At 46.1% G+C, this 142,516-nt stretch overlaps 6 protein-coding genes, 1 long non-coding RNA gene and 2 pseudogenes across 18 annotated transcripts; 4 read left to right on the top strand and 5 right to left on the bottom strand.

Moving 5' to 3' along the window:
• Positions 1-14,341: 14,341 nt before the first annotated feature.
• LOC114709895 lies at positions 14,342-17,573 on the bottom strand (annotated as a pseudogene).
• Positions 17,574-27,439: 9,866 nt separating this feature from the next.
• Positions 27,440-67,100, bottom strand: LOC114709890 (zinc finger protein 227). 11 transcript variants are annotated; one of them, XM_028893886.2, is made up of 7 exons: positions 37,034-37,456; positions 36,489-36,593; positions 34,704-34,857; positions 33,271-33,332; positions 32,335-32,461; positions 30,491-30,574; positions 27,440-29,840 (listed from the first exon to the last, which is right to left on the bottom strand). In XM_028893886.2, the coding sequence occupies exons 4-7, from the start codon at positions 33,328-33,330 to the stop codon at positions 27,505-27,507; spliced, it is 2,607 nt and encodes an 868-aa protein (XP_028749719.1). In that variant the 5' UTR covers positions 33,331-33,332; positions 34,704-34,857; positions 36,489-36,593; positions 37,034-37,456; the 3' UTR covers positions 27,440-27,504. The 11 variants fall into 11 exon arrangements, with proteins under 11 accessions (XP_028749719.1, XP_028749721.1, XP_028749720.1 ...); XM_037201603.1 differs by lacking the exons at positions 27,440-29,840; positions 30,491-30,574; positions 32,335-32,461; ... (2 more) ...; positions 36,489-36,593; positions 37,034-37,456 and adding exons at positions 38,924-39,544; positions 49,992-51,361; positions 60,785-60,911; ... (2 more) ...; positions 64,984-65,097; positions 67,017-67,100; XM_028893888.2 differs by lacking the exon at positions 34,704-34,857.
• On the top strand, positions 66,909-74,396 carry LOC119087056. 2 transcript variants are annotated; one of them, XM_037201635.1, is made up of 3 exons: positions 66,909-67,326; positions 73,570-73,643; positions 74,250-74,396. In XM_037201635.1, exons 1-3 carry the CDS (start codon positions 66,919-66,921, stop codon positions 74,383-74,385), a joined length of 618 nt encoding a protein of 205 aa, XP_037057530.1. In that variant the 5' UTR covers positions 66,909-66,918; the 3' UTR covers positions 74,386-74,396. The 2 variants fall into 2 exon arrangements, with proteins under 2 accessions (XP_037057530.1, XP_037057533.1); XM_037201638.1 differs by lacking the exons at positions 73,570-73,643; positions 74,250-74,396 and adding an exon at positions 69,085-69,386.
• Positions 74,397-80,580: 6,184 nt separating this feature from the next.
• Positions 80,581-83,379, bottom strand: LOC114709894 (zinc finger protein 45-like). The gene is made up of 3 exons (XM_037201642.1): positions 82,533-83,379; positions 81,475-81,570; positions 80,581-80,952 (listed from the first exon to the last, which is right to left on the bottom strand). The coding sequence occupies exons 1-3, from the start codon at positions 82,654-82,656 to the stop codon at positions 80,612-80,614; spliced, it is 561 nt and encodes a 186-aa protein (XP_037057537.1). The 5' UTR covers positions 82,657-83,379; the 3' UTR covers positions 80,581-80,611.
• Positions 83,380-88,319: 4,940 nt separating this feature from the next.
• LOC114709897 lies at positions 88,320-89,120 on the bottom strand (annotated as a pseudogene).
• A 6,888-nt stretch (positions 89,121-96,008) lies between these two features.
• Positions 96,009-97,238, top strand: LOC114709896 (calcineurin B homologous protein 3-like). The gene has a single exon (XM_037201633.1). It carries the CDS (start codon positions 96,377-96,379, stop codon positions 97,076-97,078), a length of 702 nt encoding a protein of 233 aa, XP_037057528.1. The 5' UTR covers positions 96,009-96,376; the 3' UTR covers positions 97,079-97,238.
• A 6,827-nt stretch (positions 97,239-104,065) lies between these two features.
• LOC119087057 lies at positions 104,066-109,401 on the bottom strand. Its single transcript, XR_005090509.1, has 3 exons — positions 109,029-109,401; positions 106,008-106,167; positions 104,066-104,386 (listed from the first exon to the last, which is right to left on the bottom strand). It is a non-coding gene; the product is annotated as an uncharacterized LOC119087057 (long non-coding RNA).
• A 5,061-nt stretch (positions 109,402-114,462) lies between these two features.
• LOC114709911 (zinc finger protein 45-like) lies at positions 114,463-122,075 on the top strand. The gene is given in 6 exon segments (XM_037201643.1): positions 114,463-114,850; positions 116,082-116,177; positions 119,357-119,769; positions 119,772-119,811; positions 119,814-120,051; positions 120,053-122,075. Coding segments are annotated over 6 exon segments (1,818 nt in total). The 5' UTR covers positions 114,463-114,726; the 3' UTR covers positions 120,960-122,075.
• An 11,981-nt stretch (positions 122,076-134,056) lies between these two features.
• On the top strand, positions 134,057-140,575 carry Lypd5 (LY6/PLAUR domain containing 5). The gene is made up of 5 exons (XM_028893804.2): positions 134,057-134,273; positions 137,578-137,706; positions 138,707-138,883; positions 139,372-139,518; positions 139,892-140,575. Exons 1-5 carry the CDS (start codon positions 134,216-134,218, stop codon positions 140,149-140,151), a joined length of 771 nt encoding a protein of 256 aa, XP_028749637.1. The 5' UTR covers positions 134,057-134,215; the 3' UTR covers positions 140,152-140,575.
• The last annotated feature ends 1,941 nt before the right edge of the window (positions 140,576-142,516 follow it).

Here is a 142,516-nt window from a genome sequence, read left to right as displayed (position 1 = left end):
AAAGGATTTTTCCATAACCTGGCAACAAGCCAAAGAAATAGTAAAGAAATGTCCTACTTGTTCCTTCTACAATCAAACGCCATTACCAGCAGGATGTAACCCAAAGGGTACTCAGAGAAATGAAATCTGGCAGATGGACGTGTTTCACTTTGCAGAATTTGGAAAATTGAAATATGTACACCACACTATCGATACTTATTCAGGATTTCAATGGGCAACTGCTTTGAGTTCTGAAAAAGCTGATTCTGTAATCCCTCATTTACTAGAAGTTATGGCCATCATGGGTATACCTGCACAAATCAAAACTGACAATGCTCCATCATATGTCTCTGTTAAAATGAAACAGTTTTTTGCTTATTACAATATAAAGCATATTACAGGCATACCACATAATCCTACAGGTCAAGCAGTTATAGAAAGATCAAACAGAACTCTAAAGGATATGCTAAATAAACAGAAATGGGTAACAAAAACCCCAGAAATAGACTGCATAATGCTCTTCTAACTTTGAATTTTCTGAATGCCAATGAGAAAGGAACAACAGCTGCAGAGAGACATTGGATAATAGAAAAAACTACAGAATTAAATCAGCCTATATACTTTAAGGATGTGCTGACCTCAGAATGGAAACCAGGGTATGTATTACATTGGGGACGAGGTTTTGCTTTTGTTTCTACAGGAGAAGATAAGCTGTGGGTACCATCAAAATTGATAAAGGTTCAATTTGAACAAGAGAGACCTCTTAATTGAGGAGGTGATAGTTCATCAACCAGCATGAACATCCAATTTAAACTAACTTGTATCAATAACACATGCCTTTTCATTTAATCAGATAATAACTTGTCAAAAGGAAACATCCCCAAAATTAGTCTTGGGGAAAGGTTTTTGTTTTTGTCTTTTAGGAGAATGAAGGTTAAGGAATCTGAAGAACACTGGACAAATGAGACAACTGAAGAAAAGGGACAAATCATCTATCCCAAGAAACAGAGTGAAACGGTGTATGGGTATATATTATCTAAAAAAATTTTATGTCTTCCTAAATGTTTGTTTCTGCTTTTCTCTAAAGATTTAACACTATTGGTTTTCTAATAGTCCCAGTTCAATTAAAATTTAAAGCTGACTTTGGAGTTGGAGAATGGCTCTCTCCTTCTATAAACTCAAGTATGTTGTTAAAAGGAAAATGCAAACTCCCTGTATCATGCCAGAATAAGAGCCATCTTCTACTATGGTACAGGACAAAAGCAAAATTAATTAAGGGACTATTCTATTACTAATCTCAACTCTTTGATTTTATTCTGATTCTTTAAACTTTTCTTAAAGTATAAATTTTATATCAAAATTTACAAGATTAATATATATATATACATTTTAAACTTTGTTAAGATATGAATGGTCACATAGAGTACTAACTAATTCTAGAAAAAAGGCTAGCTGCATATATATGTTTTTGTGTTCGAGTCTCTTATCAGTTTTCTGCAGGAAATCATGGCCAGGCCTAACATCAACTGAAGTCTCCAGAAAGAAGATGGGGCCCCACAACAACAACAATTCCACATGGACAATAATAATATCATTAAGCTGACAAACATCATCCATAGATCAGCTTTGAACTATAAGGTGCTCAGAGAGCAATTTTGAGATGACTAGCTGAGATGATCCAGTCTCAAAGACTACTTGAATAAGGACTTGAGATAAACCCTGAACTTTGGCATTATACACAGACTGGATAATGAAGGATATAGTTACCTCTCCTAGAATTTGACAATTAACCTAAAATTTTTCTTTCAGGATAAAGAAAACTTCGACCATACCCAGCAGGAAGCAATTTTAAGAATATGACGCCCACATTCCCAAAGAGGTGGTGTGGGGTGGGTGGTTTTTTGGTCTTTTTAATGGGTTTTGGGTCTGGGATAATTTTCAGTATTTAGGGGGTTGGTTACAAGTTATTGTCAAGGTTAGGAAAAAGGCTAAGCAAAGGAGATTAGATTTAAGGTTCTTGTTTAAAAAAAAAAGAAAGAAAGAAAGAAAAGAAAAAGACAATTACTAGTTTTAAATACTTTACATTGGATTGAATTGTTTTATATTGTATACAAATTTGAAACCGATATTGTTAGAAAATGCTATATGTATATTTCTAATTGCATTTATACCATTCATTTAACAATGTAATGCAAATTTCTGATCCTTGAATGTTATTATTACCAACTATTAGGATATAAAGAAATGAAAGTTAGTAGTTAGACATTACAATAGAACTTTTAGTCATATTAGATATGTTTTAAAAATTGAGCAGAGATGTTTTAGACAGGTCATCTTCAAACCCTTCAGAGATCTATAGAATATGGCATTTAAAATGTTTTAATAACTTAGAAAAATTTTCTTTTTTGAGACATGTCGGCTCCTGGCAGTACCAATCTACTTTAGAGAAAATATGGGCATTGAAGAAACTGCATATGGAGTCAACTTTCATTCTGGCAAAAGTTAGCCACTGGACAACAAAGTATCCTCGAATCAACAGGACAAAATGGACAGACAGATCACAAAACAAGGGACTACTGATTCTTGCCAAAACAAGTGTGGTTATGGCTTTATCAAAAGGCATCTTCTGAGGCCAGGACAATATGGCCCCATCCCTGAAGTGGCCTTCGCATCCGGAAAAGGTACAGTGCCCTTTTCTTCGAAGGCAGCTTAACAGGCAGAGGGCTGATGGATTCTGTTGTACAATGGAACAGCAGCTGAAAGCTCATGCCTCTCGAAAGTAGACTGGCATTTAATAGAGGGATGTGGAGAAGAAGGGATGCTGAGATGAAGCCATATATACACAGCCAAAAAGAATGGACAGCTGAATTAAAAAACTGTCAACAATTTCCAGAATTTAAAATCCTGAATCATGACAGGACACTAGTGGAATTCAGGTGTTTCTGGTACGTGGACTGCTCTCACCCAATGTGAGGTTGAACTGTTGACCTTGTGTACATCCTACTTCACAAATGAGTCTGTCAGATACACTAAGCCTATAGGCTGAAGATGATGCCCCAACACTGCGGAGAAACCTCAGGTGACTGCCCAGGCAGCTGGCTGTTTCTGTCAACTCACAAAATTTTTTGGAAGTTGCTTGCATGCACTTCCTGTTTTTATTTTTGTTAGCTAATATTATTCCCTTCTTGGGTCTCTTAGGGAGTTGAAGATTAGTTAGTTATGGTTAAAGATTAGTTAGTTATAGTTGAAAATTAATTAGGATAGAAAGTGCATTAGATACATCTTGGATTTACCAAAATAGGATAGATAATGGAATTATTTTCTCTGATTTGTCAAATACCTGTTTAGGTATTTATTACTTGTATATATTGTATATAGTTATTGTACTTTTGTATATAGTTTTTCTTTTGTTAGTTATAACCTTTTGCTTTTTTTTCTTTTTATTAAAATAGAAAAGGGGAAATGTGGTGGTAATCTAATTGTACTGAAATATTATTTTGATTGTATGTTAATAAATAAAGTTGTCCGGGGGTCAGAGCTGTTAGAGCCATAGCAAGAGTGTGGCGGTGGTGGCACATGCCTTTAATCCCATAAGATCTCTGTGTGTTCAGGGATATAGCCAGCATTGGAGAAATATGCCTTTAAGACCTATGGGGCGCTGGGCGGTGGTGGCGCACGCCTTTAATCCCAGCACTCGGGAGGCAGAGGCAGGCGGATCTCTGTGAGTTCGAGGCCAGCCTGGTCTCCAAAGCGAGTTCCAGGAAAGGCGCAAAGCTACACAGAGAAACCCTGTCTCGAAAAACCAAAAAAAAAAAAAAAAGACCTAGGGGGCTGTACATTCAGACAGTGACAAGGCAGTCATGTGTTTGGATTTACAACCAATAAGAAGGCAGAACAACATACTATTAAAAAAAAGAACCGACAGGAAGTAGGTCTCTTTCGAGAAGCTGGGACAGCAGGAGGAAGGGTGAGATTTTAGCTCTGAGCTCTGACCTCTCGGCTTTCTCTTTTACATTGTTTCTGTGTTTCTTATTTAATAAGACGGTTGGTTACATCAACAAAAATGTACCAAGCCACCTAGCTAAACATAGATAAGAATTATGGGTTAATTTAAATGTAAGAGCTAGTCAATGGTTAGCCTGAGCTAATGACCGAGCAGTTTTAATTATATAAGTCTCCGTGTGTTTACTTGGGTTCAAGTGGCTGCAGGACTGGTGGGTGAGAGAGATTTGTCCTGACCATGGGCCAGGTGGGACACAGGAAAACTTCAGCTACAGTGAGGCCCTGTCTCAAAAAGAGAAGGAAAGGTCATGAGAGGAAACAGAGAAGGCAACAGCCTGAAAGGACAGAGACCCCAGAGGAAGCCAAACCTGCCCCCACCTTGACCTTAACCTTGGACCTTGCCTCTAGAACTATGAGAAGAAATGTTTCTAGTTTCTGAGCCACTGTGAGTGGTATTTGGTTATGGTGGCACAAGTGGATACTATACCATGACATATATCTCATGCCGGTAGTGGAAGTACCAATGTCTCCCACTGACCACGAGCAAGGTCCAATTTCTTTTTCTCTTTTGGTTTGGTTGGGTTTCTATATTTTGGGACAAGATATGTCAAACTTGCTATGTAGCCAAGGATAACCCTGAATCCCTGACCTTTCTGCCTCCACCTCCATAGCACTGGGATTCAGATGTACACCACCATCCCAATTTGAGGTCTAATTTCTCACCAAACCACTTAGTACAAGATGACTATCTCTAACCCCAAAATCCAAAGTACCCCCAAAACTGAAGCTTCTTGAGTTCTGACAGAAGGCCTCAAGTGAGTAATTCCACATGTAACTGCATATTATTGTTTAGATTTTTAAAAAATGGGTTTAAGTGAAATGTTGCTTAAGATTATCTTCAGCTAGGTGGTGGTGCATGCCTTTAATCCCAGCACTCGGGAGGCAGAGGCAGGCAGATCTCTGTGAGTTCAAGGCTATCCTGGTCTACAGAGTGAGTTCCAGGACAGCCAGAGCTCTTACACAGAGAAAGCTTGTCTCAAAAGGTGGGTGGGTGGGGCTGGAGAGATGACTCAGTGGTGAAGAGCACCGGCTGCTCTTCCAAAAGACCCTGGTTCAATTCCCAGCCCCCACATGGCAGCTCACAACTGTCTGTAACTCAAATTCCAGGGGATCAGAATCCTCACACAGACATACATGCAAGCAAAACACCGATGCATGTAAAATAAAAATATTTTTTAAAAAGAGACTATCTATAGATACATGTGGAATATAAGTTTGGGGTTTAGTGATGCATGAATCTAATTAGTCTTTATAATAAAAGCCCAGATTCAGATATCAATGGTGAAAGCTGAAAGATCAAAAAAACAGAGCAGCCAGCCACCAGAAACTTCTTACCTCTACAAAATCTCAGACCGAATAGGACATCCTGTCTCTACAAATCCTCAGACTGAATGGGCCAGAGATCCTGTCTCCACCTCGCTGGTGCTGGGATCAAAGGCTTGCAGCACCACTGCCTGGTTCTGTTTCTCTTTTAGACTGGTTCAATCTCATGTAGCCCAGGGTGGTCTTGAACTCCTGATCTTCCTCTTTACTCTCCCAAGTGCTAGGATTAAAGTTGTATGTCACCCCTGCCTGGCCTCTATGGTTAACTAGTGGCTAGCTCCACCCTCTGATCTCCAGCAAGCTTTGTCAGAACACAAACAAAATACCATACAACATTCCCTCCTCCACCCCCCCACACTTTTTTTTGAGACAGGGTTTCTCTGTGTAGCTCTGACTGTCCTGGAACTCACTCTGTAGACCAGGCTGGCCTTAAATTCACAGAGATCTGCCTGCCTCTGCCTCTTAAGTGCTGGGATTAAAGGCGTGTGCCACCACCACCTGGTCATTTCCCCTTTTTTGTCTAAACAAAAAGTAAAGGTTTTAACTAACACAGTAAAATTATATATGCTAAGTACAATAACTATATACAAAATATACAGGCAATAATTACATTAACAATGTCTAGTCCATTAGCATTTGACAAATTCAGAGAAAATACTCCATTATCTATCCTATCTTGGTGAGTTCAAAGCATTGTACCTAATTCTCTTTCTATCTTAACGCATTACCAACCCATAACTATCTTTTTATGTCTCTCTTATACACTTTACACCTCTTTAGTGAGGTTCATTTCTCAGTCTAGTAACAAGGAAAACTGTAACTATCTAGTCTTCAACTCTATCAGAGACCTGAGAAGGATATCATATTACCTGAGTAAAAAGGAAGTGTAAACAACTTCTAAAATTAAGAAATGACAGAAACAGCTGACTTCCTGGACAGTCACCCAAGGTTCCTCTACAATGTTGGGGCTTCCATCTGCCTACAGGCCTAGCATATCCAACACACTGTTTTGTGAAACAGGGTTTTTGAAAGACAGTCCTGCCTTGTCTTGGCAAGGTTCAGCAGTCACTTTCTTTACTGTCCTGCTTGTCCCATTTGGACAGCATACTGTCAGCAGTAGAGGCAGTAGAGGCAAGGGCAGTTTCTTGCCCAGTGGCTAACTTTTGCCACAAAGAAACTAAACTCCATAAGGAGTTTCTTGATGCCATTATCTTCTTTGAAGTATATTGATGCTGCCAGGAACATGTCGTCTCATTGTCATAAGAAAAGAAAAAAGAACCTTATGTTATCAAGACATCTTAAATGCCATATTCTGTAGGTCTCTGAAGTGTTTGAAGATCACTTGCCTATCTGAAATATATCTCTGTCTGATCTTGAAAAAATACCGAACATGACTACAATAGTAATAGGTAAGTAACTACTAACCTGCATTTCTTTATTATCCTAAATAGTTTGTAATAATAACTTTCAAGGACTAGAAATTTACATAACTTGCTAAATGATCTGTATAGATACAATACCTTGAACAAGAGTAGAAACATATGTACAGTATATTCTAAGAAAAGTAATCTTAATTTGTACCAATATACAAAAATCCATAACAATGTAAAATATTTTAAACTAGTAGTTGCTTTTGTGGTTTAAAAGTAGATTCAATAATCTACCTTTTTATCCTATCATTTCTATAACATGTATACAGTATAACAAAACTAACCTCAAATTTGTATCAATAAACAAAAATCCAAGCCAATGTAAATATTTAAAAACAGTAGTTGCTTTTTAAAAGTAGATTAATCTACCTCTTTATCCTATATCTATACCCCCTTTTTCTTTTTAAAATGAGATCCCTAAATCTAATATCCTTTGTTTAGTTTAAAAAAAAAAACCCTGAAAAAATTGTAATAATTGTCAGGTCCTGGGAGAGTTAATTGTATCATTTGTTGTCCAGTCTCTGTAATGGGAAAGTGCAGGGTTTATCTCAAGTCCTGGCTAGAGTAGTCTGTGAGACTGGAGCATCTCAGCTAGTCACTGTGAAACTGTCCTGAGCAGTTTGTAGTCCAAGGCTGATCTTTAGGTGGTTTGTCAGCTTAATGATGTTACTATAGTCAAGGTGGAATCATTGTTGTGTATTGGCAGAAATATTAAGGCAACTCCACGTACTTAAAAGGGTAATTTATTTTGGGGGGTAACTTACAACTAAAGCAATAGGTTACAGGGTTGGGGAGAGGTGAAATGCAGTCCAGTGGTGTTCTCTGGAGAACTCTGCTCAGTCTACCATCCAGCATCCAGGATTACCAGGAACCAAGAGAGCTAGAAATCTGGATCTCAGTTCTTAAGGACTCCCATCATGGCCCCACCTTAGGGGCAGGCCATGGGTAGGTGTGACAGTTACTGGAAGCCTCACTGGGGGCAGTACTTCCAGGTCAAAGCTGGAACAGCTACCCACTACATCTCCCCCTTTGTCTAAATAAGAAAGTTCTAACCTAATACAAAACTATACATAATAGGAATGATTATCAACTATTGTCCAGGAGGAATTAGGGATAATGGCCTAGACAAGATGGAACTACAACCAACACACACAACATCAAATGAGAGACACATACTAAGATCCAGAGACGTCTGGAGCATGGGTGAATGGCACGTTACAGAGATCATTCCAAAAGGTGTCCTATCCTAAATAAAGAACCTGAATCTAATACTTAATATGTTCTAGCTAAGATACAAGAAGATTGTAACTATAACTGGTAGTCTTCAATCCCATCAAAGATCTGAGAAGTAATATAATAATACCTGAAAAATGAGAGAAGGATGAAAGCAACTTTTGGGCATCTTTTGAGAGTAGACAGAGACAGCTGGCAGCCTGGATAGTCACCTAAAGTTTCTCAGCATGGCTGGTGCATTCAATTTGGCCACAGGCCTAGAGTATCTGTCAGACCATTTTACCATCAGCAGTTGAGGCAAGGGCATTCTTCACCCAGTAGGCCATTTTGTGTCAAGGTGAAGACAAACTTCCAAATGGAAATGTCTCAGAAGCCCAACATTTTCTCGGGATCAGATTGGTACTGCCAGGAGCAATCATGTGTCACATCAACAGAATTCCAAGTCATCAAGACATTTAAATGCCATATTCTCCAGGTCTATGAAGTGTTTGAAGACTACCTATCCATCTGACATATGTTTCTGTAACTCTGGAGAAACTAACATAACTATAGAGATGACAAGCATAGGTGACTATAAATCTGTAAGTCTTATCTAACTAGATAACCTAAGGACTAAGGCTTCATGTAGACAAGGTAAACAGTCTGTAAGCAATTGTGCAGTAAAAGGACAAAGATCTCAAAATTGTGACAATACACAAAATAGCTAAAGCAGGGTAGGAATGTATAGTACAATATGCAATATGACAATAATCCTAAATATGTATCAATATACCAAATATCCTAACCAGAGGTAGAACATATATACAGAATGACAATTATAAGTTTATATTTGTATCAATACATAAAACATTTCAAATAAAAGTAGAAATAAGTGTACATTACAACAAATATGGTTTTGTATTTGTATCAATATACAAATTATCTGGAATAAGAATATGAAAATAGTTTACATTTGTATCAATATACAAGAATCCATAACAGTACAATTTATCTAAGGCTAATATTTTACTAGGTTAGTTTACTAGTATATATAATAATATACCTTAATATCCTATACCTATCCATTCCCCTTTTTTTCTTTTCTTAAGGGGAATACTGAGGCCAATGTTTTCTTCCACCCCAACCCTATAACCATTATCCATAACCCTCAGAAACATGAAACCTTTGGGGAAAAAGTAGCATCATTTTCTTAGAATTGCTTCCTGCTGTTCAGGGGGTGATGGTATCTCTGTTGAGTTCTGTAAGAAAGCTCAGAAAGTTAAGTCTTTATGCAGACAGTCTCAGAGTAATGGGTAAGGTTGTCTGAGATCCTGGCTAGAGGTGTAGTATGATGATGAGTACCATGGCATCATTCTGGACTGGGTAGAGTTGTTATTGTGGGGTCCCCGTCTTCCTTCTGGAGACTTCAGAGATTGCTATTGGAAAAACTTATTTTTTACTGTGGAAAAACTTGAACATTATTAATATCAAAATGGAAAGTTTGGATTTGAAGATGACATGATACATAAGAAAGGATTCTGAGAAATCAAGAGTCAACATGGAAAGAATTAGAATCTTGAAGACAATGGTCCCTTTTTATTGTTTTTCTTCTGTCCCACACAAGACAGCTCTTGTGATATGAGACAGAATCTCTCAACCTTTTTCTTTTAGCAATATGCTTGGGTTTGGAGAAGGAGTGAGCCAATTCTAACTCTAAAGTCAGCTTGGTATATAACTGAATCAGAACCACAACTTTTCTATATTTAAAGAGATATAGATGTTAAGCAGCAAGATTTTATCCTGTGTAGATTGGCACCAATAGATTCTTTTTTTTCTGCTGTAGACATCTGGATATCTAAGGCCTTATGATTTCTGAAAGATGGGTATTTCCATTATCCTAGAAGGACAAGCACAGAACCCTACCCCAACCTTTGTTAAATTTTTCTTACAACTTGTAGAGATGTCACATTGGTGAATGAGCTTTTACTTCTCCTCAGCAAGGGGTTTCTCCTGTTTGAATTGAAATTTTATTAATTTTGTTGGTATTCATAGCTTCTTCTCCTGCAGAAACAAAAGCAAAACCCATTCTCCAAGGTAGGACATATCCTGGTTTCCATTCTGAGGTCAACACATCTTTGAAATAAACTGGTTGATTTAGCTAGGATGTTTGGTCTGTCGTCCAATGTCTCTCCGCAGCTGTTGTTCCTTTCTCATCAGTATTGAGAAAATTCAAAATTAATAAAGCACTATGCAATCTATTTCTAGGAGTCATTGTTACCTGTTGCTGTTTATTTAGCATATTCTTTGAAGTTCAATTGGATCTTTCTATGACTGCTTGGCCTTGGGATTGTGTGGTATACCTGTAACATGCTTTATATAGTAATAAGCAAAAAACTGTTTCATTTTATTGGAGACATATGCTAGGGCATTGTTGGTCTTAATTTGTACAGGTATTCCCATGATGGCCATAACTTATAATAGGTGTATAATCACAGATTCAGCCTTTTCAGAACTCATAGGAGTTGCCCACTGAAATTCTGAATAGGTGTCAATGATATGGTGTACATACTTTAATCTTCCAAATTCTGTGAAATGAAACACATCCATCTGCCAAATTTCATTTATTTGTATACTTTTTGGATTGCCCCCTGCAGGTAATGGAGTTTGGTTATAGAAAGAACAAGTAGGACATTTTTTTTTACAATATACTTGGCTTGTTGCCAAGTGATGGAGACATCCTTCTTCAAACCTTTGTTATTTACATGGTGTTTCTTATGAAATTCTGAGGCTTCTAACATGTTACCTATTAGTAACTGATCAATCTCATCATATATATACATATATATATATACATATATATATATATATATATATATATATGATATTCCCTATTTCTGAGGATTTCCTGCAACTGTATGAATAATGAAGTTAATTCTGTATTATCAGGAATAAATTCAGCAGTTTCAATATGTAAAACAACTCTCTGCATATTGAGAGTCAGTGACTATATTGAGGGGTTCTGTGAAGTCCATCAGTACCATAAGAATGGCATACAGTTCTGCCTTTTATACAGAGTTGTATGGACTTTGAACTACTTTACTTAAGTCTTCTGATTTGTATACTGCTTTCCCAGATTTATTTGCATCAGCATAAAATGTGAGGACTCCAGAGATTGGCTTTTGTCATACAATGTGAAGAAGGACACATTCAGTCATCTTTATGAATTCTATTCTCTTGCTTTTGGGATAATGGTGGTTAATCTCTCCCAAAGAGTTACTGCAGGCTCTCTGCCAGAATTCATAATCTTTCCATAGTGAGGAAATTTCCTCATTAGTTAAAGGTACTACAGTTTCTGCTAGGTCCATTCCTGTCAATTGGCAAAGTCTTAATTTTCCATTTTGAATCAAAGCAGAGATCTTTTCTATATAAATCATTAACTTCTTATTTGGTTTATGTGGTAGAAATATCCATTTCAATATAATATCATCCCTCTGCATCAAAATACCTGTGGGGGAATGTCTGGAGGGGAGTATGACCAGAATGTATTGAAGGTCTGGATTCACACGATCCACATGTGCTTCTCAAGTTGTCTTTTCTACTAGAGCAAATTCCTTCTCAGCTTCAGCTGATAATTCTCTTGGACTATTTAATTCTTTGTCTCTTTTAGAGTATTATCCAATTTTGTAGTCTATCTTTGAGTATTCCCATGATACCCAGTAAGTTGGAAATGATTCCTAACAATTTTTGAAAATCATTAAGAGTCTGCAATCAATCTCCCCTTAGTTGGACCTTTTGGGTTCTAATTTTTTTGTAGCTCTGTCTTATATCCTAAGTAATTAATAGAGTCTCCTCTTTGTATTTTTTTTTCAGGAGCAATTTGCAGTCCCCAGCAAGGCAAAACTTTTTTTTACTTCTTCAAACATGCTTTCTAATGTGCCTAGCTTTGGATCAGCTAATAGGGTATCATCCATATAATGATAAATTATGAATTGTGGAAACTTCACACAAATTATCTCCAATGGTTTTTGCACAAAGTATTGGCACAAGGTAGGGCTGTTTAACATTCCCTGTAGGAGTACTGTCCATTGCTATCTCTTCATTGGCTTGGAATTGTTATAATTAGGTTCTGTGAAGGCAAATTTTTCTCTATCATTTTCTTGTAAAGGTATGATAAGGAAACATTCTTTTAAGTCAATAAATATTATAGGCCATTCTTTGGGTAGAAAAGAGGGCAAGGGCATTCCAGTCTGTGGGGAGCCCATGGGCTAAATTACTTTATTAATAGCTCTCAGATCTGTCATCATTCTCCAATTACCAGAATTTTTTTAAAATAACAAATAAAGGGAATTTCCAAGGGCTGGTAGATTCTTCAATGTGTTGAGCATTTAACTGCTCTTGAACCAGCTGTTCTAAAGCTTGTAGCTTTTCTTTTGTTAAAGGCCATTGTCCAACCCAGACAGGTTTATTTAGTTAGCCATTTTAAAGGTAAGGCTGTTGGTACTTCTGAGAGTTCAACAGCAGTTGTTCTCTGTTTATGTACAGCCTGAACAGTTGGTGACTGCTTTTTATAGCATGTTATGATATTATTCCTAGAAACATGCATTGGTCTGTATTCCTTTTCTGAAAGTGTAGGAATTTTAATCTGGGTATTGCACTGTTGTAACAGATCTCTCCCCCAAAGATTCACAGCTACATTTGCTACATATGGCTTCAGCCTTCCTCTCTGTCCTCTGGCCCTATGCATTCAACCCATCTCGAACTCTGTTTTATCTGAGATAGGGTTTCAATCCCTAGAAATTGGACATATACCTCTTGAAAAGGCCAATTCCGATGCCATGATTTTGGTGTAATTATAGTCACATCCACACCCATGTCTACCACGCCCTCCAGAACAAGGCCATTAATTTGAATTTTAAGCTTTGGTCTTTGTTCATTTATGAAAGTCTGCCAAAATATTCATTTTATTGTGTCATTTGGAATTTTTGATTCATCTATCATAGCTGTTCTATTATCCAGTGCAGTATCATTCTTTACATTAGGCATTGGTTTATTTAATTGTGCTGGAGAGAAATTCCTCCACAGTGGCTGGAAATGTTTGGACCATGTTCAATTTTGTGGCCTGCAAGAGGCCCCCTGTGGCACTTCCTGCTGGTAAAGGGTTGCCTCATATATCTATTATTGATCTGCACTCATTGGTCCAGTGACAGCCTTTGCCACATCTTCTACATAATCCAGAAGGCTGGGGTCTCCCGTTTAGGTTATTTCTAGGAGTATTACTTCTAGGAGCTCCCCATGTGCAGTTTTTACTTTTAAGGCCTGGTGTACCACATTTAAAACATTTGGTACCACAGGGCCTTCTTTCACCTCTGGGATTTGCCTCTCCTATGCAAGCCTCATCACTATCATTAAGAGACTCAACACCATTAGTACACTGAATCTATTCTTCCAAAGGCAGATCTCACCTTTAATGGTGTAAGTATTCTTTTTCATTCTGTATTAACATTGTCGAATGCCAAGGAGTCAGTTAATACTTTTCTTAATTCTTTATCTGGCACAGCTTTTGTTATCGCTGTGGTCAGTCTTTGTAAAAAAAAAAAAAAAAAAAAAAAATCAGTGAAAGGTTCTTGTGGTCCCTGGAATATCTTCATGTATATCTCAGTTGGTTTTCCTGGTTCTGGATTTTTTTTCCCAATCATTTAGAGCTGCTATATGGCACAGGGATATTGTATGTTCATCATAGTGGCTTGTACATTCCTGTCAGCAAAATGTCCTTCACCAAGAATTTGATCTTGGGAGATGACAAAACCTCTGAGTTTACCTTTTTGCTCTAAATTTCTTGCCTCTTCTCTCAGCCAGCTTTTCCACTGTAACTGCTGGCTATATTCTAGAACAGCTGAAATTAACTGATGCCAGTCATCTGGAATGATTCTATGTGAGGTAGACCATGAATTTAACATCTGCCTTACAAATGTTGAGTGTATGCCATACATGACTATCACTTCCTTCATATGTTTAAAAAGCTCTCATCAGAATAGGTTGTAATGTATATGTCATATATGGCTCAGGATGTGTTCATCTGCTGGCCTCTCATGGATGATGACAGGATAAGCCATTATATGAGAGCCATCTGGAGATGTTACAACCTGTATGATCTTGTCCTTCTACTTATTAGGTCCCTTGTCATGTTGAATGAGAGTTTCTTCCAGGGCTTGCAAACAAGCACCTAGGGTCTGTTCTAGGGAGTGAACCTCCTCTCTTGCAAGGGATTCCAGATTTTTTATGGATTCATGCAACTTTTTTTTTTTAAACTGAAAAGAAAGATGATACATTCTGGCTTTTATTTACAAAGTTATTTTAATTCAATAATTTGATTGTTACCACTTGAGAAGTACATTTGCTTCCCAGTACTGGGTGGCAATGAGGTTTAAGCAGCCTTCCTGGCCCTCACTTCCCTCTAACAGAAAGCAATATGTAAACTCAGCTCCAAGAGGAAAAAAATATGAGAACATTTCTAAGTTCTGTTCGGGGCATTCCCACCTCCAGTACTCTACTCTAATAACAGGGTACACCAGCTGTTTTGTCACGGACCAATCAACTCAAAGATGAAGATAACAGTGTTCTCACTGATGCCATTCATAACAAGTTTTTACATAAGTTTTATATCCAAATGTGTGCATATAAAACATTTGCACAGATATTAGTGTTAAGAATTGAGAATGCACAGCAACATCCACAAATGGCCTGTTTGTATCCTGAAGCCCTACAAATACTTTTGAGACTGGAAGATAAAGCCTGGCTACCTATTTAAAAACATGTCATAATCATTGTGTTAAGGAGAGCTCTAGAACTGACCATCTCATGAGAGTCAACCCAACTCCTGTGGCTTCACTACTTCTTACTCCTAATAAGGCTAAGGAGACCAATGAATACTACAGCCAGGAATTTACTAAATACTGGTGATTTCTACTAGTCAAACTCAGCTCTGCAAGCCAACAGGTGAAACAGGAGTCTTTCTGAACTCATTGTCCATTAGGAGTCAAGTAAAGCCTTCATTTTCCCTGTAGACTTCAATATATGTGGGCCAAACAGGGCTGGCTCTGAGGTGGCCTCTGACTCTGGCTTTGGAATTTCTCTTTCAACTTCACCTTGACTACTGTGTTGATAGCGATAAGCAAACTTCTTTTTCAGAGCCTCTGCTATGAGGGCAGCAGGGTCAGTAGTATCTACTGGCCTAGGCTTGACATCTTTCTCTGACCTCTTGACTGACTGTAGCTTCACACTGTTCATATCTTTAAGGATCTCAAGCATATTTGGCATGTCAGATGGCTTTGGGTGGCTCTTCACCAAAGTCTTTCCAGCATTGAGTCTTTGCTCTCTTCGCTCTTTAATCAGATCAACAGCAGACATACTTTGGTGGAGCGGTGGGGGAGGGGTGGGGGAGGAGGAGGAGGGGGTGGTGGTGCTACCGTGGAGGAATCTGAGTGACCTGCACTGAGACTCTGTTGCTCCTGTAGGGTCACAATCTTGGCAATCTGAGCTCGAAGGGCAGCGAGCTCATTCTCAAGAGCAGAGATTTTCTGCAAGGCCTCCTCACTGGCCAGTGTTGTCTTTGGAGGATGCTCATCCTGAGACAAGTTTGGTAAGGAAACGTGCCTGCTTGGGGGCTTCTCAAAGCAAGGAAGGTCATCCTCGGGGGGAGACTTGGACCTGACCTCTGCCCTGAGTCTTGTTGAGCACTCTCCTTCTTCTGTGGCTACCCATCCAACATCAGCAAACGATGCCACCACATCCTCTCCTGGGTGGGCAGGACTCCCTTCTGTGGCATGGCTGGTAAGCTGAAATTGAACTCTTGGACACTGAATCAGAGATAAGTTGGTACCAATTTTCCTTACGATACTTCGAGATGAACCATATGGTTTTCCAGACCAAAGTACCGACTGCATGCTGACCCCAACTTGCTGAATCACCATCCTCATCAGGCACTTAATCCAGCCCAGCATTTAGGTGTCCACATCTTTCCCAACCTGCAGTTCAAGTGCTTCAGGCATCCAGAGCAGCACATGGTCCATAGAGCAAACTCCGCGGCGCCGCAGCCAGCACCTTCCCAGCCAACTCACTCATGCAACTTTTTATGTACTCCTGAAACACACGATTCCATAGACCTTATCAGTTAATGATAATCTTTCTTCCTTATATAGTGTCTGAGTAGCTACAACTTCACCCTGGAGAGTTATTATTCTGTCCATTAAATATTGATATTTATTATCAATAAAATCAATTTTGGCCATGCATTTATTATTAATGGACTAAGGTTCTTGTATTAAGTTAGTAGATTCCAAATTAAGAAGCCTGTTTTGTAAATCTTCATTACTATCCTGTAAATCCTGGTTAGCAGATTCCAGAGAAAGAATCTTTTTATGTAAGCCTTCATTGTTATCTTTTAAAGCCTGTATCAGTCCCAATAATGACTCATCTTTGTTATTATTATTATTATTATTGTTGTTGTTGTTGTTATTATTATTAAACCAGTATTTGGATGCTGTGTGAATTATTACAGTAAGTGCCAAAATGGTACAGGCCTGCCTTAGAAAGGTCGTGTATTTCCAGGAAAATGTCATTCATCATACAGGCAAAACAGTTTTTAAATTCTTGTGAAGTAATGTTTTCGGCCATATTATAAGAGTTACTCAAAATTTGTTAGTCAGTTTCAAGGCATAAAATTACCAAGTACTCTTACCTGAAATAAAACACTGGCTTGCTTATCTTACTGTCCTTTCAGTGTTTTTTGGGGTGTAGTAGAACTTTTTGGCCAGCAGGTGCCACTGGTGTAGCTCTTAGATAGGTCCTGGTGAAGGCTCTGGCTGGCGGGGACTGCAGGTGGGAGCGCAGTATGCATGAGGCAGCCTAGGGTGTGTGGGGTTGAGTGGCCTGAGCTCAGGGTGCGGAAAGCTCCTGGCCACAAGGAGCTCCGAGCCCCTCTCCAGCGCCTTTGCAGCCACAGAAGCAGCACCCTCAGGGAGCCCGCCAGGGGATGGTGCAGTGTCTATTTTAACCAGGTGAGACTGTGGAAGCCTGTAGAGAGCAGCGTGCAGGGAAGCAGGGACGCCTCACTCACAGCGGCTTTTCATCAGTCTGGGGGCTGGGCTTGCCGGGGGAACTGAGACAGGACTTAGCTGCTCCCTTTCTTTGGGAATGGAACTGTGGAGGTGCTTCTCTGGTTATATGGAACTCAGCAGGCAGTGCTGGTGCCTGCAAGCTGGGAAGTAGGAAGGAAGGAGAAGGAAGGGGAAGGGAGGAATAGTACCAGGAGGTTATGGGCTGAATGGGCACGTGCTTGGTCCCCAGGAGGGGCAGGAATTTTAAAAAAAAAAAAAAAGACAGGGAAGTAAGTGTAGAAAGCAAGTCACAACAGCCACAGAGGAGGCTGAGGTTGGAAGCCACCCAGGCCTTTGGAGTTTGCCTCACGTGAGTGCCAGATATTAATAGAAACATTAAGGCAACTCCACGTAGTTAAAAGAGAGGATTATTTTGGGGGGTAACTTACAAGTAAAGCAATAGGTTACAGGGTCCAGGAGAGGTGAACGCAGTCCAGTGGTATTCTCTGGAGAACTCTGCTCAGTCTACATCCAGCATCCAGGATCTAGGAACCAAGAGAGCCGGTACATCCATTTATCCGGTCTTAAGGGCTCCTATCTCGGCCCCAGCTCTGGGGCAGGCCATGGGTAGGCGTGACAGTTACTGGAAGCCTCATTGGGGGTAGTATTTCCAGGTCAAAGCTGGAACGGCTGCCCCCTATAGTTGTGGGCTCCCATCATCTTTTTGGAGACATCAGAGTCATTAGGTCAAATCATTCCTTTACTTGGTAATTTTTTCTAGGTAGTTCTTCCTTCTTCTTTGGATGCTTATTTGTCCAAAAGTCTTTACATTCCTCAAAATGGTTCTTTTTATTTTTCTGGAAAGACAAAAACAAAACCCTGCTCCAACTCTAACCTTGGGGAGGTTCCCTTTTGGCAAATTATATCTGATCAAATGAAAAGCATTTGTTATTTTTATAAGTTAATTTAGATTGAGTGGTCAGACTGTTGATGAACTATCACCTCCTCTAATCAAGACGTCCCTCTTGTTCAAATCTGATCTTTATCAATTTTAATTTATGTTTTCTCCTGAAATTTCTGTTTCATCTTCTAAAGCTATTCTATCATCCAGAACAGTATGGTTTTTTACAATTGACATTAGGTCCTTTCATTTCTCTGGGAAGGAGTTTCCCCCATGACAGGAAGTGACAAAGGAGCCTGTTAGAACCCCCCCCCAGGCATTCTCCGACTGCAAAGGGTTACCTGTCTGTCTTGTTAATCTGCATTCATTGGTCCAACGTCTTCCTTGCCACACTCTCTACATATTCAAGAAGGGAGGGGCCTTTTGTTTCTAGGAATGCCCTGTGGGATCAGTTCCTCTATGGGTGCTGATCTTGCCTTTAAAGGCCTAAATACCCTTTTGCATTGTGAATTAGCATTTTCAAAAGCTAAAGATTCAATTAGTATTTGTCTAACTTCTGAATTTGGTATCATTCTATTTACAGCTAAAGTCAATCTTTGTAAAAACAAAACAAAACAATGGTTTCTTTTGGGTCCTGAATATCTTTAGTAAATGACTGTTTTCTTTCCTACTTCTTCAATTCTGTCTCAAGGATTCAAAGCTGCTGCATGGCATAGAGTCATGGTGTTGTCGTCATATAGAGATGGCTTATGTACATCAGCATAATCACCCTCTCCAAGAAGTTGTTCTTGGGAGATTTCCATACCTCTAGCCCTACTTCATTGTTCAATGATCTTAGCTTCATCTTTCCACCAGGTCCTCCATTGTAACTGAGGACCAGGCTCCAATACTGCTGTAATCAAGTCTCTCCAGGCTTGTGGGACAATTCTGTTACTAGTTGACTATGAACTTAATATCTGCTTCACAAAAGGTGAATGCATATCATATGAAACTGTTTCCTTAAATCTCCTTAAATCTAACATTTCCACAGGAATCCAGTCAACTCTTACACAGACTTGGGATATCTGTTATTTGGCAGTTCCTGTAAGGTGACTGGGTAAATTAAGGTTAGTTGTTTGATAACCTTGGGCTGTTCCTCTCTAACTTTATAATGTAATGGTGAGATTGGTTCTTCTTTAAATTCCTCTGTTTGGGTCTGAATATAACTATGATCCATTTTAATAAATTTTTCAAAGACCTGTATTTTGGCATTCATATCAACCAACTTTTTTAGAGATAAACCAAGAAATATCAGACCAACAATAAAGATTATCAAAATGATAATTAACCTTATGTCAATCCCAGTTAAGTTGAATATTCCTTCATTTAATTGTTCCATTTTTAAACCATGCATTGCATAATCATACAGAGACCTTACTCTGTATGATTGCAAAAGTATTTGCCACTTTTTTGGTTTTGGGGTTTTTTGTTTTGTTTTGTTTTGTTTTGTTTTTGAGATCTCTGTGTAGTTTTGGTGCCTGTCCTGGATCTTGCTCTGTAGACCAGGCTGGCCTCGAACTTACAGAGATCTGCCTGGCTCTACCTCCCGAGTGCTGGGATTAAAGGCGTGCACCACCACCACCCGGCTATTTTCTGTTTTTAATGTGGGGGAAAAACTCTCTTTTAACTAATTTCCCACTTTAAGAATTACCAATTGTCTCACCAAATCTGCTGATAATGATGGTGAAGTGTAAGCCTGACTGCTGCTGTGTAGAACAGTAGAAGCCAGAGTGGGAGTCAAGGCAGCTTCCCTAGTGTGGCAGCAGCCCAAGGAGGGGGTCCAGGGAAAGCCCACAACCCACTGGGAGAGAGAAAGCCAAAGAGCCAGCCATCTGCAGGGGGACGGGGAAGGGGCAATTCAAAGGAGCCCTAGTGTCTGTGGAGTTTGCTGTAGAGAGGCTGCAACAGAAAATTCCCAACCTCACTCAGAGGGCTTGAGGAAAAAAAGAAAGGAAAACCTAGCCGGCGAGGCGGTGACTCCAGCAGGAGCCCCTGTGCAGCCCCAGTGAGTGCCAGTGGCTGCAAAGCCACAGCAAGTGCCTTTTTTGAGAATTTGTGCCCTGAAAGCTGGACACTAGATGAAGCACAATTCTAATTAGTCTTATTAAATAAAAACCCAGAGTCAGATATTAAGGTGAAAGCTGAAACATCAGAGAAACCAAGCAGCCAGCCACCAGAGACTTCTTAACCTCTACAAAATCTCAGACCGAATAGGACATGTTGTCTCTATGAATACTCAGACTGAATGGGCCAGAGATACTGTCTCCACCTCCCTGGTGCTGGGATCAAAGGTGTGCAGCACCACCACCAGCTCTGTTTCTCTCTCTCTCTCTCTCTCTCTCTCTCTCTCTCTCTCTCTCTCTCTCTCTCCTGTCTCTCCTTAAAGATTTATTTATTATGTACACAGTGTTCTGCCTGCAGGCCAGAAGAGGGCACTGGATCTCATTATAGATGGTTGTGAGCCACCATGTAGTTGCTGGGAATTGAACTCAGGTCCTCTGGAAGAGCAGCCAGTGCTCTTAACCACTGAGCCCTCTCTCCAGCCCCTCTGTTTCTCTTTTAGACTGGATCAATCTTGTGTAGCCCAGGGTGGCCTTGAACTCCTGATGTTCCTGTTTCCTCTTCCCAAGTGCTAGAATTAAAGGTGTGAGCCACCACTACCTAGCCTCTATGATTAACTAGTGGCAACCTCTACCCTCTGATCTTCAGGCAAGCTTTATTTGTCAGAACACACACAAAAATATCATACAACAGTTTAGAATTGAACCTCATCTCCCAAACATCTCATCATGCATGAGCAAATTTTCTAAAATTCAGATAAAAAGTTCAATGTATGTTGTTACTTCAGGTGGATCTAAGTGCTATGTGAAAAACAGACAAACCAGAGGGCAGAGAGGAGGCATGTGAGCTTCAGCCAGGCATGAAGCTGATGTGTCAGCAACAGCCCAGACGCACCAAGGTCAAACAACGAAATACATGGGGACTGGATACCATAGGTGTCCCAACAGTGTGGCCTGCCCAACACTAAAACTCTTATCCAAAAATCCAAGGGTGGAGACATGATCAGACCTGCTTTTTTGTTTTATGACAGGGCTTTGGGGACCAGAGAGATGGCTCAGTAGTTGAGAGCTGGCACTGCTCTTACAGAGGACCCCAGTTCAATTCCCAGCCAACACCTGGGGCAGGTTTCAGCTGCCTACAACTCCAGTTCCTGGGGGACCTGATGCTTCTGGCTTCTGTGGGCACCTGCATTCACATGAGCATGCACACATTCACAATAATAATAATAGTAGTAGTAACAACAATTTTAAAAGTGGATTATATAACAATAACTAAAGAGGTCATGAATTTGATATGGAGGAGGGACAGGAGAGGAGTTGGAAAGGGAGAAAGGAGCATAGTGATGTAGATGCAGTGCTCATGTACGCTAAAACTTTGGAGGCATAGACAGAGTCATGCCTTTATGATCTATATGAGTTCAAGGCCCAACATCTATATAGCAAGTTCCACGCGAGCCAAGGCTACAAAGAAAGACCTTGTCTCAAAAAACAATGATGAAGGAGCTGTTAGGATCCTGTCCTCACTCCTGCACATGCGCAGCTTGGGGTCTTGTGTCTTACATCATCAGCGGGCGCTGGCGATTACGTACCTGCCTTAAAAGTCGGATGCAGACCCCCTCCCTCTCTGCTCCCTCCTCCCAGGCCTGGCTCTCCTCTCTTTCTGCTCCCCCTTCCCTCCTAATAAAGCTCTGGAAACTAGGACTGGGTTCTGTCGTGACCATGACCTTTCCACGTGGTAACCAGCACCACCACCAGCACCATTTCTCATCCTTTCATTGGTGCTGTGACTCAAATGGGAAATTCGCTCACTCGGTGTCCGGGACTGAGTGTTGTCAGAAACTGATACCAAGGACTGCAACTGCCTGATCTGCTTTTTCGTTTGCCCAGCCACTGGATCCACACACCACACCCGCCATCCAGATTGGTGAGTTTTTCCCCTTTCTGACCCCCGCCATTTCCCATGACTGCAGCCGGATACCCAGGGGGTCCTTGGCTGCATACTATGACACATTCAATCTTGACAAAGTATTGGATGCTGTCTGGGCCCCGGGAGTACTCCGGTATGTATGCTCAGCCCTTACCCTTGTCGTGACAACGGTTGGGGTAACCTGTGCTGTTAATGCCAGTCCACGGACTGCCTATTCTCAAGGACGCTTGAAATAGGAGCCTGGGATTCCGTTTGTTATTTTAATTTTTTATTTTTTTCTCTCGGCACTGCAGCCACGGGACAGGGGCTTCCTTCTCATGGTTCCATTCCTCCTCTGGCAAATGCCTTAAACATCCCCAGATACCAGTAAATTTGGCTGTTTCAACCCCAATATTTCACGGGAATTATCTAACTTCGGCCAGTGAACAAGCAAATGAAAAGTTACCTGATCCCCAAGCTTATTACCGAAACCCTGAACCCTTCTCCTCCTCCATTCCAGATTCTTTCCCTGCCATGTACAACCACTTGTCTGACTTGCTTTCCGCTCTCCGGTATTGGACAGGCTTTAACTCACCTTAACTCCTCCCACTCGTTCTCAAGCTGTCCTGAGAAGCACAGACGGGTCTGAAAGCAGGCTAGGATCCATGCAAATAAGTTTACAGTAATCAGGATGGCTCTTTAGCCAGAGACCAGTTTACATCCTACCTCCTGGCGGGTCTTCCAAAAGCTGTCCTCAAGCTAGCAGACATCAAAAAAAAATTCAAGACACAGAGTAAAATCCGTCTCTTGTCCCCCAGACCTTCCCAGCATAACTTAAAACTTAAGCATCTGGAGAGCAAGGGTCCTGATCCCACAGGCAGAAGTTTCAGCTGTGGCATTTAAGGTATACAAGGGGAGAGAGAAAAAAAGCCCAAGAACAAAATTGCCAAGTGCTGGCACACGCTGTCTCCCGAAAGCCATTGGGTCCCTGTTTAAAGTGGGGGTGGGGGTGGGGGGAGGGAGGCCACGCAGGTTAGTAAATGCCCTGCCAGGCCATCAATTGAGCCTTGTTCAAAGTGCCACCTAGAAAGACAGCCGGTCAGCTGACTGCCCCCAGGTACCAAGGGGCATGGGAGCATCAGGCTAAGACCTCCAACAGACCTAGGCTTGGCCACAGGCTCACTTGCAGGGAACCCAGAATGCAGCATGGCAGTGATCTGTTTCTTTCCTGCTGGACACCAGAGCCACTCACCCAGTCCTGGGAGTTTTGGGGTCTCACCTCTCCTCATTTCCCTATTGTCAGGGTAGGGAGGACAGCCTTACCCATCTCACCAGACTTAATTGCACTTTCAGGGTTACTTAATGGGAAAAGATTTTGCAGCTAAGGTAGGAGCTCTCATTTCATTGCTCCTCCATGTGCCTCACTCCAGACCTGTCACAGTGCTTCTCCTCCTCGTGCACACAGACAGGGCCATGATCTCTGCCCTGTCCCTAATTCCACAGAAATAAGTTCTCATGCACCACAAGATTTTTCTTCCCAGTTCCCTCTTCTAATTAACTGCTCAGCTAATGGTACAGGATCACCACAGAACTGGAGTCCAGAGATCATCAAATAAGAAACTGCAACAGCTAAAAGGTATTTACACCCCAAGACCTAAAAGTGTCTGGGCTCTACAAAAACAGACTCTAATGTAACAGTCTATCACTGTTAAATGCTTTCAACAATTGATCACCTGTGTCTCCTGGATGCCAAACTAGTAAAGGAAACAGGTGCCTTAGAATAATCTGTCTCTGATAAAGCTTATCTCAGGTTATGAGAATTAAAAACATGTTCCAATCTCTCTGTCTCTCTCATTAACACTAACCAATACAAGCAGAGTACTAAACACTACCATGGTCACTAATTTTCTCATGGCTGCTTCTTAACATGTTCAAAATTTTTCCCAAGCCCCAGAAACCAGCTTAAACCCATCTGGACAGGTCGGATCTACTTCAGGCTTTTCCTGTCTCACCAGCATCCATCCTGTCAGACACAAAAGCAGCCAGAGTGCCATGCCAAGAGGGACAGACAGCTCCAGGGCAGCAGGACAGCCCATCATCCCAGGATGTCTGTCCACCTCAGAAGGTCCCCCTTCCCTAGCCCCCCCCCACCAGAGCAAACCGACACCCACCAAGTCAGCTGTAAGCAGTTTTCCCGGGAGAAACGATGCCCCTATTCCTATTCACTTGCTTTTTTATAATAAACAAAAAATCAGGAACGTTAGGATCCTGCCCTCACTCCTGCACACATGCAGCTCGGGGTCTTGCGTCTTACATCATCAGCGGGCGCTGGCGATCACGTACCTGCCTTAAAAGGCTGATGCAGACCCCCTCCCTCTCTCTGTTCCCTCTCAGCTCTGCTCCCTCCTCCCAGGCCTGGCTCTCCTCTTTCTCCTCCCCCCCCCTTTCCCTCTTAATAAAGCTCTGGAAACTAGCACTGGGTTCTGTCGTGACCATGACCTTTCCATGCTGTAACAAGACCACCACCAGCACCGTTCATCCTATCAGGAACAGCATCAAAAAATTAACCAGTAGGGCCTGGACAGATGGCTCAGTGGTTAACTGCACTTATGATTCACACAGGTACCAGGTTTGGTCCATAATACCAACATCAGTTCACTCAACCACCTGCCACTCTTGTTCCAGGGCATTTGATGCCCTCTTCTGGCCTCCATGGGCACTGCATGCATGTGGCACACACACATAAGTATAAATTAAAAATAAGTAATTTATGACAGCCTTCACTATGTAGCTTAGGCTGGCTCTGAACTTGACTGTCCTATCTTAGCATCCTGAACACTGAAATTAAAACTGTGTCACCACACCCTGCCCTGTGGTGTTTGTGGCTGTCAGCCAGGCTTCAGAAGCCAAGGATCAGACTGAGTACCTTCAACAACAGAAATCACTGTTAGGGGAGTTCCTGCAGCTCCTGCAGCTGGTTTGATTCTGGAGCGTTAGCACTTAACTTTGATCTGCTTTCTGTGACCTTCTGTTTGAATGTGTAAATTTTATCTGAGAGTTTCCTAAAGGTTCAAAGTGTATGCAAACTTGGTTGTGGGAGGACTGGGAAAGCCAGCAGTCTCTGAACTGAAAATTTGCATCGGCATTGTCTCTTTGGGGAGCTTAGATAAGAGGTTTTGGTATCTGGAATTGACTTGCTAGAGCTGTGAATTGTATAAAAATAAAAAGGTCCTTTGCAAATCGATAGTGGGTAGCTGCCATAGGCTACAGGCTGATCCCCCTGCAGTTGGAAAGCCTAAAAAATCATCCTTACAGTGCCTGGTGTCTTCTTTCCACAGACCTGAGTAAACCCCTACCTGATACAACAGGAGGTTCAGAATAAAGGTGACCAAAGCCCTTCCCACACTCCTCACACTTAACAGAATTGGGACGCACTATACTGCGCCAGTTGGGACAATTGGTGACATTTAAATGGCTGTTTAGGTTGTATAGTGCTGTGCATCGACATCAGACTTGGTTGAATATTACACTACAACTGCTTAAGGAAAACACATTTAGTTTCTGACGTAAGAGATGAGACATCTGAAAAGGTGTATGCCTAGGTGTCAGCATTTGAGTGGGCACAAATTCACATATTTAGAGAGAATAGTGACTCGATAATTTAACAACTGGTGAGTCTAGGTTAAGGGTATAAAACTATATAATTTTTATAGTTTTTCTAAAATTTAATGTACATATATGATTAAAATCTCACTAGATAACTAAGCCTATACATCTGTATCTTTAAAAATTTTCTATAGATCGAGCATGCACATGTGTGTGCATGCGTGTCTGTGTGTGCACGTGTGCCTGAGGCCAGAAGCATTGGAACCTCTAGAGCTGGAGTTACAACTGGTTGTGAGCCACCAGATGTGGGTACAGGTAACAAAACTTGGGTTCTCTGAAACAGGAGCACATACTCTTTAAGTGCTGGGCTGTCTCTCCAGCCCCACATCTGCAGTGTGTGTGTGTGTGTGTGTGTGTGTGTGTGTGTGTGTGTGTGTGTGTGTGTTGTATATAATATGTTTTGCATACATGAGCAGGTTATGTATGCCCATGTGCATGTGTTTGGAGGCTGGAGGATGACTTAGGTGTCTTACTCTGTTATACTCCCTGTTGCCTAGAGACATGGTCTCTCCTAGGCTGTCAGCAAGTCCCAACAATCTTCCTGCCTCCACTTCCCACAGCACTGGGATCACAGACCTCCACATGGCCATACCCAGCTTTTTACATGGATACTGGGGATTCAAACTCAGATTCCCATGTTTGTCTGGCAAGCTCTATTACCCACTGAGCCATCTTATCCAGCCCCATTTATTTCTCTAAAAACATACATCTAACTTTCACATTTTATGGTTTTCCAGGTTAATACATTCTGAGCAACTTTCAGTGGTCGTAGCTAATTCTACCTCTTCTCACTTGAAGCTTGCAGAGTACCACTGGACTGCAAAGTAGGAAGTTCCTTGGCCAGGCAACCAATTATAAAACGATGATGCAATGTGAACAACTTCTTACATGCAGTTATAGCTGACACCAATCTACCTTTGATGACCACAGATGCATTGTGGGTACAGCCTCTTTCACTGCAGCCCTCCATACTGCATGAACAAAGCCACAGGATAAGCCCTTGGCTACAGGAAATTTTTAGTCAGCAATTTCATTTTCCACACCTTCATGCTTTAGTAAAAATAGTGCCCACTGTTAAGTATAGAGGGCTAAGTCAGCATTTGGCAAGTATCGGGTCACCCGGTACCTTTTGGCACACGGTCCACTGAAAAATGATTGCTGACATTCATAGTCTTGCCAAGAGGGCCACTGCCTGTATTTCTTCCTTACAATGAGTTCTAGGTGTTACTCTGGCATATTATGGTTTTAAAGGTGTTGCTGCAGGATGTCTTCCTGTACGCTGTGAATGTATGCTGCTATGATTGGTTAATAAAGAAGCTGCTCTGGCCTGTGGCAAGTCAGGTTATAGCCAGGCAGGAAAGCCAAGAGAGAGAGACAGGAAGAAGAAAGGCAGAGGCGGAAGAGATGCCTAGCCGCTGCCCAAGGAGAAGCAAGATGCCAGCAGGCTGGTAACGCCATGGTCATGTGGCAAAACAGATCAATAGAAATGGGTTATGATGAAAAAGCTAGCCAGCAAGAAGCCTGCTACAGGCCAGTTTGTAAATAATATTAAGCCTCTAAATGATTATTTTATAAGTGGCTGAGGGACCATGGGGCTGGGGAGGACTGGAGAAACCTTCCAGCTACAAGGTGTGTTAGATCTTGAATCCGGAGAAGCCTGTTCCCACATGTAATGGTTTTATAGGGTTTAGCACTGGGATAGACTTGGAAAACTTGAAGATGGACATTTCATGTATCATGCTTTGGAGCCATGGCTGGCCACAAACCTATCATCTTCCAGTCTCGGCCTCCTGAACGCTGGGTTCACGAGCATGTGCCACCACACCCACTGCTACTTTCTTTGGGTATGGATTTTCTCATGGTATCGAAGGCGGGAAGCGTAATCAAAGCCTTTCCCACAGATATCACATTTGTACGGTTTTTCTCCAGTGTGAACACTCCGGTGAACTTGAAGACGGGAGCTCTGACTGAAGCCCTTCCCACACTCCTCACACTTAAAGAGCTTCTCCCTGGTATGAATAGTCAGATGGACTCGAAGCTTGGAGGGGAAACCGAAGGCCTTCCCACACTCCTCACATTTGTGAGGTCTGTCTCCCGTGTGGACCCTCTGATGGTGGTAGAGGTCCAGGCTCCTGACAAAGCATTTCCCACACTCCTGACATCTGTAAGGTTTCTCTCCACTGTGGCATCTCTGATGGAGAATAAACTGGGAACTGTATATAAAGCCTTTCCCACACACATCACACTTGTACGGCTTCTTCCCCGTGTGGACTCTGTGATGGTAATGGAGGCCAGAGGAGCGACTGAATCCTTTCCCACAGATATCACACTTGTACGGTTTTTCTCCAGTGTGGACTCTCTGGTGAGCTTGAAGACGTGAGCGCTGACTGAAGCCCTTCCCACACTCCTCACATTTGAAGAGCTTCTCCTTTACATGACTACGCAGATGGACTCGAAGGTTGGAGGGCAGACTGAAGGCCTTTCCGCACTCCTCACATTTGTGAGGCTTCTCTCCTGTGTGGACCCTCTGATGGTGGCGAAGGTCCATGCTCCTGCCAAAGCACTTCCCACACTCCTTGCATCTGTAAGGTTTCTCTCCGGTGTGGCCTCTCTGATGGTAGATAAACTGGGAACTGTACCTAAAACTCTTTCCGCACACATCACACTTGTATGGCTTCTCCCCAGTGTGGACTCTCTGATGGGAATGGAGGCCAAAAGCCTGCTTGAATCCTTTCCCACAGATATCACATCTGTAGGGTTTTTCTCCAGTGTGGACCTGCTGACGTACCTGACAATCAACGGACTGACTCAAGCTCTTGTCACACTCTCCACACTTGTAGGGTTTCTCCTCTGAGGGGACTCTCTGGTCAGCATGAAGGTCTGACCTCCCGCTGAAGCTCTTCCCGCACGCCTGACATTTATACGGTTTCTCTCTGGTGTGTGCTGCTTGGTGTCGTGCAAAATTTGACCTATAACAGAAGCTCTTCCCACACACTTTACAGCTGTATGGTTTCTCTCCAGCATGGACTCTCTGGTGAATGCGAAGCCTCGAGGACTGAGTGTAGCCCTTCCCACATGTTTCACACTTGAACTGCTTCTCTTTGGCATGGGTGTCCTGAGGGGCTCGAAGGTTGGAAGCCTGCCTGCAGCCTTCCCCGCATTCCTTACACGTACAGGGCTTCTCTCCTGTGTGAACTCGTAAATGGATGTGGAGGTCTGTATTTCGGGAAAACCCTTTCCCGCATGCCTTACACTTATACGGTTTCTCTCTAGTGTGGACTCTCGGATGGCATGTTAACGGAGAGTTGTGGCTGAAACCCTTGCCGCACACATCACGCCTGTGTGGCTCCTCACCAGTGCGCACCCTCTGCTGGCACTGGAAATCTGAGCTCTGACTGGAACACTTGCCACACTCCTCACATTCGTGAGGTTTCTCTCCCGTGTGAGTGCTGTTGTGAATGATGGGACCCTGGCTGCCGCTGACCCTCTTCCCACAACTGTCACATCTGTGGGACTTTCCGTCTGTGTGACTGGTCTGAGGAGAACGAGAGGGGCTCTTGTTGAAGTGATCACTAGATGGGTGGTGTTTCTCTAACTGCTCTCCTGGGTGTGAGCACTGACTGCTGCAGCGCTCTGCTGGGGAGACAGTCTGGTGAACTGGAAGCCCCGAGGCACACTCACTCTGCAGACATGGTCTCCCTCCTAAGGACAGTCCCTGATGAACACTGTCATTAGTCCGTCTGTCACGGTCATCACATCTGTGGGGTTTCTGTTCTTTGTTGGTTTTAAGCGGCTCACAAAGCGAAGACTTGCTCATCAAATCTGTACGCACACGCAAGTCACGTTTCACACAGACCCGCTTATTCCCACTCTGGTTCTGTGCTCCCTGCAGGCACCACTTTTGGCAATAATTCTGAGTTCCTGAGACTGAAAAGTCTTCTTGTTCAAGGCACCTGCAGCCATCTCCCTTGTGATTCTTTGTGTTGCCCCCACTGTCAGAAACCTGAATGGAAGAGTGTCGCAGTAGTTGAGAACGCTTCCTCTGAAGATACCGGGTCGATTTCTGGGCAGCCTGTTTCCAGATGTGCCAGCAAGACACCTCTTCCTGGGGAAGATGCTTCGGGGCGAGTCTCCCAAGAGTCGCCGACTCCTGTGGACTGCTGCCGTCTGTAAGAGAGCAGGTGGGGGAGATGAGGACGGGTGAGGGGAGGAAGGACTCGGTACCCAGGGCATGGGAGAGATGGCGCCAGCCAGGGCCGTCTCGTCCTTACAATGTAACTGTCATTTCCTCATGTTTTCATGGCGGGGGAAGCAAGGATGGGATCGAAGGCTCCCGCGTGTACGCTGCGCCCATTTACAGAACATGTCTGACGTGTGACATGAGCGCTGTAAGGGCTGAAGGGATGGTCCGGTGGCGGAGAGCACCTGCTCATCTCCAGAGGAACCGAGTCTGCATGCCAGCACCCACACTGAGGGACTCACAACTCCCTGCCACTCCAGCTTCAGGGACGCTAGCTCCACGGGCGGCCACATCCGCACGGCATACAAACACAAACACTTTTTAAAATTTGAAAATGAAAACGAAAACAGGAGCGCTGTGGGCACAACGACTACCCTTGCATCCACACTCGACCGCACAATGACAGGAATTAAGAGCATATTCACCCTTTTTCCTCAGTACTTAGGCAAATGGGACCCTATCCAAATTTCAGAAAAGCTTCAAACTTTGTTAGGCCAGTGGGCAGGAGTAAGAACGAGGATGCACTGCAGACCAGACCCGAGAGACCAGTAGCATGGGTTCTCACCAGGATACCTACTTCTTTGGACTTCTGTTTCCTTTAGCCAAAGCCTCTCTTCTGCTTCCAGGAGGGATACCATATCTGCTTTGAGGGGAAAGCACCCTGAGAAAAGACAAGACACGTATATTAAAGGCGAACACAAAATTAGAGCAATTTCTGTCTAAATTACACAATCCTCAGGACCTGTGAGGTGAATTTTAGAAATGTTTTATCACAAAGTGTGCTGATAAATAAAGGGCTGGGCAGGCAGCTCAGTGGCCAATTGCACTGGCCACCCACACGCCAGGACCATGGGAACAAGTCAGGCATGGTCTCCTGACTGCACACAGTAACTCTGGTGCTTTGGGGGTGGACAGCAGGACCACTGGGCGTGCTGGCTGCCAGCCACAGGTATGGGAGGGGCTGTGCCTCAGAGAAACAAGGCACAGAGTGGTAACAAAGGACGCCTGGTGACCTCCACGTGCACAGAGCACACGCAGGCACGCATACACACAGTGATTTGAAAGAAGTTTCAAAAGTAACTTAAAAGAAATCAAGGCCATGGCTATGTACGTATAACAGATTCTGTTTCATCAATTGTAACTGTCTCTCACATCCCTCACCAGGAACCATCAGGCTTTGCTGCACCAGGTCCTCCAAAACAGATTTTGACATCCTATCGTCATCTATTCTATGGCAAAGAAAACACTATGCCAGGCAGTGGCGGCACACGCCTTTAATCCCAGTACTCGGGAGGCAGAGGCAGGGGGATCTCTGGGCTCAAGGCCATCCTGGTCTACAGAGCAAGTTTCAGGACATCCAGAGCTACACAGAGAAACCCTGACTCTGAGGAGAAAAAGAAAATACTACAATACTGTACCATGTTTGTTTCTTTACCTATTAATAGGTCACAGGCATAATTAGAAAAACAAAGTACAGGGCTGGGGGTGTGGCTCAGTGGTAGAGCCCCTGCCTAGAATCCCCCAGGGGCTGGGGTGTGGCTCAGTGGTAGAGCCCCTGCCTAGAATCCCCCAGTGAGGGGCTGGGGATGTCAATCAGTGGGAGAGCCCCTGCCTAGAATCCCCCAGTGAGGGGCTGGGGTGTGGCTCAGTGGTAGAGCCCCTGCCTAGAATCCCCCAGTGAGGGGCTGGGGATGTCAATCAGTGGGAGAGCCCCTGCCTAGAATCCCCCAGTGAGGGGCTGGGGTGTGGCTCAGTGGTAGAGCCCCTGCCTAGAATCCCCCAGTGAGGGGCTGGGGGTGTGGCTCAGTGGTAGAGCCCCTGCCTAGAATCCCCCAGTGAGGGGCTGGGGTGTGGCTCAGTGGTGGAGCCCCTGTCTAGAATCCCCCAGTGAGGGGCTGGGGTGTGGCTCAGTGGTGGAGCCCCTGTCTAGAATCCCCCAGGGGCTGGGGATGTCAATCAGTGGGACTGCTCTTGCCTAGAATCCTCCAGAAAGCTGGGAGTGTGGCTTGGCAGCAGCCTCCTGCCTAACATACACAAGGCCCTGGATTCTAGTCTCAGCAAAATCGAAAGCACTGAAGTTAAGCTGTCCATTTGTGGTTCATAAGAAACAGGGTTTCTCCCCGGCAGCATATGGACACTCTGGATGGTAGATCATCCTGCTGTGGGACCTAGCTGTCCCTGGCTACTAACTACTGAATGTCCATAGCACCCATGCCTGGATTGTGAGAAATACATCCAGACATGGCCAAATGTTCTCAATAGAAAAATCACCCCTAGCTAAGAATCAATGGTTTAAAGAGATTTTGGCTGAGCAAAAAAGTCAGCAAATCCCTGTTGTCCCAGAGAATCCTTTCAAATAGTCCAGAGCCTTGAGCATCTGAGGACAGGGAGTCTCCGGTGTCCCAGGAGACTCATCCTCACCCACAGCAACCAGGTTCTTGAAGTTCTCCAGCATCATGTCTTGGTACAGCTGCCTCTGTGTGAGGTCCAGCAGCCCCAGCTCTTCGGTAGTAAACACCAATGCCACATCCTTGAATGTCACTGCCTCCTGTGACATCAAACACAAGTAACCTCAAGTCAGCTCCCAGGGAAGAGGAGCAGCAGTGCGGACACGGTCACGCGGGTGCCTCGGTCACGCGGGTGCCTCGGTCACGCGGGTGCCTCGGTCACGCGGGTGCTGCACACTCAGAGGGGTCCAAGCAGACTGACCACCAATAGTTGTTCTGCATTCACACAACGCCCCAACAACATCCCAAACTCTGACTCCCTCCTCCCTCTCCCTCCCCTCTCCCTCTCCCTCTCTCTGTGCATTTTCTTTCTTGAGGGGGAGGTGAGAGAGGGTCTCAGACAGCCCAGGCTGTACTCGAACTCAGTATCACAGAAGATAACCCTGAACCTCTGCTCCTCCTGGCTTCACTCCCACCGTGCTGGAACCTGGAGCACGTACACCAGGCCTTGTTTTTATTTTGGCCGTGCACACCAGGCCTGGGTTACACAGCGCTAGAGAACAAAGCCAGGGCTTTAGGGATACTAAGCGAGCGCTCTATCCAGCTCCAGCCCCACAAACAGCTACTTCATAACCAAAATAACAGGTTATTTTTGACAGCAATTTTGTAAATTAGTAACAAATGATAACACACACACACACACACACACAGCATACACAGACACACAGCATACACAGACATACACACACACACACACACACAGAGCATACATAGACACACACACATCATACATACACACACACACAGAGCACCTAACTCATACTCAAAGATCTGCTGTTTTCTACCAATACCACACACCACCCCCCCAAAAAGACACAATGACATATAAAATTACTGAGAAATGCCTGACCTGGAATATGGCCATTTTCTCTTGTTCCTTTGGAGGAAAGTCACTGTCCTGAGAAGGCATAACTAAGGAAAGATAAAGAAGCCATGAAACAAATGTCAGAACTGCCATTAGCCCAGGTGAAACACTGTCCCCTACTTCCAGACACATGCCACCACATACAGCTTGGAAATCAGAAGCACACACCCGGACTTCAGCTACTAAACCTATACAACCAACTTCAGTATTCCTACCATAGAGTTTCAGACTCTGGAAATGGTGGGATATGAGAGCCAGGAAAACAATATACAGGCAATGAATGAATGAATGAAAGTTAGGAAGGAAGAGAAAAAAGGTGGGCTCTGAATGCCTGGTTCAATTTCTAGAAGTAATACTTACTATCCCAGCACAGGGAATGTTAGAAAACCTTTGTGCCTCACTTTTACCATATGCGTAATGTCTGCCTACCTCATAGGGTACCTCAGAGGACTAAATGAGTAGATGGAAAGTTATAAGAAAAGGGGATTGAAGTGTCAGTCTATTTAGTCTTATTAAATAAAAACCCATAGTCAGATATCGAAGGTGAAAGCTGAAAGATCAGAGAAACAGAACAGCCACAGTCACTTAGAGACTTCTTACCTCTACAAAACCTCAGACTGAATGGGGCCAAGATCCTGTCTCCAACCTCCTTAGTGCTGGGATCAAAGGCGTGCACCACCACCACCACCACCACCACCACCACCACCACCACCACCACCCAGCTCTGTTTCTCTTTTAGACTGGTTCAATCTCATGTAGCCCAGGGTGGCTGGGATTGAAGGTGTGTGCCACCATGGCCTGGCCTCTCTAGTTAACTAGTGGCTAGCTCCACCCTCTGATCTCCAGGCAAGCTTTATTTGTCAGAACACAAACAAAATATCATACTAGGGGATAGAGACTTGACTTAGTGATTGCAAAGGACCTAGGTTTGATTCCCAGCACCTACAAAGTAGTTCACCACTGTCTGCAATTCTAGTCCAAGGGGATCCAACACTTTCTGTTGGCCTCTGTGGGTACCAGGCACTCATGCACTATACACATATAGATTCAGACAAAGCACTTATACACATAAAACAAAACAATAAGATAGATAAATCTAAAGTGTTTTTAAAGACTAGGAAAACCCTTTTCTAGGAGAAAAAAAAGGAGATATTTTACAACATAAATTATATGTGGTAACACTGTGCTCCTGTGAAAGTCACCTTTAATTTCTAAAGAGCCTAATTCTGACTGGAAATATCTTAACTAAATATTTTTGCCCCCAAAGTAATATTTTGTTGACACTGGTATCTAAAAGACATCATTGGGTTATCTGAACAAAAATGAAGAAAATAGGTATAAACCTAAAAAAAAAAAAAAAAAAAAAAAAAAAAAAGGTTGCAAGAGGTTATGGGAAAACAACATGCATCTATTATTACCTTTGGTGTTTTGTTTTGTTGGAGACAGGGTCTCACTATCCTGGCTGGCCTGGGACTAGCTATGCAGACCAAGCAGTCCATGAAGTCACAAAGATCCACCTGCTTCTGCCTCCCCGGTGCTGTGACTAAAGGCGTGTTCCATGACATTGGGCCACTAAAAAAAAAAAAAAAAAAAAAAAAAAGCTCAGGAAATGCAATGACAGAGTATGACTATGGTTCTGATAAAAGTCAGGCCTGCCACCCAAGCCCCTACGACACAACTTAAAATGGGAAGTTGGGGACTTTGCTCAGTGGTAGACCGATTTGCCTCCCAAGCCCAAGGCCTTAGATTCAGGTCGCACCACCAGTTTAAAACGACATTGTCAAATTTTAGGTATTTTTGTATTCTCTGTGTTTCTCAGAATGAGAATACATGCTGATTCTGCTTTATATTTTTGCTATAAATAATAACCCCCCTTTTTCAGGTGTGTGTGATGTGCATGTGTACGCATATTTTTGCATTTGTGTATAGTAGGAATCTAACAGAGTCACTGTATTTAGGGTAAACATTAGAATGTAATAAGCCATGCAGTGGTGGCGCACGCCTTTAATCCCAGCACTTGGGAGGCAGAGGCAGGAGGATCTCAGTGAGTTCCAGGCCAGCCTGGTCTACAGAGTGAGTTCCAGGACAGCTAAGACTGTTACACAGAGAAACCCTGTCTCGGAAAAACAAACAAACAAAAAAGTAATAGTTGTTTCTTACTGTATCTAGGGTAACAGTAGAATGTATAGAGGTACTAAGACCTTGAGGAAATTATTGTAGAGCACAGTGATTGTTTTCTGTGATTTATAGAGTTGATTTTCTGAGGGAGGTTTCCATCTGTTGCACGGCCTTGGTCATAAGACTATCTAGGCACAGTTGGAGGTCTTGGGTTATTGGGTACTGCAAACAGCTGCAGGGTGTGATGATCTCCTTCAGAGAACACAGCACAGATCAAGAGGGCTTTGGTAAGAGGAACTTCTTGCATTCCACACATAACCTTTGTGTGCAATCAATAAATACGCTTCTGAACGGAGGTTTGAGGTTCAGTTCACAGAAACTGTTCCTCCCTGCTGCCAGAGAGTCTAAAATTACATTCTGGCGTGACCCTCCTTCTCGGAACATCCCACACAACACAGAATGCCAGAAATGTCTGTGGGTACCCATGCATGTGGAAGCCTGAGGCTGGAGTCAGGAATCACCCTTTCTTTCCCATGTCATTCATTCATTGACAGGTAGGGTCTCTCAGCCAAACTCAGAGCTCACTGATTAGGGCAGTCTTGCTAGGCAGTTTGCTCTAGGAATTCCATCTTGGCTGCCTAAGGCTAAGCTCTCACCTAACGTTTACATGGGTTTCTGGGGATCCAAACTCCAGTCCTGGATCGCTTTAGCCCTGGAGCCACCTCCCTAGCCCAAGATATCGATTTCTATAAGAATGACACAGACAACATAAATTCCAAACCAACTGAGGGCAACTAAAAGGTACAACGCTAAGGCATGAAAGGCGAACAAGAGGAGGCAATGCAGGACCTGGTGAGTTAAAAACATATATACATGTATACAGAAAGAGATGTGTGTAATATACAAAGGGGAGGTTACTTTCCTAATCATTCAATTTAAGAAGTGGCTTTGTACTTGAACTCAAGCAATACTAATATAAATACATATCAACAAGTAGACTGACCACAAAACAAAAACAAAAAAAAACACCCTGTATTCCTTCTAACTACACAAGGCACTACTAAACGCTGAGTGGAGACTCTCACCTGTAATCCCAACACTTGGGAGTTGGAGGCAGAAAGATCAGGAGTAAGTAGAGGTCATCCTTGGGGGCACAGTGAGTTTGAGGCCACCCTGAGCTGCTTAAGACCCTGTCTCAAAAAAAAAAAAGAGGGGCTGGAGAGATGCCTCAACCGTTAAGAGCACTCGCAGATCTTCTAGAAGGGCAGAGTTCAGCTCCCAGCACCCAGGTCAGGCCACCCACAATCGCCTGAACCCGTGCTCCAGGGGAACTGAGGGCCGCTCCCAGCCTCCCCAGGCACACGTGCTCATTCATTCTTCTCATTCTCTCTCTCTCTCTCTCTCTCTCTCTCTCTCTCTCTCTCTCTCTCTCTCTCTCTCTCTCTCTCACACACACACACACACACACACACACACACACACACACACACACACAAACACGCGCGCGCGCACGCAATTTTTTTTTAAACAGATAAAAGGCGATCATGTTTCTGGTGGCCAATTTTCGGGGTCAAGGGAGCCCAGTGAACTCAAGGCACACCCCAACAAGAGCGAGCCTTTGGCGCGGTACCTGGGGCTGACAGCTGTCCAGGTCCCGCCTTCCCGCCGTCCCCTGGGAACGCCTTAGGAAAAAGCGCGGGGAAGTGAGGGAAGGGGCCGGGCAGTCTCCCAAAGCCAGGGCTGGCTCTCGTCACGGGCTCTCGGGAAGAAGGACGCCCAGGGACAGGGCCGGCCCGCCCTCAGCAGCAGATCCTAAGCGCGCCACGACCCAGGGGCCGCCACCTTCCGACTCCATCAACGGAGCCCACAGGAGCGGCGGAGAGGCGGGGATGGGAACGGCACTTCCGGCCCCCCCACTTCCGGCCTCCGGGAGTGGCCGTCTGGAAGGCTCCAAAGACTGGAACAAGGGCTGAGGCGGATGCCCGGATAGACTGATCGGAAAGAGGGTCTTGGAATACACTTCCCAGAACTCGCCCACTGCAGGAAGGACCGAGTCGTGACCTCTGGGAGCTTCCGGACTACAACTTCCAGAAGCCCCTTCATCTTCCGGTCACTTTATGCGCCTCACAAGGGAAGATTGTAGACCCTTGGGATGAGTGTTGATCATTCCCTCAAATACTAGGTAGTTTGCATTGTTTTTGGAGGTGGGGGGAGGGCTGTGACAAAATACCCGACAGAAATAACTTTAGGAAAGCTTTTTGGGGGGTATCACGGCTTGACAGGCGTGCTGGGAACACCTGTTTGTCCAAGAAGCAGAGGAAAGCCAGAACAGAAGCAAAGGTCTGCCCTCGAGGCCCCGCTTCCAACGTTTCAGGAACTTGGGGTCAGATGTTTAATACATGATTCTGGGGTCATTTCCCGTCTAGTCCATACTGTGCCAAACAAGAACCCATGGTACAGTATGGAGCATCTTGTTACTGCCAGGCGAACAAAATTCGCCGTCAGCCTGTACTGTCAGAAAGGATAATTGACTCTAGAAAGCATAGTGCAAACAAGACGTAAGACAAAGTCCCAGAAGACAGGACCCATCTGGGGAGGACAGATACTAACCCTAAGACAATATCAAGTCGATCCTGCAGGTGGCAGTACTGAGTGGCTTTCGCTTTTGTCTGCTTTTGTCTGCACCAGGGATTGGACCCTGGACCTGTGCAGGATAGTGAAGTATTCTAACACAGAGCTAACCACAAAGCGGGTTTTTATATTCTGGCTGTTCCCTAGTTTTAAAGGAATGTTAGGGTTCCTGTCCCAAACAGAAACTTCCATCTCAACAGTTTCAAAAGTACATTCCCCCGTTTACTAAAATATATCCAGTATCTTTTAAGTACTCGGCACTAGGTTTATGCCAATTCAGCAGCAATTTTCCTTTATAATGAACACTTCCAAAAGGCCCTGGTACTTCACCCTTCCCAAAGTTCTTGTGACACTTCAAAAAGGTCATGGTTGCAACCAAAGCCTTCTTAGGATAATTAACCGAGTGTCCAGAAACACCGGGATGTAAGGAGCAGGATCACTAACCTGAATGAAACAGTTATACTTTCTTGTGAAAAAAAAAATGATTAAAAGAATTCACACAATAGTTATACTTTCTTTTGAAAAATGGTTGAAAGAACTCACACAACAGGCCAGTGAGATGGTCCAGTGGGCAAAGATGCTTGCCACCACGTCTGACATCCTGAGTGATCCCTGGTTCCCCAGACTGTGGAAAGAGGGAGCTGGCTCCTGAAAGACGTGCTCTACTCTCCACACATAATGCTATGGCATGCTCCACTGGTATGTGTGTGTCCCCAAACACACTACACTGTTTTTGAGATTAAGTTTTACTTTGTGTGCATGAACTCTTTGCCTCCATACATGTTGGATCCTTTGCAAGAGCAACAAGTGCTCTTCACTACTGAGCCACCCCCAAACCCACACTGAACTATTTTAAAATGGAATGCAAAGCCACAAAGAATGCACAGGATGCAAGTCCTTTAAAACATTATTTTATAGACCGTTTTCCTTGAACGGATTCCCTGATGTTTTTGCCATCTCTGGTGCTCTTGGAAGACCTATCACTGCTGTGGATTCTGTGATGAATTAGAAGATTTGACCGCCAACCAAAGCTCTTACCACAAACCTCACACTTGTAAGGTTTCTCCCCTGTGTGAACTCTCTGATGAGACTGTAGTTGGGAAGAGCGGCTGAAGACTTTCCCACACACATCACATTTGTACGGCTTCTCTCCAGTGTGGACTCGAAGATGGACTTGAAGATTGGAATTCAGGGTATAGCCTTTACCACACACAGTACATACGTATGATTTCTCTCCGGTGTGTATGCCCTGATGGGCCTGAAGACTTGAAGGTCGACTAAATTCTTTCCCACAGTCCACACACTTATAGGGTTTTTCTCCCGTGTGGACTCTCTGATGAATGTAAAGATTGGAGCTACAGATGAAGTTCTTCCCACACTCCTCACATTTGTATGGTTTCTCTCCTGTGTGTACTCTCTGATGGGACCGAAGATGTGAATTCCGACTGAAACTCTTGCCGCATTCGTCACATTTGAATGGCTTCTCCCCGGTGTGGAGTCTCTGATGGTCCTGAAGATGAGAGGCCTGACTGAAGGCGCTCCCACACGCCTCACAAGCATACGGTCTCTCCCTGGTGTGGACTTTGAAATGAACATTAAGTGCTGATCTACAACGGAAAAATTTTCCGCATCGCTCACATTCGTATGGTTTCACTGTTGTATGGACCTTCTGATGGCTGTGTGGATGTGGATTATGACTGGCCCCCTGATGTCTTTCGCCCATGCAATCTCCTTGACAAACACAACCATCTGTGCTATTATGGATGCCTTTCTCACATTCAACCCATGTGCAAGACCTCTCTCCTGGGTGTGATGGCTGGTGAGGGTCACAGCTGGAGACATCAGTCACAGCCTCTTTAGACCGGTCATTTTTCTGTCCATTGTGAATCACTCTATTCTGGTCAGATGGTGCCATCTTTATGCACTCTCTCCCATAACCACTGGGGCTGTAAGAATCTTTACTTTTGTGGACTCTGTGATCATCGTGGGAATGTGAAATCCTACCTGCAGAGTCAACACCCAGTTTACTCCGACCCCGTTCACTTCTGGTGGAAATCTGTTGATATCCATTCTTAGGACTCTGTGGCTCACTCAGGAAAATTTTCTGCCAAGAACCCTGCGTTCTCAACATTGGAAGTGGGAGTCTTCCGGTACCAATGGGCACCTTTAATTTATGACTCTGTACATAGTTCTCATCTTCAGAAACGTGAGCAGATAACCCTGGCCCGACCTGGCAGGGAGAATCACCCTGTAACTGAGTAGTATTTACCAAGGAGTCTTGACACCTGGTTAAGTTGTCTATGACCCGCTGCCAGATTTGCCAGCAGGAAAGGGCTTCATGTGACCCTCCATCTTGGACAGCCCTTAACTCACTCTGATTGTTAATTCCTATAAAGACAGGGAATAAGACAAGTGAAAACTGTTCACACTTCAGGATTTCACACTTAGGTCACAACACTAGACTTCAATGCAACTCAAGATGATTCTTCAGCATATCTTTTTTTTTTAATCATTAATGAAGTTTTCTGGTTTAAATACTGACAGAAACCAAGATATCATCTACTGAGTTCCCAGCTATTAAAAGCCAAGGCTGGAGAGATGGCTCACCAGTTAAGAGCACTGGCCGCTCTTCTAAAGGACCCAGGTTCATTCACAGCAGCTCACAACTGTCTGTAACTCCAGTTGCAGGGGATCTGACACCCTCTTCTAGCCTCCATGGGCACCAGGCATACATGTGGTATACATATATATATATATATATGTATATATATATATATATATATATATATATGCAGACAAAACACCCACACAGAAAAAATAATTTAAATTTAAAAAAAAGAGAGAACTAATAAAAGCCATTTAAAATCAATTACTGACATACTCTCTGACTTTTTTTTCTTTTTAAAATTATGTATCTTTCCTACCACTTGACAGTGTCAACAGGAAGGAACATTTTATGGTGCTTGGTTTTCTAGCCACTACCCAGAACCCTGCCTGGCATGTGTTCCAGCAAAGTACATAGAGGTCGCTTCTCAGTTTACGCTGACTCCAAATCCAAGTCACAGAAGCAAGAGCGTTTTAAAGTACATGCACGAAAGAGATCTGGACCGAAGTGCTGCTGAGAAATGCAAAGCCATGTCTGAGGCAGGATGGGAGTAGGTCAGTGCTGAGGACAGAATCAAAGGCTGAAGCAAACGCCCAAAGCAAAAGGAGGCGCGAAGATATGCCCCGGCGCTCTGAGGCACCTGCTTTCACCTGAGTTAAGAGTCAGAATTCAGAGGCAATGAAGGCTGTTGTCATTGTGAAAACAAGGAAGCCAGGATTTTGGAGTCAGCCAAGTGTGGTGGTACACTTTTGATCCCCGGCACACGGGAGGCAAAGGCAGGCAGACCCCTGCAAGTCTGAGGTCAGCCTGGTCTACAGAGTGAGTTCCAGCCAACCAGGGCCATAAAGTGAGTCCCTGTTCTCAAACCAAAGTCTTCCAACTTGATAAATGTAGTATATCAGTGAATTAGAAACTAAAATAGCGGCCGGGCGGTGGTGGCGCATGCTTTTAATCCCAGCACTCGGGAGGCAGAGGCAGGCAGATCTTTGTGAGTTCAAGGCCAGCCTGGTCTACAAAGCGAGATCCAGGAAAGGCGCAAAACTACACATAGAAACCCTGTCTCGAAAAACCAAAAAAAAAAAAAAAAACCAGCTTGTGATAAACATTTAGAGGAAATAGGTGACAGACTACCAGAGAACCACCACAAGCAGTAACAGCATCACTACATGTCTACTGAATATATTATATACATTACATATATATGAAATACATAATATAATATATATGTAATATATTACATATATTATTATATACATAATAATGTATATAATATCCCCCATATGTTTGTTGGGCTAACAATGGAATATTAATTTCTTACTGTTGATGTGAACTTTGGAAGAAACTAATGGAATGCAGATGGGCAAATCTTTTAAAGGTGAGGGTCACTCTGGCTACTTTCTTACACCTACTCATGCACATAGCCAGCTTTCCCTACAACGTGTATTATTTTCACTAAGGCTGGTGTTTTCTACTACTTCATTAATTTCCAGTACAGGTGCTGGACAGATGGCCCAGTGGTTAAGACCACTTGCTGCTCTTCCAAAGGACCAGAATTCAGTTTCCAGCACCCACAACTGCCTAACTCCAGCCCCAGGGGATCCAATGCCCCCTTTTCTGACCTCTGAGGACTCCCACACCAAAGCCTCTCTCTCTCTCTCTCTCTCTCTCTCTCTCTCTCACACACACACACACATACACACACACACACACACACACATAAAAATATAAATATCTTTAAAAAAATCATCAGTATAGGGGCTGGAGAGATGGGCCAGCAGTTAAGAAGTGCTTGCTGCCTTCTAGAGGACCCCAAGTTCAGTTCCCAGCACCCATATCCTGTGGCTCACAACTACCCATAATCCTGTGGCTCACAACTACCCATAACTACTGATACCCTCTTCTAGCCTCAGAGGGTACCCACACTCATGTACACACACACACACACACACACACGGAACAAATAAGATGTAATAATTTTTAAGAATAATAAAATGGCCAGGCGGTAGTGGCACACGGCTTTAATCCTAGCACTCGGGAGGCAGAGACAGGTGGATCTCTGTGAGTTTGAGGCCAGCCTGGGCTACAAAGTGAGTTCCAGGAAAGGCACAAAGCTACACAGAGAAACCCTGACTCAAAAATATATAAATAAATAAATAAATAAATAAATAAATAAATAATAAAATGTGGGGCTAGAGAGGCCACTTGGTTGTTAAGAGCACTGGCTGGTCTTCCAGAGGACCCAGGTTGAGTTCTCAGCACCCACATGGGAGCTCACAACCATCTGTGACTCCACATCCAAAGGATGTTTTTAAGACAGGAAACATCTCCTCTCTGCTCACAGGAATGAACAAAATCAGGAAACCATTTGAGAGCCTGAAAGCTTCCCAACTCCATAGTCACAAAGATATGTGCCAGAGAGCATCCATCCTCACCCACTGAGAGCAGGTTCTGAAAATTCTCCACCATCACCTCTTGGTACAGTTTCCTCTGGGCGGGGTCCAGGAGCTTCAACTCCTCCTCACTGAAGGCCACAGCCACATCTTTGAATGTCACCATCTCCTACAACAAGCAAAAGCGACCTCAATTTTACAACTAACTGCTGTTAGCAACGTTGAAACAGTCTATCCTGAGGGAAGTTCAGAAAGACTCAGGAAGTTCTAAAATGAGGCTCCTTGAGATTCCAGAAGTAAACAACTCATAAGTCTCAGGAAGTCCTTGAAACTGACCAGATGCACAAAGTCCCTCTGGGCACAGGGTTATATGAGCAGTAAGGACTGCTGAGGGGACTCAGATCAGCAGTTTCCTGGAAGGGACTCTTCTACCTATTGAAGTGTCTGCAAGTCATACATAAAGTTTCAGGGTGATCTTTCTCTGAAACATCATGCTCCTGGAGTAACCCCAATAAATTCACTGATTCACCAACTTGGACTTGGGCAGTATTGTTACTAGAGTCTGTTGTGGATTCCCTACTAGGAGTGAGTAGACGTTTGTTTGTGTCTCCCTAGGAAAAGGGTCAACACCAATGTCACTAGACATATGACAGCCCTGAAAAGGCAAAGAGGAGTTAAACTTACAGGGAGGGACAAAGAGGCGTCTGACATATCCTAAGGACCTCAAGCACTTTTGTACATCCTGTCTTTAAAATCTCATTTATTCAGTGTGTGTGTGTGTGTGTGTGTGTGTGTGTGTGTGTGTGTGTGTGTGTGTCACACAGGAGTACATGTGACACAGAGAGTGACTTGTGGAAGTTGGTTCTCTGCTTCCACCATGTGGGTCCTGGGGATCAAACGTAGGTCACTGGGCTTGGAGGCAGCACCTTGACCCCTGCACCATCTTGTCTACCTTCAAGTGCTTTGAGTCTCTTTACAGAAAACCCCTCCAGCATGAGGGTAACCTAGGCATTCTGATGGCGGAAAATGGCAAATTCCATTTACCTTGTGTGTGCTCATCTTTTTCTCGATCCTTCCAGGAGGTGCAGAGCCTAAGAAGGCAGAAATAGGAAAAGAGAAGAGGTCAGAGGACATTGAGCCAGCGTGCACTGACCACACGGCTGACCCGTGTCAGGTGGTCAGGTCATGTTCCTTGCAGCTCGTGGCCAGAGGAAGGCAAAGGGACAAACGCCTTTCAGGAGCTCATCACAGAACAGTTCGCCCAATCACAACAGTAGATTTTCTTATACTAGTTTTTGCAATTTCTGTAAGCAAAATTTTAATAATCAGAAATTGTCATAGTGACCACTGGTAATAATGGTGATGACAGTGCCCAGGGAATGCTAATCCACAGTAACCAGTAGTCAGTCTTCTCATTCCTGGAGGAAGTACTCCAGTACAAGAGAAGGCAAGGAATCTACTCCCTAGAGCATATAGGGAATGCATCCAGAATTCTAATTTCACCCTACACATCTACCTACCCCTGGGATTCTGTAGTAAGGTATGACTGTTGATAGTATTTATTGTTTAATCCCAGCACTGGGAGGGGGTGGGGGGAGAAGCAGGCAGATCTCTGTGAGTTCGAGGCCAGCCTGGTCCACAGAGAGAGTTCCAGAACAGTCAGGGCTACACAGAGAAACCCTGTCTGAAAAAAAAAAAGTTATTGATTGAGGGGAAAAAAAAGGTCTCAGGACTGGCTGGGATTACAGTGTTTCTGGCTCCATTTTATCTGTGCTATGAGGCACGGTGAACTTTCTAAGCCTGAATTTTCAGATGAGACCCTTCCCTGGACTGTTTACATTTGACCTGTGAGGGAACCACACAGGTAATGTAAAAGGTAAAAGGTAGAATTCCTGTATCTGCAGGAATTCAGTTGGGTGGGCGGGGCTTGAGTATGGGCGGGGCTCCCCAGGCGAGGCCAGGGCTGCCTGTTGGTGGTGAGTTTCTGAATTGCTGCTGGGGACAACCAGTCCCCAGGAACAGAGCAACCACTAAACACTAAACGGAAACCTACCCAAGAAAACCTGACAGAACCAGAGTCATTGTTCCATTTACATGCTAAGGTAATTTTTCCGCTTCACATAATTCTGTATTTTCCGACATTTCCATGTCTATAAGGTAAACATTATTTGGGAAAACTGGAATAGGCAAAAAACACTTTTTGAAAAACCTAACACAAGGGACTGGGGGATGGCTTCATTGGTAGATCTGGGCAAGCATGGGGACCGAGTTCCATCTCAAGAATGCATTTTATTTTAAAAGGGAGTGCGTGTACAGGGCGCTGAACGCCAGTGGCGCAGCCTTGTGCCAGGGCTGGGAAGGACAGACAGCTAATGGCATTATCTCTTGCTTGTTGGCCAGCTAGCCAGCCTCACCTAACTGGGCAAGCTCAAGGCCCACAAGGTGATTCGGTGGTAAAGGCGCTTGCCACCAAACCAGGCTGAATTTGAGCTCCAGGACCCACGTGGGGCAGGTGTGCAGCATCTACCCCAAGTGGTTCCCTAATCCCCTCCTGCACACCGAAACTCTCGTGCCCCACCCCCCAAGTAAATGTTAATTAAATGGGAAAAGGGGGTCGGCTCGGGGAAAGCCAGCCTACACACACACACACACACACACACACACACACACACACACACACACACACACAAATATACAAACCCTGCTCTCAAGATCCCTATTTTCACACCATAGTTCTAACCTATTTTTACATGATACTGTCCAGTTTCCTTGGCAAGCTTGGACCAAAAAGACTACGCAATCAGTGTGGGTTTGCACAGGCTAGCTTCTGAAGCCAGCCTCCGACTCGGTGGCTTCCTTGTATAAACTATTACAGTCACTCCCAAGTGTACGACCCTACACATCCTCCAGCGTCATCTTACTCACGTGAGGCTGCGCAGGGTGCTTTTTGGGAAGTCAGGGCTGCGGAGAAACAGAAAATAGCAAAATTACAAAATTCCATCTCCAACTCGTGGTTCGTGCCCCAGTACCTGCAGCCAGCTCCTTCCTGTAAGGGTCTTGGGTGGGGACAGCCCGGATCTTGCTAGCTCACCGCGGCTGTGAATTGGAATATTACAGTGGTCTCCACGAGACCCACGTGCCAGGCAGTTTTAAGCATTTCACGATCCCTTTTTTTCCACCTCTAAGCATTCTGTTAGGAAGTCTAACTTCTCTTTTGTAGAACAGCCAGTAAACGCAGAGGGACCCGCTAAAGCCGCAGAAGCAGAGCAGGCTGTGGGGCAGGAGAGGGAGATGCAGGAGGGAGGAGGAGCTCGGGAGGGGAGCTGCAGTGGAGGGGGGCTGCAGGCGGGAAGGAGCTGGGGGGGGGGGACTGCAGTGGAGAGGGGGCTGCCGGCGGGGAGGGGGACTGCAGGAAGGGAGACAGGGTTGCATTCGGAGAGGGGAGACTGCAGGCTGGGGAGGGGCTGCAGGCGGGGAGGGGAGACTGCAGGCGGGGAGCGGGGGGGGGGGGGGAGACTGCAGGCGGGGAGGGGGACTGTAGAAGCGGCTAGCTCCAGGGGCCCGCAGACTGGGGGACGCCCCCTCCCGTGGGATGGCTCGGGCTCACCTTTCAAGTCTCGCTCCTTTCTTTTCTCCCCAAATGCAGGAACTGACGATCTCAAGCCCACCTCGGGGACGCTCTAGGGGTTCCTGGCTAAAATAACTCAAACCCAGGGGGGCAGACAGCTAACAAGCCAACCCCAAGTGGGTGAGTTCCCAGAATTCCGCGTGGAGAAACTGGTTCTGGCTGGGTGGTAACGGAAGTGAGGATGCAGGGGCACAGATGGCGTCCCAGAATGCTAGAGGACGAGGACCGCCCTCCTCTATCGAATTTCCTTCTCGGTTTTCATTTCTCATGCTCCCTTAAAAAGTCCGGGGAAGAGGTCTTTACGTGGTAGTATGTGTACCTTGAAAGCATATAGGGTCTGGGGCTGGAGAGATGACTCAGTGGGGGTGGGGGGCACTGTTATGACAGAGTCCGCAGGTCCCAGCACTCACAAGGGAGCTCAAAGCTGCTAACTCCAGTTCCAGAGGACCAGTCGCCTTCTTCTGGCCTCTGCCTGTAGGTGATGCCCAGACACAATGCAAAACGGCAAAACATCGCTGCAAATAAAACCTTTTTGTTGTTGTTTTGTTCTTGTTTTTGGACACAGGATTTCTCTATGTAGTTTTGGTGCCTGTCCTGGATCTCGCTCTGTAGACCAGGCTGGCCTCGAACTCACAAGAGATCCGCCTGGCTCTGCCTTCCAAGTGCTGGGATTAAAGGCGTGCGCCACCGCTGCCCGGCTCAGATAATTTTTTTTTTTTAACACTAAAAATATACAAAACAAAACAGACCCTACTTATTTATTGGTGTGTTCATGCATGTGTGTGAGCATTCTACTGCACGAGCGAGGAAGCCAGGGGACAACTTCCAGGAGGAAATTCTCTCCTTGCTCCCTTGTCAGGCTAGGTAGCAGGGGCCTTTCCCTGCTGAGCCATCTTGACAACAAAGGCCAGGCACATGAAAATAACCAACTTTCAAAAATGGGCCAAGACTCAAACATGGTTCAGCAATTTAAACAGGAATATGACCAGCAAACAAGGGCGTGTTATGGTGATATTGTGTTCCCCAAAATATTGTGTACCCTAATAAACTTACCTGGGGGTCAGAGAACAGAACAGCCACTAGATATAGAGGCCAGAAAATGGTGGCACACACGCCTTTAATCCTATGCTTGGGAGGCAGAGATCGGGCTGGATCTCTGTGAGTTTAAAGCCACACTGGAAACAGTCAGGCATGGTGACTCACACCTTTAATCCCAGGAAGTGATGGCAGGGAGCAAAACGGTATATAAGGCGTGAGGACCAGGAACTAGCCTGGATAAGCCTGGTTAAGCTTTCAGGCTTTCAAGCAGCAGTTCAGCTGAGATCTTTTTGGATGAGGACCCAGAAGCTTCCAGTCTGAGGAAACAGGATCAGCTGAGGAACTGGTGAGGTGAGGTGGCTGTGGCTTATTCTGCTTCTCTGATTTTCCAGCATTCACCCCAATACCTGGCTCCAGGTTTATTTTCATTAATAAGACCTTTTAGGATTCCTGCTACAACATGTAGAGATAATTTTTAAAGAAAAGAAATGGATATAATCAAAATGAGCCAGCACCATAAACTTGTGAGAGGCAAAAAAAAAAGGGGGGGGGGGACAAAACCAAAAGAAAATGCTAATATCCCAAGTGTTGGTGAGGAGAACTGAACTATCACACAGTGATGGAGAGAATGTAAAATGGACAGCCGTGTTGAAAAGCTCTGGTTTTAGTAACAATTAAATATTCTTTTTACCATTAATCAACATAGTCTACTGTGTACAATTCCGTTAAAGTCGTTTCATTGAGATTCCATAGTGACCTCTTACCTCACTGAATATTTTGTTTCCTGAATAAACTGAGAGGTCAGACTCCACGTACAAAAGCATCCTGCACCTCTGCGAGCCCTGAGAATGGACGTAGCGTATCTGCAGTTCAGAAACCATATGCTTGTTGGGACTGAGGGTGGGGCTGACCGGAAATGGCCACAGGCACATTTCTGTTTATTAGAAACATCACTTACAGCTATGTTGATGACCACGGAATCGTAAACATTTGTCAAAATTCAGGAAGCAGTAAAATTGAGATCTGTGCATGTGTGACTACATATAAATATAGTTCAATGAAGGATGAGCATGCCAAAAAGCTGGCCACAACCCACTGATTTCTCAAGCCACGAATGCATGAAGACCTTCAATTTGATAGACATTTGTCCACAGGCTCCACAGGGTTGGGAAAATTGGCCTGTGTGTATAACTTAAATGTCCTTCAAGCCTCCTAGGAACAAATTTACAGAAACTTTAGTCAGAGATAGATTGAATAAAAAATTTCAAATGACTGCTTTTCTCAAAGCTGACTTAAGAGTTACTGAAGGCATATGATGTCTCAGGCACTGCTCGGGAATATAGGTACACAATGTAGGCATTCACCTCAAATGTCTACTGTTAATCAGGAAGAAATGTATTTCAGAACAATTTCAATAAGTAATACTTTATTAACGACGAAAGCAAATTTGCATAGTAATGCTGTGGAACACTCTTCTATGAGAGGAGCTATTTGGATGTTTAAAATCACACTGGCAGGACACAACACAATCTGCAGCTAACTGCTTTGATACTGAAGTATGAAGGATGAGAACAGGAAGATACTGTAAGTAAACTATTTTGCTTCTGTAAGAGCAGAAACTGTGCGTCCAGTAGAAAGCACTGCAATTCCTAACAGACAATGTCGGCCCTGAGCAGAGGGACTTCGAGCAGCACCTGTGGGCAGTGTGTGGTGACAGAGATGTCAGGGCTCATGCTGTGTGTTCGGAGAAAGGCAGCAGTCCAGTCACACAGTCGCAGCTTGGGTTAGAGCTGCCAGAAACCCTCAGATTTACTGCCTGTGGAATTTGGAGTTTTGGGTCACTGGGTATGTAGGAAGCTGTAGTGTTTGTAAATACCTTGTGACCACATTCGGTTATGAAGCCCCACGTGAGGTTGTGACTAGCAGCTTAAGAAACTCTGCTCCTGTCAAAAAGATCTGGTCCTTTCGGTCCTAAGATGTTTAGATACCTCCAGATCACACTCGACTTTCCTGCGGTTACTGTCTCAGCTTGTTAAAGGTCAAAGTTCTGAATGAAGTCTGCATGGCTCCAACATACAGGCTTCTTTGTTCTGTGGTCTCCCTATCGTTGTTAAAATATTGACCCTCTTATGATCCAACTCCTTTGTCTCCCATGACGCTTTGAAGAACTGGAACATTTCGGCTTCCTTCTGAAATATCAGAGCATAAAACCTTATAGAGTTTGTTCCCTGGGTGAGTCCTCTGGTGCAGGGAAATCCCTGTGACCCTCATCCTCAGCATGGGCTCGCTGGTGAACCAGGAGCCCGGAGCTCCAGCTGAACCCTTTCCCACAAGCCTCACACTTGTACGGTTTCTCTCCAGTGTGGACCCTCTGGTGTGCTTTGAGGTATGAGCTCCAGCTGAAGACTTTCCCACACTCCTCACACTTGTACGGTTTCTCTCCAGTGTGGACCCTGTGGTGGTCTTGGAGGTAGGACCTCTGCCGGAAGCGTTTTCCACACACGTCACATGGGAATGGTTTTTCTCCTGTGTGGACTCCACGGTGAGCTAGAAAATTGGATGCCCGACAGAAACCTTTTCCACACTCCTCACATTGATAGGGTCTTTCTCCAGTGTGGGACCTCTGGTGGGCTTGCAGGTGTGACTCTACACTGAAGCCCTTCCCACACTCTGCACACTGATACGGTTTCTCCTCACTGTGGACTCTCTGATGCACCTGGAGAATCGAGACCCGACTGAAGGATTTCCCACACTTCTCACATTTGTAGGGTTTCTCTCCTGTGTGGATTCTACAGTGAACGTTCAGATCTGAACTCCGACTGAATCCCTTCCCGCACGTGTTACATTTGTAGGGTTTCTCCCCAGTGTGGGTCCTCTGATGGGCCAGAAGGAGAGAGGCCTGGCTGAAGCCCTTCCCACACACCTCACAGACGTAGGGTTTCTCTCCCGTGTGGACTCTCTGGTGATTGTTAAATTCTGAGCTGTGACAGAAACTCTTCCAGCAAGCATCGCACTGGTAGGGCTTGTTTCCCGTGTGGCCTCGCTGGTGGTCCAGAAGCGTGGAGACCCGGGTGAAGCCCTGCCCACACTCCTCACACTGGTACGGCTTCTCCCCGGTGTGCCTTACCTGGTGGGCCTGAAGGCTCGAGAGCCGGCAGAAGGAGCTCTCACACTGTTCACATCTGTACTTCCTCTCTCCCGCGGGGCCTTTCCCGGTCACCGCAGGACGAGAGTCCCGGCTAGAGCCTCTCTCCTCTCTGTGAGGTTCTCCACCGCCGCTCATTCCACAGCGGAGCTGCAGCTGGGAACTCCTCCTGGAAAGTTTCCTGAGCTCCGCTCCTTCGCGGCATTCTCCATGGTGAACTTGAAGAAATGAATTCCTCCTGGAAAGTTTCCTGAGCTCCGCTTCTTCGCGGCCTTCTCCATGGCGAACTTGAAGAAATGAATTCTGACTGGAAAGTTTCCTGAGCTCTGCTCCTTCGCTCTGTACAGCATCCGGTTTCCCCAACGCAGAGCCGGTTCCTCCATCCTTCCCCCTGCAGTCTCGACCCTGGGTTAACTCCCTGGTAACTTGTTGCCAGATGCGTGAGCAGAAAAGCTCCTCCCGGGGCAGGAGCCTCCATCCTGCCTCCTGAAGGGATTCCTTCTCATTCAGATTCCTGGATCCTAAAAGATAAAGAGAATTCAGAGAGAGGGAGGGCGTGTGGGTGCTCTGTTGGCTGCTGTCGGGGTTATGTAGTTAAGCCCACAGCCTAAGGCTTCACTGAACCCGAGAATGGTTCCCCTTCCCTTGAACATCCTGTGTCCTGTCTTCTCACCTACACACCCTAGAACCCAGGGGCAGTGCAACAGGCTCCCAGTCACCACACAATAACGAGAACCATCAAGAACCCCGTAAAGCATCACAGGTGAATGGTAAGTTCAAATTTTTCTTATCTCTAGAGCAAGACAGTATTTCAATCAGGAAAAAAAAAAAAAAAAACAGCTTTTTTTTTCTTTTTTTTTGGCCAGGTGTGGTGGCACACACCTTTAATCCCAACATTTGGGAGGCAGAGGCAGGTGGATCCCTATGGGTTCAAGGCCATCGTCGTCTGAGAAACCCTGTCTCAGGAAAAAAATAATAAAAATAAATAAATAAATAAAGGAGAAAAGAAAAGGAGAAAGGAAGTCAGAAAAAAACAGAAGGTAAATAGCCCATCACTGACGATCCCCATACCCCTGGATCATGCATCATGCCCATCTTACTACAGAGATGGTCTTGCCTTGCAAAGGGAAGACCACAAAATCCTGTTGTTTTTTTGTTTGTTTGTTTTTTGAGACAGGTTTTTATGCATCCCAGGCTGGTCTTGAACTCCCAATCTTCCTGCCTCCACCTCATGAGTGCTCTTTTGTTGTTGTTTTGGTTTTTTTTTTTTTTTTTTTTTTTCGAGACAGGGTTTCTCTGTGTAGCTTTGGAGCCTGTCCTGGATCTCGCTCTGTAGCCCAGGCTGGCCTCGAACTCACAGAGATCCACCTGGCTCTAACTCCCGAGTGCTGGGATTAGAGGTGTGCGCCACCACCGCCCAGTGAGTGCTGGTTTATACCAGGACTCCACACATTTTGTTTGTTCAGGACTGGGGAGTGAACCCCACTGCTAGGCAACCCTTCTACCACTGAGCTGCATCCTTGGCCCTTTTTCACGGTTTCAGACAGGCTATCAAATTTCCTCTGCTTTGCTTTGAAAATGCCTTCTGAGTAGCTGAGATTACAGGGTTGGGAATTACCAACAGGTCTGGCTACATCTCTAGCATCTTTTTTTTTTTTTTTTAAATTCAAAACACAGTTTTAAGATGGGAATTGACCAGCATCTGGTGAAAGACCCTAACCCTTCAGGCTTACACCCCCCAAGCCCCAGGAAAATGAGGAACTAAAGAGCTAGTTCCAAGGGCAAACTGACTCAGCCATTACCCAACCACCCCTGCCACAATGTAACAATGTAAAGAGATTTCTGTTAAGAGATGCGCTCAACTGTGATTGGGATAATTGCAAGTGTTCCAGGAAAGACCACTGTGACCTTTGTGTAACCTTCATTCCCACCCTGATACCCCCCTTGAGGTTTCAGGAAGAATGTGCATGCGGATGTGACTGTACCCACCCTGTGATCAGAACATGATCGTGTGAAATTAGCCTCTAGACATAAATCAATCGAAACGAAATTGTATGGGAATTGTAATCTTGTGGCTTTTGTGGGGTTTTCTTTTAAAAGTACCCATGTGGCTGCAGTAGGATGCGACTCTTGCTCTCAGGACAAGAGGAGCCCAACTGTACAGCCGCATCAATAAACCTCTTGCTGTTTGCATCAACTGGACCTGAGTCTGGGTTCTTGGGGCTCCCAACCGAGAAGGTAGAACCCTGGGTCTGGGGTCTATCACTGGGATGCAAAGGCAAGAGGCTAATGCAAATTGGAAGCCAGTCTGGACCAGTGAAGGGCTACACAGTGAAGACAATAACCAACAAGCTGAGCATGATGGCCAGGGCCTGTAATTCCAGCACTTAGGAGGCGGGAGAATCACAAGTTCAAGGCCAGCCTCCACTGCATAGTGCGTCTGAGGCCAGTCTGGACTACTAAGACCATGTCTCAAAAGACAAAAGCAAACAACAGAAAAGGGGAAATTATGTTATTGGGAAAAAGAAAAATTTAGCTGCTACCGAAGATTGACATGGATGGCTCAATGGTTAAGAGCACTGGCTGCTCTTCTGGAGGACTAGAGTTCAATCCCAGCACCCGCATGGCAGCTCACAACCATCTAACTCCAGTCCCAGGGGACCTGATATCCTCTTGTGACTTCTGCTGATACTCGACATGCATGTGGTACACAGACATACACACAGGCAGGCAAAAATGAAGGTTTACATGACTAGTATCTCTTTTCAACTATTTCATCCCTTTTCTGGATGCAGAAACATGAGAACAAACATTGTATATGTAGAGTGGTGGAGTATGGCATAATTTCCTCTTTGATTTAATCACCATATTTATCTAATAAGCATTTCCTCTTAAATTTGTCCCTAAAGTTTTGTCTTTTTTTTTTTTTAATGACCTTCAGGGGCTTGGAGAGATGGTTCAGAGGTTAAGAGCACTGGCTGCTTTTTCAGAAGACCTGGGTTTAATTCCCTCTACCTACATGGCTGCTCACAGCCATCTGTAACTCCAGTTCCAGGGGAAGCTGATGCCCCCTTCTGGCCTCAGAGGGCACTGCATGCACCTGGCGCACAGACATACATGCAAGCCAAACAACCAAGCACATTAAATAATAAAACATTTTTTAAAAGGACCTTCAAGGAGCTGGAGAGATGACTGACAGCTAAGAGTGTGTTTTGCCTTGGCAGAGGACGTAAGATCAACACCCAGCACCATTGGCAGCTTACGGCCAACTGTAACTCCAGCAACGAGGGCACTGACCTCAGGTGCACATACCCTCACACATAAACATACTTTCAAATAAAAAATAAACTTTATTACTATAGCTCTATAGTAGAGTTTGAGGTCAGGGATGGTGATGCCTCCAAAGGTTGCTTTATCATATAGGATTCTTTTAGCTATCCTGGGTCTTTTGTTTTTCCAACTCTACTATAGAGCTATAGTAATAAAAACAGCTTGGTACTGGTATAAAAATCGACATACACACCAATGGAATCAAATTGAAGACCCTGACATTAATCCATGCACATATGAACACCTGGTTTTTGACAAAGGAGCCAAAACTATACAATGGAAAAAAAGTATCTTCAACAAATGGTGCTGGCACAACTGGATGTCAATATGTAAAAGATTATAAATAGATCCATATCTGTCACCATGCACAAAACTCAAGTCCAAGTGGATCAAAGACCTGAACATAAATCCAGTTACACTAAACTTAATAGAAAAGAAAGTAGGAAGCACTCTTGAACACATTGGCACCAGAGACCTTTTCCTAAATAAAACACCAACAGCACAGACCCTGAGCACAACAATTAATAAATGGGACCTCTCGAAATTGAGAAGCTTTTGCAGGGCAAAAGACACAGTCAATAAGACAAAAAGACAGCCAACAGAATGGAAAAGATCTTCACCAACCCCACATCTGACAGAGGATTGATCTCCACAGTATATAAAGAACTCAAGAAACTAGACATCAAAATACTGAACAGTCCAATTAAAAAATGGGCTAAAGAGCTAAACAGAGAATTCACAAAACAAGAACTACAAATGGCTAAAAGACATCTAAAGAAATGCTCAACATCCTTAATCATCAGAGAAATGCAAATCAAAATGACTCTGAGATACCACCTTACACCTGTCAGAATGGCTACGATCAAAAACACCAATGACAGCCAATGTTGGAGAGGATGTGGAGCAAAGGGAACACTCCTCCACTGTTGGTGGGAATGTAAACTTGAACAACCACTGTGGAAATCAGTATGGCGGTGCTGTGGGATGGTCTGTATGTCAAATTGCTCTGATTAGTCAATAAATAAAACACTGATTGGCCAGTGGCTAGGCAGGAAGTAGGTGGGACAAGGAGAGAGGAGAATTCTGGGAAGCGGAAGGCTGAGGCGGAGAGACACCGCCAGCCGCCGCCATGACCAGCAGCATGTGAAGACGCCGGTAAGCCACCAGTCATGTGGCAAGGTATAGATTTATGGAAATGGATTAATTTAAGTTATAAGAACAGTTAGCAAGAAGCCTGCCACGGCCATACAGTTTGTATGCAGTATAAGTCTCTGTGTTTACTTGGTTGGGTCTGAGTGGCTGTGGGACTGGTGGGTGACAAAGATTTGTCCTGACTATGGGCAAGGCAGGAAAACTCTAGCTACATGGCGGTTTCTCAGAAAATTAGGAATCGAACTACCTCAACACCCAGCCATCCCACTCTTGGGCATATACCCAAGGAATGCTGATTTATACCATAAAGATACATGCTCAGCTATGTTCATAGCAGCACTATTTGTAATAGCCAGAACCTGGAAACAACCTAGATGCCCATCAACAGAAGAATGGATGGAAAAAATGTGGTACATATACACAATGGAGTACTACTCAGCAGAGAAAAACAATTGAAAGCATGAAATTTGCAGGCAAATGGATGGAACTAGAAAAAATCATCTTGAGTGAGGTAACCCAAACACAGAAAGACAGTCATGGTATGTACTCACTCATAAGTGGATTCTAGATATAAAATAAAGAACAATCAGACCACAGCCCATAGAACCATAGAGGCTATATATATAGCATGGAGGTCCCTAGGACGACTGTGGCTTATAATAAATTTCGGTTCTACTCAATTATTGAAAAAAAAATAGCCAAATGAATGGAAACATATGAACTATGAACCAAAGGCTGAGGGGCCCCCAGCTGGATCAGGCCCTCTGAATAGGTGAAACAGTTGATTGGCTTGATCAGTTTGGGAGGCAACTAGGCAGTGGTACCAGGTCCTGTGCTCATTGCATGAGTTGGCTGTTTGAAACCTGGAGCTTATGTAGGGACACTTGGCTCAGTCTGGGAGGAAGGGACTGGACCTGCCTGGACTGAGTCTACCAGGTTGATCTCAGTCCTCGGGGGAGGATTTGCCCTAGAGGAGGTGGGAATGGGGGGTAAGCTGGGGGTAAGGGGAGGGAGTGGGAGGGGGGAGAATAGGGGAACCCATGGCTGATATGTAGAACTGAATGGTATTGTAAAATAAAAATAAATAAATAAATAAATAAATAAATAAATAAATAAATAAATAAACAAACAAACTTTAAAACTGACCTTCAAAAGAAACTTTTAAAAAAAAGACTATGCTCCTGAGAATTTTTTCCCTCCACACAATTCTACCATGGCCAACTGTGCTCTTATATGGACAGGGATTCGGCACATGGCCTCTGTCAGTACAAAACACAGGGTCTCAGTACGGATTCCTTGTTGGCCTGGAACCTGGTAGTAGATCAGGCTAGCCTCCGACACCACACCCAGGCAAGACTACCTGGGAGGTGTCACGGGAGGGTCACTCCAGTGTTGGAAGCTGCTAATGGGACCACCAGGATGACCACCAAGGCACCTCCGGAGGAGCTCAGAAAGGAAAGACGACACATGGCGCTGCAGAAATGGTCCTTGGGACTTCTGTCCTCTCTCCCTGTGTTTAAAAAGCCAGCAGACTCAGGAAAAACGTCATGTTGGGAAACAGGGTGGAGGCCGGGGAAACGTCCTGCCTGGGCTGCACCACTGCTTCCCACCGCGGCCTGGGGACCAGGACTTTAAAGTACATCCAGTGGCCGGCGCCTGAGCACGGACAGAACCAAACAGGGGAGGTACCGTTGTCTACAGTCTTCAGGCTACTTCATTCACAAATACCTACACACACACACACACACACACACACACACACACACACACACACACACAGCGTGTTCATTGTGTGCATGTGCAATAAACACAGGCAAGGCCTTGTATGTGCTAAGCACAGCTGTCCCGCTAACAACCCAGCCCTTAAGATGTACTCTTCACTCAGGAGACAGCGACGCGTGGATCTCTGTGAGTTTGAGCCCAGCCTAGTATATAACAAGTTCTAGGTCAGCCAGGGCTACATAGTGAGATCCTATCTCAAGGAGAAAAAAAAGGACTTATTACTATACACATCAAAAATAAAAATAAAAGCACGTATGGGATGTAATGATTCTTCAGTCAAATAGCTGAATTGTTTAAGTGAAAAATTCTTAGTACTGGCACACCTTGGAAAAGATAAGGGTGTGTCAACTGAGTTTTTCAAGTATATAGTTTGTCATTTCTGCACAAATACTGAAAAGTACCATTTCTGAATGTGGTATTCTTGTGTCTTCTAGGACGTGTATCAGATTTGGGGAGAACAATTAATTCCTTCCGATCAGGCTGTTTCTCACTATATAAGGCACCAACTGGCCCCTTATTTAAACTGAACTCTACCTTCCCTAACGCATCGGTTTAGTGAAACTATTTCCTTTCTCCCTCCGCCCCACAAGGTCTCGCTATGGCTAGTAGATTTCTTCTACAGCATCCCTTGTTTCTGTAGACCACCAAGGCATGACTGTCATTCGGTACTTTTAAATAAGACTAAACAACAGTTTAGTTCTTCTTCCCTGGGTCTTTCTAGAAGGGGCGGGTGGCTGTGAAGCAAAGACAGCCTTGAACGCCGCTTGTTTTCTGAGGACTTCCGTCCTCACTGTAAGGGGCAGGTCACTTCTAGGATCCTGGCTAAGTGGCCGTTGAAAAGCCTGGGATGTGGCTCAGAGGTAGCAGCCTTGTCCAACACGTGCCAGGCCCTGGCTCCATCCTCAGTACTGCCACAGTGAAATAGAGAGCACCTCCTCACCCGGCGGCAGCAGTGGCGCACGCCCGGGAGGCAGAGGCAGGAGGATCTCTGTGAGTTCAAGGCCAGCCTGGTTTACAGAGTGAGATCCAGGACAGCCAGAGCTACAGAGAGAAACCCTGTCTCGAAAAACAAAAAGAGAGAGAGAGAGAGAGAGAGAGAGAGAGAGAGAGAGAGAGAGAGAGAGAGAGGGAAAGGGAGAGGGAGAAAAAGCAGGCAGGCAGGCTGGCAGGCAGGCAGGCAAGCAAGCAAGCACCTCCCCACACGGGAAAGACATTTGCTTTTTAAGGTGGCTGAAACCCTGGCCCCAGGGAAATGGCATCAGGGAGGTCATTACGTTATGCAGTTGCTGGAGTGACAGATGTGAACCACCTGATACGGGTAGGAACAGACACACGGGACACTGTAAGCCATCTTAAGTATCCAGACTTGATGTCCCCAAGTAATACGGCATGTAGGTACAGGAAGCCACGATGTGGCTCAAGTCCAAAGGAGCCTGTGGGAGTGGAGGAGTGAGACGAGAGGGCAGGATGGCAGCACTGGAGGACAAACCCCGACAAGGTCCCCGTGGCCTGGGCACAGGCCAACAGTGGCGCCAACACTGTGCCCAAGATGACAGGCAGGACAGACTCGGGTCCCCACCTCAGAGTCCCCACCACAGGTGGCCGCCTTCACAAGTCAAAGCTCACGTTCTCTCCAGAATGGGTGGAGGTGATTAACTCTTGGGGGCTGGAGAGACGGCTCAGCAGTGAAGAGCACTGACTGTTCTTGCGGAGGACCCAGGCACCCACACTGGGTGGCTCGCTACAGCCACTAACTCCAGCTCCGGGGGTACCATACCCTCTCCGGCCCCCGTGGGTACCCACAGACACACACACAAATAATATATATACCTTACTAAGAGAAAGTGAATTCATGGGCAGGTCGGCAAGACGGTTTAGAAGGTAAAATCTCTCGCAGTCAAGGCTGATGGCCTGCGTTCCACTCCTGGGACCCACATGGTGGCAGAAGAAAAGTGGCCCCCACGGGTTGTCCCCTGACTTCCACCAGTATACTGTGGCACCCACACACACTGCATACATACACATATTCAGACAGCACACACAAACACCACATACAACACACACACATACACACACCACACACACAAAAAACACACATGCACACACCACACACATATATATACACATACATACACATACACCACACACACACACAAACACCACATACACACACACACCACACACAAACACCACATACAACACACACACAATACACACACAACACACACATATACACACACCACACACACACCACACACATGCACACACATATATACACATACATACACACACACCACACACACACACACACACACACGTTTTCCTCTTACAATCGCTCACACTATTTTTGACAACGGGCTATTGTTTTTGCTGCAGAGAAGTTACCACCAAGGGCTCTGATTATTGCCCACCCTTTTTGGGACAGGGTCTCAATGTGTAATCCTGGCTATCTTGGAACTCATTCTGTAGACCAGGCTAGCCTCAAACTCACAGAGATCTGTCTTCTTGCTGTGGGATGTCTTTCTGTGTGCTGTGAATGTGTGTTGCTCTGACTGGTTGATAAATACAGCTGCACTGGCCCGTGGCAGGGCAGGGTAAGGTTAGGCGGTACATTCCAACTGGAGATGAGATGAAGGGTGGAGTCGGGGGAGACGCCAGACCACTGCCGAAGGAACATGCCAGCAGGCCAGTAATGCCACGGCCATGTGGCAACAAATAGATGAACAGAAATGGGTTGGATCAAGATGTAAGAACTAGCTACCAAGAAGCCTGACCCACAGGCCATACAGTTTGTAAGTAATATAAGTCTCTGTGTGTTTACTTGGGACTAAGCAGCTGCAGGATGCCAGAGGGAGAAATTTGTCCCCGCTGCAGGGCTGGGCAGGACCAGAGAAACCTTCCGTTTATATCTTCTCTGCCTCTAGAGTGCTGGGATCAAAGGTGTGTGACACAACATTTGCCTTTTCTACCCTATTATTTATCTTACTAAAAATTGTTCATAAAGGGCCAGCAGGACGGCTTTGAGGGGAAAGGCACCTGCTGCCAACCTGAAGACCTCAGCCCCCAGGACTAACATGGTGTAAAAAGAGAATCAACGCCCACAAGTGGTCGTCTGGCTTTCCTATGCATGCTACGGCACATGTGCACCCACATACATAAACACACACACGCACAGTACATCTTTTTTAATTTAAGGTGTATTATTTTACGTGTATGAGTGTTTTGCCTGCATGTATATCTGTGCACCATGTGCATGCCTAGTGCCAGTGTGGGTGAGATGAAGTCAGGTCTCCATGGGACTGGAATTACAGGTGACTGTGAGCTGCCATGTGGGTGCTGGGAACCAAACCCAGGTTCTCTGCAGGAGCGGCCAGTGCTCTTAACCCTGAGCCGTCTCTCTAGCCCCACAAAGTAATTTTTTAATGTAAAAAAAATGTTCATATATTCATTACATGTGTGGAGGCGATTACCATCAGAGAAGGCCCAGAAACACAGCATCACACTGCCCACCTGTGGTCCATGTACAAAACACACACATTAGCCAGGGGAGAAACACTAGACAAACCCAGCTCCGCATCCCACAATGATTTAAAATCTTGAGACCCCTTCAAGAGCGGCATGCAGAGCCAGGGCCACAGAGACGTCGTGGGAGCTACCCTCTGCTACACAACCATCCTCACCCACTGAGAGCAGCATCCGGAAGTTCTCCAGCATCACGTCATGGTACAGCTTCCTCTGGGCGGCATCCAGCAGCCCCAGCTCCTCCTCGCTGAAGACCACGGCCACGTCCTTGAATGTTACTGCCTCCTACAATACCAAATACAGGCCCCCTAAATCTTGCAACAAAGGGCAGCTGAGGCTGGAATGGGGCAGTGTGGTGGTATTGTGTTCCCCAAAATACTGTGCACCCTAATAAACTTATTTGGGTTCAGAGACAGGACAGCCACTAGACACAAAGGCTAGAAAATGGTGGCACTCACACCTTTAATCCTAGCATTCCAGGGGCAGAAATCCCTCTGGATCTCTGTGAGTTCAAGGCCACATTGGAAACAGCCAGGCATGGTGACACACACCTTTAATCCCAAGAAGTGAGCCTTTAATCCCAGGGAGTGATGGCAAAAACAGAAAGATATATAAGGCATGGAGACCAGAAACTAGAAGCTTTTAGCTGGTTAAGCTTTTAGGCTTTGGAGCAGCACAGTTCAGCTGAGACCCATTTGGATGAGGACTCAGAGGCATCCAGTCTGAGGAAACAGGATCAGCTGAGGAACTGGCAAGGTGAGGTGGCTGTGGCTTGTTCTGTCTCTCTGATCTTCCAGCATTCACCCCAATAACTGGCCTCAAGTTTGATCTTATTATTAAGACCTTCTAAGATTCCTGCTACATCGCAGGGTCATGGAGTACCTGCCTGGCATCCACAAAGTCCTCCCTCTGTACCACCCGCAGCACCACAGACATTGGGGGTGGGTACAATGCCCCATGCCAGTACATGGGAGGCTGAGACAGGAGGGTGACTTGTCAGTTGGAAGCCATACTGAGTTCCAGGACAGGATGGAACCCTGTCTCAGAAACATAAAACTAACAAAAAGACCACTTTTTACATAGAGTTCAATTGTCCATTCTCTTATACGTTAAAACTGCAACATCAACAAATACGCAATTTTAAAAGTATAATGTATGAGGCAGACTTTCTTCTCATTTTTTCTCCCCTGCTGTGGAACAGTCCTTCTGTACACTGTGAATATGTATTACTCTCATTGGTTAATAAAAAGGTGACAGGCCAGTAGCCAGGTAGGAAGTATAGGCAGGACACCCAGACGCAGAGGACTCTGGAAGGAGGAGGAGTGCAGTCAGGAGAGACACCAGTCGGCCACTGAGCAAGCAGGACACATAGAAAATGAGGTAACAATCCATGAGCCACGTGGTGAGGCACAGATAAGAAATAGGGGTCAAGTGTAAGAGTTAGTTAGTGGCCGGGCGGTGGTGGCGCACACCTTTAATCCCAGCACTCGGGAGGCAGAGGCAGGCGGATCTCTGTGAGTTCGAGGCCAGCCTGGTCTCCAAAGAGGGTTCCAGGAAAGGTGCAAAGCAACACAAAGAAACCTTGTTTCGAAAAACAAACAAACAAACAAAAAAAGAGTTAGCTAGCAACAAGCCTGAGCTATCGGCCGAGCATTTGTAAGTAATACTAAGCCTCTGTGTCAGTTATTTGGGAACAGGTGATTGTGACAGAAAAACTCCACCTACATTTTTCTATTGTATTCTTTCCCTCAAATCCATATAAAGACCCGTGGTTCTTTATGCCATAGGCAACAGTGAACCCATAACAAAAACCTGGGCTAGCAAGAGGCAGCTCAGTGGGTGAAGGCATTTGCCATCAAGCCAGACATCCTAAGTTCAATTCCTGGGAGCCACATCGTAGAAGGAGAGAACTGACTCCTACAGGTGTTCTCTGACCTCCACATGTGTGCTGTGGCATGCATGTGAGTACACTCATATACTCAAAACAGATGTTAAAAAATCCTAATACAAATCAGTGAAAAACAACTTGATATTTGTATTTACTTTGTGATTACGGTTTTTTTTTGTTGTTGTTTTTTTGGTTTTTTTTTTTGAGACAGGGTTTCTCTGTGTTGCTTTAGAGCCTGTCCTAGATCTCGCTCTACAGACCAGGAGGCTGGCCTCAAACTCACAGAGATCTGCCTGCCTCTGCCTCCCAAGTACAAGGATTAAAGGCATGTGCCACCATGCCTGGCTATAAAATAATATATCTTCATATATTTACTAACTATGTTTATTTCCTCTCTGTGTTTTTTGTTGTTGTTGTTGATGATGATTTTTCGAGACAGAGTTTCTCTGTGTAACGGCCCTGGCTGTCCTGGAACTCACTCTGTAGACCATACTGGCCTTGAACCACAGAGATCCGTCTGGCTCTGCCTCCTGAGTGCTGGGGACTCAAGGTGTGTGCCACCAGGCTCTGCTCCTCTCTGTATTTTCTAATTTTCTTTTGAGACAGGATCTTGTAGCTTAGACTGGCCTCAAATTTGATGTAGCCAAGGATGACCCTGCACCGCTCTAAGCCTCCTGCCTCTACTTCCCGAGTGTTGGGATCACAAGTGTGGGACACCATGACTGGTGTCTGTGGTGCTGGGGATTGAACCTGGGGCCTCACGCATGCAAGGCAAGCACTCTCCCCCTCGGGCTAGCTCCCTAGTCCCATGGTCAGCTCTCTTCGGCACTTTGCCTGTCCTCCTAGTTAACCAGTGTGTTAGCTTAAGGCTACGCAAAATTCTATCGACAGCGTTAAGCTGAGTGGGTGTCGGTTCTGCACTGCTGGGGATCAAAGCCAGGGCACTGAACATTCGAGGCAAGTGCTCTGCCCGAGCTCATTTCCAGCCCGTGCTGCCATTCCCGAGCATCCATGTGGTGGACATTCTCCCTCTTATTCTTGTCTAGCTCTGTGGATAGCGGTGTCCCAACCTGAACGATGCTGTCACGGGCTTTTCTAGTCTGTGACTATTCATCCAATCATATTGTATTTTTATGATTTTTTTTAAAAACACCTTTATTATTTCTGATTATGTGTATGTGGGCCGGGCATGTGCATGTGAGTGCAAGTGTCCTCAGAGGCCAAAAGAGGGCATTGGAGTCCAGGGAGCTAGAGTTCCAGGCTGTTGTGAGTCACTCGATGCAGGTGCTGGGATCCAAACTTGCGTGCCCTGGAAGAGCAGCCAGTGCTTTTGACCACTGAGCCCTTCTTTATTATTTTATCCATGCCATTATAAAGTGAAAAAAGTTAAGTGACACTAAACACATGGTGACTAACATCTGGCACCTGAGGGCTTCCCAAATGTCCTCTGACCTCCACATGCACACCACACTGTGGCACAGTGCACCTGTCTACAGCCACGCCCACACAAGAAATAAACCAATAAATGCAAGGGAGAGAATTTAAAAAACAAAAACATAGAACAGTCAGCACAACTCACCTTGAGCTTGGTCATCCTGTCCTCCCGGGGAAGGGCTGCATCTTAGGAAGGGGTAACGAAGGGAGAGAAAAAAGCCATGAGCATCTGGCCAGGGTCTGACCAAGGTCTGACCAGCCCCCACGGCAGCGTGCTATGCATGGCAATTGTGCGGCTTTCTGGAGAGGCTGATTCAGACAGCGCTCACCCTGCAGCCGAGAGCCCCTGGCCAGGAGCGACCCGCCCAGTACAGAGCTGACAGTCTCCTCTGGGCCTTTCATACTGGGACAGTGGAGAAGGGTTGTCCAGCCGGTGCTCTAGGAATCAGGCTGTGCCATGGGCCAGCTCCTCAAAGACACGAGGTTTTGCAAACTCACCAAACAGAGGAGAGCCATGGAAGGCTTTGCCATGGAAACAGAGACAACTGAATAAACTCCCCGCCTCTGGGAAATGTATGCCGCCACATTTTGATAATCAACATAATTAAACTTAAACTACAGGAAAATCATCTTTGCCAGGCAGAAACAACAACTTGGTTTGATGTTACACATCTGCAGTACCGGCACTCAGGAGAGACTGAGGCAGGAGGACTGCTATCAGTTCAAGTTGGCCTGGATTACACAGGGAGACGCTATCTCAAAAGTCACCATAAAAAGCTAGAACCGTGCTATTGTTTGGCACACCCGGGGCCCTGAGCAGCGCATGCATGCTAGCACCCTGCTCCACGAAGGTTCCTCACACATACCTGCAGAGAAGCTGCTGTGTGGCCTCGGTCCCAACCCCAAAACCGCTGTGCACATCCTCAGCTACAGAAGGGACAGAAACGGAGTCGGCCCTACGATTATGACGGGGAGAAGATGAACACACACAGGCAGCACCGTGACCAGGCACCTGGTATTTTAGGGCGTCCTTACCAACAAAGATGTCAGCTGCTGCACCCATGAACACGTGAGGTCAGAGGCAGGTGGGGTCCCTGAACCCAGCTTCATCTCGCATCCAGCATCCTGAGTCTCATCTCACTGTTGTTTCTGATGACGACAATAGATGGACAGGGGGGAGAGGGAGAGGGAGAGAGAGAGAGAGAGAGAGCGCTGACTGACAGGAGCTGCTCTGAGGCAACCTAAGCTGGTGTCAATGCTTTCATCTGAAGGCACCAGGATGAGTCAGGGTCCCAAGCAGCCATCACCTTGACTATGGATGGACAGACCACCCACAAGACAGGAACAGTTAGCTATGACAGAGAAGGGACATCCCGGTAACAAATCAGGGGTCCCCTGGGGCAATAACTATGTATCAAGCCACTTTTAGTGATCTGAGTCAAAACCAGGATAGGGAGACCCAGCACGGCTGCTTAATTATGTACACATTTGCCCTGACTCTTCCTTATTTATCTAATTACTGTAATTTAGAGGAACTGTTCTCAACCTGTGGGTCATGACCCTGTGTGCTGTGGGATGTTTTTCTGTATGCTGTGAATATGGTTTATGACCATTGGTTAATAAACAGACTGCTTTGGCCTATAGCAAGGCAGGATAGAGTAAGGTGGGAAATCCAAGCAGAGAGACAGGGAGAAAGGGGGCGGGGTCGAGCAGATGCCAGCCATCCAGCCACCCAAGGAGCAGAAACACCATGGCCACGTGGCAATACACAGCTTAATAGAAATGGGCTAATTTAAGATGTCAGAGCTAGCTAGTAATAAGCCTGAGCCACAGGTCAGTCAGTCTGTAATTAGTATTAAGCCTCTGAGTCAATTATTTGGGAAGCAGCTGCGGGACCAGGGTGGGACAGAAAAGCCTCCATCAAGAATCCTGTGTATCAGATATTTACATTATAATTCATAATAGTAGCAAGATTACAGTTACAAAGTAGAGACGAAATAATTTTATGGTTGGGGGTCACCACAACACGAGGGGCCGTATTCAAGGGTCGCGGCATTAGGAAGCTGAGAACAGGGCACAGGTATGGCCACCGGATCATCTGCTGCACGAGTTGGCCCTCTGCTTCCACCACATACCTTCTGGGGGTTGAACACGGGTCGTCAGGCTTGGCAGCAAGCACTTTTACCTGCTGCGCCATCTTGCAGGCCCCTCTTCCCCTATTTCACCTAAAGTTCAGGTCAGTACCATGAAGTCGGACCAGGGCCTCACTGGACCCCAATGCAGCCACTATGGTTCAGTCTCTTCTCTACTCATCACCACTACTTCTGTCTTTGGTTGGGTTGGGCAGGCGACTGAGCCTAGACTATTGGGGTTTCTTAAGGACTTTGGCCCGAAATCTCTGGTTATTATTCCAGGCAATCCTATGTCTTGATGAGAATATATCCAGAAAGCTATGAACCTAAGCCATGGACCTGGGCTGTTGTAAGTCCTGGGCCAACCTTGAAGCCCTAATTTATCCACCCTATCTCAAGCCCTTCATCATTAAAATAAGAAAAATAAGCATGGCGTGGTGACGTGCATCTTCAATCCCATCACTCAGGAAGGAGAGTTGGGTAACTCTCTGAGTTCGAGGCCACCCTGGCCTACACAGGGGGTCCCAGGGCAGCCCGGGCTACACAGAGAAACCCTGTTTCAAAAAAAGATATTGCCTAAAAGCTAACGAACCAAATCACACTGGCAACACATGTAACTTCCTCACCAGGGGGCCCAAATGCAGCAGACACTGCTCAGTGTCTGGAGCCTTGTCCAGTGAAGTCCAGTTCGGATGCTCTCTTCCCTCCGCGATGTCTCTCTGTCTCTCTCTCTCTCCTAATAATGCTCTAGAAAGGTAACCATGGCTCGTCATTCTTCCTCAACATCCTGCGCTCTCTTTCGTGGGCGTGGACGTGGGCATGGCCTCCTCTCTGCGGGATGGAGGGAGGCTCACTGGCCGCCGCCTGCCGCCGCCCCTGCAAACCTCCAGATCCAGGGGGTCAGTCGAGGAAAGGTGCGGGAGAGAGGAGACTCACCGGAGAACACGGGGAGCAGATGCTAACTGAAACCACCACTTCCCAGACCGCTTCGCGTCAGCCCACTCTGCCAAAACACGTGCAACAACCGGAGAACTTGAACTACACTTTCCAGAATGCTCCACGTCCGCCGGCCTCCGCAGAGGAGCGCCCAGGGCCAGAGACTCCGGACTACACTTCCCAGAAGCCTCCGCGTCCGCGCGCGCACGTACAAGCGGGCGGGACACTTCCGGTAATGGGTGAGGACAGCCGATCGCGGACAAGCTCTGTCCAGTGTGACAACTTTGTGGAGTGTGTGCGTGCCACGCAGGTATTTCTATAGCCTTCTGCGGACATTCTTATTTCATCTGCGAGACACTGGTCCGCACTATTTAACCCAGACTGAACTCACGGTGGTCCTCCTGTCTCAGCCTTCCCCGTTCTCAAGTGCTGGGCGAACTGGCGTGTGCCAGGCTGCCCTTGAAGTTGACACGACCCACAGGATCCTGGAGGAAAAGTTATAGTCTTCGCCTCCTGGGCGGTAATTTGGCCCTAACGCTGCCCTTGTATACCTGAGTCCTAAAGGAAAATAGTCCCAGACAGCACGTCGGGCAGTTTGGTGCGGGAAAGCTAACCAGTGTGGAGATAGAGTCTCCAGGAATTACCGGGGAATAGGATAATGGTTTGTGCAATGTGATACTATGATACTAAAACGGATAAAGAATAAGCAAGGCAGAATGTATGTAAATATAGGCCTAATGTACACTTCTACAGGTACAAAAGGGTATATTTTATTTTGAAGGACTTTTAAATTTTTCTAATTGTCCAGATCTTTTACCTACATTTACTGGAATCTCCGTCTTTTCCCCCAACATTTGTGTATTATCTATCCCTAAAATTATTTTCTGTTTCCTTTTTAATTTTTTACAATTGAAAAAAAATGTTGAAAGTTATTTAAAAAAAAAAAACTTTCTTAGAACACACACACACACACACACACACACACACACACACACACACACACCAGGCCAACCATGGTAGCACAGGCCTTTAATTCTCCTAGTTAGAAATTCCAGGCTGGTCAGTGGAATTAGAAGCTAGAAGCTAGTCTTTTCTGTAGAGTGAGGCCCTGTCTCTAAAGGGGGAGTGGAGTACATGTTCTATGACCAGTCAGGCAGTAAAAGTCCAACACTTACTTGTCCCATGTGGCTTTTGGTGGCAAAAATTCTTTTAGATTGGGAAAAAAAAAAAAAAGATGCCAGGCATATCTCTTGAATTTGAAGCCAGCCTAGGCTATATATTGAGTTCCAGGCCAGCCCAGGCTATATAGTGAGACCCTGTCTCTAAAAGAAAAGACAATCTTATTTTAAAGTCACTTGTTCAATCCGGCCAATTTTGTAAGCATGGTCTTCCTCAAATATCAGAAATATTTATAGGAAACCTGAAATTGTGTCAAGCCAGAACCAGAGGTGACATGAAAATATTTAAACCTGCACTGTACCTCCTTCACATCCAGACAGATCTGCCCTCAACATCACAGCAGCACATGCCCCAGCCTCCTCTTAACCCTCCTGCTGGACTGCCTTTTCCAAAACACAAGCACACTGACGATTCCTATTCTCAGTCTCCCTCCCCCTCCCCTTTCTCTCCCCCCTGTCTCCTGAATCTTCTAGTTTCAATTCACAGGATGAAACTTTTTTTTTTCTTGTAATTATCCCAGAGGACCACCGTCAAAATTTTTTCATCCAAACCAAATCTCGGAGTATATATGTGGCACAGTGGAGATGCTGTAACAGGCATACAAAGCAGCCAGAAAAAGAATTGTTTTCACACAATAGGATTGTCCACAGGGAAAATCCCAAGAAACCCATAAAGAGCTGCTTCAACCATTAAGGTGGCCAAGACTGCAGCATACAAGCCTAATATAAAACAGGCCACTGGAGTTTGGCATATGAGCAGTGAACAACTGGAATCTGATGTTAAAAAAATAATACTTAATTTAGCACAAAAAAATCTGGGGTACTTGTGCAAAAACTGAATAAAATATGTGCCAAATCTCTATGCTGAGAACCACACATCTCTGTTGCAGAAAACCCAGAGTCCTGGGCAGCCATATCGATTGCTGCAACAGTCAATGTTGCTAAGATGGCAACATTCCGGTCCCAAACAAAACCAGAGCTGATTCTAAAAGTTCCTGAAAATCAAACTAATGAAAAAACCAGTGAGCAGAGCCAGAGACAAAAGCAGAGGCCAAACCCCAGATCTGAGAAGATGGCTGGGCTGCCCTCCGTGCATCATGAAGGAAACCCAGTCTGTGCTGGCAGAACCAGTGCCAGGCACTAAAGCAGAACCAGATGAAAGCAAGTCCATTCTTTTCATGTGGTCATTGCTGGGCCCAGGATTCCCCTCTGGGGGAGGGATGTTTAAACTCGAACTGTCAGCACCTAAAGAATATTTCGTGACCAATATTTGTCATCCTAAGGTAGCCGAGTTAGGAAGAATATGTTTAGATATTGTAGCATGAATCTTAGAAGGTCTTATTAATAAAATCAAACCTGAGTCAGGTATTGGGGTGAATGCTGGAAGATCAGAGAAGCAGAACAAGCCACAGCTACCTCACCTCACAAGTTCCTCAGCTGATCCTGTTTCCTCAGACTGGATGCCTCTGAGTCCTCATCCAGGTTGAATATCAGCTGAACTGCTGCTCGAAAGCCTGAAAGCTTAACCAGCCAAATGCTTCCAGTTTCTGGTCTTCACGCCTTATATACCTTTCTGCTTTCTGCCATCACTCCCTGGGATTAAAGGCATGAGTCACCATGCCTGGCTGTTTCCAATGTGGCCTTGAACTCACAGAGATCCAGAGGGGATTTCTGCCTCTGGAATGCTAGGATTAAAGGCATATGCTACCACTGCCTATCCTCTATGTTTAAAATTGTGGCTATTCTGTTCTCTGACCCCAGATAAGTTTATTAGTGTGCACAATATTTTGGGGAACACAAAACCACCACAAGATAGTTTGAAAAGTAAGTGGTCCCCCACACTGCAGATCCGTACAGTTCTGCTATTGATCCAAGCTTTGTTTAATGCTCTGAATCCAGATGACCCATTAGCAAATGATGTATGTTGTGGAATAGAATATTTGTCTAAATAGGTAAAGATGTGTTACATGTGTTTTGTTGAAGAACAACTGTTTAACTATGTAAAGATGTGTTGCTGTTTCACCTTGCCTGCCTAAGGCACCTGATTGGTCTAATAAAAAGCTGAATGGACAATAGCTAGGCGGTAGAGGGATAGGCAGGGCTGGCAGGCAGAGAGAATAAGTAGGAGGAATCTAGGCTCACAAGAGAATGGGGGAGAAAGAGAGGGGAGACACCCAAGGCCAGCCGGCCAGGGCAGCCACCAACCAGCCACACATGGAGGATGCAGGAAAGTAGGACATACAGAATGAAAGAAAGGGAAAAAGTCCCAGGCAAAACATAATTAAAGAGAAACAGGTTGATACAAGTTATCAGAGCTAGTGGGACAAGCCTAAACTAAAGCCAAGCATTCATAAATAATAATAAGTCTCTATGTCATGATTTGGGGGCTGGCAGGCCAAGAAAGCCTGCTACATTTGGGGCCCAATTTGGGGCACATATTTCTACATAGGGCCTGAAAAAGCTGGGGAAAAAACAAACAAACAAACAAACAACCCAGCATGGCTTCCTAGGAGCCTGGTGCTCGTAGCATACGGAGGGGCAGCCCTGCCGCACAGCGAGCACTTGGGCAGCTGCCACATGACACGGAAACCACAAGCTGAGTTAAAACGCCTGCCACATTGCAGGCACCAACTTCTAGAACTGGGGCAACTAAAGGCGGCTCCTGGCTAAAAGCAGCTCTCAGCCAAGCCCAGCAGGTGTAAAATGTGGCTCTCACAGACCCAAGAGGGGCAGGGCCAGCTGCCAGCACTAAGCCACTCATGTGACTGCGTTCCTGCTGAGCTACTCCTGGCCTGGCTCCAGAGAGCAGCACCAACCCTAGTCCATCCTTTGTTTAACCACACCTTTCGTTTCTCTTATTGCCCCGAGTGAATCTTGTCTGAGAGTCTCCCAAGGATACAAAGGCCTGTGCAAAACTTGGTTCAGGGAACTTGGAATGTAACTGAAGTTTTTGTGTCCCACCTGGTCCGCAGCCACTCAGAAGTAAATACACAGAAGATCATATTAATTAAAACTGCTTGGCCATTAGCTCAGGCCTACCGCTGACTAGCTCTTACACTTATACTCAGCCCATTTCTGTTCATCTATATGTTGCCACATGTTCCGTGGCTTTACCTGTGTACCATTACAGCCCTGGACAGTGGGCTGGTGTCTCCTGACTCAGCCTTCCACTTCCCAGAATTCTCCTTGTCTGTTTCTCCTGCCTATACTTCCTGCCTGGCTATTGTCCAATCAACTTTTTATTTATCAACCAATCAGAGCAACACATATTCACAGCATACAGAAGGTACCTGAGAAATGGAGGAATCTGCACTTGACATTGTATTTTGGGGAGCTCCTTTCAGGTTGTTTTGAGCATATGGAAATCCACTTGCTACAGTGTAAATATGGAGAAAATGAAAATGCCCTGACTGAAGGGAAAGTGCTTCAGTCTGGAGAGACCGGAACATCCTGCAGCAATGAAAGGTTAAATTCATTCTTTTTTTTTTTAATATTTTATGTCTTGAGTGCTCTATGTGTGTACTTGCACTCCAGAAGAGGGCATCAGAACCTGTTATAGATGGTTGTGAGCCACCATGTGGGTGCTAGGAATCGAACTCAGGACCTCTGGAAGAGCAGACAGTGCTCTTAACCACTGAGCCATCTCTCCAGCCCCTAAATTCATTCTTAAGGTGCCTCTGAGTCTTCCTTCCATGGATCCCCGTGAACCCACACACCCATGCTGCGACACTTCTCGACACACTTAGCAGTTTAAGGTTTCCCTCACACAGTCAGAAAAGGCTACAGATACAGTAAAGCAGGTCCAAACCGAAAAAAACCTAAACAGGTTAATGTGTGTTTAAAAATGTGTGTAGGCACTTAAGAAAGAAAAGAAAATGGATATAAACAGTCATAGGGAAAAAAAGAAATAGTTTAAAAATAATTAAGTCTGTAATCTGGATCCTCTATAGTGTTGTGTTGACTTTGAATTTTTTAAAATGCTGATGAGCAACCGACAGCTGCTGAGAGACACTGGACTGTAAGAGGGACTGCTGAATTAAACCAGCCTAGATACTTTACAGATATCTTAACTTTAAAACGGAATTCAGAAAATATATTCCATTGGGAGAGAAGTTATGCTTTTGCTTCCACAGGAAATGAAAGGCTGTGAATTCATTCAAGGTTAATAGAGATCAGGTTTGACCAGGGGAGACTGCCTGAAAATCTTGGCTACAGACATAAAGAAATAAACCAAGAAAAGCTACAAGAAAACATGCTGCGAGCCACAGGAATATATCATAAGAACTCAGCTGGTTATGGCAAAGTCACTACCTGGAGGAATCAGGGAATTCCTCCAGAGGAAGCCAAATCCCAAGGAGTTTTTGGTGTTACTTGGCTTGTTATATATCAGCTGTCTTCTGTTATGAAAATCACGTGTGCCTTCATAGTTTTTCCAATTGACTTTCCCCTAAGAAGGACTAACAGTGTAGAGTGATCACTCTCTGGACATACACATTCCAGGTATTTGGAGAACAGCCTCAGGAAAGGCTTTCTCTGTAATCAGATTATCTATCTCCCTTGGCCACTTTCAAGGACTACAGGAAACACCACCCAGGTGGGCGCCCATTGTTAGTCCCAGGTGGACTAACAATGGTAACAGCCCATGTGCAAGTCTCCTGACTTACGGTAAATTCCACAAGGGGACACCGCCTGGGAGAGGTGGACGTTAATAGCTTTACAAAATTTAGCTCGGACCCTCTCTTTTATATACCGTGCCTCCCTGGGCACAAGAGGAGAAGAGAAAAGAGAATGGAAGAACTAGATGGGTAAGAACTTGAGAGGAATGAACTGAGATGGGGAAGAACTAGATTGAAGAGCTAAAAGAGAGGACTAGAGGAACGAGATGGAAGATGAGGAAGAGCCAGATGGGGAAGAACAAGATGAGGAAGAGCCAGATGAGAGAGAAGGAGACGGGAGAGGAGCTGATAGGGGAAAGAACTAGATAGATGAGAACCTAAAAGGGACAGAACTAGATGAAGGAATTAAGAAAGAACATAGAGGGGATCGCAGACAAGTGTAGAGAGAATTCAGGCTAAAGATGACCTAAATATGAGAGCAGAATATAAGCTTGTAACTGTCATAGAATAATAAAGTATATGGACTAAGGAGTTTCATGTACATAGATTCATTTCTTCCCATTAAAGATTAATTATCAGCTGGTTGTAGATTCTTCCCAGACCCTGGGAGGGGACTATCGAGGGGCTGGACCCTCATAGTCTTCGATAAAAACAGGTGACATATATGCTGATCCCTCTGCATGGGAACAGTTCTGAGACTGCACAACAAATGTTACGACTAGTTTTCCCAAGACTTGACCATTGTCTCAATTTTCTCAGGGTCCCCTGGAGATGCTGTCACCCTCAGACAACAGGAAGCAGTCTGGAGAACAGAATGCCCACGTTCCTAAGAGGTGAGGTGGGTGGTTTTTGGTCATTCAGTGGGTTATGGATGTCTGTCATTGTTTAGGGGGGATATAGGAATATAGGATAAAAAGACAAGTATTAGCCAGGCGGTGGTGGCGCACGCCTTTAATCCCAGCACTCGGGAGGCAGAGGCAGGTGGATCTCTGTGAGTTTGAGGCCAGCCTGGGCTACCAAGTGAGTTCCAGGAAAGGCGCAAAGCTACACAGAGAAACCCTGTCTCGAAAAAACCAAAAAAAAAAAAAAAAAAAAAAAGAAAGAAAGAAAGAAAGAAAAAAAGACAAGTATTAATTAGCCTCAAATATTTTACATTGGTATGGATTTTGTTATATTGATACAAATTTAAAGTTATTTTTGTTATACTGTGTTGTTTCAACTCATTTAGGGTATTGTGCTTATATATAGCTCATTTAAAATGTACTGTATAATTAAGAAATACAGGTTAGTAGTTAGTCATCTGTAATAATCAAACTTGTAGTCATATTAGGTATGTTTTTAAACAGATAATTTTTAGGTAGATAGGTGTTCAAACACTTCAGAGACCTACAGAATAAGGCATTTAAGATGGTTTGATAACCTAAGGTTTTTCATGACAGTGAGACACGTCTGCTCCTGGCAGCACTGATCTACTTCATAAAAGGATGGATGACAGGCATTGAGGAATCTCTGTATAGAGTTTGCTTTCAATGTGGCAAAGCTAGCCATCTGGGCAAGAAACTGCCTTTGCCTTGACTGCTGACAGTTTACTATCCCAACTGTACATGCAGGACACAAAAGAAAGTGACCGCTGAACTTTTCCAAGACAAGGCAGGACAGTCCTTCAAAAATCCTGCTTCACAGAAAAGTCTGCCAGATATTCTTCAGGACACACAGGGAAGTGACTGCTGAACTTTACCAAGACAAAGTGGGACAGTCCTTTAATATTCCTGCTTCACAGAAAAGTCTGTCAGGTACTCTAGGCTTGTAGGCTGAAGATGGATGCCCCAACATTGCAAAGGAACTTTGGGTGACTGTCCAGGCAGCCAGCCAAATGTCACTGTCATTTTTATAGTTTTGGAAGTGGCTTGCATTGCACTTCCTGTTTGCTCAAGTAATATTATATCCTTCTGGGGTCTTTGATGAAGTTGAACAGATAATTATATTACAATTTTCCTTCATTATGATGGAAAATAAATTTGGTACAAAACTTTGGACTCACCAAGATAGGATAAATAATGGGGTATTTTCTCCAAATTTGCCAAATACAAATGGACTAGATATTGTAAATGTAATTCTTACTTGATAATTGTTCTTATTGTTTATAGTTTTACTATGTTAAAGTAAAAGCCTTTTCTTTTTTATTTAGACAAAAAGTGGGAAACGTTGTGGAATAGATTATGTTTAACTATGTAAAGATTTGTCACATTTCTTTGTGTTTCAGAATAATTGTTTAACTATGTAAAGATGTGTTGCATTTGTTAATGCTGCATTTGTTTTAACTATGTAAAGAAGTGTTGCTGTTTCATCTTACCTGCCTAAGGCACCTGACTGGTCTAATAAAAACCTGACTGGCCAATAGCTAGGCAGAGGAGGGATAGGCAGGGCTGGTGGGCAGAGACAAAAGGGGGATAAACAGACAGACAGACATAGAAGAAACAGGAAAGCAGAATGGACAGTACATAGCTGAGGTAAACAAGCCTCAGGGAAACACATAGATTAATAGAAATTGGTTAATTAAAGAAAAAAAAGCTACCTAGAAATAAGCCTATGTTGTTAGAGTTTTCCTGCCTGGCCCACAGTCAGGACAAATCTCTGTCACTCACCAGTCCCACAGCCGCTCAGACCCAACCAAGTAAACACAGAAACTTATATTGTTTAAACTGTTTGGCCTAATGGCTCAGGCTTCTAGCTGTCTAGTTCTTACATCTTAAATTAATCCATTTCTATAAGTCTATACCTTGCCATGTGGCTCATGGCTTACCGGCGTCTTCACATGCTGCTAGTCTTGGTGGCGGCTGGCAGTGTCTCCTCCCACCTTCCTGTTCTCTCAATTCTCCTCTCTGTTAGTCCCGCCTATACTTCCTGCCTGGCCACTGGCCAATCAGTGTTTTATTTATTGACCAATCAGAGCATTTGACATACAGATCATCCCACAGCAAGCCTAAGCTAAGGCTGAGTATTCATAATTAATAATAAGTCTCCATGTCATGATTTGGGGTCTGGAAGTCCAAGGAAGCCTGCTATAGATGTGGCCGAGCAGTGGAAGACCGACAAATTCCAAGCCATAGAAACAGTGAGAGAATGGACTAGGCTATGTACCAGGAATAATATTGAAGTCAATCAGACCACAGGTGTCCATCACTTCTCCTGTTCTGCCAAGACTTCCTCCCTTTTTTGTTTGCATGCAATGGACACAGTCTTAGAAACGTTGCAGAATAAAAGCTCAGGCACCTTCATCTTAGGTGATTACATGCACATTAGCAAATCTGTGTCTTATCCTGATTCACTGCCATAAAGCATGGGCAGAGGCTGTTAGTATCATCCTAGTTGTTGTGAAAAGTTTAAAAGCCATGGCTCTCTGCTTGGATTTTCCCATCAGGGTTTAAGTACAAAGCACTGGGGATGAAGGTAGTTCTCAGGGTTAGTTGCCATGGGTATGGGTGTTTTTATTTTACACTTTAGTGGGGAGAGTAGTTTTAATTTTATGATCTCCTTCTCCTCCCCTATCTTATGGGATCTAATTGTAGTGGTTAAATGCAACTAACCCGTTTTTTAGGATATACTCTCTAGCCAAGTCTAACTTTAGATGCTGTAGATGGACAAGCTTGATCGTCTGAACCGAAATGGGAACGTTAAATAAACATCACAGCCCTCACTAATGACGCTGTCACTGTGCTGTCAAGTGTAGACTCCCCTCCCCACCAGAGAAGAAAGCTTGTGACCACTTTGTTTGGCTTGTCTGGAAACTCCTGTCAAACTTACGTTCTAGTAAAATATTTTTTTGTTATCCAAAAAAGAAGAGGAGGATGAGTCAAATTAATTTTGAAAAAGATTGGAGTTGAAAGACTCACACCGACTGCAGTGAATCAAAAGAAGCTACTCTTTTTTTTTTTTTTTTTTTTTTTTTTTTTTTTTTTTTTTTGGGAAAACATCATACAGGCATCGGAGGACCAAGAGACCAGGGAAAGACAGGCACATGGATTAGGCACAAGTATGACAAACTCTAGATGTCCACATGACCTCACACTTACACAAAGTTAGCTGAAATGCACTGGGTGTTGATGACAAACCTAAGGAGGGAAAAACCAAGGTCAGTGCCAACACCCATGTCAACAACTTACTATAACCACAGCTCCACGGGATCTAAGGGATCTAAGGACTCTGGCCTCTGAGCTCCCGCACACACAGTGTGCACACACACACTGAGGCAGACACATAGATACATAACTTAATTTTTTTAAAGAGTTTGGGAAAGTTAAACATAGTCCTACTCTGTAATCCATCAAATAATCTTAGATACTTATGAATCCAAAAGAAATGTTAGATTATATATGAAATGGTATGAAATGCTTATAGCTGCTTTCCTCATAACCACGAAATCTGGAAATCCAAACATGGTTCAAGTGGCAAAAGAATAGACAAACATGGTATATCCACACAAAAGAATACTATTCAGCCATGAAAAAGGAATGATAAGCCTAAGGATGAAGCTCAGTGGTAGAACATTTGCTTAATATGTGACACCTGGGTCCAATCACTAGCTACCACAAAGATACATAAACAAGATGGGTGAATTAAAGAATTACACCAAGTGGAAACCTTAGATTCAACAGGCTACAAACTATAGGATAGCACTTATGACATTCTGGAAGAAGTAAACTATTAGAAAACAGATCACTGGTTGCTACAGGTAACAATGGGGACCACAGAGAAGAGAAGTTCAGGGCAGGGGATGCTGGAGCCATTAGATATCTTGACTGTGGTGGTTTTGTGACATTTTTCAAAGCTCAGAATGCAATACAAAGGTCGATTTTACTGTAAAAATATCCACCTAAAGTTATTTTAAATGCTAGTTCTCTTGGTTTGTGACTGGGTATAGTGGTGCACTCCTTTAATCTCAGTATTTGGGAGGCAGACAAATTTCTCTTGAGTTCCAAGCCAGCCAGAAATACAGTGTGAGCTAGGTTTCCTCCCAGTTTTTAATTACCTTTTTATTTTAGGGGTGAGGTGTATGTGTGCCAGGCTGCACATGTAGAGGTCAGAGGACAACTTAGGGGGTCAGTTCTCTCCACCATGTGAATTCTGGGGTTGAACTCAGGTCATCGCATTTAGCAGCAAGTACCTTTACCCACCAAGCCAACCTCACTGGTCCTGTTTGGTTTTTGTTTGGTTGGTTTTCAAGACAGGGACAGTTTCTTGGTCTATCAGCTCTAGCTGTCCTGGAACTCACTCTGTAGACCAGGCTGGCCTTGAACTCACAGAGATCCACCTGCCTCTGCCTCCCGAGTGCTGGGATTAAGCCACCATGCCCTGTTTCCTGTTTAATTTTTTTTTTTAAGACAAAGCCCTGGCTAGCCTCAAATTCACTATGTAGTTAAAATTGGTCTTGAACTCCTGATCCTACCTCCCAAGTACTGAGATTACAGGTGTATGCCACCATATTTAGCTACGACTTCATACATAGTTTATCTCACCGAGAACTTATATTATCACAAATGGATATAAACTTTAGTTCAATTCTTTTCTGCATCTACTGAGATAAGAATCAATAGTCCATATTTAATCCACATGAGCTCAAGAACAGACCTAAGCAATGTGCAGTGTGAGAACCATGCTTATTGGCCCCGAGGATGGGACTGACTGGAAATGGGCATAAAGCACCTGTTTAGCAGGAATGTTACAGACATTGGTGTCGGAGAGAAGTACACGTGTACACACTTCTCAGAACTCAGGGAAGCATAAATGAGATTTGTGCAAGTTGGCACTGAAGCACTGTTAGCATACACAAGTGCTGTCCACAGCACAGCATCTGCACACAGGAGCTTCAGCTTGATAGCTATTCCATGGATAAAGGAGCATAGGCATCTAGAAGGCCCTGCAAGCCTTCTAGAACACTTCCGAGGATGCTTTCACGAGAGGGGCTGGAGAGATGGCTCAGGCTGCTCTTCCAGAGGACCAGAGTTCAAGTCCCAGCAACCACATGGTAGGTTACAACTATCTACAGTGAAGAGATGATGCCCTCTTCTGGCATGCAGGCATACGTGCGGGCAGGAAAATGTATATATAATAAATAAGTAAATCTCAAAAAAAAAAAAAAAAAAAAGACTTAAAGGTGCCAGGTAGTGGCGGTGGTGGCATATGCCTATAATCCCAGCACTCAGGAGGCTGAGGGTCTCTGTGAGTTTGAGGCCAGCCTGGTCTACAGAGCAAGTTCCAGGACAGCCAAGGCTGTTGTTATATGGAGAAACACTGTCGAAAAACAAAACAACAACAACAACAAAAAAAAAACCCTTTGACAGATAACAACAATAACAACAACAACCAAAAAGCCTATCACACAATGGCTCCTCTTGCTGATTATTAATATTTTGGTGTGTTGAAATGGAGTTTCAAACTATAGCTCAGGATGATCCTGTAGAAAAACTCTCCCCTTGGCCTCCTGAGAGCTGGAATTACAACTGTGAGCCATTATGTATGGCTTTATTATTTTTTTGTGTTTTATTTTTTTCTGGAGCTGAGGACCGAACCCAGGGCCTTGCACTTGCTAGGCAAGCTCTCCACCACTGAGGTAAATCCCCAACCCGGCTTTCTTGATGCTTAACAATTGCTGAAAGCACACAATGTGTTAGGCACTGGAAAGGTGGGTCAGAGTTGGCTGTGTATGACGGCTCTCCTGTTTGGAGTTTAAATCCTATTGAACAGGCTTGTGCTTCTAGTTAATTCCAGGTCAGGTTCATCTTTGTTCATCCGGGCATCTTGTCTGCATGGATGGATCTGATAAGGGTCAAGATTCTGGATGAAATGACCAAAGGTCCATTCTGACTAGTTCCTCTCATGTCTGGTCTCCCAAAAACCATGGCAGTCTACTATAGCTCTGGGTAACTTACATTCCCAATTAAGAGATAACTTTTCTGTGTCCTTTGGCAGCTCATATTAGTTAGTACAGCATCCTCTTGAGATATTAAAATGTAAACTTGTAGAACTTATTTCCTGTATGAATCCTCAGATGAAGAAAGGCTCTTACCACATTCCTCCTCAGCATGGGCTCGCTGGTGAACCAGGAGCCCGGAGCTCCAGCTGAACCCTTTCCCACAAGCCTCACACTTGTACGGTTTCTCTCCAGTGTGGACCCTCTGGTGTGCTTTGAGGTATGAGCTCCAGCTGAAGACTTTCCCACACTCCTCACACTTGTACGGTTTCTCTCCAGTGTGGACCCTGTGGTGGTCTTGGAGGTAGGACCTCTGCCGGAAGCGTTTTCCACACACGTCACACGGGAATGGTTTTTCTCCTGTGTGGACTCCACGGTGAGCTAGAAAATTGGATGCCCGACAGAAACCTTCTCCACACTCCTCACACTGATAGGGTCTTTCTCCAGTGTGGGATCTCTGGTGGGCTTGCAGGTGTGACTCTACACTGAAGCCCTTCCCACACTCTTCACACTTATAAGGCTTCTTTGCAGCGTGGACTCTCTGATGGACTTGAAGACACGAGCTTTGATTGAAGCCTGCCCCACACTCCTCACAGTTATAGGCCTCATCTCCTGTGTGGACTAACAGGGGTGTCTGACCATGTGAGTCTTTCCCAAGCTTCCCACACTCCTCATATTCGTTTGAGTTTTCTTCAGTGGGGATGCTCTGATGACACTGAAATAGTGGCCTTTGACTGAGATTTTTAAACAGTGCGTCAGACTGGGTCGATCTGTGTCTCTGCAGACTCTCTGATGGGACTGAAGACTGGAGACCCGACGGAAGGTGTTGTCTCAGTTTCCACACTTGGAGGGCTTCTCTCCTGGAACGGCAGGAAGATGACGGCTGCAACCAGCATCTTCCTCACATGCCTCTTCTTCGCGGCATTCTCCATGGCGAACTTGAAGAAATGAATTCCTCCTGGAAAGTTTCCTGAGCTCCGCTCCTTCGCTCTGTACAGCATCCGGTTTCCCCAACGCAGAGCGGGTTCCTCCATCCTTCCCGCTGCAGTCTCCACCCTGGGTTAACTCCCTGGAAACTTGTTGCCAGATGCGTGAGCAGAAAAGCTCCTCCCGGGGCAGGAGCCTCCATCCTGCCTCCTGAAGGGACTCCTTCTCATTCAGATTCCTGGATCCTAAAAGCATAAAGAGAATTCAGAGAGAGGTAGTGCTTGTGAATGCTTTGGTGGCTGCTGTTGAGGTTATATAATTAAAACCAAAACCTTAAGGCTTCATGGAACCAGAGAATGGTTCCCCTCCCTTGAACATCCTGTGTCTTCTCTTCTCACCTACACGCCCTAGAAGCCAAGACTCCAATACTTATGAATGAGACCCATACAAAGCATCACATTGAGTGACATTGCAGTATGTGTGCTCACCACACACATAAATAAACAAAATTTTTAAAGATGGAAAGGTGGAAAGTGACCAAGGAAGACAATGTTGATCTGTGGCCTCCTAGCACATGTGTGTGTATAAATATGCACATGATACACATGTGCGCACATCCACAAGGAGCCATCCAGATGGAGAGGAAAAGCATCATGTGACTAAGTCTGGGGAGTCAGTACAAGTGGAAACTGATCCTGAGAGCGGGATGGACAGCCCCAAAGTTGTGCGCAGACTGAGAAGCAGGATAGATGAGTCACTGTTCTCACGTGCAGACTCACAGTTCCGACTGACCATCGTCAACATCCAAAGCACATCTTCTCTCTTGAGCTGGAGTGAAACATCTGGAGTCATGATCTGATGCCCTGTGAGGAATATATTTGAAATCAACACAGCAGAGTCCCAAGTCCTAAAAACAAGCATTCCACTGCATCTGCTTCAGGACATCAAACCTATTCTTCCCCAACCTATAATACAAGTCAGTGGAAGATACACATTGTTTGAAAAGCCCCTAAACATACAGACACAGGCTTTAGTATACATTAGTTAACAAATGTCTATTTTCATTATCTCCTCTCCCTAGTCTCTCAAACTGTTCTTGGCCATGTCCTAGATAGACTGCCGGGGTATTTTATGTTTCATTACATTTTTATTTAATATGTGTGTTTGTGTAAACCACTGGTGGTCTGAGACAAGTGGAATTTGGTTCTCTCCCTCCATCATGTAGGCCCCAGGGATTGAAATGGGGTCATTACCCTTGGGACCAGGTGCCATTAACTGATGACCAACTCTATTTTATTTAATTTTTAAAATATTTCTCTTGATTTATATTGATGTGTATATGTTTCTCTCTCTCTCTCTCTCTCTCTCTCTCTCTCTCTCTCTCTCTCTGTGTGTGTGTGTGTGTGTGTGTGTGTGTGTGTGTGTGTGCAGGTGACAATAGAAACCAGTAGAGGGCAGCAGATCCTCTGGAGCTGGAGTTACAGGTATTTGTGAGCCACCTGATGTGGGTGCTAGGAACCAAACTCTGGTCCTCTACAAGAGCAGGCAGATGAGCTCTCTCTCCAGCTGCCTCAACTTACTTCAGTGAAAATATTGTTTGTAGGCATGATTCAGAATGTGCCACAACCTACTAATTGAGATTATAATTTGAGAAAGATGAAAACATACTCCCATGCTTTCAATTTTCACTTCATTTGTAAAACTAGGGAGATTCCAACTCTGTATCACATGATGACTAGAAAACTAGAAACTACTTCAAGAGTTCAGATCACATCTAGGGCCAAACTGTGTGGACCTCTTGTTCAGCACCAGTGTCTGCCCTCACCCAGGGACACCACAATCCTGAAGTTCTCCAGCATCACATCACAGTACAGCTTCTTCTGGGCAGTGTCCAGAAGCTCCAGCTCCTCCTCGCTTAAGACCACAGCCACATCCTTGAATGTCACCATCTCCTCTGACACCAAACCCTCAACTTCAACCTTGGTCTTCTGCAAGAAGGATAGCTCTGAGAAGTGTGGAAAGATGAGTGGAGAGCAAGTCCTGAGCTAAGAACCCAGAGGCCATGTTTCCACACCACTCACCCACTTTTTGTTACTGCTCCTTTTGGTTTTGGAGACAAGGTCTTGTTTTGTAGCCTTGGTTGATCAGAAACTTGCTGTGTAGACCAAGATGGCTCTGACCTTGTACTGATCTTCCCACCTCTGCCCCTGCCTCCCAAATGCTGGAATTTCAGGTGTGAACCACCATGCCAGGCATTCATCTGTTTAATCACATAAATGTTAAAAGTTTTGATACTGGAAGATGAAAGGTTGAATCCAGGGCCTCATGCTTGTTAGGCAAGAGCTCTACCACTGAGCCACACTCCCAACCCTGTTCTCATTGCCTAGCTGTGCACAGTAGTGTCCCAACCGGAACACTCCTGGCATTATGTGCCAGATACTTCTCGGCTGAGGGGGCTGTCTGGTGCACTGTGCTCACCATCATCTTGAGCCTCTATCCACTTGTTGCCTGGGGTGAAATCAGCTTTAGAACCATCATGGCCAATGAGGCTGCTTTAACTTTCCATCTGGAAACTGGCCCTGAACATTCAGGATCCCCAGATGAACCACAGTCATCCCAGATGAGGATCCACTCCAGAGTTAGCCAGGAAAGGGAATCCTTGTCTGCTGCATCTTGCACTCACCAGGAGAAGGTCCTGCATCCTCAGTCACAGGATCCCTTGGAGTCTGAGGGATGTTGGTCCCTGTGCAGACTTCAGTGGTCTGAGCTTCGCCCTCCTGACTCTTGAGTGCACTGAAGCCAGGGCTGCCTCACAAGGCTGGTCTGAGGAACTAGACTTTTCCATCTGAATACATTATTCTGCAATACAGCACATTCACATAGTGAAGGAAACATGAAAAGCAGTTAGTAAACACACCCAGGGTGTGACTCAGCTATGAGAAAGGAAATCCTATCTTTCTCATGTAAAAAAAAAAATGAACATCTTCTCTGATTAATTAGAATGTGTTGAACAATATACTTTCCATAAAGAGCAGCCAAAGTATTATATATTAAAAGCATGTTTTAGGGGCTGGAAATATAGTGGCTCAGTGGTTAAGACAACTGGTTGCTCTTCCAGAGGATCTGGGTTCAATTCATAGCACTACTCACAAGTAATTGTAACTCCAGTTCCAGGAAATCCAACACCCTTTTTGGCCTCTGTGGGCTCAGGCACACATGGAGCACAGACTTATATGTGTTGTGCCCAGATCGTAACCCCCAGAGAGACCACCAAGGACGAGCATACCAAAATGCAAAAGCAAGGTTTATCTGTTACAAGTCATGATAGGGAACTCAATTCAAGCCATCTCAAGTGAGGCAGAGAAGAGTTACTCTTTCTTGGGGAAGTTAGTTTTTATAGGCAAAACCCATAAAATTTCTTAGAGGGGAGGGGGTTAGTATGGGTCCATCCGAGATTGGTCTAGTTTTTCCCAGGCCTGGACTTTATCTTATTCTAGCTTATCTGTTTGCCCTGTCAGGAGTTTTACAACTCATCTCCGGGGTCTGGTCATGTTATCTCTGGAGAGGGGCATCTTGCGGTTAATTGGTTACCATCAGACATCCTGACTCTGTTCTTTTGTTCCTGGGGCTGGCGCCATCATTTCTGGGGACTTGAAACTGGCCTGGGTCTATCTATATTGAGATTTCTTTGTCCAAGGCCCCCTTTTTGAGACAATAGAGTGAGGGTCTTGTTGTGCCTAGATCACATCCCCAAAGCCGCCACTGGAGACTTTAGGTACAGAATGCAAAAGTAAGGTGTATTCTAAGTTTACAAGCCTCCAGGGAGGCTCTTTCAAATCTCTCACTCACATCAGGGAGGTTGGAAGGAGCGCTCCCCTTTCTTTGTGAGACTAGTTCCTAAAGGCACAGACCATATAATTTATTTTAACCCGCCTCCCTTTTTAGTCTTTTGGTCGAATATCCTGACTGTGTTTTCCAAAGTCCCTGTAGCAGATACAGCCACCTGGGGAAAAAGAGTCTAAGTTCTTATCTACACTTAGGAATCCTGGTTTAAGCTTCTCTTTGTCTGTAGGGGATAGAGTGGGGGGTTTTACTGAGGTATCACAATATGCAGGCAGAACATTCATACAAATAAAATATTTTAATGTGTTTTAGTATTTCTAAATAACAGGAACAGTAGTAAAATTTCCTTGCATTTCTTCTGGAGGAAAAGGTTAATTTATACAAATATTACTATAACATTTCTTAAGACATCAAAACTGCTAAACTATTTAAATATCTGTGGGTAGACAAAAGACATCTGTCACATGTACCTCTTTTGTGACTGATCATGTGGATTTCTGGAATCATGATGTCATTAAAACCATGGGTTAAAGCAGTTATGACAGTACATGCCTGAAATCTCAGCACTGAAGGTCAAGCAGGAGGAGTGAGACTTTGAGACCAGACTTAGCTACACAGTAAGACTCAGTCTGTTAAATTAAAAAAGAGAAAAAGGACTTGGGTTGTGGCTCAGTGGTAGAGCCCCTGCCTAGAATCCCCCAGTGAGGGGCTGGGGGTGTGGCTCAGTGGTAGAGCCCCTGCCTAGAATCCCCCAGTGAGGGGCTGGGGTGTGGCTCAGTGGTAGAGCTCCTGCCTAGCACAGGGAAGGCCCTGTAATTAATTTCCAGCACTGGGAAAATGAATTAAGGTGTACATCACTTGAAAAGGTATTATTTAAAACATTAATCTAGACGACTATTACAAATGAAAAAAAGACTACTATTGCCATGAAAAAAAGAAGAAAGGAAATTGGATGTTTTACAAACAAATTGACAGAAAATGTGAATGTATTCAACAATACTCACTTTCCCATACTGTGCTCAATTCTTATTTTAAGGTGAGTGTTAGATTCACTTTTATGTGTATGTTTTGCTTGCATGTATGGTTCTGTACCACATGTATACTTGGTGTCCATGGAGGGCAGAAGAGAATGTCAGATCCCCCGGAACAACACTTGCTCTCCTGTCAGGACCCAGGTTGGGTTCCCAGCACCCACATGGATGCTCACACTCATCCCTAACTCCAGTTTCAGGGGATCCTATGCCTTCCTCTGAGCACGGTGCCAGACATACCTGCAAGTAAAACACTCCCACACATAAAGCTAAAAATGAAAAAAAAAAAAAAAAACAGGTCACGGGGGGAGGGGGTGGGGAAATGGTTCAGCACTTAAGAGCACATGTTGCTCTTGCAGAGGGTGTGAGTTTGGTTCCCAGCACCCACACTGGGTGGTTCACAATCACCTATAACTCCAGCTTTGTAGACTCCAAAACCTGTGGCCTCCATGGACCCCTTGTATACACTGACAGGAGTGTGTGTGTGTGTGTGTGTGTGTGTGTGTGTGTGTGTGTGTGAATGTTTGTCTGTGCAGGGGTGGGTGTGGGTATATGCACATACTCATAATTAAAAAAATAAAAGTCTTTGACAATTAAAAAGTCCCTAAACAGACGGAATGGTGGGATAAAGCACCCATTTATGGTGTGGTGGCACACACCCTAATTCCAGTTCTGAGGTGGCGACTGAAGGAAGAGCCTAGTGGGTTCTAGAACATCCAGGCTAAAGATTGAGAGCCTATCTCTAATAAATAAATACATAAATGAAAATTGCCACAACATTCTCTGACCCAAGAAGCTGCACCCACATACAGGGTGACAGACATCCGTGGTCACGTGAACACTGCCTGTACCAAGAACTATACAAACACACAATATGTGTGGCCCCAGAGATACCAAGATACCACATACAACACACATATGTCAACAGCACCCTAAATACATGTGTGTGTTTGTGTGCACGCGCGTGCATTTTTTTTATACTCTATAATTGATCCTAAAACCAAATATGTATTATAGATCCTCCTAACATTCCCTTTTGCACCTGGGGAACTAAGGCACAGAAAGATTCTTACTCAGTGACAGGGTGTGAGAAAGGTGAGGGAGGGTGAGCTCGACATCCCGGAGCTGAGGAGTTCCCCCAAAAGCTGCCAAGTCCAGCTCTTCCTTGGGACCGAAACCGGAGTTTTGCTAAACTTTCCCCCAATCAGAAGTCAGCGGCTTGGTTTCCCACAAATTCAGCAACAATGTCTCATTTCGGTGACACGGAAGAGGTCCTCACCCATCCTGTTACCAGGTCGTGGAAGTCAAAAGAGGTCGGGACGTCCTCAAGTCCAGCCCCACCCACTCACCTTCCTTGCAGGAACACAATCACAGGATCCGCAACCTCGAACTACAAGTCCCAGGATTCCTAGGGGCCGGAGCCCGGGTGTGCGCAGGCGCCCTATGCCTGAGTGGCATTTCCTAGAGTCCTCAGTTGAATTGCAGCCGAAATCTCTCCAAATATGCGGATTATACTTTACTTTCTCCCATAGAACATTACCAAAGTCAAGTGTTCCCGTAGAAGTGCTCTGACCACAGAAGCGTCTGGACTACATGTCCCAGAATTCTCTGTAAAGCTTTCCCCCCCACCAGCTTACAATTTTTCTTTCACTAAACAGGTGGAACTGGGCTTTGTGGGCGCATTTGTTGTACCGACCCACAGTCCGATGTCCGAAAATCCACCAAGATACCGATCCGAATGCAAAAGCAAAGAGTCTTTAAATCGCGAGTTTAAACTCGCCTCCCCGCTCCCCTCCCCCCACACCTGTGTCGCCCCAGTGGAGTGAGGATCCCAGGCAGTAACAGGATAGGATTTGTATAGTGGTTAGGATTGGGGGAGGGCGTCTAGGGGAATTCCAACTCTATATGGTTACAAGCTCAGGGTTGGGGCTTACTTCAGGTTAGAGACCTTGGTTTAAGATGATTGGAGAGTTGCAGCTGCTATAACCTTCAGCAGTTAATGTCATCACATCTGCATCACCAGCAGACCCATTTCCTCTGACAGCTATGGTATGCGATCTATAACAGCAGAAAACATCCCACAGGACATACCTGGCGCCTTGTTTAGTATGCTCTTCGTGCTATAGCATATCCTTTACGTTATGGCAGGAAATGTCTGGAACTTGTTTTTGCACAGCTCCTAATTATCTGGGTCTAGGGGCAGAGGGGCAGCACATGCTCTGGTGGTTTTTTTGTTTTGTTTTGTTTTCTGGAGTAGTTTGTCCCAGGGCCTGCTGCCCACTGTCTGACCCTTCTGTAAGAAGGCTGCAACTCTGGCATCCTCTCACTGTCTTTCAGTACTCAGGAGTGAAAAGTTTCATTGTAACAAGCCAATCAAGTCAATTAATAAATCCAGGTTTAATTTGAGCAGAGCAGAGCAATTCCTGCTCTGGAAATCCTAGGAAAGCAGGGGAGAGAGAATGGGGCAGATATTGCTATTGTGCCCAGAGTCCAGACCCCCAAAATCCACCAGGAAACAAGACTGATGCAATAGTGAAGAGTCCTTTAATTGGGAGTTCAAACCCGGGTCTCTCGTCTGTTCTACACAGTGGTGAAGCAGAAGAGACCTCGAGCAGCAGAAGGGCAGGGTATTTATAGAGGGTAAAGCAAGGGGCGGGGTGGCTAGGCGTCTACAGACTGCATAGGAACAGACTCTCAGGACTGGTGTGCCTCCAAGCTGGAGGTGCCTGTCCCTGGCTAATTGGTTAGTTACAGCTGCACGAAAGTTGCTATCTCTTATGGTGGTTGCTGTGGTTACTGCATTCCATCTTTATCATGAAAGCCTGTCCAGAGCTGCTAGTTTAACTTTTTTTTTAACCATCAAAAAATGTGTTTAAATAATTGACAACAGAGAAAGCTGGTCAAAGAAAGGCAAGCAAATTTTGTCGAGTAAGAATTAGAACCGAGGAGCTCCATAATCATCTGGCATCCATTCAGTGTTGTACCTACAGTTAGAAATGTACATGATAGGAACTCCAGGGATCTTTCGGATTCTTCTTTGTTTGAGGTCCCGGTCAACTGTGGCCACAATGTAACTAACAGCTGTGCTGAGTGACTCTCTGGACCAAGCAGTCATCAGCATAAGTTCCTTTGTGTGTTCATGGAAGTCGGTCAAATCGTGGATCCTTGGCGATCCTTAATGCCACTCGATACTTCTGTCCCAATTTCTCAACTTCAGCCATCACACAGTCAGTTATGCAAGGGACACACTTGACGAACAGACAGTCCATCACTGACTGCACTAAGTCCAGTTTGGCTTTAATGGAAAAGGTGATGAAGGTGGTATCAATAAGGATGTGGTAAGGTGCACCCAGTTGTGCATTATACTGGAAGAATAAGCAGGAAGGATGCTGGGGGACTTCTCTTTCCTCCAGCGCACTGGGATCTTTCTTTTCTTTCCTTTTAGGCTGTAATCTATCCTTTTCTTTAAGTCACTTGTCTTTGAGACTAAGCATTCGCTTCATAGTCGCATATTTCCTTGTTTTCTTCTGCTTCCCCATGTTCATGCCGCACTCCTGTTTCTTCTGGAATCACTCACCGCTAGTTTAACTTTTAATTGGTCCTTTACCATATGGGGACATCTGGTGGGTTGTTTGTTTGTTTGTTTAGTAACTAGGGCTGAACTCAAGGTCAGGGGCTCAAGGGCACATCCTGCTAATTCGGGGGCTACATCTTGCTGAGTCAAGGGCCTCCATCCTGCTGCGTCTTGTCTGCAGGCTTTCATGGCTGCAGGATAGCCAAGGCAGAGGTCTGGGTAAGGGCCTGGGCTTCTCAATGGTGACCAAGTCTTAAGTAGCCTGTAGCTGTGGTCTTGAGCAGCCCTGGAGAGGAGCTGACCTTTGATGGGCTTTCTGGGGGGAAGTGACCCTGATTGGTGGGCTTTCTTAGGGGCCAGGTCTGGGAGAAAGAGGTAGGTGGGGCTTCCACCTAATCATCCCAGACTCTGTGGACTCTGACAGGGCTTCCACCTAAACACAGAAGATGAGGCAAGAGTCCTGCGGGGGTTACTGTCTTAGTTACTGTTCTGTTGCTATGAAGAGGCACCATGACCAAGGTAACCATTATGAAAGAAAGCATTGAAGCAGAGGTTTGCTTACTGTTTTAGAGGTTTAATCTATGATCCTTATGTGGACAGGTGTGGTTCTGGAGCAGTAGCTAAGAGCTTTACACCTGATCCACAAGCAACAGGCAGAGAGAAATACTGGGCCCAATATGGGCTTTTGAAATTTCAAAACCCACCCTCACTGACACTCTTCCCCCAACAAGGTCACACCTTCCAATCCTTCTGATCCTCAAAGAGTTCCACTCCTTGGTGAACAAGCATTCAAATATATGAGTCTATGAGGGCCGCTGTCATTCAAACCACCATAGTTACATAAAGAAAGCATGCCTCAAAAACACAAGAAAAACTTACCAGGTTGTGTCTGAATCAATAATCATAGTGCTCAACCTCAATTTTTCTTTTCTCATTTTTCTGTTTAACACGCTGATTTACACAGTGATGGCTATTCTTGGTTGCCAAATTGACTACACCTGGAAATAATGAAAACCCAAGTGACTGGGTATGCCTCTGAGTGATTTTTCTCTTTCTTTTCTATTTTTAAAGATTTATTTATTTCTTATGTACATTGGGGTTTTGCCTGCATGTATGTCTGTGTGAAGATGCCAGATCCCCTGGAACTGGAATAACAGACGGTTGTGAGCTGACATGTGGGTGCTGGAAATTGAACCTGGGTCCTTTCAAAAACCAGCCAGTGCTCTTAACTTCTGGGCCACCTCTCCAGCCCAGGCAATTTTTTTCTTAATTAAGTCATTTAAAGTGGAAGACCCACTTTTAATCCAGACCTTTTGAGGTGGGAAGACCCACCTTTAATCTGGACCACACCTTCTGTTGGCAACCTGTATAAAACACACGGGAGAAGGAAGCTTGCTCTCTTTGCCTGCTTGCTCTAGCTTTCATTACCAAGTCCATTCCTTCACTGAATTAGAACTGACTTTCTTGGGATTCTGGTGTATACTAAGGACCAGCTGAGACTTCCAGCCTTGTGGACTGAACGCTACTGGATTCTTGGACTTTACATTGGTAGACAGCCATTGTTGAACTGGCTGGACAACAGCCTGTAAGCCATTCTAGTAAATCCCCTTTCTATATACATATACATTCATTCTATACATTCTGTTCCTCTAGAGAACCCTAATACACAAGATGTGGTGCTTTAAACAAAAATGAACCCCATAGGCTCTTAGAAAGTGGCACTATTAAGAGGTGTCTTGTTGGAGTAGGTATGACTTTGTTGGAGGAAGAGTGTCACTGTGGGTAGGCTTTGAGCTCTCAAATGTTCAAGCTAGGCCCAATGTGGCTCACTTGCTCTTCCTGCTGCCTGCAGATCCAGATGTAAAACTCTCAGCTCCTCCTCCAGCACCATATCTGCCTGCATACCACCGTGCTTCCTGCCATGAAGATAATGGAGTAACCTCTGAACTGTAAGCCAGCCCCAAGGAAATGTTCTCCTTTATAAAAGTTGCTGTGGTCATGGTATCTCTTCACAGCAATAAAACTCTAAGAATCAAGGGGTTGGGATAAGAGAAGAAAAGAACTATAAAGTAATGTTGGAGCCTGAGAGACAGCTCAGTGGGTAAAAGCTCTTGCACCTTTGGAGTTTGGTTCCCACTACCCAAGATGGCATCTCATCTCTAATTCCAGTGCTAGGAGATCTGCCGCCCTCTTCTGGCCTCTATGGGCACTGCATCAGCCCCGAAACAAACAGGTAAAGAGAAATCCATCTTTTTAAAGAAACAAATTAATGATAACAATAAATGAGATGTTTGAGCTGGACTGAGTGAAAAGATATACCCTTGCCCAAGAAGCAGACTGTGACTTGACTGCTCTCTGTGTATGGTGCCTGGCTCCTCCATGCTCTTCATCACATATGCTTTGCTGCACTAAATCCCATGATGTAAACCTTCCTGCCATCTTGGAAAGGTTGAAGAAGTCAGGTATTTCCTTTGTTCTGGAGATTTGGTTTAGAAAGACTCCTTGGGGGAGGTTGGCTTATACAGGTACTCTGAAGAGGCTCCTCTGCCCCTCCGAAACTGTTCCTCCTGTGGTCTAACTTCTCTCCCTCTTTTATTAGAATGGCTACAGGCTGTGGTCAGGTTAGTCCAATAAAGGCTGTCTACCAATGGAAAGTCCAAGAATCCAGTAGTTGTTCAGGATGTCTCAGCTGGTCAGTCAGTATACACTGGAATCCAAAAGAAGAAGGCTCCAATGCCAGTGAAGGAATGGACTCCAAGCAGGCAAGGAGCAAAATCTTCTTCATTCTGTCCTGGAACTCACTCTGTTGACCAAGCTGGATCGAACTCACTGAGATCTACCTGCCAAGTCTCAGTTTTTAGAGTCGGAACCAGGCAGGACCACAGTGTTCTTTGGAGGGGGGGGCTTCCAGGAAGGAGAAATAGGTTGTGGAATATTACTTTAACTGTGTGAAGATGTGTTGCATTTGTTTATGCTGCGTTTCTTTAACTATGTACAGATAGGTTGCGTTTTGTCGGAGCCTGCCGACAGTTAGCTGGGTAGCTGGGTAGAGGTGTGCGGATAGAAGAGACAATGAAGAAGACAGAAAAGAGTCGAGAGGTCTGCCGGTCAATGCCAGTCAATGCCAGACAGTCCTGAGTTTATTTCACAGCCAGCTTATATACCGTCTTGAAGGACAGAGGTAGAACAATGCACAGCACAGGCATTCAACCACCATCTACCCTGCCTTGCGTCAAGGAGCAGGCAGTTTCTTTTTCTATCTTGATGTATCTCTGCCTGGCATCAGCAGCCTGCGTCTAGCTAGATAGTGTGTTCTTCCTGTGGGCTAATCAGGACTTTCTTATAGCCCTTCAAGGAGATTCTGCAGGCTAATCAGGACTTTCTCACAGCCCTGGAGCAAACAAGCCTGAACTCCATTGACTCAGAATAGACTTCAGATTCAAACTGGGAAACTGAGTCAGTTGTGGGTTCCCACAGCATTTGTTACACCTTGCCTGCTTAAGGCACCTGATTGGCCTAATAAAAAGCTGAATGACCAATAGCTAGGCAGTAGAGGGATAGGCAGGGCTGGGGGCGCAGAGAGAATAAGTAGGAGGATGAATCTAGGCTGGGGAGAAAGATAGAGGGAGAAAGAAATGGACACCCCCAGGGGCCAGCCAGTTGGCCGCTGCCAGCCAGACACAGAGGAAGCAGGAAAGTAGGACAAACAGAATGACAGAAAGGGAAAAGGCTCTGAGGGAAAATGTAGATGAAGAGAAACAAATTAAATTAAGTTATAAGAGCTACTGTGACAAGCCTAAGCTAAGGCCAAGCATTCATAACCGATAATAAGTCTCCGTGTCTTCATTTGGGAACTGGTGATTCAAGACAGCTTTATTATCTTAACAAGAGAGCAATTACCCCACTTCACCCCAGCCCTCAGCCTGGTGCACACACGGGCACATGTACACACAGGCAGGTGCACACACACACACACACACACACACACACACACACACACACACACGCACCTGCACACACACACATTATGTAGTTTGGAATATGATGTTTCTTCCCACAGCTACAGCTCAGATCCCATTTTGACCAGGAGGAAGCAGACTTGCCTTAATGACCTCATCAAAACCCAGATACCTATACCTTTTATATTTAAGTCTTAAGGGACCAGAGTGATGGCTCTATTTTTAGCATTACCAGGGAAACGGGGCATCTTCATATCTTCCTCGCTGGCTAATGTCCATTATTACCAGTTTCACCAGCATCCATGTTCTCCGCTGTCTGTGGAAAGCCTTTCCTGAGTCTTCATGTGCAGAGTTTATTGCTATCAGTTGATCTCTCGAGTTGATCCAAGTGTTATGGTGATATTTTATTTGTACTGAAATGTGATTTTAATTTTATGTTAATAAATAAAGTTGCCCTGGGGTCAGAGCTATTAGAGCCATAGCAAGAGCGTGGTGGTTAGAAGAGCTAGGTAGATTTCTGTGTGTTCAGGGATACAGGCAGTATTGGAGACATACACCTTTAAGACCTGGAGGGCGGTACTTACAGGCAGTGACGAGGCAGTCATATGGTTGGGTTTACAACCAATGAGAAGGCAGAACAGAAAGACTATTTAAAGACAGACAAACAGGAAGAAGCTCTCTCTGGGGAAGTTAGGAGCACTGCAGGAGGTAAGATTTTATCTCTGAGCTCTGACCTCTCGGCTTTCTCTTTTACATTGGCTCTGTGTTACATCTACAAAGTGTGAAGCTCATGCAAAGTTCTTTCCACGTCCCTCACACTGATGAGGTTTCCCAGCACTAGGAACTCTCTGAGGAGCAAGCACTAGCTTGATTGTCACGAGCAAAAGCCTCCCCATGGTCTTTGCCTTCAGAGAGCTTTTCACTCGTGTGGGCTCTCTCGTGTATAACAAGGCTTGAAACACACCTCACGGACTTCCCACACTTCTCACATGTGAGGGCTTTTTCACAAGTATGAACCTGTTTTCTGAGATTGAGTAGGATGACCAGTAAGGCTAAAGCCTTTTCCACATTCTTTACACTCCTACCATTTCTCACCAGTGAGTTCTTCCACATTGAGCAAAACATGATCTATAGTCAAAGGCCTTCCCACGTTCCTTACATTTATAGGGTTTCTCACCAGTATGAAGTAGCTGGTGTCACATAAGGCTAGGGTCACTACCAAAGCCCCCCCCCATTCCACCTCACCCACAGTCTTTATCCCCCCACCCCCGGACTGAGGACCAAACCCAGGGCCTTGGGCTTGCTAGGCAAGTGTTCTGCCACTGAGCTAAATCCCCAAACCCAGGTCTTTGTATTCATAGTTTATCACTAGTGTGGACTTTCTGGTGGCCAACATGTCTTGAAACATAGCTAAAGGCTTTCCTCACATTCATAGTGTTTCTTACCAGTATGGATTTTTTTCATATTGCACAAACTTGACCTGCAATCAAGGCCTCTGAGAATTTTATATTCGTTCATAGGTTTCCTTGCCAGTGTGAACTGTATGATGTCAGGCGGGTTGATGACTTCATCGAGAAGCCTTCCTACATAGCATTTCTCTGTGTATTCTTGGTTGTCCTGGAACTCATTCTGTAGACCAGGCTGGCCTCGAACTCACACAGATTCACATGCTTCTGCTTCCCAAGTGCTGGGATTAAAGGTGTGGGCCATCACAGCCCAGCTTCTCTGTTGTTACTTAACACAGGGGCTGGTAGCCCTGCTGTGTAGGCAAGGATGACAAATGCCACTACATTCTGAAGCCCTAAGAATTTTGAAGCCCCAAACAATTGTTTGGGGCTTCAAACAATTCCTCACTTCCTAGGCAGAGAGCTAAACTGAACAGAGTCTCTAGGGACAGGCCAGGACCGAGGGAGTACAGAGTGATTTCCTAGCAAGTCTGTTTCTACTAGGCCCAGATGGAGGCCACAAGAGACCAAAGAATCCCACTCAAGTCCAGCTTGAGCTTGTTGAAGTTACAGGAGCATGGATGACAACTCTCTAGCGACGTATTCCTGGAGTCCTCTCTCCAGTCGACCCCTTAGCTCCTGCCTGCTTTAGCTGCTGGTGTGGGTGGGGCAGGAGGATTGGGATCGCTGGGATCTCAGGCATCTAAGGAGCCTCCTATCCTGACGAGGGAACACAGAACGGTAATAGACGTGTCTTGTGAGGGTCTCCTCTGGGTCAGCACAGCTTCTCTGATTCCAAGACATCGATGGCCACATCCTACCCCGAAGGCGGAGTTCCAAATAGGAGTCAAGTGCTGCCATTATTAGTTTGGGTCCTAGTGTGAGAAACAGCTGATGGACACGATGTGGAAGTGTAGTTGAAATAAACTCTTCCCTCCCCAAGTTGCTTTGGGTCTTGATGTTTTCTACCAGCAATAGAAAACGAAGACAGTGCCTGGGCACAAAATCCTAAGCTCCACTTCCAAGAGCATATACCTTTTACCTATGAAGGTAAGCACCCAGTTCTACTGGTCAAGTGTATAATTATCGAGACATGTATAGTTTATTAACACGTTACTTACATATAACTACCCTAGAAAAGCCATACTTCTGTTGGGTTGGGGTTTTTGGGGGGGGGTGTCATGGGTTATGTAAACATGAACATTGTCACAATTGTTTGGGGCTCACTTAATTCTTGTCCATATTGACTAGCCTAGTTATTTCTAGTGTGTTCCCCCCTTCATTCCCTCTCCTTTATTTTCTCTCGTCTTTCATGTATTCCTTCCTTCATTTTTCTTTCTTTTTTCTTTTCCTCCATTTTTATTTCTCTCTTGCTCTGCTTTCCCTCCCTTCTGTCCTTCCCTCCCTCCCTCCCTCCCTCCCTTACTTTCTTCCCTTCTTCCCTTGAATGACTTGGAACTCAACTGTGTAGACCAAGCCGGCCTCAAACTCAGGGAGATCCTCCTGCCCCTGCCTTCAGAGCTCTGGGATCGCGGTCATTCTAGCGTCTTTAGTTCTGTAAGGAAAGACACACACATCTTTGTGCTTTCCCAGGGAGGCCCTAGGAAAACCAAAGGTAGAATGTATACTACGATTATAATCCGCTTCATTTTACTGAATTTGGGAAGGAAAGAGGCCTCGGGGATTGTGACGGACCTGCCCTAACAGAGGTTGCCTTGATGACCTAATAAATCAGAATGGTGGTAAGATGAGAGCCTCCAGGGATCCCAGGCCCCCTCCTCCGGGCAGCTGAGATTGTCTGGGGCCCACGGGGCACCATGGGCGTCTCGCAGTCCTCCGAGGAGGAGTGGAAGCGTGAGAGCAGGACTGACTTCTGGTGGGGACAGATGCAGGAGGGGTTCCGGAACCAGAGCGACTTCAACTGGGACCAGATCAAGCAGCTGCACCAGAGGTTCCGGCTGCTGAGCGGAGACCAGCCCACCATCCGGCCTGAGAACTTCGACAACGTCCTGGACCTGGAGTTCAACCCGATCCGCTCCAGGATCGTCCGCGCCTTCTTCGACAACCGGAACCTGGGCAAGGGGACCAGCGGCCTGGCCGAGGAGATTAACTTCGAGGACTTCCTGACCATCATCGCCTACTTCAAGCCGCTGCGCTCAAGACACTTGAGCAAGGACGAGGCGGAGACGTACCGCCGGGAGAAGATGCGCTTCCTCTTCCACTTGTACGATGAGGACTGCGACGGGCTCATCACGCTGCAGGAGTACCGCAGGGTGGTGGAGGACCTGCTGTCGGCGAACCCGCAGGTGGAGAGAGCCTGGGTGCGCTCCATCGCCAACTCCATCGCGTACCGCGCCTTGAAGGAGGCAGCCACGGCATCTGACCAGCCCCTGGAGGAGGGCCAGCAGTACCAGGGCATCACCTTCGAGGACTTCATCAAGACCTGGCAGGGCATCGACTTCGAGGTCAAGATGCAAGTCAGCTTCCTGAACCTAGAAGCCATGGCCTTATGCCAGTGACCTGCCGGCCGCTCCCGCCCCGCTCCCTCACCCTCCACCATCACGGGAGATTCTGCACCTTGAGCCTGGCAGCCTCTTGCAGCAGCTACGGGGGGTGGGGGTGGGGGTATGTGGGACCTGGCGGCTTTTATCTCTGAGAATAAAGATGATCAAAAGAAGAGCGGGGCATGGTTGCGATTGCCTTTGATCCCAGCACTTGGGAGGCAATGGCAGGCAGGTCTCTTGTGAGTTTGAGGCCAGCCTGCCTGGTCTACAGAGTGAGTTTCAGGACAGCCAGGGCTACACATAACCATGTCTCAAATAAACAAAACAAGGGCTGGAGAGATGGCTCAGTGGTTAAGAGCATTGAATGCTCTTTCAGAAGTTCTGAGTTCAATTCCCAGCACCCACATGGTGGCTCACAGCCATCTGTAATGAGATCTGGTGCCCTCTTCTGGCCTGCAGGCATACATATAGGCAGAATACTGTATACATAATAAATAAATAAATCTTTAAAAAAATCCAACCAAAAAAAACCCCAACAAAACATAATGAAAAATAACAACAGAAAAGACACAAGAGTTAAACACCAATATTGGTGGTGCCCCCTCCCCACCCCCTGTTGGGTCTGGGGTCATGCAATAATGGGGGACAGACCACCAAAGTCTATTAAATCAGAAGCAAACTTTGTTCCAGGATAAAAAGGACAAGAAAATATCACCGCGGGGCACAAAAGCTTATCAGCTAGCTGAGACCACAGCCAGAGTTGTATTTTTGAGGCTGTGGCAATGGAAGCGGGTTCCGGCCCCCTTTTTATAGTAAGGGGGAAAGCATCAGGGATGCAGTGCATGCTAGGAGTCACGTAGAAACATCTATTAAAAGTTAACTTTGGTCCAGGCAGTTGTTGGCTATATAAGGGGTAAGGGGGTTAAAAGTTAACCCCTGGCTGTTGACAGAGGAGCTGGCTGGAAAGCAGAGAGCCATTGTTAGAAGTTAACCTTTAGAGATGATGACTGTCAGCTTTTGTTTTTTTATTTATTTAGGTTTACAATTTTATATTTCTATATCCTCAGACCCTACACCCCCAACTTTTTTTTGAAACAAGGTCTCACTCTGTAGCCCATGCTGGCCTGGAACTCAATATGTAGATTAGGCTAGCCTCAAACTCACAGTCCTCCTCCTCTGCCTCCCTCAACTGTTGGAATTTGATGCTATGGACATCACTCTATGTAAATAAAACACTGATGGCCAATGACCAGGCAGGAAGTATAGGCGGGACAAAGAGAGAGGAGAATTGGGGAAACAGGAAAAAGGAGGAGAGAGACTGCAGCCACCGCCAGGAGAAGAGCATGTAGAGACTCTGGTAAGCCACCAGCCACGTGGCAAGATATAGATTTATAGAAATGGGTTAATTTAAGATAAAAGAACAGTTAGCAAGAAGCCTGCCATGGCCATACAGTTTATAAGTGATATAAGCGTCTGAGTGATTATTTTATAAGTGGATTGTGGGACTGCGGGCTTGGGGAACCTGGAGAGAAGCCCTCCAGCAACAAATGGCGCCCAACGGCTCGAGTTTCCACCTTAAAAATATTTAATAACCAATTCTAAACAGAGCCAAAACCAGGTTCCTGCTTCTTGTCTCATACAGGCAGCTAGATGCGACAAAACGCAAGTTTGGACACTGGCGGGTTCCTGGCGGGTGCGTTTGACCGGCAGTATGGCGGAAATGAGGCATCTGCCAGCGCCAAATTAAGCTGTGTGGTAGATTTAGTCTTTACTAGTATTTAAAAAAAAAAAAAAGAGGTTTCTGGGCTACACGCTGCTTTGATAAAAGCTTAGACCCACTATTTCTGAGACTTGATGACTCCCAGAGCTGGCGGAAAACGTACCACTGCCATGTTGGGAAGCTGAAGTGGGCGGAGCCAGCAGCCACAGCGCCGTTTCAGGCTTACAATGGTACAGTTTAAATCAATAGGCTCAAGGCTCAAGGTAATATAAAATATAAGCCACATAAAGATGGCTACCACACAGAGAATCTGGATTATGTTCTCTTTGATATTCATAATTAAAGAAAAACATTTGATTACAAAAGCTGTTGAGTTATGCCAAAATGTATATTTTAAAGGTACCTTGACTTCAAAATTTGGATATAAGGATATGTTACTTTGGAAAAGAGGTTCTGCTTTTGTTTCCACAGAAAGCCAGAGGCTGTGGACTTGTTCCAGATTAAGATACATCAGGTTTCACCAGCCAAGACCCCCTGAAAGGACTCCGATGACACCATGGCCCAGATGATCCAACATCCAGATCGGTTTCAAGTCAACTGGTTCACACAATACAGCCTCACGGACTACCCCATAGGCCTAAAATTTTCTTTGTGTCCCCATAAGATACAGCGCCCCCTCCAGCAGGAAGTAGTAAGAGATGCTACGCCCAAATTCCCAAATATACCAAGCTGGCTTTAGAGGTGGAATTGGCTCACTCCCCCTCTAAACCCAGACATATTGCTTTAAAAAAAAAAAAATGGTTAAGGGATTCTTGTGTCCCAAATCAGAAGAGCCCTCTGGTATGGGACAGAGAAAAACCAATATTTTTATTTAAAACAGGTTGATTATAAATGTGATCTCTTTCTAAAAAAGAAAAGGGGATATGATATATAGGAGGATATGGAGATGATAAGATAAAAGGGTAGATTAATGAACCTACTTTTAAAGAACAACTTGTTTAAAATGTTTTACATTGGTATAGATTTTAGTTTATGTTTAAAATGTTTTACATTGGTATAAATTTTAGTTCATTGATACAAACTTGAAGTTAATTTTGTTATACTGTATATATATATATTTCTATTCTTGTTTGAGGTATTATGTTTATATAACTCATTTAAAATTGTAATGGATAATTAAAAAATAGATTAATAATTAGTCATCTATGATAATCATATCTGTAGCCATGTTAGTTAAGTCTTCTAGGTATACATAGATATATTTCAGATAGATAGGTAATCTTCAAACACTTCATAGACCTGGAGAATATGGCATTTAAATAACTTAGAATTCTGTTGACGTGAGACACAATTGCTCCTGGCTGCACCAATTTGATCCCGAGAGAATGTTGGGCTTCTAAGACATTTCCATTTGAAAGTTTGTCTTTTTGGCACAAAATGGCCTACTGGGCAAAGAACTGCCCTTGCCTTGATGGCTGACAGTACAAATGCAATGCTGTCCTTTCTGGACAAACGGGACACAAGGAAAGCGACCACTGTACTCTGCCAAGACAGGGTAAGATGGTCTCTTAAAATTCCTGCTTCTAAAAATGGTCTGTCAGATACTCTAGGCCTGTAGCCAATTTGAATGCACCAACAATGCTGAGAAACATTAGGTGACTGTCCAGGCTGCCAGCTGTCTTGGTCTACTCTTACAAGATTCCCGAAAGTTGCTTGCATCCATCTACCATTTCTCAGGTACCATTATGTTCCTTCTCAGGTCTTTGATGTGGTTGAAGGCTAGATAGTCGTAATTTCCTCAGTTATGATAAAAGATAAGTTAGCTATAAAACCTTAAACTCACAAATATAAGATAGATAGGACATCTTCTTTAATATTGTAACTATAATTCTTGCTCGGTAATTGTTTTGTTATATGTAATTTTACCATGTTAAAGTTAAAACCTTCCTTTTTAAAAAAAGAAGAAAGGGGAAGTGCTGTGGATATCACTCTATGTAAATAAAACACTGATGGCCAATGACCAGGCAGGAAGTATAGGCGGGACAAAGAGAGAGGAGAATTGGGGAAACAGGAAAAAGGAGGAGAGAGACTGCAGCCACCGCCAGGAGAAGAGCATGTAGAGACTCTGGTAAGCCACCAGCCACGTGGCAAGATATAGATTTATAGAAATGGGTTAATTTAAGATAAAAGAACAGTTAGCAAGAAGCCTGCCATGGCCATACAGTTTATAAGTGATATAAGCGTCTGAGTGATTATTTTATAAGTGGATTGTGGGACTGCGGGGCTTGGGGAACCTGGAGAGAAGCCCTCCAGCAACAATTTGACCCAAAAAAACTAAGCTCTCCTCTCAAAGGGAATTGAGAGAGAGTTTATTCTGATGTCAAAGATGAGTGACATGGCTCAGGGATATAGATTCAGTTTATGCTAGACACCATTGTGGGAGGCCAGCTCTCACCTTTTCCCAGACCCTTCCAAACACCTGATGGCCATGCCTTGGTCAAATCATCCATTATGCAGCCCTGCTGGGTAAGGCAAACTCAGCTTCTCTGACCATGAGTAATTTGGGCTTCCACAAATTATATATATATATATATATATATATATATATATATATATATATATATATAACCAAATGGGGGTACAGATCTTAACTCTATGTAGCTCTGAATCAGCTTTTCCACTAAGAGCATGCAAGTAGCTGGAATTACCACAGCACTACTCCTGCTTCCTTTGCCTACTATGCCTTCTAGTAAAAAGGAGTAGAGTATGATAAAGATGGAATGTCCTTTTTAAATGGGTCTAAGATGTCTATAGCAGCCTCAGGTGCACTACACCCTCGTTTAAATCAATAAACTCCTGATACAACCGTGTCAAATAAATCAGTAAAATCCTGAAACTGCATCAAACCTAAAGATTCCCTTAGCTTCACCAAACCGTGGTTCATCAATATCAACAGGTTAACGTAATTCTAGCATGAATATTACTATACATATTTACAATTCTTACAAACTTACATCCAAAGCAAACTCTCAATGGGACTATTTACACTTTACAAACTTTAGCAAACATCCAGAAGCAATTTCTTAATATAACTTTTTGCATTTCTTGCTAACAAAACATAGGATACATTAACACACATTAACATTAATCCACTCGTGACAAGAAAATATTTTTTTTAATTAAAGAGACTGAGGAATATTGATTCCCCCTTTTCTTTATAATTTTTTAAACTTCATCTTGGGCCTGGGTAGAAAAAAACAAATTTCTCTATACCTACACAAAACAGTTCCATTTTTACACAAACAGTTCCTGAGTCACCACAGTTAATAAAACATATATGCATACACAAAACAATTCATAAGTCATAGTTGGTAGAGTCTATATGCATAGGTAAAGTCAAAATTGTCCCATTGCAATTGAACCACTCCTGGCCATCACATTTCATAAGTCTGAAAACTTCAAAAAGTCAGTTCTGGTACCAGTCTTAACATTTCAGTGAAAGCTTTCTGATACCAGCCTTACAGTCCATTGAAAGCTTTCTGATAGCAGTCTTAAAGTTCAAAATATAAAGAAACCAATAACCAAAAACTTTTGCATTTCCCCGAATGTAACAATTCAGTTCAAACAGTCTCTGAAACTTTTGTTCTTAGCTCTCAGCTGTACTTTGCAATCCATAGCCTTCCCTTCAGGCAATTTTGCTCCAGGGCAAACGCTATTAACTCTACATTTAGCACCACAATAGCTGGCTGGTGCAGAATCCTCTTTCGAAAGAGACCTTCTTACAGCCAGCAAACAGAAACTGCACCTTTAGCTGCTGGGTTTCACAGCTTTCACAGTCCCGGTCTATCCGTGCCTCCGGTAACCAGCCAGGACCCCTGTGTCCTGAGTCCCTGATTGCAGCGCTCAGGGCTGCTCCACCTTACTCTGCTGCTGGGACCTCAGACTGGCCTGAGTTTCAGCGCATCTCAACCATTCAGACTGGAGCACTGCTGTTGCGTACTGCTGCTAGGGACTCAGACTCTGTACGTTTCCTTGCAGGGAAGATTTCAAAACTTGCACTGCTCTCTCCACACCAGGGTTCATCCCACCCCGGCGTCCTGTCAGCCAACAGTTTTCTCCCTGGTTCCTGCACCGCCGCTGCCATGGTTCCGCCCCTAGGATGCTGCCTGGCCTCTGCAGGGCTTCCCCAGGTCACTGCTGCCCCAACACACACGCAGACTCAAAGGCACCTGTTCTTTGGCCTTCCTTGTATTTGCCCTTCAGGCGTCTTTCTCTGGAAGCTTTGTCTCTCACACTCTCCCGCTACCCGCTGGGCTCTCTGCCTCTCAGGCAGTGTCTCTGCTGGGCACTCGCCACCAGGGACTCTGGCTCCACTCCAAGTCGCTGCCACTGCTGCCTGCCTTTCACCTCTCTCGTGGCGTGGCATCTCTGCTTGGCTCCTCACCGCCGCTTCTTCTTGGCAGAAGCTTGCAGACCCTCGCTGCTCATGTTGTCTCTTGGGGTCAGCTGCATGGGAAGCTATGACGGCCCATGGGACTCGGGCCGCTGATACCTGGATGGGGCAGCCGCCCAAACTCTGCTGCTGCTGCTGCTGCTGCTGCTGCTGCTGCTGCTGCTTTCTGAAGCTTCTGAAGCCGCTGGGACTGCTAATCTCGCAGTGGCTGCTAGGTCCTGGACGCTGCTTTGTGTGTCCAAGGTCCCGTCTGGGCTGGGGGTGGGGGGGACCTACTCTACCCTACATTATTTTATATTAAATCTTCACCCTATTCCTAGACCTAGAGCTTATTCTACCCTAATATACCTAAGCCTACACTTCTCAAACTAAACTTCACCAAACATTTTTACAACTTTAGAGAGAGGAACAGAGAAACAGAGAAACAGAGACAGAGAAATACTTGCTGCAGCTTAACTTTTTATTACTTGCTTCGGCTTAACTTTTAGCCGCTCTGCTTTATCTATGTACAATTGTTGCTCCCAAAGAATAAAATGCCACCGCCTAATATGATGATATTTTATTTGTGCTGAAATGTGATTTTATTTGTATGTTAATAGAGTTGCCTGGGGATCAGAGCTAAGAGCAAGCCATTAAGCAGAAGTCTGGTAGTGGTGGCACACACCCTTAATTCTGATCACATGACAGGCAGAGTCTCTGTGTGTTCAAGGACAGAGCCAAGCGGTGACTGGAACCTTTAATCTCAGTACCAACCATAGAGACCTGGAGGTCTGTATAGACAGGCAGTGACGAGGAAGTCATGTGGTTGGGTTTAGAGTCGATGAGAAGGCAGAACAGAAAGTCAATAAAAAGACAGGACACAGGAAGAAGGTCTCTCTCTCAGGGGAAGGACAGCAGCGAGTGGTTAAGATAAAGTGGTCTTAGCTCTTGACTACTGCTCGATCTCTAGGCTTTTAACTCTTCATTTGGCTCTGTGTTTCTTATTTAATAAGACCGTTTAGAATGACATCTACAGCCTAACCTTTTCATAATTCATAACCAGGCATGCCCAACTGCTTCCACTGTGCTATTCTCCCTTATCTCCTCTGCATCCGCATCCCAAGTTCTTGCGCCATCTGTGTGAGCCAGCTCCCGCCTTTTCCCAGGGTTCCTCGGAGGAAGAGAGAGGGATAAGAAAATATTAGATAAAAAGATAGCGAAGAGGAGAAAGACAGAAACACAGGATAGCTTTGGGAGGACCTGGGTCAATACCCAGTGGCCTTTTCTGTTTATTCAAAAGGTCATTTTATAACTTTGCCAAGGGGCGGGGCAAAAGACCTCCCCCTTGCTAGATCAAAGCACACCACACAGCCAAGTGTAGACCCTTCCAAACACCTGGTAACCATGCCTGTGGTCAAAGCATTCCCCTACGCAGCCCTGCTGGGTAAAGCAAGCTCAGAGTCTCTGACCCTGAGTAATTTGGCCTTCACACACCATGACCAGAATAACAGTTTCATGGAGTTATTAGAGTAACAGAATAAAAAAAAAATCACAAATCAGGACACTTCAAATGGTGGAAATACGAGGGGGGAGGGTGTCAGCAAACCTGGAAAATCTCTGCCGCAGGCCTCAGAGGCTCTCGTGGCATGTTAGGTTGCCCACCTTTAGGTTGGTGGAAGCTAGCTGTCTGTTTGTACATTCCTAAGACACTCACCAAACAGTTACAAGGATGTTAAGTCACACACAGAGGTAAGCAATAAATGGCTGTTTAGGAGGCTAAGACTGCTCATGATAACTGGGCTCCCAGCTTTCTTATTCCTCTTGCAACATTCCAACTCCTGCTATCATTAAAGTTTTAATTACCCTTGAATGCCTAACTCAGGTGGTGTGGCTTTTTGTGGGAAGCTCAGCTCACACAGGCATGCACCCCCATGCCCAGCTCTGGCTTTGCGGAGCAGGGCGGAGCCTTGCTATCAGGAGTGGGTTCAGTAAGTCGTCTAGTCACTGGAAAGCGCATGGGAATCAATCTCTACTTTCACTCTGTCTTCTGTTCTTACTGTTACCACCGGATTTTTTTCCTTGTGAAGGAAATTATTCCCGCCCCCTTTATTTCAGATTTGGAGTCAAGATATGAGACAAATGGTGTAGTTTCCAAAAGGAACAATTTTGAACTAAATTCAAAGGGGGGGGGGAACCTTTGGCTGTGAGACATCCACTTTCAGAAATAACAGGAAGATCAAAGGCAAATTCAGAAGATGAATGTGTTTACCCCACAGAAAAGAATCCTTAATGGGGAGACATCCTCTGTGTCTACGGAGTGAAGGAAGGCTTGTAAGGCTGTGGCACAAACGTGTGCAGCCTGGGGGACTCAGAGCTAAATCATGCTTGAATGTAAGGATGGTGAGAAGTCCTTACAACTGTTCCTGAGACTTCATACTGGGGAGAAGCCTTAGGGATGTCGGCTGTGGAAAGGCCTTTGGTCAGAAAATTCATAGTGATTCAAAAAAATCTTAGGAATGGAAGGAATGTGGGAAGGCATTTTGGGGGCCTCAAACCTTGCTAAATAAACATGAAATAATCCATACAGGTGAAAGACCTCACCAATGTAAAGAATGTGGAGAAGTTTCCAATACGGCGGTCAACTTACACAGCATTGGAAAAACACATACTGATGAGAAAACTAATGGATGTAAAACTATGTGGAAAGGCTTCTTTTTTTTTTTTTTTTTTTTTTTTTTGTTTTTTCGAGACAGGGTTTCTCTGTGTAGCTTTGCGCCTTTCCTGGAACTCACTCGGTAGTCCAGGCTGGCCTCGAACTCACAATGATCCACCTGGCTCTGCCTCCCGAGTGCTGGGATTAAAGGCGTGCACCACTACCGCCCGGCGTGGAAAGGCTTCTTGATGAAGTCATCAACCCGCCTGACATCATACAGTTCACACTGGCAAGAAAACCTATGAATGAATATAAGAAATTCTCAGAGACCTTGATTGCAGGTCAAGTTTGTGCAATATGAAAAAATCCATACTGGTAAGAAACATTATGAATGTGAGGAATGGAGAAAGCCTTTAGCTATGGTTCAAGACATGTTGACCACCAGAAAGTCCACATTAGTGAGAAACTCTATGAATACAAAGACCCGGGTTGGGGATTTAGCTCAGTGGTAGAGCACTTGCCTATTCTTATTCTTAATTATGCTTATTCTTAATTATGAATTCCTGGCCTTAGCTTGGCTTGTTTCTTGACAGCTTTTCTTAATTTAAATTAACCCATCTGTCTTTTGCCTCTGGACATTTACCTTCCTCTATCTGTATACCTTTCTTTCTTACTCTGTTTCAGGTTGTGTAGCTGGGTGACTGGACCTGATGTTTTCCTCCTTCTCTCCCTCCTAGATCTCTCCTCTCCCAGATTTTTCCTCCTATTCATTCTCTCTGCCTGCCATCCCTGCCTATCATTTCTCCAGCCTCACTATGGTCTACTGAGCTCCTTATGAGAACAGCAGATGTTTTAGACAGGCAAAGTAACACAGCTTCACGTAGCTGAACATAATGCAACATAAACAAAAGTAACACAACTTAAAATAATATTTGCCAACATTAGAGCCACCTTCCTTGGGATTCCAGTGTATACTGACTGACCAGCTGAGACATCCTGAACAACTACTGGATTCTTGGACTTTCCATTGGTAGACAGCCTTTATTGGACTAACCTGACCACAGCCTGTAAGCCATTCTAATAAAAGAGGGAGAGAAGCTAGACCATAGGAGGAACAGTTTCGGAGGGGCAGAGGAGCCTCTTCAGAGTACCTGTATAAGCCAACCTCCCCCAAGGAGTCTTTCTAAACCAAATCTCCAGAACAAAGGAAATACCTGACTTCTTCAACCTTTCCGAGGTGGCAGGAAGGTTTACATCATGGGATTTAGTGCAGCACAGTGTATGTGATGAAGAGCATGGAGGAGCCAGGCACCATACACAGAGAGCAGTCAAGTCACGGTCTGCTTCTTGGGCAAGGGTATATCTTTTCACTCAGTCCAGCTCAAACATCTCATTTATTGTTATCATTAATTTGTTTCTTAGTTTACATCAAGCATGTCTTTAAAAAGATGGATTTCTCTTTACCTGTTTGTTTCCGTGCGTATGCAGTGCCCACTGAGGCCAGAAGAGGGCAGCAGATCTCCTAGCACTAGAGTTGAAGGCATTTGTGAGATGCCACCTTGGGGAGTGGGAACCAAACTCCAAAGGTGCAAGAGCTTTTACCCACTGAGCTGTCTCTCAGGCTCCAACATTACTTTATAGTTCTTTTCTTCTCTTATCCCAACCCCTTGATTCTTAGAGTTTTATTGCTGTGAAGAGATACCATGACCACAGCAACTTTAATAAAGGAGAACATTTCCTTGGGGCTGGCTTACAGTTCAGAGGTTACTCCATTATCTTCATGGCAGGAAGCACGGTGGTATGCAGGCAGATATGGTGCTGGAGGAGGAGCTGAGAGTTTTACATCTGGATCTGCAGGCAGCAGGAAGAGCAAGTGAGCCACATTGGGTCTAGCTTGAACATTTGAGAGGTCAAAGCCTACCCACAGTGACACACTTCCTCCAACAAGGTCATACCTACTCCAACAAGACACCTCCTGATAGTGCCACTCTCTAAGAGCCTATGGGGGCCATTTTTGTTTAAAGCACCACACCTTGTGTATTAGGGTTCTCTAGAGGAACAGAATGTATAGAATGAATGTATATGTATATAGAAAGGGGATTTACTAGAATGGCTTACAGGCTGTGGTCCAGCCAGTTCAACAATGGCTGTCTACCAATGTAAAGTCCAAGAATCCAGTAGTGTTCAGTCCACAAGGCTGGAAGTCTCAGCAGGTCCTTAGAATCCCAAGGAAGTCGGTTCTAATTCAGTGAAGGAATGGACTTGCTAATGAAAGCTAGAGCAAGCAGGCAAAGAGAGCAAGCTTCCTTCTCCCGTGTGTTTTATACAGGTTGCCAACAGAAGGTGTGGTCCAGATTAAAGGTAGATCTTCCCACCTCAAAAGATCTGGATTAGAAGTGGGTCTTCCACTTTAAATGATTTAATTAAGAAAAAAATTGCCTGGGTTGGAGAGGTGGCCCAGCAGTTAAGAGCACTGGCTGCTCTTTGAAAGGACCCAGGTTCAATTTCCAGCACCCACATGTCAGCTCACAACTGTCTGTTATTCCAGTTCCAGGGGATCTGGCATCTTCATAGAGACATACATGCAGGCAAAACCCCAATGTACATAAGAAATAAATAAATCTTTAAAAAATAGAAAAGAAATCGCTCAGAGGCGTACCCAGTCACTTGAGTTTTCATTACTTCCAGATGTAGCCAAGAATAGCCATCACTGTGTAAATCAGTGTGTTAAATAGGAAGAGAGAGAGAGAGAGAGAGAGAGAGAGAGAGAGAGAGAGAGAAGAAAAATTGATTCAGACACAATCATATAAATTTTTTCTTGTGTTTTTCAGGAATGCTCTCCTTTTGGTGGTTTGAATGACAGTGGCCCCCATAGGCTCATATATTTGAATGCTTGTTCACCAAGGAGTGGAACTCTTTGAGAATCAGAAGGATTGGGAGATGTGGCCTTGTTGGGGGAAGAGTGTCAGTGAGGGTGGGTTTTGAAGTTTTAAAAGCCCATGTTGGGCCCAGTATTTCTCTCTGCCTGTTGCCTGTGGATCAGGTGTAAAGCTCTTAGCTACTGCTCCAGAACCGTGCCTGTCTGCACGAAGATCATAGACTAATCCCTCTAAAACAGTAAGCAAGCCTCTGCTTCAACGCTTTCTTTCATAATGGTTACCTTGGTCGTGGTGCCTCTTCACAGCAACAGAACAGTAACTAAGACAGTAACCCACGCAGGACTCTTGCCTCATCCTCCGGAGTACTGAAATGACAGATGTGCCCACGAAGCCCCGCGTTCACCTGTTTAGTGAAAGGAAAATCTTGGGCTGGTGGGGAAAGAGCCTTACAGAGAATGCTGGGACATGTAGTCCAGACGCTTTCTGTGCGCAGAGCACTCTACGGGAACGCTTGACTTTGGCAGTGTTCTATGGGAGAAAGTAAAGTATAATCCGCATGTTTGGTGAGATTTCGGCTGCTTGAGGGCTAGAAAGCAAAGCCAATTCATCTGAGGACGCTAGGACTCAGGCACAAAGAGCCTGCACAAACACTATTCCGGGCTTCTGCCCCAAGGAATCCTGGGAGTTGTAGTTCCGGAGCTTGGCGTTGCCGGGGCATTTCCCCTGCAGAGGTTGCAGATCTTGTCAGTGCATTCCAACAAGGAAGGTGAGTGGGTCCGGCTTGACTTGAGGACCCCCTTACCTCTTTTGACTTGCACAACCCGGTAATAGGATGGGCGAGGACCTTTTCCGGGTCACCGAAATGAGACATTGTTGCTGATGTTGCGGGACACCAAGCCGCTGACTTCTGATTTGGGGAAAGTTTAGCAGTACTCGGGTTTCGGTCCAAGGAAGAGCTGGACTTGGCAGCTTTTGGGGGAACTCTCCTGCTCGGGGATGTCGAGCTCACCCTCCCTCACCTTTCTCACACCCTGTCACAGAGTAAGAATCTTTCTGTGCCTTAGTTTCCCCAGGTGCAAAAGGGAATGTTAGGAGGATCTACAATACACATTTGGTTTTAGGATCAATTATAGAGTATAAAAAAATGCACGCGCGTGCACACAAACACACCCATGTATTTAGGGTGCTGTTGACATATGTGTGTTGTATGTGGTATTTTGGTATCTCTGGGGCCACACATACTGTGTTTGTATAGTTCTTGGTACGGGCAGTGTTCACGTGACCACGGATGTCTGTCACCCTGTATGTGGGTGCAGCTTCTTGTGTCAGAGAATGTTGTGGCAATTTTCATTTATGTATTTATTTATTAGAGATAGGCTCTCAATCTGTAGCCTGGATGTTCTAGAACCCACTAGGCTCTTCCATCAGTCACCACCTCAGAACTGGAATTAGGGTGTGTGCCACCACACCTTGCTTTTTCCCACCATTCCTTCTGTTTAGGGACTTTTTAATTGTCAAAGACTTTTATTTTTTTAATTATGAATATGTGCATATACCCACACTCACCCCTGCACAGACAAACACACACACACACACACACACACACACACACACACACACCCACACCTGTCAGTGTATACCAGGGGTCCATGGAGGCCACGGGTTTTGGAGACTCCACCGCTGGAGTTACAGGTGACTGTGAGCCACCCAGTGTGGGTGCTGGGAACCAAACTCACACCCTCTGCAAGAGCAACATGTGCTCTTAAGTGCTGAACCATTTCCCCACCCCCACCCCCACCCCCTCCCCCGTGACCTGTTTTGTTTTTTCATTTTTAGCTTTCTGTGTGGGAGTGTTTTACTTGCAGGTATGTCTGGCACCGTGCTCAGAGGCAGGCATAGGATCCCCTGAAAATGGAGTGAGGGATGAGCGTGAGCATCCGTGTGGCTGCTGGGAACCCAACCTGGGTCCTGACAGGAGAGCAAGTGTTGTTCCCTGATAAGCAACTCCGCATCCCCGGACCGGTTTGGAAAAGAGCTAGTGTGGTGTTCACAGGTGGGTGCTGGACACAGAACCTAAGAGCAGCCAGTGCTCTCAACTGCTGACCATCTCCACAGCCCAAAACAATATAGTCTATGTTATATATTTTACTAGCATAAAACCACAGTTGTGTACACATACTCTTTTTTATGTCCCCCCCCCACATGGTTTTCCTAGATATCTTGGAACTCATTTGCAGACCAGGCTGGCCTTGAACTCACAGAGATCTGCCTGCCTCGGCCTCCGGAGTGCTGGAAAAAAAGGCGTGTGCCACCACTGCCTGGCTCATAATGTAATTTTTAAACAACACTGTGACATTGATTCTCTCATCGTTAACTGTCTTCATTTATGGATGACAGACTTGGAGGCCCAGGCAGGGAGGACCAAAAGTTCAAGGCCAACCTGGGTCACATACATATCAAGTTACAGGCCAGCCTTGGCTAGATGCTGAAACCCGTCATCCACAAGGACAAAGACAGAGCTGATGCACAGAGATACTCGGTGTGCTCCAGGTTACCTCGGTGTGCTCCCGGTTACCCCGGTGAGGATTGGTGGTGCTGTCTGTCACAGACTCTGAGCGCAGACAGTGGTCTCCTCACCCGGGGACTTTCTACTCCCTCTGCCGTCCGCAGAACAGAACCCTCATCCTGAGACCCATAGGAGACCATGTGTTGTGAATGAACTGTGTGTGGCTGGCATGGGTCTCCTTCCCAGGGTCCTGAGTAGACAGGGTGAGCTGTGACTGACTCCAGCTCACTCTCTTCATCAAGCCGCACTGAACGGTGGACACCGTGGCCGATGCTGTAAAGCAGCCACGTGGGCCACACCCCCTTTGACCCTACGCTCACAAGCTGTCTTCTCTCCCTAAGTGTTTTCCCCAGACTCAGCTGTGCCCCAAGAATAACAGGGTGACCAAGGTCAAGGTGAGTTGAACTTTTTCGTTTGTTTTTTGTTTTGTTTTGAGACTGGGTCTCACTATATAGCCCTGGCAGGCCTGGAACTCCTTCCTAGACTAAGCTGGTCTCGAACTCACAGAGATCCGCCTGCCTCTGCCTCCCCAGCCCTGGGGTTAAAGTCCTTTGGCACCAACCTGGCCACGCTGAGTTTTTTCTAGTTTTCAAAGTGCTGTCTAAGCCGGGTAGTGGTGGCGCACGCCTTTAATCCCATCACTCAGGAAGCACAGGCAGTCAGATCTCTGCGAGTTTGAGGCCAGCCTGGTCTACAAAGTGAGTTCCAAACAGCCAGGGCTGTCACACAGAGAAACCCTTTCTTAAAAAACAATACCAAATCCTAAAACAAAAGTGTAGCCTAATTTCTCAGGGATTCTGACATCTTGTTTCTTTCTCTGAGGAAGAATCAAGGGGAACAGCAGGTGTTTGAGAACAGGCTGGGCAGAGCTGGAGAGGCAGCTCAGCTGTTAAGAGCACTGGCTGCTCCTGCAGAGGATCTGGGTTCAATTCCCAGGGACCCACAATATGTGTAACTCCAGGTCCTGGGGATCTGCTGCCCTCTTCTGGCCTCTGCACACAGTGCATAGACATACTGCAGATGAATAAAATAACTTGTTTGTTAAACAAGGACCTGTGGCTGAATGCTTATTAACTTTTATTTTAATATAGATTGATTTCTTTTTGTTTCTAAAAATTTCCTCAGGGTACTGGAGAGATGGCTCAGCAGTTGAGTGTTACTGTTCTTGTAAAAGACCCAGTGTGGTTCCCAGCAGCCACGTGGTGACATACAACTCTCCACAGCTGCAGTTCCGGGGGATCTGACATTCTCTTCTGCCCTCCATGGACACCAAGTACGCATGTGGTGCAGAACCATACATGCAAGCAAAACATACACATAAAAGTGAATCTAACACTCACCTTGAAATAGAATTGAGCACAGTATGGGAAAGTGAGTATTGTTGAATATATTCACATTTTCTGTCATTTTGTTTGTAAAACATCCAATTTCCTTTCTTCTTTTTTTCATGGCACAACGTTTTATTTGTAATAGTAGTCTAGATTAAAGTTTTAAATTATACATTTTCAAGTGATGTACACCTTAATTCATTTTCCCAGTGCTGGAAATTAAATCTAGGGCTTCTCTGTGCTAGGCAGGGGCTCTACCACTGAGACACACCCTAACACCTAACTGGAGAATTCTAGGCAGGGGCTCTACCACTGAGCCACACCCACAGCCCCTCACTGGGGGATTCTAGGCAAGGGCTCTACCACTGAGCCACACCCCTTTTTTTTCTTTTTTAATTTAACAGACCGAGTCTTACTGTGTAGCTAAGTCTGGTCACAGATATTTAAATAGTTTAGCCGTTTTGATGTCTTAAGAAATGTTATGGTAATATTTGTATTAATTAACATTTTCCTCCAGAAGAAATGCAAGGAAATTTTACTACTGTTCCTGTTGTTTAGAAATAATAAATTAAAACACATTAAAATATTTTATTTGAGCCGGGGCGTTGGTGGCACACGCCTTTAATCCCAGCACTCGGGAGGCAGAGCCAGGCGGATCTCTGTGAGTTCGAGGCCAGCCTAGGCTACCAAGTGAGCTCCAGGAAAGGCGCAAAGCTACACAGAGAAACCCTGTCTCGAAAAACCAAAAAAAAAAAAAAAAATTTATTTGTATGAGTGTTCGGCCTGCATATAAGTCTGTGCTCCATGTGTGCCTGAACCCACAGAGGCCAAAAAGGGTGTTGGATCTCCTGGAACTGGAGGTACAATTACTTGTGAGCTACCATGTGGATGCTAGGAATTGAACCCAGATCCTCTGGAAGAGCAGCTAGTGCTCTTAACCACTGAACCATCTCTCCAGCCCCTAAAACATGCTTTTAATATATACTACTTTGGCTGCTCTTTATGGAAAGTATATTGTTCAATGTGTTCTAATTAATCATAGAAGATGTTCAGTTTTTCTCACTTGAGAAAGATAGGATTTCCTTTCTCATAGCTGAGTCACACGCTGGGTGTGTTTACTAACTGCTTTTCATGTTTCCTTCACTATGTGAATGTGCTGTATTGACAGGATAATGTATTCAGATGGAAAAGTCTAGTTCCTCAGACCAGCCTTGTGAGGCAGCCCTGGCTTCAGTGCACTCAAGAGTCAGGAGGGCGAAGCTCAGACCGCTGAAGTCTGCACAGGGACCAACATCCCTCAGACTCCAAGGGATCCTGTGACTGAGGATGCAGGACCTTCTCCTGGTGAGTGCAAGATGCGGCAGACAAGGATCCCCTTTCCTGGCTCCCTCTGGAGTGGATCCTCATCTGAGATGACTGTGGTTCATCTGGGGATCCTGAATGTTCAGGGCCAGTTTCCAGATGGAAAGTTAAAGCAGCCTCGTTGGCCATGATGGTTCTAAAGCTGATTTCACCCCAGGCAACAAGTGGATAGAGGCCCAAGATGATGGTGAGCACCCCACAGTGCACCAGAGAGCCCCCACAGCCGAGAAGTATCTGGCACATAATGCCAGGAGTGTTTCAGTTGGGACACTACTGTGCACAGCTAGACGATAAGGACAGGGTTGGGGATGTGGCTCAGTGGTAGAGCTCTTGCCTAACATGCATGAGGCCCTGGATTCAACCTTTCATCTTCCAGTATCAAAACTTTTAACAATTATGTGATTAAACAGATGAATATGCCTGGCATGGTGGTTCACACCTGAAATTCCAGCATTTGGGAGGCAGGGGCAGAGGTGGGAAGATCAGTACAAGGTCAGGGCCGGATTGGTCTACACAGCAAGTTTCTGATCAACCAATGCTACAAAACAAGACCTTGTCTCCAAAACCAAAAGGAACAGTAACAAAAAGTGGGTGAGTGGTGTGGAAACATGGCCTCTGGGTTCTTAGCTCAAGACTTGCTCTCCACTCATCTTTCCATACTTCTCAGAGCTGTCCTTCTTGCAAAAGACCAAGGTTGAAGTTGAGGGTTTGGTGTCAGAGGAGATGGTGACATTCAAGGATGTGGCCGTGGTCTTCAGCGAGGAGGAGCTGGAGCTTCTGGACGCTGTCCAGAAGAAGCTGTACTGTGACGTGATGCTGGAGAACTTCAGGATTGTGGTGTCCCTGGGTGAGGGCAGACACTGGTGCTGAACAAGGTCCATGCAGTTTGGCCCTAGATGTGATCCGAGAATATTGGTTTAAATATTAAGGCAACTCCACGTAGTTAAAAGGGAGGTTTATTTTGTGGGGTAACTTACAAGTGAAAGGATAGGTTACAGGGTCTGGGAAAGGTGTAGGGCAATCCGGCGGTGTTCTCTGGAGAACTCTGCTCGGTCTAACTCCAGTGTCCAGGATCCAGGAACCAAGAGAGCTTGCCCATCCAGATCTTGGGTCTTCAGGCTTTCTCTTTTGGCTCTTACTTGTAGGCGTGACAGTTATCGAAGCCTCAAAGGGGGTGGTACTTTCAGGTCAAAGCTGGAAGGGCTACCCACTACACGAGCCTTTGAAGTAGTTTCTAGTTTTCTAGTCATCATGTGATACAGAGTTGGAATCTCCCTAGTTTTATAAATGAAGTGAAAATTGAAAGCATGGGAGTATGTTTTCATCTTTTTCAAATCATAATCTCAATTAGTAGGTGGTGGCACACTCTGAGTCATGCCTACAAACACTATTTTCACTGAAGTAAGTTGAGGCAGCTGGAGAGAGAGCTCATCAGTTAGTGCTGCCTGCTCTTGTAGAGGACCAGATTTTGGTTCCTAGCACCCACATCAGGTGGCTCACAAATACCTGTAACTCCAGCTCCAGAGGATCTGCTGCCCTCTACTGGTCTCCATGGGCACCTGCACTCATGCACTCACACACACACTAACATATCCACATCAATACAAATCAAAAGAAGTATTTTAAAAATTAAAGTAGAGTTGAGGCCATAACGTGGTCATCTGGTAACAGCACCTGGTCCAAAGGGTAATGACCCCATTTCAATCCCTGGGGCCTACCTGCTGGAGGGAGAGAACCAAGTCCCACCTGTTGTCTCTGATCACCAGTGGTGTACACAAATACACATATTAAATAAAAATGTAATGAAACATAAAATACCCCGGCAGTCTATTTAGGACATGGCCATGAACAGTTCGAGAGACTAGGGAGAGGAGATAATGAAAATAGACATTTGTCAAGTAATGTATACCAAAGTCTGTGTCTGTATGTTTAGGGGCTTTTCAAACAATGTGTATCTTCTACTGACTTATCTTATAGGTTGGGGAAGAATAGGTTTGATGTCCTGAAGCAGATGCAGTGGAATGCTTGTTTTTAGGACTTGGGACTCTGCTGTGTTGATTTCAAATAATTCCTCACAGGGCATCAGATCATGACTCCAGATGTTTCACTCCAGCTCAAGAGAGAAGATGTGCTTTGGATGTTGACGATGGTCAGTCGGAACTGTGAGTCTGCAGGTGAGAACAGAGTGACTCATCTATCCTGCTTCTCAGTCTGTGCACAACTTTGGAGCTGGTGTCAGCCAGGGCTTGTGCCGCTCTCGTGAATCCATCCCGCTCTCAGGATCAGTTTCTAGTTGTACTGACTCCTCAGACTTAGTCACACGATGCTCTTCCTCTCCATCTGGATGGCTCCTTGTGGATGTATGCACATGTGTATATATTTGCATACTTATATACGCGCGCACGCACACACACACACACACACACACACACACATGTGCTAGGAGGCCATAGATCAATATTGTTTTCCTCGTTTGATTTCCTTTATATTTTTAAAAATTATGTTTATTTATGTGTGTGATGAGCACACATACTGCAATGTCACTCATTGTGATGCTTTGTATGGGTCTCATTCATAAATATGGGAGTCTTGGCTTCTAGAGTGTGTAGATGAGATGATGGGACACAGGATGTTCAAGGGAAGGGGAACCATTCTCTGGTTCAGTGAAACCTTGGGCTGCACTCTTTTTTTTTTTTTCTTTTAATTATGAATGTCTGGTCTTAGCTTGGCTTGTTGCTAGCCAGATTTATTTATCTTAAATTATCTCATCTCATCTACATTTTGCCTCTATGCTTTTCTCGTTCTCTTATTTTGTAAATCTTACTCTCATTCCATGGCTTGCTGTGTAGCTGGGAAGGCTGGCCCCTGGGTCCTCCTCCTTCTCTGGCTACTTCCTCTTTTTCTTCTCAGATTTCTCTTTCTGTCAATTCTTTTTGCCCGGAAGCCCTGCCTGTCCTTTCTCCTGCCTTGCTATTGACTATTCAACTCTTTTATTAGACCATCAGGTGTTTTAGACAGGCAAAGTAACACAGCTTCAAAGAGTTAAACAAATGCAACATAAATAAAAGTAACACTTTAAATACTATTCCCCAACATTTCTCCCCTTTTTTCTAAACAAAAACAAAAAGTTTTAACTTTAACATAGTAAAACTGTATACAATAAAAACAATTATCAGGTAAAGATCACATTCACAATGTACTGAATTCTAATTCATTTGTGTCTGGTAAATTAAAAAAAAATACTCCATAATCTATCCTTTCTTAGTAAATCCAAATTTTTATACCTAATTTACTTTCATATCTAAGGAAAACTGCAACTATAACTATCTAGTCTTCAACTCTACCTAAGACCTAGAAGGATGCAATATTATCTAACAATGGAGACATTGGGCTGCCTGAACAGTCACCCAACATTCCTCTGCAACATTGGGGCATCCATCTTCAGCCGTCAGGCCCATAGTGTCTGGCAGACTTTTCAATGAAGCAAGAAATTTGAAAGACTGTCCTGCCTATATTGGCAAAGTTTGTCAGTCACTTTCCTCTGTGTTCTGTAGAATCTCTGACAGTTTCTTCTGTGAAGTAGGAACCCTGAAGGACCATCCCACCTTGTTTTGGCAAAGTTCAGTAGTCACTTTCCTGTGGGTCCTGCATGTCTAGTTTATACAACATACTATCACGCCGTCCAGGCATGAGCAGCTTCTTGCTCAAATGGCTAGCCTTGCCACACTGAAAGCAATCTCCATAAGGAGTTTGTTTGATGCCCACCATGCATCTGTCTTTTGCTTCTAAACAATCAAAAAGTTCAAAATTGACACAATAACATACAGGATTCAGACTCCCTGTATATTTCCCATCTCTACATGGCTTACTCTTTTTTATATTACTTTACTTCTCTCTTTAAAGACTTTATTTTTTGCCGGGCAGTGGTGGCACACGCCTTTAATCCCAGCACTCAGGAGGCAGAGCCAGGCAGATCTCTGTGAGTTCAAGGCCAGCCTGGTCTACAGAATGAGATCCAAAACTACACAGAGAAACCCTGTCTCAAAAAAAAAACCCAAAAAAACCCAAAAAAACAAAAAAAAAAACCTATTTATTAAACTATTCATTTTTTTCTATGAATATACCTTTTTTTCTTTTCTTAAGCCTATACATATTGCAAAATACACTAGAACCTATTTAGAGGTTGTTTCCATCTGGACTTTTTTACTGTGTATCCTTTAGCCTTTTTGACCACATGAACAGACTTTAACTTAAGAAGCATCATGGACCTCTGCCCATGGCTTTGGCGACTGGCTCTACCTACTTCTCAGGCTGTGAAAGCCAAGCCTGAACACACAGCCCAGGTGGAGGTAGGTGACTGAGAATTGCATTCAACCTTCCTAGAGTTCTAGAATACCAGCGCTTGTGCAGTGGCAGGCTTTTCTTACTTAGTTCTTTGTTCCTTAGTTAATATAGTAGCTGCTCAAGGTCTCACTAGCAGGCAAAAACTCTTTAAAAAGCCATTTTTTTTTCTTCTCAGCTTTCTTAAGCCCTATGTGGAAATTCAGGCCCACTTTGGAATGCCAAAATGTTATTGGTTGCTTTTGCTCTTTTGGGGGGCCCGCCACCCAGCTCCCAAATAAATCACACTCAGAGGCTTATTCTTAATTATAAATTCTGGCCTCAGCTTGACTTGTTGCTAGCCAGCTTTATTTATCTTAAGTTATCCTGCCTGTCTTTTGCCTCTGGGCTTTTCCCGTTCTCTTACTTATGGAAATCTTACTCTTCCTCCATGGCTGGCTGTTAGCTGGGTGGCTGGCCCCTGGAGTCCTCCTCCTTCTCTGGCTACTTCCTCTTTTTCTTCTCAGATTTTTCCTTCTATCAATTCTCTCTGCCTGCCAGCCCTGCCTATCCTTTCTCCTGTTTGGCTATTGGCCATTTAGTTCCTTATTAGACCATCAAATGTTTTCGACAGACAAAGCAACACAGCTTCACAGAGTTAAACAAATGCAACATAAACAAAAATAACACAGTTTAAAATAATATTACCCAACACATCTCTGCAGAACTAACCTGAATTAATCTGGACTCTGAATAGGACCAAGTATGTATGGGGCGTCTATGCCTTTTGTAGTTTAAATCCAAAGTATGCTCTGTAGGTTCACATTTTGAATGCTTGGGTCCAGCTAGTGCCACTTTTGGGAGGCTGAAGAACTTTTAAGAGCTGGGGCCTACCTAGAGGCAGTAGGGTTAACAGAGCTATCCTTTGGAATGCTGTAGTCTATAGACTGTGGACTTAACTACATAACCCCGACAGCAGCGAACAGGGCACCCACACATCCTCCCTCTCTCTGAATTCTCTTTATGCTTTTAGGAGCCAGGAATCTGAATGAGAAGGAATCCCTTCAGGAGGCAGGATGGAGGCTCCTGCCCCGGGAGGAGCTTTTCTGCTCACGCATCTGGCAACGAGTTACCAGGGAGTTAACCCAGGGTCGAGACTGCAGGGGGAAGGATGGAGGAACCGGCTCTGCGTTGGGGAAACCGGATGCTGTACAGAGCGAAGGAGCGGAGCTCAGGAAACTTTCCAGTCAGAATTCATTTCTTCAAGTTCGCCATGGAGAATGCCGCGAAGGAGCGGAGCTCAGGAAACTTTCCAGGAGGAATTCATTTCTTCAAGTTCACCATGGAGAATGCCGCGAAGAAGAGGCATGTGAGGAAGATGCTGGTTGCAGCCGTCATCTTCCTGCCGTTCCAGGAGAGAAGGCCTCCAAGTGTGGAACTGGGACAACACCTTCCGTCGGGTCTCCAGTCCTCAGTCCCATCAGAGAGTCCGCAGAGACACAGATCGACCCAGTCTGACGCACTGTTTAAAAATCTCAGTCAAAGGCCACTATTTCAGTGTCATCAGAGCGTCCCCACTGAAGAAAACTCAAACGAATATGAGGAGTGTGGGAAGCTTGGGAAAGACTCACATGGTCAGACCCCCCTGTTAGTCCACACAGGAGATGAGGCCTATAACTGTGAGGAGTGTGGGGCAGGCTTCAATCAAAGCTCGTGTCTTCAAGTCCATCAGAGTCCACGCTGCAAAGAAGCCTTATAAGTGTGAAGAGTGTGGGAAGGGCTTCAATGTAGGCTCACACCTCCAAGCTCATCAGAGAAGCCACGCCAGAGAGAAACCATACAAATGTGAGGTGTGTGGGAAAGGCTTCTGTGGGGCCTCTAATCTTCTGGACCATCAGCGAGGCCACACTGGAGAGAAGCCTTACCAATGTGGTGCTTGCAGGAAAGGCTTCAGTCGGAGTTCTGATTTTAACATTCATATTAGAGTCCACACGGGAGAGAAACCCTACATCTGTGAGGCGTGTGGGAAGGGCTTCAGCCAGGCCTCTCTTCTTCTGGCCCACCAGAGGACCCACACTGGGGAGAAACCCTACAAATGTAACACGTGCGGGAAGGGATTCAGCCGGAGTTCCGATCTGAACGTTCATTGTAGAATCCACACAGGAGAGAAACCCTATAAATGTGAGAAGTGTGGGAAATCCTTCAGTCGGGTCTCGATTCTCCAGGTGCATCAGAGAGTCCACAGTGAGGAGAAACCATATCAGTGTGCAGAGTGTGGGAAGGGCTTCAGTGTAGAGTCACACCTGCAAGCCCACCAGAGATCCCACACTGGAGAAAGACCCTATCAATGTGAGGAGTGTGGAAAAGGTTTCTGTCGGGCATCCAATTTTCTAGCTCACCGTGGAGTCCACACAGGAGAAAAACCATTCCCGTGTGACGTGTGTGGAAAACGCTTCCGGCAGAGGTCCTACCTCCAAGACCACCACAGGGTCCACACTGGAGAGAAACCGTACAAGTGTGAGGAGTGTGGGAAAGTCTTCAGCTGGAGCTCCGGGCTCCTGGTTCACCAGCGAGCCCATGCTGAGGAGGAATGTGGTAAGGGCCTTTCTTCATCTGAGGATTCATACAGGAAATAAGCTCTACAAGCTTACATTTTAATATCTCAAGAGAATGCTGAACTCTCTGGTCTGAGCTGTCAAAGGGCACAGGAAAGTTATCTCATAATTGGGAACGTATATTAGCTAGAGCCACAGTGGACTGTCACAGTGTTTGGGAGACCAGACATGAGAGGAACTAGTCAGAATGGACCTTTTGTCGTTTCATCCAGAACCTTGACCCTTATCAGATCCATCTGTGCAGACAAGATGCCCAGGAAAGATGAACCTGGCCTGGAATTAACTAGAAGCACAAGCCTGTTCAATAGGATTTAAACTCCAGTAGAATGGAGACAACATTCACAGCCAAATCTGACCCACGTTTTTAATGCCTCACCTGTTGGGTGCTTTCTAGCCCCACAGGGTTTGTTATGGGACTTGGTCTCATGTACCCCAGGGAACTCCTGATCCTCCTGCCTCCACCTCCATAGTGCTGAGATCATAGACACACACCACCACACCCAGCACTTAGCTAATTGTTCACTGGGCCAGACCGGATTTGTTGAATTCCAAATTCAAATCCACAAGTCTTTTTTCCTTGGCTCGAATCACCATATGTTAACGAACATGCAATTACCATTAAGTATCACCAAGAATGTGAGTGGGTGGAAATTGCAGGGTATCGTGTACCTGCCAGTCAGCTGTGCTGTGGTGGCAGTTGTTGTTATTGCTTTGGACATTTCCTCAGCATAAAAATAGATTATTGCTACAACCCCGTGACCCGTTACCTGGGTATTTAAGTTGTTAAAATTCTGAGATAGAATATCAACTCTACTTAACACCTGTTGAGATGTCACTAGGTCAGGTGTTATGGCACAGGTTAGTTATCTCATGATCTCAACACTCTAGAGGTAGTGACTGTAGGGAGTCAAGAGTTCAAGACCAACCTCAGCTACATAGGGAGAATGGGGCCAGCCTGGGCTTACTTAGATCCTGTCCCCAAAACCACCACCTCAATTCCCTCCACAAAAAAAAATCCAAAAAAGTTATCAAGATGAGAAAACGGGAAATTATTGTGGCAAAGAAAAGAGCCTCCCACACTGTCTCATTTTGTTGTGTTTAATCATTTGTCTGGGAGACTCGTGTGTGTGTGTGTGTGTGTGTGTGTGTGTGTGTGTGTGTGTTATAGAGGCCCACAAAGGTTCCTAGTGAGATCTGACCTTGCTTTACCCAGCACAGCTGCATTAGAGAATTGCTTGACCACATGTGTGGTTACCAGGTGATTGGAAAGGGTCTGCACTTGGCTGTGCTGGGAGAAGGTCTTTGGCTCCACCCCTTGGCATTGCTATAAATGGCTTTTTAGAAGAGACAGAAGGGGCTAGTAGATAAAGATCCAGGCCCTCCCAAGGCTATCCTCTGTTTCTATTTATTTCTCTCCCTCTATCCTTCTATCTAAATCTCTTATCCCTCAGTCCTCAAGAGTACCCTGGGGGGAAATGTGGGAGCCCGTCTCCCAGCTGGTCTTCCACAGTGTGTGTGTGTGTGTGTGTGTGTGTGTGTGTGTGTGTGGTCAGCTTTCAAGAGTCGGTTTTCAAACCCGGTGGTGGTGGTTTAATCCCACACTGGAGGATCTCTGTAAGTTTGAGGCCAGCCTGGTCTACAAAGGGAGTTCCAGGACAGCCAGGACTACATAGAGAAACCCTGTCCTGAAAAATAAAACAAAACTCAGTTCTTTACCATCACATGGGTCCAGGGATTGAACTCGGGTCATCAGGCTTGGCAGCAAGTTCCTTTACCCATTGAACCTTTTCTCTGCCCCAAATCTGCTGCTTTAGCTGCCAATACCACCTCCCAATAGCATGTGACTTTGGGGGACACTTAAGATCCAGCCATCACACTGAGTGATGTGGACTGAGACATACTCCAACCCTGCAGTCCACACTGAGAGCTTCCAATGGACCTCATGGTGCTCTGTCGGCCAAGGGGTGTGAATTCAGGTTACACTTGGAGTGGGTCTCCTTTATTTTGTTTTTTAGTTTAGCCCTGACTGGCCTGAAAGACTCTGTAGAGCAGGTTAGCCTTGAAATCACTGAAATCGACCTGCCTCTGCCTCCCAAGTGCTGGGATTAAATACGTGTGCCATCACACCAGAGTTTTATTATTATTGTTATTATTATTTTTTTGTGTATGAGTATTTTGTTTGTGCATCATGTGTGTGCAGTGCCCCACAGAGGCCAGAAGAGGGAGTCAGTTTCCCTTTAACTGGAATAACACATGGTTTTGAGCTGCCATGTAGGTGCTGGGAATTGAACCCATGTCCTCTGGAACAATAACCAGTACTGTTAGCCTCTGAACCATCTCTCCAGCCCATAATTCAAAACAAAACAAAACAAAACAAAACAAAAAAAACAACCTGAAAGATAAAAAGTGAGTAGAGGATGGTGAGCACAGAGATTTGACACCAAGATCTTTGCAGGCGATCTCAGTATAGTGGGGAAGCCTGCCATCCCAGCGTTTGGAAGTGTGGGGCTCAGAGGATCATGAGACAAACGCCAACTTGGGCAAACTTCAGGCCAGCCAGGGCTCGGGAGATAGCTCAAGTCAGGATCGTTAGCCCTGTGAGCATGGCGACCTGACCGTGGACACTGTGGCCAGCAAAAGGGAATGGAGTCCAGCCAGTCCCTAAGGCTCAGGAAGCAGCTGGCCTGCTCATGAGCTCCAGATTCAGTGAAAGAGCCTGTCCTTTTGTGTGTGTGTGTGTGTTTTTACATTTATTTATTTGTGTGTGGACCTGCCTGAGGGAGGGAGCCAGTTCTCTCCTTCTATCATGTCATGTCTGTGGAAGGGAGTCGGGTCATCAGGTTTGGTGGCAGGTTTTACCTGCTGAGCCATCTCAGCAGCCTGAGAGAGTCTCGGTTAAAACACAAGGTGCTTGAGCCAACTGCGGTGGCAGAGGCCAACCTGGTCTACAGAATGAGTTCTAGGCCAGCCTTGTCTCCATCGTGGAAACCTGTCTCAACAATCAAACAAAACAAGACGCATGCTGCCCGAGAAGGAAAGACACCAGTGGTTAACCTCTGGTTTCTATGCAGACATATACACATGGCATGTACACCAGCATGCACATGAGTGTACACACACACACACACACACACACACACACACACACACACACACACTTTTCAGAAAGAAAGACTTAACTACTGCTGTCGGAGCCCTTGGATGGAGCTCCATCCAATGAGGGTCTACATGCTTCTCAGGTGACTCCCCTGGGGTACAATGAACCTGGTATTGAACCGACATCACACTTGGACCACCCTCAGCCAATCCAGTGTTCTTCTTTCCCTCCTGAAGCTGTTGGTCCCAGGTCACTGCTGCCTCAGAGTCTGCCCCCAGGAGCATCTGCCTTGCAGACCGTAGATGGAATCTTCATGTGCCGCTGTAACGAAGGGCTTGAGGTTGAGCATCTTACATAGAAGAGAGGTTTCTATGTCCCCAGATGCTGGTGGAGCCAGGACGGCACCAGAGTCCTGACAAGTTGCCTCTCATGGGCATCCTGTGACACAGGGTGATGCAGAGCATGTGGGGTAACCTTGCCTGATGCTGTCATACTCCCGAAGGAGCTAACTAATGCAGTGACACTGGGCTTGGCCCACTTTGAGTGACAGCGTGAGTCCATTCATCAGGGTGGAATCCCCCATGATGTAAGTCATTTGCATCTGCCCCACCTCTTGAGATTTGCCCCATTCAGCACCAGGCCCCTCCAGCGAGCCTCCTGGGGCAAACAACCAGCCTATAGCAGACAAACAGCACTGACCCCATGTTGTTTGAAGAGGAGGAGGTGGAGTTTGCACCTGTGAGAGCATGCCACACCCCAAACGAAGACCTTTTCCTATCTATCCAAGGTAATTCAAAGGTAGGTGGTCCCTAGTAGACATCTGTGGGCCCTTGCTCATTCATTTTCTTTTTTTTCTTTTTTTTGGTTTTTCGAGACAGGGTTTCTCTGTGTAGCTTTGCGCCTCTCCTGGGACTCACTTGGTAGTCCAGGCTGGCCTCGAACTCACAGAGATCCACCTGGCTCTGCCTCCCGAGTGCTGGGATTAAAGGCGTGCGCCACCACCGCCCGGCTCCCTTGCTCATTCATAAGAGCTTTTTTCACTAGAGCCGGCACATGGAAACGGCCCATGTGTCCACTGATGGACGGATGGGCAAGATAATGTGGTATATCCATACAACGGAATATTACTCGGCCTTAAAAAATAAGAAAGCCAAGTGTGGCTGTCATCACAGCACTTGGGAAGCCGAGGCAAGAGGACCGTCAGTTCTGAGATATTGTATCAAACCCAAAATGTATGAGTTCCAGGACAGCCAGGGCTGCACAGAGAAATCCTGTCTCAAAAACAAAACTTTGAGAAACAACAACAAGGAAAATTCTACAGAGGTTAAAACATGGGTGAACCTTGAGCTGAGTGAGATGAGCTAGTCACAAAAGGACAAGGAGTCCACAATCCCTCCTAGAGTGGGGTTTGCAGCAGAGTCAGGGCCACAGAAATTAAGTAGGATGCCAACTGCCAGGTACCACGGGTTCCCTGTCTTCCCCTAAACTTCAAGTGTGGGAAGCTCACCCCCCAGTTCCTTTGTGAATGATACTGACAGTGGGGCCTTTGGGAGTCACACGGTCAAGATGAGGTCACCAGGGTGGGTGCCCATGATGCTGCCAATGATTTTCTAAAGGAGGAGAGAAATGGGGGCCACGGATGTCACTTAGTTGGTAGAGCGGTGGCCTGCCATGTGTCAAGCCCTGGGTTCCACCCTCATCACTGCATACAGCAGCTGTGGTGTCTCACACCAGAGAGCCCAGCACTCCTGAGGGGGAGACAGGGATATCAGGAGTTCAAGGTCAGCCTTAGCTATATGGGAAGTTTGAGGCCAGCTGGGCTGTAAGAGGCCCTATCTCAAAAAATGAAAAATAAAAACAAGGGCCAGAGAGACGGCTCAGCGATTTAGAGCATCCACCGCTCTTACAGAGGACCCAGGTTCTGCGCCCAGCACCCACATGGCGGCTCACAACCCTCTGTAACTCCGGTGGTCTTCCGGACTCAGGAGCACCACGTCTGCACATGCATGGTGCACACACATACTTGCATGCTAACACCCATAGGTAATATATGTGTATGACTCCACAGCACCATACACTTGTATTACCTACAGGTATTACAAAAACAAATAAAAGGAGGGGCCTGGAGAGATGGCTCAGCAGTTAAGAGCACTGACTGCTCTTCCAGAGGACCTGAGTTCAATTCCCAGCACCCACATGGCGGCTCACAACTCTCTGTAACTCCTGTTCCAGGGGATCCAACACCCTCATACAGACACATACACAGGCAAAATGCCAATATACACAAATAAATAAATTATAAAAAAATAAAATAAAGGGAGAGAGACACCTTACCTGTTTCGCCATGGGTGTCGTTCACCATGTTGAGACGAGGGATCCCGCCAAGCCCTGTTCCTAGATTTCCCAGGGCTCCAGAACCACCGGCTAAACCAACTGCTGTGCTCTGTAAACTACCAGCCTGTGGCGTGTTAGTTATTGTAACAGAAAATGAACAAAGGCACCATGGGCTTGGGGGAGGGGAGAGGAGGGAGACTTGTCTGATGGGCCTGGGATTCCCCCTTTGCAAGATGGAACCTTCTAGATATTGGTTGCTCAACGCCGTGAACATACGTACACCACTGCGCTAATTTTACAAGTTAAAAATCTGCTCCGAGGAAGAAATATTGACGCTCCAAGCTGAGTGTGTGAAAGTAACAAGAGAAAATATTGGCGCACAATGTACCGGCTTCGGTTTCTGACAAGGCGTGGAGCTGAGTCCTCGAAAAACAGTCTCACTGCAGATAACGTGGAAACAAAGACTGGCTAGAGAAACAGCGCATGACTTAGGGGCTAACTTTGGAAAACTCATTACAATTACCACATGCTAAATTAATGGAGTCATTTGAAATAAGGAATACTAAATATTTTTCAGTTATTGGGTCACAGAGACTTTCAGTTAACAAGTCTCCAGTCCTTGCTTGGAGCTGGGGTGGTGCACAGGCCTTTAATCCCAGCACTCAGGAGGCAGAGGCATGTGGGTCTCTGAGTTTGAGGCCAGCCTGATCTACATAGTGAGTTCCAGGACAGCCAGAACTACCTAGTGAGACCCTATCTCCTTAAAAAAAAAAAAAAAAAAGGCTTGGGGGTTGATGAGATGGCTCAGTTGCTAAAGGTGCTTGCAGCCAAATCTGATGATCTGAGTTCGATCCCAGGACACATATGTTGGAAAGGAAGAATCTGATCCCTCACTATATTCTCTGGTTTCAACACACATACTTGGCAAACACACACACACACACACACACACACACACACACACACACACACACACACACTAAATGTTTAATAAGCAAAACAAATAGACTAAAATCATTGTTCATTAGGTGCGATGGTGCATGTGACCCCAGTACTGGGGAGGGTGAGGCAGGAGAATGTCAAGTTTGAGGGCAGCCTTTTTGAGGGCAGCCTGGGTCTACATAGTTAAGACTCTGTCTCCAAAAATAAAATAAAATCATTGCTGGGTGTAGCAAGAAGGTTCCATGGGTAAAGCGCTTGCCGTGGAAGCATGGAGACTTGAGTCCAGATTCCCAGACCCCATGAAAAGCTAAGTCTGGAGCATGCATCTGGAATTCCAGCGCTCCTGTGGTGAGATGGGAGGTGGAGGCACAAAGGACCCCTGGAAGTTCAAAGGCCACCTCACCTGGCATGCCCAACAGTGAGCAAGAAAGATTGTGTCTCAAAAAAAAAAAAAAAAAAAAAAATAGAAGACAAGGAGGGATAGCTAATATTGCCCTCTGACCTCCATGTGTGTGTGCACTGTAGCACACTCACACACACACACACACACACACACAAACACACATATATATACATACAACCACACCCACACAGCACAACACACACAGAGAGAGATTTTTTAAACACCATTGCTGGATTTCCACGATGTGCCTATTTCTCTGCATCAACACCGTGGGGCATTCTGGCCAGTGAACGGCAAAGCTGGAAGCAGATGGCAGCTATTACAGATATTGGGTAAACTGCTTACAAAAAATAAAAACTGAGAGAGTTAGTCTGGAGAACAGATATTTGAAAATATGCACGGAGTGTGATTGACTTCCCAGGGATGATGTCATTAAAGAAAACTGCCGTGGATCTCTGCATCTGCTTCCCTCTGTCACTGGATGAGGGTTCTATCATGACAGTTAGGGTGTTCAGCCATCCCATCACCAGAGCAGGTCAGCTCAGGCACCCTCTCGACCATTGCCAGTAGTCTACAGTGGAGGTATCTTTGTGGATTTCTGGGAACCTCTCTAGCACTCTGTTTCTTCCTATTCCCCTGGGGTCTTCATTTACCATGGTTTCTCTTTCCTTGTTCTCCCACTCTGTTCCTGATCCAGCTGGGACCTCCCACTCCCCTAAGCTCTCTTTCTCCCAACCCTTGCCCTCCATTGTCCCCCCCTCACCCCCAGTTTGCTCATGTAGATCTCATCCATTTCTCTGAACCCCAGGTAGAACTCCAGGAGTCCAATCGTTGAGAGAGAGGAGGGATTGTATGAGCAAGAGATATCGAGACCATGATTGGAAAAAGCACAGGGACAAATAGCCAAACTAGCGGAAACACATGAACTGTGAACCAATAGCTGAGGAGCCCCCAACTGGACCTGGCCCTCTGGATAAGTGAGACAGTTGTTTAGCTTGAACTGTTTAGGAGAATCTCAGGCAGTGGGACCAGGACCTGTCCTTGGTGCATGAGCCGGCTTTTTGGAGCCTGGGGCCTATGCTGAGACACTTTGCTCAGCCTTGGTGCAGGGAGGAGGGGACTGGACCTGCCCCAACTGAATCTACCAGACTGGGCTGAATCCCCAGGGGTGACCTTGCCTTGGAGGAGGTGGGAATGGGGGGTGGATTAGGTGGGAGGAGGGAGGACGGGAAGCCGTGGCTGATATGTAAAATTAAATTAATTATAAAATTAAAACAAACAAAAAAAGAAAAGAAAAAGAAAACTCTCCCAGAAGCCATCAAAAGCCAGTCGTCCCTCGACTAGGGCTTGGGGCTTTGTGCCCACCTCTCCCTTTCCAGTTGCTTTTCTGGCTTGAGTTTGCTTTTTTTTGTTTTTGCTTTTGTTTGTTTGTTTGTTTTGTTTTTGTTTTTCAGAGCCAAAGACCGAACCCAGGGCCTTGGGCTTGCTAGGCAAGTGCTCTACCACTGAGCTAAGTCCCCAACCCCCTGCTTGAGTTTGCTGTCACGCCTCTGTGAGTGCGCATGCACCATGCTTGCTTCCTGGTGTCAGCCACTATCTCTGGCTCAGCCGATCTTCCGTCCTCTACAACTGACCCCCGAGCCCTTGGGGGAAGAGCTGTGACAGAGATGCCTATTCAGGACTGAGCACCCTGGGGTCTCGCTCTCTGCACACTGACCGGCTGTGGGTGCGTGTTGGGGTCAGAGTCAACCCTGGTGTCTTCCTCAAGTTGCTCTACATCGCTTTAATGCTTCTCCCAGATATCCATTCCCTTCTTTACGTGGCCGGGTGCGCGTGCCACAGTGTTAGGGTCAGGAGGTCAGAGACTATTTGTGGGAGTTGGTTTTCTCCTTCTGCCACGTGGACTCCAGGGATCGGAGTCAACTGAATTTGCCGTAATTTTTTGTCTTGCGACACCAGCCCTGGTCATTAGGTTTATTTTGGTTTGACTGGCAGCTTCCTAAACATTTCATTTAATGCCAGGGATGTGGGTGGGGCTCTCACATCTTCAGAGGGCTGCAGGGAGGGTGGTGAACTCCCTGGGAACCCCGAGAGGATACCTTAGAATCAGAATCACTGCCTTCTGTCATGGTTGCCGTAATGGGGAACTCCCGGTGTGACACCTTAACGTCCTCACAAGCACGTGGAGGTTATCAGCCAAGATCTCACACACACACACACACACACACACACACACACACACACGCGCGCGCGCGCGCGCACACACACACACATACACACAGGCACACACATGCACACAGGCGCACACGCACGCGCACACGCACACACCAGTTGTCAGCCTACTCTTTAAACCTCCGTCTTTCAATTCCGCCCCCTTCCACAGTAGCTGCAAAAACCCAGCTCCCTTGCTAGCTAGACTGCACTCCTTAGAGGGCCGGAGCTCCACCCTGCCCAGTGGAGACCTCCCCCCACCCCCCACCCCCCACCCCCAGCAGAGAGCCTGCGCTCTGGGAACCAGAGAAGCAGGGTGAACAACATGGATGCCTAACAGGTTCTGGGAAGTAAGGCCTGATTAAGAGAGGAGCAGGGGAGCCCTTGTCTGTGATTGCCCACAAGGGCTGGGTGCCTCCGTAAACAAACAAATAAAGAATGAAGAATGCACCTGCTTTTGGGCCTGGGGGACACAGGCCTGTAACCCCAGCGCTTGGGACACGGAGGCGGGAGTTCAAAGTCATCCTTGGCTCCAACGGGAGTTTGGACGGCGTGAGCTAACACAGGGCTGAGGAGATAGCCTGGAGGTAAAGTGCTCGCCACACAAGCGTGGAGACGTGAGTTCAGTTCAGAATCCGTGTAAAGAGGGAGCTGGGTGTAGTGTGTGCCGGCCTGTGAGCCCAGCACTGGGAAGAAAGAAACAGGTGGATACCTGAGACTCCCTGGCCAGCCAGCCTAGATTAACTGGTCTCCACATAGGTGAGCATATGTGTGTATGTGCACTTCCTCTGAGCTCATGCGCACAAATGCACACACACACACACACACAGTAAATAGACGACATAAAAATGTCTATCCAGTGTGGCTGCGCACACCTTTAATCCCAGCACTCTGGAAGCAGTGAATCTCTGTGAGTTCGAGGCCAGCCTGGTCTACATACACATGGAGTTTCCAGGCCAACCTGGGCTACATAGTGAGTTCCTGTTTTTTTGTTTTGTTTTGTTTTTTGTTTGTTTGTTTTAAAGGAAATCTTTTTCAATATTCTTGTCCCAAATTAGGATTAAACTCAGCGCCTGAGCAATGAAAAGTGGGAGAATTTTAGCAGCAGAAGCTGCTGGAAGTGCCAACAGAGCTTGCTCCAGGAGATCTGCTGAATCCACGGAGTTTTTCCTGAGACTGCAGAAAGTTCTCTCTCTGATTAGGCCGACTATGCCTGCTCACTGTGGCTTATCAGTGCCAGCATCCCACCCCGTACAGAGACTGGCAGATAAGGGCACTATCTCCCCTGATGACTGCATTTCAAAGACAGAGAAACCATTCATAGTCAGAGGCCAATGGAAGATTCACCTTCCCTTCAAAGGGGCTGGGACAGAAATTGAAATTACAAGCTTTCGTGGGGCTGGAGAGATGACTCAGTGGTTAAGAGCTCACACTGTGGCTGGGCGTGATGGTGGCGGCGTACGCCTTCAATCCCAGCACTTGGGAGGCAGAGGCAGATGAATCTGAGTTTGAGGCCAGCCTGGTCTACAGAGTGAGTTCCAGGACAGCCAGGGCTACACAGAGAAACTCTGTTTGTTTGTCTTAACAAACAAACAAACAAACAAACAAAGAGCTCATACTGCTCTTGCAGAGGACCCAAGTTCAGTTCCCAGCTCCCACAACTGCCTGTAACTCCAGCTCCAGGGGATCTGGCGCCCTCTCTTGGCCTCCTTTGGTATCTACACACACGTGGCTTATGCTCACCCAGACAAAAATAAATAAATAGATCTTAAAAAACACAAGGTCAGGCTTGGAGAGATGGCTCAGTGGTTAGGAACACTACCTACTCTTCCAGAGGACCGGGGTTTGATTCCCAGCATCCCCATGGCAGCTCACAACCCTCTGTAAGTCCAGTTCCAGGAGACTTGACACCCTTTTCTTGTCTCCAGACACTGAATGCACGCACACAGTGCAAGCAAACGCTCACCTACATTAAGTGAATGAATGAATGAATGAATGAATGAAACAAAGAAACCCACATAGCCTCGTGTGTGTGGAGGGAGTGGAGGGTAGAGGGTATGGCATGTGTGATATATGTATGTGTGTGTGTGTGTGTGTGTGTGTGTGTGTGTGTGTGTGTGTGTGCGCCTGTGGAAAAAGGCATCTGGAAGAGGTAGGGCACCTCCTTTCATCTTATGTCTTGAGTCAGGTCTCTCACTGAACCTGGACCTCACTCAGTCAGTTCGGGTGGCCGCCCTGCGAGCATCAGGGATCTCCCTGCCTCTGGCTGTCCGGGCCGCTGGGTCGCAGAACCAAGCTGCTGTGTCTTGTTAAAGCAAGTGCGTAGATGGTCGAGTTCATACCTGCACGGCGGGCGCTTCATGGACCAGCCTGTCTCCCCAGCCCCAGGCTTTTCGTTTGTGTTTTGAGACAGACTCCCCTGTGGTACAGGCTGGCTTTGAACTCCCTGGGTCGCCAGCATGACCTTACATTCTCCTGCCTCCCCCTGAGCGTTGGAATGATGGGCTGCGCCCCTCCGCCCCGCCCCTCGGGACAGCTCCGCCTTCACCATCCCGGAAAGAGATCGTCCCTGATTTGTCAGCCCCGCCCCCACCCCTGCCTCGGTCTCTAAGTCAGGAACTTTCCCAAACAAACCTTGGGCTCCCGCGCTATCAGATCTCCATCAGTTTAAGTACAGGTATTGTGGAAGCCGGCGGGACTCCATTTACTTAATTAACATTTACCAGCACCTTCTGTGGGCACATCCTGTCTACTAGGGTGTCTCTCTTCACCTCTGAGTTTGTCTGTGTGTGCACACTGACATCTGTCCACACCGGATTGTGTCTCCTTGCATCTCTTTTTAACTTAGAATTACTTATTCATCTCGACGGTGTGTGTGGTGGGGGGGGGTGTGCCTTGTCAGAGGACAGCTTGTGGCGTTGGCTCTCTCCTTCCACCTTGTGGGTCTTCAGCCTTGGTGGCAAGCACCTTGACCTGCTGAGCCATCCTGACAAGGCTTCTGTATCTATTCACTATTTATTTATTATTTCTTTAAGACAATATCTCATGTATCCCAGCCTGGCCTTGGGGACTTCATGTCCAGTTTTATACAGTGCTGGGGCCCGAACCTGGGACTTCTTGAATGCCCGGCAAGTACTCTACCAGCTGAACCACAGCCCTAACCTGTCATTCTGCATCTCATGTGTGACCATTTTTATTTCTCTCCCTCTCTTGATACTCACCCACTCCTTTACCAATTCATCCATCCATCCATGCATCCATGCATCCATGCATCCATCCATCCATCCATCCAACCATCCATCCACCCATCCACCCATTCATCCATCCACCTATCCACCCATCCATCCATCCATCATCCATTCATCCATCCATCCACCCATCCATCCATCCATCCATCATCCATCTATTCATCCATCCACCCATCCATCCATTCATCCATCCACCCACCATCCATCCATCCATCCACCCATTCATTCATCCATCCATCCATCCATCCATCCACCCATCCATCCATTCATCCATCCACCCATCCACCCATTCATCCATCCACCTATCCACCCATCCATCCACCCATCATCCATTCATCCATCCACCCATTCATCCATCCATTCACCCACCCATCCATCCACCCGTCCATCTACCTGTCCATCCATCCATCCATCCATCCATCCATCCATCCATCCAGTGATCCGTTCATTGTCACAAACATCCCTAGAGGCTGCAGAGGTGTCCCCAGTCCAAGGTGAGAGAGAGACAGCAGCCCATCATCCTGTGTGATCAAAACAGTCAGGAGGGAGTACAGCAGGAAGATGCTGGAGACTGAAGAGAGGCAGTAGAGTCAGGAGAAGAGGGTGGCTGGGTGTCTCTCTTGCCTGGAGAGTCGATTCTCGGATTCCAAGCTGGTGTCTGTGTGGGTGCTGAGTGCTGGAGTGAAGGAGTGGGGGACAGGAATCGGGGTACCATCTGCAGACCAGCACAGAATGTAGCGAGGAGGATACAGACCAGCGAAGTACGAATCACCCACCCCCAAATCCAGGTTCCAGGCCCCTAATGCCTTCCTCGGGCCCGGGAGCCTGAGTTCCCACCCCCTTATTCCAGTGGCCCCACCATGATTACCTAGAAGGAGGCAGCCCACGTGAAGGAGGGCAGAAGGGCGGGGCGGAGGAATCTGGAATCCTGGCCGGGCTGGGTGGCCGGGATGCTTGGAGATTAACAGGGAAAACCCGCCTGACAGCAAGCCAGAGTGGAAGGAGTTGTCCTCGGTGTCACATCTCAGCTCCGCAGGCTGCCATGGGCATCCCCAAGACCTTCCTGCTCAGCCTCCTCGGCATCGGGCTCTGCCTGACAGGTACCCACCTGCGCTGAGTCTGATGGGAAGAACGACCAGAGCCAGCATTCTTGGGTCTGAGGGAGGAGGGCTGGGCCTGGACCCCTGGGTCTGAGGGAGGAGGGCTGCTGGGCCTGCACCCCGGGTCTGAGGAAGGAGGTCTGGGATCTAGACCCTTGGGTCTGAGGGAGGAGGGCTGGGCCTGGATCCCTGGGTCTGAGGGAGGAGGTCTGGGGTCTAGACCCCTGGGTCTGAGGGAGGAGGGCTGAGGTCTGGATCCCTGGGTCTGAGGGAGGAGGGCTGAGGTCTGGATCCCTGGGTCTGAGGGAGGAGGGCTGAGGTCTGGACCCCTGGGTCTGAGGGAGGAGGTCTGGGCCTGGACCCCTGGGTCTGAGGGAGGAGGACTGGGCCTGGATCCCTGTGTCTGAGGGAGGAAGTCTGGGGTCTGGATCCCTGGGTCTGAAGGAGGAGGGCTGGGCCTGGATCCCTGGGTCTGAGGGAGGAGGGCTGAGGTCTGGACCCCTGGGTCTGAAGAGGAGGGCTGGGGCTGGACCTCTGAGTCTGAGGGAGGAGGGCTGGGTCTGGACCCCTGGGTCTGAGGGAGGAGGGCTGGGCCTGGAACCCTGGTCTGAGGGAGGAGGGCTGGGGCCTGGATCCCTGGGTCTGAGGGAGGAGGGCTGAGGTCTGGACCCCTGGGTCTGAAGAGGAGGGCTGGGGCTGGACCTCTGAGTCTGAGGGAGGAGGTCCAGGGTCTGGATCCCTGGGTCTGAGGGAGGAGGGCTGGCCCTGGAGCCCTGGGTCTGAGGGAGGAGGGCTAGAGGTTTGTCCTCCCCAGTCTTGGGATGGTGGAGAGCTTGTGCGCTTCCCTTCTCATCCCCTCTGCACCCCCACATTGTCATCTCCTCTGACACTGGGTCTTCCTCTCCCTCCCAGCCCCTCACTGAAGGGATTTCTGGGGAGCTATCGGGGCTCTCCCTGGAGCTGGCAAGGACCTTAGCTCCATCTTTGGACCCTCTGTCATGCAGGACTTACTCACTTGAGCATGAAGGGGTCCTGAGGGGAGAGTTAGGAAGATATTAAGCAAACCCTTCCCACACGAGGCTTAATATGTGAGCCTCTGCTCACTTCGGGAAAACAGTTAGGTGTCTGTGTTAGCAACCTCGTGTGCTTCTCTGTACCAGATGTCAATATCTGTGTGTGTGTGTGTGTGTGTGTGTGTGTGTGTGTGTGTGTGTGTGTGTACAGGCGCTTGCACTTTGGGGCTGGCAAGATGGCTCCAAGGTGCTTGCCACCAAGCCTGACAATCCAAGTTTGATCCCTAGGACCGACTCGGTGAAAAAAGAGAATTGACTCCTAAAACCGGTCCTCTGACCTCCGCACTGGGTGGGTACACTCATGCTCCCCCTCCACAACACTATAAATAAAATGTAATAGAAAAAATGTTGAGACAGGGTCTCACTGTATAGCCCTGGCTGGCCTGAAGCTTTCAATGTAGACCAGGCTGGCCTCAAACTCATAGAGATCCACCTGTCTCTGCCTCCTGAGTGCTGGGATTAAAGGCGTGCACCACCATGATCGACAACAATTTCAAATTTTTAAATGTTTTTGTGTGGTGGTGTAGGACTGTAATCCTAACACCTGGCCAGCCTCAGCTGAATTGTGAGTTCTAGGCCAGCCTAAGCTACATGAGACTGTCTCAAAAAAAAAAAAAAAATTTCTTTGAGGGTCAGTTTCTCTCCTTCACTTTCTTTGAAAAGAAAAAAAGATGTGTGTGTAATTTTGCACACACATGTCCACTGTCGCTGTGCTATCTCTGTGGATTACACATCTATATAATGTATCCATTATATGATTTTAAACTACTTCGATGGGATCATTTATTTTCCTCATTCGTTTTGCCGTGTGTATGTGTGCAGTGTGTATGCACGTGTGTGTGGAGGTCTGAGGTTGACACCGGCGTCTTCCTCCATCACTCTCGTCCAAGTCCAGGAAGGGTCTCATTTGAACCTAGCCCCCATTGTTGATCTAGTCCAGCTGGCTCGATTGTTCTGGGATCGACTCTCTCTGCCTCCCTCACACTAGGGTGACTGGTAGGCTGCCACACCTGGGGTCTAACCCTAGCCCCCATACTAGAGGACAAGCTTGACCACCACCATCGGTCAGCTTCCCAGTCTATGATGTCATCTCTTTCTTTGTTTGTTTGTTTTGTTTTTCGAGACAGGGTTTCTCTGTGTAGCCCTGGCTGTCCTGGAACTCACTCTGTAGACCAGGTTGGCCTTGAACTCACAGAGATCCGTCTGCCTCTGCCTCCCGAGGGCTGGAACTAAAGGCGTGTGCTACCACTGCCCGGCAGATGGTGTCATTTCTAACTGCATAATTGTGCTCTCTTTTGGTGCGTGTGATTTTTCTCTTCCACAACTTTTAGCTTCTTTTTTTAAAAAAAAAAAAAAAAAAAAAAAAAGTTATGTTGCCGGGCGGTGGTGGCGCACGCCTTTAGTTCCAGCCCTCGGGAGGCAGAGGCAGGCGGATCTCTGTGAGTTCCAGGCCAGTCTGGTCTACAGAGTGAGTTCCAGGAAAGGCGCAAAGCTACACAGAGAAACCCTGTCTCAAAAAACCAAAAAAAAAAAAAAAAGTTATGTCCTCTCTCTGTGTGTGTGTGTGTGTGTGTGTGTGTGTGTGTGTGTGTGTGTGTGCTGGCCCATGCCACAGCTCACATGTGGAGGTCAGAGGACAGCTTGCAGGAGTTGATGCTCTCCTTCCATCACGTGGGTCCTGGGGCTCGAACTCAGATGGTCCGTTTTGGTGGCAAGCACTTTACTGGCTGAGCCAACTTGCTGGCCCTCCCTCAGCTTCTGTGTCCCTTGATCCTCTGTCATTGTTATGACACATGCAAAATACAGACACCAGAGCTTATGAGTGAGGTCCCCCCCCCCCAAGTGGCTTTGTTGACACGTCCATCCTTGTGGGGTCTCGGGGAACATGGGGCTGCATCCAAGCTGCTCTGCATGCATTTAATAGGAGGTTTGCACAAACCTGTGCCAGCACTTAGGCCAGAGTTCAGTTGCGTTGCTGAGCTGGCTGTGACTGTGTGAGACTGCACTCTTCCGACCGCGGGGTGTAGACCGTTTGGGGGATGGGCAGAGCATGGAAATCACCTCAGCCCCTTATGCAAGTGACTGAGGTCTTCGAGGACCACGGTGGCACTTGGTGATGACACTGCTGTCTCATGGTGACATGAGACACAGCAACCTGGCGTGTGTCTGTCCCATACTGTGTGGAGCCCCAGGTTCCCCCCACCTGCTAACACACCCCATCCCTCTCCTAGGCTCCCAAGCCCTACAGTGCTACAGCTTTGAGCACACCTACTTCGGGCCCTTCGACCTCAGCGCCATGACATTTCCCAGTGTCTCCTGCCCCCAGGGGTGCTCTGAGGCGATGCTGTTGCTGGATACTGGTGAGGACCTGAGGGCTGCAAGAGCGTGTGCAGCCGTGGAAATAAAGAGGAGACAGAGAGGGGAGGGAGGGAGGAGAGAGGAGAAGAGTGGGGACGCGGGAGGAGAAAGCGATGGCTGAGCATGGCGTTCTCGCCTGGGATCCTGGCACTCGAGGTAGATCCAGGAGCACTGCGTGTTTGCAGCCAGCCTGGGCTACATGGCAAGACCTGGTCGGAGGGAAAGAGAAACAGGCATGATGGCACAAGTCTCTAATCCAAGCGCGTCCAATCCTTGGAAGGCGGAGGCAGGAGGATCACAAGTTCAAGGTCATCCTCGGCGGCAGAGCAAGCTTTAGGCCAGCCCAGAGCTGTATGAAACCCTGCCTCCGAAAAACAAACAAAACAGGGCTGGTGAGATGGCTCAGTGGTGAAGAGCACTGGCCGCTCTTCTAGGCGGCCCAGGTTTGGTTTCCAGCACTTAGATCACAGCTTGCACAGCGCTGTAACTCCAGTTCCAGGTGATCTAACACCCTCCTCTGTGAGCACTGCATGTGTGCTACATACAAACTAAAATTAATAAAATCTTTAAAAACAACAGAGACCGAGGGAGAGGAGAGAGCTGAGGGGAGAGAAGGGAGGGAAGGGGGAGGGGAGGGGAGAGGAAGGGAGGGGAGAAGAGAAGGGCGAGGGTAAATGAGAGGCATGAAATGAAGGAGGATAAGAGATGAGGGAGGGACAGAGAAGAGGGAGGCAGGAAATGGACACTGGGCAGGCTGGACAGGCTGGCACAAGCCATAATCCCAGCACTCAGGAAGGAGACGCAGGAGGAACAGATATTCTGGGTCATCCTTGAGAACATAAGTAGTCGGAGGCTAGCCTGGGCTCCAGCAGACCCTGTCTCAAAAAAAGAAAGAAAAGTTAAAGAGAAACAAAACAAGGTAGCAGAAGGCAAAACTGAGTGAGAGGAGACAAGCAGGAGGCGGGAGGGAGAGTTCATTCCGGGCCTGGTGCTCTCCCCCAGGGTACCGCTCCCTGGTGACAATTGTCCGGAAGGGATGCTGGACCGGCCCCACCACTGGCCCCATGCAGTCCAACCAGGATGCGCTGCCTCCGGACTACGCGGTGGTCCGCGGCTGCGCAACAGACTTCTGCAACACCCAACTCAAGAACCACGATAGCCTCCCCAACCTGAGCCAAGGTGTGCCTGGGGGGCGGGCCTGGAGAGACGGGGCGGGGCTTGAGAGAGCGGGGCGGGGCTAGAGGGATGGGGGCGGGACTTGAGAGAGGGCGGGGCTGGAGGGATGGGGCGGGCCTGGAGAGACTGGGCGGGGCTTGAGAGAATGGGCGGGGCTGGAGGGATAGGGGCGGCCTGGAGAGACGGGGAGGGCGGGGGCGGGGATGGAGGTGAGAGGCGGGACTGGAGGGATGGGGGCGGGACTGGAAAGACGGGGCAGGGCTTGAGAGACCAGGGGCGGGGCTTGCGAGATGGGGGCGGGGCTGCAGAGTGCAGGGGCGGGGCTTGAGGTGCGGGGGAGGGGCTAGAGGTGAGGGCGGGACTGGAGAGGTCTGGGGCGGGGCCTCCGCCGGCCGCTACTCAGGCTGTAGGTTACCAGACTCCGCTTCTGCATGAGCGGTTGCAGTGCCAGCCTGGAGCAATGGTCTCACCTATCTACTGTTTTCTACAAGCACCTGACCCGCCGACGCTCAGTGGCACCGAGTGCTATGCCTGCTTGGGGACCCGCCCCGAAGACTGCTCCCCTGAGAGGTCCCGACGAGTCCAGTGCCACCAGGACCAGAGCGTCTGTTTCCAGGGCAACGGCCAGATGAACATTGGTGAGGGGCTGGAATAGTGGGATGGCCTGGGATAGACATGTGGAGGCGCGGAAGGCCTGAGGGCAGAGGCACCGGAGAGGCATGTTCTCTGTGGCCTTGGTCTGAGGCAGGAGGCTCGGGTGTAGTCCATGGAAGAAGACATGGCGGTGATTTAAAGGAGGCGTGGCTCTGATCTAAAGGCCTGTTGTAGACTGAGAGAGGAGGCCTGTAGTACCGTGAAGGAGGGGGTGGGGCTCTGGTCCGAGGGAGGAGGCGCGTCTGCACTCTGAGGGACCTGAGATGTGTCAGAGGATGCAGGCCCGCCCCTGCCTGCAAAGGCAGAGCTCCAGGGAGGCCCCTCCCGCGGCCTGACCCCTCCTCCCTGTCCACCCAGGCAACTTCTCAGTGCCCGTGTACATCCGGACCTGCCACCGGCCCTCCTGCACCACCATGGGCACCATCAGCCCCTGGACGTCCATCGACCTTCAGGGCTACTGCTGCGAGGGCCACCTCTGCAACAGGGACTCGGTGACACAGACCCTCCCCGGCGTCACGTCCCCGGCCCCTCCCCGGGCTCCCCGAATCCTGACCCTGCTGCTTGTGGCTCCACTACTGGCCATCGCTCTGGGGGGCCCCCTTGGGCTCACCGCGTAGACAGCGCCTCCAGCATCGTCTCGCTTCTCACCACTCCAGCCCCTTTTTAAAGATGGCGTCAAAATAAGAGCCTCACTCCCGTCCCCCCAGCCACAACCTTCACCCCTCTACCCATCCTTCCTGGCCCCACTGGGAACCAATCAGTACACTGAGTGAGGCCCCTCAAAATCCACCCCTGCCCATCATGCCTTCAACACGTGAGCCTTTTGTGATACCTCGCAGCCAAATCACACCACTCACCTTACAAACCCATTTCTCACAAGGGTGGTGGCAATCCCAGCACCCAAGGGGCTGAGGCAGGAGGATCACTACTTCAAGGCCAAGCTGGACCACACTGCAAGTTGAGGTGGGCTACACTGTGAGACTCTGTCAGGCAGTGGTGGCTCACACCTTTAATCTCAGCGCTCTGGAGGCAGATGTACGTGGATCTTTGAGTTTGAGCTCAACCTGGTCTACAGAGTGAGTTCCGGGACAGCCAAGACTACACAGTGAGACCGTGTTTCAAAAGAAAGGAAGAGGAGAGAGAGAGAGAGAGAGAGAGAGAGAGAGAGAGAGAGAGAGAGAGAGAGAGAGAGAACAAAACCCCTGCTTTTCAGTGTCTCTAAAACAGAACTGGCATCCACACTACACCCCAGCAGTCCCACTCTTGGGTGTACCACCTCAAGAGAAATTGGTCCATACGCTCCCCCAAACTATGTAGACTGGTAGGACAGTTCATAGTAGCCACAAACTGAAAACAACACAAATAAGTCTGAACAGCCAAATGGCATGAGGAGGTTATGATCCAGTCACACAATGGAGTACTACACAGCAACGAAAAATGGCAGTTGATGGTTACCTGCCGTGGCCTTGGAAGAATCTCGCAAAAGTGGTGTTGAGCAAAATAGTAAAGACACACCATAGAACAGGTTATATGATTCCATTCAGAACAAAGTATACATGTTGGTTAAAAATTAGTGCGTGCCATTAGCAGTCAGTGATTATCTTTGGGGACAAGTGACCAGAAGAGGGAATATGAGGTGTTTGGAGGTCAAGACATTGAGTTATGGGATCTAAGAACTCACTGACCCATTTTTTGCACTTTTCACTAAACTTTCTGTTGTTGTTTTGGAAAAAGGTCTCAAGTAGCCCAGGCTGGCCTCAAACTCATTGCATAGCCTAGGATGACCCTGAATTCCTGGTCCTCCTACCTCGACCTGCCAGACGCTGGGATGACAGATTCAAGCCATCATATCTGCTCTTTCTCATCTTTCCACGTGTATATTATTTGCAATAAAAGGTTTTAAAAATGTGCAAACTTCCTTGATGGGAAAGGGGCAGATGAGGGGGATGTGGAGGGAGGACCAAGCCCACCCCTTTCTTAACATTATCTGTTTAAACTGAGCAGAGGGGAGAGTTCGAGTTCTGCCTTCTCACACCAGCTTTGGAGTTTGAGGCAGCATTAAACATTAAACAGCAAGGATTGAGCCAGATGAGGTGCGGGAACCCTATACTCCCACCCACTGGGAAGCTGGCATAAGGGGATCTTGAGTTCAAGGTCAGCGTGAGTAACTTAGTGGTGAGATTCTGTCTAAAAATCTAAAAATTAGCCCGGGGGCTGGGGTGATGGCATGCGGCTTTAATCCCAGCACTGAGGAGGCAGGGACAGGTGGATCTCTGTGGGTTTGAGGTCAGCCTGGGCTACAGAGAGAGTTCCAGGACAGTCAGGGCTACATGGAGAAACCTTTTCTTGAAAAACGGGGGCGTGGAGGGGGGTGACCTGGGGAGAAAAGGGTTTATTTCATCTTACAGCCACCACTCATCAGCCCCAGGAACGGAGAAGTCACGGTGACAAGCGGGTGGTGGCCGGTCACTTGGTGTCCATAGTCAGGAACCGGAGCAGTGGATGCTGATGCTCGGCTCACTCCCCTCCTGCTCTGTGTGGACTGTGTCACCTACAGTTAAGGTCGTCCTTCTCCTCTCAGTTAACTCAACATGGAACCTCCCTCACAGATGTGCCCAGAAGCTTGTCTCCTAGGTGATTCTAGCTCCTGTCGGGTCGACGGTCACAGCATTGGAGGCGGCCAGGTCCTGAGGGATGAGGAGGAGTTTGCCAGGAGGGCGCAGTGGAAGGAGCATTCCAGCCTATGCTAGACTCACGAAGCACTCGTTGGACGGCAAGAACACAGGGCAGGGTGGGAATAAGGAACTGAGGGGCAGGAAGAGGCATCTGGCAGCCATCTGGAACCTGTTCTTCTGGGCTGGTGTGTTCCCGGCCCCAGCAATTAGTCAGGCCCACCCTGCCCTCCTGATCTGGAAAGATACAGTCACAAACCTGGAGGCTCATGGTTGGAGAAACTGGGCTGTGAGTCAGATGTGGGAGGGG

This window comes from Peromyscus leucopus, chromosome 1 (assembly GCF_004664715.2).
Source record: "Peromyscus leucopus breed LL Stock chromosome 1, UCI_PerLeu_2.1, whole genome shotgun sequence".
In the NCBI taxonomy this organism is placed as follows: Eukaryota; Metazoa; Chordata; class Mammalia; order Rodentia; family Cricetidae; genus Peromyscus; species Peromyscus leucopus.
This window is presented reverse-complemented; position numbering and strand designations above follow the sequence as displayed.

What these genes read in the sequence shown, in the direction of transcription:
- LOC114709890 (XM_028893886.2), bottom strand. Translation starts at nt 33,330, where the DNA reads ATGCCTTCTCAGGACAGTGACTTTCCTCCAAAGGAACAAGAGAAAATG. An exon ending in AGAAAATGGCCATATTCCAG is followed by an intron (nt 32,462 to 33,270) that starts GTCAGGCATTTC and finishes TTGATGTCACAG; the next exon opens with GAGGCAGTGACATTCAAGGA. An exon ending in GGAAACAGAAGTCCAAAGAA is followed by an intron (nt 29,841 to 30,490) that starts GTAGGTATCCTG and finishes GCTCTCTTACAG; the next exon opens with ACGGCAGCAGTCCACAGGAG.
- Lypd5 (XM_028893804.2), top strand. Translation starts at nt 134,216, where the DNA reads ATGGGCATCCCCAAGACCTTCCTGCTCAGCCTCCTCGGCATCGGGCTC. An exon ending in GATGCTGTTGCTGGATACTG is followed by an intron (nt 137,707 to 138,706) that starts GTGAGGACCTGA and finishes GCTCTCCCCCAG; the next exon opens with GGTACCGCTCCCTGGTGACA. An exon ending in CAACGGCCAGATGAACATTG is followed by an intron (nt 139,519 to 139,891) that starts GTGAGGGGCTGG and finishes CTGTCCACCCAG; the next exon opens with GCAACTTCTCAGTGCCCGTG.
- LOC119087056 (XM_037201635.1), top strand. Translation starts at nt 66,919, where the DNA reads ATGGAGGGAGGCTCACTGGCCGCCGCCTGCCGCCGCCCCTGCAAACCT. An exon ending in AGTGTGTGCGTGCCACGCAG is followed by an intron (nt 67,327 to 73,569) that starts GTATTTCTATAG and finishes CAATTTTCTCAG; the next exon opens with GGTCCCCTGGAGATGCTGTC. An exon ending in AATGCCCACGTTCCTAAGAG is followed by an intron (nt 73,644 to 74,249) that starts GTGAGGTGGGTG and finishes TTTTCATGACAG; the next exon opens with TGAGACACGTCTGCTCCTGG.
- LOC114709896 (XM_037201633.1), top strand. Translation starts at nt 96,377, where the DNA reads ATGGGCGTCTCGCAGTCCTCCGAGGAGGAGTGGAAGCGTGAGAGCAGG.
- LOC114709894 (XM_037201642.1), bottom strand. Translation starts at nt 82,656, where the DNA reads ATGGTGACATTCAAGGATGTGGCTGTGGTCTTAAGCGAGGAGGAGCTG. An exon ending in CAGGATTGTGGTGTCCCTGG is followed by an intron (nt 81,571 to 82,532) that starts GTGAGGGCAGAC and finishes TATTCCTCACAG; the next exon opens with GGCATCAGATCATGACTCCA. An exon ending in TCGGAACTGTGAGTCTGCAC is followed by an intron (nt 80,953 to 81,474) that starts GTGAGAACAGTG and finishes TTATGCTTTTAG; the next exon opens with GATCCAGGAATCTGAATGAG.